The sequence below is a fragment of the Archocentrus centrarchus genome, chromosome 19 (genome assembly GCF_007364275.1).
Source record: "Archocentrus centrarchus isolate MPI-CPG fArcCen1 chromosome 19, fArcCen1, whole genome shotgun sequence".
Classification (NCBI taxonomy): domain Eukaryota; kingdom Metazoa; phylum Chordata; class Actinopteri; order Cichliformes; family Cichlidae; genus Archocentrus; species Archocentrus centrarchus.
Genome location: NC_044364.1, coordinates 26,955,012 through 27,078,442, shown reverse-complemented (window position 1 = coordinate 27,078,442; position 123,431 = coordinate 26,955,012). Strand labels below are relative to the sequence as shown.

Genomic DNA, 123,431 nt, shown 5'->3' with positions numbered 1-123,431 from the left:
ACATCAACACAAGTAAATAGCTACTAAACTGTGTCCACATAAACAGAAAAATCAGTGTTTGTAACCCCTGACCTCCATCCCTGTGACTAACTCTTTAATTATCTCAGACAGCACTTTTACTCTGATAAGCAAATAAATGCTGTTTTTAAAGCTTGTTTCCTTATGTTTGGTTTTTAGTGTAATTGAAGCCATTTCTGTTCTTTACAGACTCTGCAAAGACCATTCAATTACTTTAAAATGGGTTATAAATGTTTTCATTGTTTTTAGAAGTACTCTTTGAAGCTACTCTCTGCAGATTTTAATAAAACCTTTACCACCAGGGGCAGTGTTTTGCTGACAGGTGTGTTGAAATGTTTTAGACTGTCAGCATTTCCTCAATGGTAAATAGGTTCCTAGTGACTTACCTGGTTAAATATTGTTTATGTTGGATCAGAGCACCATCTTGTGGCACAAAGCGGTGTTACACAAAAGTACAGTCCAGACCTGGTCAGTTTCAGTATCTACTCAACACAATACACAGGTGTTTGGACATAAGACCATATAAAATCATAGTCTGCTGATAGCTTCAGGTCATTTTGGAAGCTTTTAAATTACATAGTACCTTACTGTATATACATTGAAGGCATTGTGCTTATTGCTTCCTCCTCACCTCTCGGATTTTTAGACATTAAATTTTATATTTTTATTTTTACTCATAAAAATACAAAATAAACTTTTTCTCAGACTCTGTAGTGAGGCATGCCAGAAAAAGTTTGAGAAACACAAGAGTAAAAAAAAAAATGTCTGAAAATGAGCATTTTGAGCAGTCTGATGCCTTTGGTCATGTTTAATATGAACATCCACCACTGGAACAGAATATACACTCACTGACCACTTTATTAGGTACACCTTACTAGTACCAGGTTGGATATCCTTTTGCCTTCAGAGCTGCTTTAATTCTTCATGACACAGATTCAACAAGCTGCTGGAACATTCCCCGGAGGTTTTGGTCCATATCGACATGATAGCATCACAGTTGCTGCAGATTTGTCAGCTGCATATCCATGATGCAACTCTCCTGTTCCACCACATCCCAAAGGTGCTCTATTGGACTGAGATCTGGTGACTGTGGAGGCCATTTGGTTGCAGTGAGCTCATCATCATCATGCTCAAGAAAGCAGTTTGAGATTATTTGAGCTTTGGGACATAACCCATTATCCTTGTTGACAATTCTGCTGGAAGCAGCTATGAGAAGATGGGTACACTGTGGTCATAAAAGGATGGGCATGGTTACTCAGGCAGGCTGTGGCAATTAAATGATTCTCAGCTGGTACTGAGGAACCCAAAGTGTCCCAAGAAAATATCCCCCAGCAGAAATCCAGACTCATCAGATTAGGAAACATTTTTCCAATTTTCTGCTGTCCAGCTTTTGTGAGTCCATGCGAACAGTTGCCCCAGTTTCCTGTTCTTATCTGACTGGAGCGACACCCAGTGTGGTCTTCTGCTGCTGTAGCCCGACTGCTTCAAGGTTCAACGTCTTGTGTGTTCAGAGATGCTCTTTTGCAGACCTTGGTTGTAGCACTTGCTTAATTGATTTACTGTTGCCTTTCCATCAGCTTGAAGCAGCATGCTCATTGTCCTCTGACTTTTAACATCAAGACATTTTCTCCCAGAGAGCTGCCGCTGACTGCAGAGTTTCTCTGTTTCAGACCAGCCTCTGTAAACAGAAATGATCATGTGGAAAAATCCCTGCAGATCAGCAGTTTTTGAAATATTCAACAAACAATCCAAAAACCAACAACCTGCCATGTCCAAAGTGACTTAAATCACCTTTCTTGATGAACGAGTTGCTGTCAGTTGACAGATGTACCTAACTGAGGGGACGTTTTAGGGTGAGCTGCTTCATTAATGTAAGAATGAAAACAAAATATTAGAATAATCAAGTCGGACTGTAATAATGCCTGAAAGTAGAATTTATTTCCCTGTTGTTATTTTTACAGTAGACGAACATTTCTTAAATCAGGATTATAAATCTGGTGGTTTATCATGTCTGCGATGCTCTCCAGCAGGATGATTGTCGATAGACTACATTTCCCATGACGCACCGGTTGAGAACGTCGCGCTATTAGCGATGAGAGAGAGAAAGAGAGAGAGCGAGAAACTGGTCCAGCATCTCCGGAGCGGCGGAGCGGAGCGGATGAAGAGACACGCAGTCCTCATCAGCAAAATGAGGAGGAATTAACGCACCGACTGTCACCCGTGTGCTTCCCCACCGCGGTGCACGCAGTGGATGTTTAAACCTCCTCGTCTGCCGGAGACCAGCGCGGAGATCTGACTTTATTCCATCAATGAGATATGCGGAGTGGCTCTACCGCTCGGTGCTAACGCAGAAAAACACAAGATGAAGAAGCAGTTCAACCGAATGAGACAGCTCGCCAACCAAACAGTGGGCAGGTAAGAGATGGACCCGTGAAACGGGACCGCACGGAGCTGCATGCGTCCCGCTTTAATTGGCTCTGGGTCAAGCAGCCAAAGCAGGAATTCGTCGCCTGTGTGTGTGTGTGTGTGTGTGCGGTATTCTGTCATTCACGCGACGGGATTTTGCTGCTCAGCTGGTTTGATTTGCACAAAGCTTTAACTGTCAGTGGAGGTCACAGTTGCAGTTTGAACGCGGTGTGACTGATTGAGCTCAGCAGGGAGGAGCGTGCCCGCACGCAGACGCGCAGGGAGCTGACATGGTACCCAAGAAGCTGGGCTGCTGCCCACTGACCAATGAAATAAAAGCAGAGGGCGGCCTCACGGTACCCTGCTGCTGGAGACCAGATCTAGCCTTTACGAAGATGCTGAAGACATCTTTGAATCAAATAAGTGTGGCATGATGGGTGATCTGTGAAATTTTAATTGGTGAATGAAATATGGTTGTTTTGAATGCTCGATGAGGCGTTCAAAGACCTAAACTAAAACCCAAGTCCCCGCTTAGGGTGTAGTAGCCTACTTTCTGAAAGTGCAGGAAGTTTTGGGGTGGGGTTTGCAGTGATGTTAATTGGCTGAGCAATTTTTCCCAACATTTTACAAGTGACGTTTTTAAACTGCAGCTGTTTTTGTTCACTGTGCTTCAAATAATCATGAAACCAGAAGTTCGAGTATATGTGGACAGAGTGGAAGAATTTGAGGTGGGAATTCCCAGTGAGGCACTGGGACGCCCAATTCAGACAATACTGCCACAGAGGCAACTGGTGCTGCCTCTCAAAATCTCCCAAGTTGCTCTACCTGTCCACATGGCCCAGTTGCTGCAGTGGTGCAAGCCCTAAAGAAATCAACAGCTGATTTACCTTTTCTTACTTTTTAGGCATATTCAAACAGAACAGCCAGTTGTACCGTTTGCTCACAGTTTAGTTTTTGGTATTTTAACTTTGAAGATTGGACTGGTCTTTATTCATTAGTCAAGGCCAGAATTCACCTTAAAATTTCTTCAGCCTTGCATCATGCTGTTTTGTCTTGCTTTTTTCCTGAATTAATCTGAATTACAGTTCATCATCTAACTGTGTTTGCAGGGGTAATGACAGATTTGGCATTTTGCTTCCTAGACAGTTTGTTTAGTTTACTATAAAGACTGGAAGCACAACCTACAGGACTGGAGTTAGTCACTGTGTAGCAGAACTTAATTTTGATACGTTATTTAACTGTTTTGCATAATTTGATCAAATAAAACATATAAATGTTCATTAAAAGAGGACCAAAGATTGAGCCCTGGGGAACTCCAATTCCAATACAAGTGGGTAACTAAGCTAATACATGATTGTAGAAATGATTATACATGTAACATATGTGAATATTAGTGTTTTTTTTTTTTTTTAATTTATCATTAACTGTTCTCAATTTCTGCAGCTGATTGCTTTTAAAAGACATATTCCATACGTTGGAATATGAGTAATCATGGAGTAATTGGGAAAATGACATTTGAATCTTTCTGAGCTCCGGTGTTTACTGCAGTTCTATTTTCACCCTTGTTGAGGTGGGGCAGGGCGGCCTTTTGTACAAAAGCTTATAAAATGTAACTCCACCCTTTTCACCTATATATCCGATCCACAGTGAAATCCCAGGGCAAGTTCCTATTGTCAAAAGGACTTTTGAGTGTTTGGTGTCAAGATTCAACTCTAAAAAAATCCTCCAAGTTCAGCTTAGTGTTCAGTGACTCACCATTCAAACACAGTGGATGAATGCAGAAGTGATTAATCCTCAGTAAATCCAGACTGCACGAATTTGCATCAGATAGTATGCTAATGTGAAAATACTTAAGATTAATATGCTTAGGTTTATGTGATTTATTTGTTATCAGTCAATCTGGTTTTTCCTGCCTTGCCTGATGCTTCAGATAAATCTGGAGTCTATTAATCTCTCAGTCAAGACCTGAGGCTTGCTGAAAGTATATGGCCCATTTAAGCACTCACTGTTTGAAAACATATGCTTCCTCTGTCAAGTGTAAAGGGCTATTTGATCCATGTATCCCTATTATGTGGATGTGAGTCTACGTTTCCTTTGAGGAGGATACTGATGTACCGGTGTCGTAGCCTCGTTCAGGCTTCAGGCCAAGACTGATCAGGAAAGAATCACATTTAAATTCCAGTTAAAAAAGGTGTAGCTGAAGTTTTTCTCTAAATAGGTGTTGTGAAGACTTTGTCACTCCTTCTGTTTTCCAACCACACCCATAGCTTATAACTGAAAGCAAATACCATATGTCAACACTGCACCCTTCACTTGGTTTGTGTTGTGACGTGTTGTTTAACCCTTTAAAATTGTCACACAAGCTTAAAACAGAAACATTGCCGTGTTTGCAAATGGCACCTGTTTAATAAGGACACAGGATGATTTGTAGCCTGTTATTAACTGAATTACTACAGCTCCTTCCAGTTTATTATAAAGCATTATGCTGCACACTGCTGAGGTGATGTAAATACTGGGAAACCTGTTGGTTTTGCTTGGGTGATAGCACCAACTGACAGTGCTGGCACGCAGACAAGGTTTTATGGCAAGCAAAGCCTTTACTGTCGATTAATACTTCAAATTGTCCCTTACTGCTTTTGTCCTAAATCCTAAATTTCTCCTCCAGCAGGACAGTGTGCCCAAACATACAGTCTCATAAAAACCTACTGTGAGCATCAAGAAAAGTCCTGCAACAGATGAGCTGATCCTCACAGAGACCAGATCTCAGTACAGTCAGTCTGAGGTTACATGAAGAGACAGCCTAAAACCAAGCTCCAAACTAACCAAAAACTAAAGCCAAAGTCCAGAACTGGGATTTCCAAGCCTAAGCCCAAAACAAGCCCGAAAATGGGTGTGAAAGTTGTCCAAAACCAGAGTCCTCATCTTAGCATCATGCACTGAGTCTGGGTTTCCATAAAGAGATGGATAACGCCATGTCAGAACCAATGTAAAGGGAGCCAAAACAGCACAGTTAGGCTCAAACTAAGTCCACAGCCAGGTCTGAAACCAGTCCAAAATCAGCATAAACCCAAGTCTCAATTTACCCCAAAATCAAATTAAAAAAAAACAAGGTCAAAAAGCTGGTCTCTATTTATCCAAAACTGGAAACCTGATCTCATCCTCATGCAGTTAATCTGGGTTTTGATGAAGAGACAGACCAAGACAGCCTAAAACTAAGTCCAAAATCTGAAACCAGATTTAGATTAGATTTAAGAGTCCTGATCTCAGTGTTGTGCAGTCTAGGATTACATGAAGTGACTGAAGACACAGAGACAGCCTTAAACCAAGTCCAAAACTAAACTAATCCCAAGTCCAAAATATGTACAAAACAAGTCTAGAGTTTAGTCCAAATTTAAGTCCAAAACCATCTCTGAAATTGCCCTAAACCTGACACCTGATCATAAAGGATTACAGGAAGATAAAGAAAGCACTGGGATAACCTGAATCCCTGGGAACCTGCAGTTAGTTATCCCAGGTGCTCAGACCAAGCACTGAGTGCCTTGGAAAAACTGTGCTGAACTGCAGCTGGTTTAAAGCTAATTGTTATCAGCATCCTCAGTTTACTTTTAGAGGCTAAAACTTTTGCACAGTCTTCCTCTGCAGGCAGAGGTGCTGATACAGATCCGTGAAAAAGGTATTATTGCAGCTAATGCCCACAGAGTGAGTTTGGGAGAGGTATCAGAAATCCCTGGAGGACGTTTTCCTATTATGAAAAAAATGGGCTTGAAGGTACAAAATCTTTAATGCACTTCAACAGATAAAACCAAACAATTAGTGGTCAGCATACAGACTCAAAGATGCATGTGTGTGATAGGTCAGGTGTTCGTTTATTTCCCCTCATCTGCCTGAGAGCCGGAGCTCCAGAACCCAGTGAGGTGGAACGTCCTGGTAATGAGTTCTAACCTGTATCATAAGAAGCAGAACAGCAGGGCCAATTAGTCATATTTAGAGGGTGGTGCACAACATGACGCCGATGGCTGGCTGCACAGGTAATTGCTGAGATCTTCTCCATGACCTTGGCAGCCTCAAAGGCTTTAGACATCAGCTGCTGATGACCTCACCATAAACGACACGATAATTTGTCAGGTTGATGATTATCATTGCCCAATCAGTGCCTCTGAAACCCCCTAAATGTACACTAATGTTGACAAGTCATATTTTAGATTTGTCAACTGTGAAATTGCAGATTTGAGGCCAACTTTTTTTTTAGAGAATGGCCACATGCTGCTTAAGAGTGTAAATGATTCTTGTTAGCATTCGTAACCAGGTATGAGCTTCCAGAAGTACCTAAAAAAACATAACAAGACAAACTGGAAGCAGACGTATTGACCAACAGTGCTCTGCAGATCCTTTATTGTTCAGTTTAACCCCATTTGAAACAATTCAGTATTAAACAATCAATATATCAGAGCAGTTAAACCGATTTAGGAAATTCTGACGAGCACCTGGGGTTGTGGAGGTGATATATATCTACAAGCCTCATTTTCTGTTTGCATTGCTGCTAATGCTGTATTCCATTTACCTCCGAAATCTGATGTCAGAGCTGAGAGTCACTACCAAGTTGAGTGTGTTGTAGTAGTAAAGTCAGAAAAGCAAGGAAACCAGGATTTGTTTTGCTCTTTAGCAAGGCGGAGCCATACATGCATCAGTGCAGTGTCTGTTTCATGGAGAGGTCCTGTCAATGCACTGCATAGGCTTATCACAAATACACAACAGTGGCTGCACAGATTTCAAGTTTTTCAGTTTTATTACTGCTTGGATTATTAAGTTGGGGTTGGTGGACAGAAAAACTTATGGACAGATTTGCTTGAAATGTTTTATCAGATATTAAGTTTGGCTTGACTTAGAAGTGATTAACTTTGATGTGAATTTAATGTGAAAAGATTAGCACTGCAGCATACCCCAACATTGGATATTTCTTGACAAATACGAAATGAGAATAAACTGGGAGACATTTTCTTGACATGCTCTGAGGAAGAAGTCACAGGCTGATCTGCATCCAGATGGCTTTCTGGATCCATGAAAACACTTCATGTTGAGGAGGGACTTATCAGCCTTTGTGGAGAGATGTAGCTTTGGACTGTAATCCTGTTTCAGCTTCTTAATTTTCTCTTCTTTGTGACTGTGAGTAGCATAGATTTCATATTTTCTTGCAATGAGTCAACACCGAGTTGTTCATTTTTTCATTGTTCATTTTAAAGCTAATGCAAAGAGCTGTTGCTTAATCTTGCACTAATATTTTTAAAAGGTGGTTGCTGAGTATGTCTGAACAATCACAGTGCACCTGCGTCACTCCGAGTGGCATTTATGGCCCATTGATCTACATATTATGACCTGCTCAATAAAAGGAGCTGAATACAGAGTTGTGAGAACTATAACAGACCCCACAGTTCATGCAGTGTGGACACAGCAAAAGACAGATGAACTTACCTTTGACTAGAAAACCTTTTCCTTACTGATGGTGGTGATGGTGATGAGCAGGGTTGGATGTCACTGTGACACTGAGGGTAGTGTTAGTTACACGGTAGGCTTGCATTCCCTGCTTTAATCTTATCTTAACTGTAATGGGGACCATCCTTTATAAAACAAACATCATTTTGTACTCTGTGGGACTCGAAACTAGTGACTGAGGCCTCATCTGGAACATTTTCCCGTATCTCAATAATTGTTAGCCCCAAATCTGACCCATATTTGCAGTTTCTTTGGGCCACATTTGACCCTAACATTTGACCTTAACATAATGCCTGAGACAGCCATGCACAGCCCAGATTAGGCCCAAATATATCTGCTCTGGGTTTACTGAGGTAACAGGGAGTGGGCATCTGTTGTGCCATAGGCTTCAATAGGAGTCACCCCCTGCTGGCCATCAGAAGAAATGCAGATTTTAAGGCACTTCTACATTGGCTTTACTATTTCCATCTTTTATGGACAGTCTGCCTCATGTGAGCAAATGTGAAAATGCCCTGTTGCCATTCTATCTTAAGATTTTACTGGAAAACTGATGACAGTCTGGATATGAATGCATATTTTTTCCCGTAAAGCATTTGCATTTAATTTTTCACCCTTTACTATTCAGTTAAGAGCAACAGAAGCAACCAAGAGAGAAAGATTAAGCTCATACCATGTATTTTTTATCAGTATTAATTCACTTCTAACATGTTTATTCGCAAATTTTGTGTCTGCAGACTTACTTTGCAATATACTGAGCCTCTCAAAAGCTTGCCTAATGTGTATAACATGTCAGCTTTTCAGATTCTTATGTATTATTCATATACCATTGCAATTTATTTAAATATATTTGAGGAAATCAGTGTATTATTTATTATTCCAAAGCCTGTTTTATTCCACTCTCATTTTCTTTTGGAAGGAGTGCAATTTAAACTTTAGGCACGTTTAGTTTATCTGTTTCTTTTCTGAATTTCTTTGCCATTAGAGTGGCATTTGCAGCTTGCAGAAAACAGGCACACAGGCATTCTCGGCCTAATGAAGCATCTCCCTCCAGGATGACATTGCTGCATTGCTCCAGTTAAGGATATAGGTCAAGAGAGGTTCAGACACAGTTAAAATCATCTCTAAAACAGTCAGTCTGTAGCTTTAATCCTGCGTAAAGCTGCGTAAACTGTGTGGCTGAATGAAAATGTGTGACTCTGTGAGGTTATAGCAGGAAGGCGACAGGCTTAATCCTCTTTTGGCTCCGTCACTTCTTCTGCAGAGTATTTTTAACTCATCTACTCATTCACATTTTTGTGTGAGTGATAAACGAATGAGAGCGGTTATTTGCCTCGTGGGTTTGTGGACAGAAAAAAATCTCTATAAAAACATTTGTCCCTCCAGTAATCAGAAAAAAGACTTATATTTAGTCGAGGCGCTGTAGAGGAGGCTGAAGAATGTCACGGGGAGATAAGACTAAAAACCGCAGAAAATCTATTAACGACGTGTGGAAAAATGGATTCCTAATCTCCATCGACAGGCAGGAAAATTGTTTCCTTTGGTCATTGCATCATATTCAGGCTGCAGGTGACAAAACTGCAGAAACTGCTGTTTGTATTTGTTCCATTTTATTTATTTTACTCCCCAAACCATCACCTACTGTCAGCCCCCAGTTGTAGTGATTGAAGAGGACACGGTAAATTCTATCTTTCTTTCATAGCAAAAAAAGCCAGACGTACCCTTAATGGCTTCATTATTTTGGTTATTTGTTTCATGCATTGTCATTTTCCCTGACATTCTGAGCTGCAGGACAAAATAGTGACTTTGTGATTGATAGGTGAACCTGTGTGACCCGTACCGCTTGTTGTTCTCTGTGGACCGCATGCACGCCGGTGATTTCTGTGCTTTGTTGTTCTCCCTTTGATGAAACCTGAGAAAGTACCCAGCCATGCTTGTTAGGTTTTATTGGACAGCGGGAGGGAGGATGGCAAGACGTGCTGCCCTATGGTGATGCTGATGGGCTCATGGACCTCCGCGCCTGCCACGGTTTGATCTGTCAGAGCGAAAAGCTGAACAGTCTGACGCTGAGATTGATCAAAGAAGTGAAATGCTTTTTTCTCCCTTCATCTGTGCGCTGTCCTTTGATGTCCACCATCACCACTGTGAAACTACATTTTTTTATTAACAGTACCTATGTGAAGTGAAAAATATGCTGCTTACTGTGATAAACAAGGCAATAATCATAATATTTATGAAGTTGTGAGTGACCCAGCAGGTACAGGTGTAGTGTTACTAAAACATAGTTCAACAAAGGATTTTTCTAAGAAACAAATGAACCTGTTGATCAGAAATACTTCTTAAAAACCTTAAAAACCTTAAAAAGTCAAGATTTTGGGTTATCTCAAAAATTGGACCTATTGAGTGGTTAAAAAAAGTTTTTCAGTGGTGGAAACAAACTTCCATACTTAAAAAAAGTGACCAAACCTAAACGAGAGCAATTCATATACTCCATTATAAATGGAAAGTAGGAAAACTATAGAGACAATAATATAGCTAAGTAGGCACACACCCTATTCTCTCCTCATTACTATCACAGCAGATGGCTGGATCCACTTGTTAGGCCAGTACATTTCAAGCTGCTCCACCCTCAGCCTGCTCTGTGATGAGTCCATGACGGAGTGGAGCAGCAGACAGGTGACTGAAGAGAAAAAGTAACAGATGCTGCTTACGTATAAATCACTGACAAAATGGCACAAACTTAGAGATGGTCAAAGTGAGGCTTCATGAAACACTGAAGCGTTTGAGCCCAAATTGTGTCAAGGTTTTGAAACAGTCTGACACCCGTCTCTACAGCGCCACCTACTGGCCGTCTCTGCTATCGTCACATACTCCATCCATATTCTTCCACTTATCCAATTCAGGGTCACAGAGGGGGCCGGAGCCTATCCCAGCTGCTATGGGGAGAGGCGGGGTGCACCTGGACAGGCCGGTCACAGGGCTAACACAGAGACGACCATCCACACTTAGATTCACACCTTTGGGCAATTTAGGGTCCCCAGTTAACCCCACTAACTACATGCCTTTGGGAGGATGCCAGAGAGAACCGACGGAGACACGGGGAGAACATGCAAACTGCACACAGAAAGGCCCCAACTAGATGGTGGATTCGAACCTGTGACCTTCTTGCTGTGAAGCAACAGTGCTAACCACTGTGCCGACATTACGATCATGACGTCCTGATAATTCAGTTAAACAACGACACAGATGAGTAGAAAGTACCCAGCCAAACTACATATTATCCCAGACTACTATAAATGAAATATTTTGAAAAAAGGCTGCTGTGGTTATTGTGATTACCCACAGAATTCTGCCTGCTTTGTAGGTGGGGTAAATGCAGGCCCCAAAAATCTCTGTGAAAGGTGTTTTGTATATGAACTGTGAATGAATGGAGTTTCTTATAGAAAATGTAGCTAAGAGAAATCTTGTAACAATGTCTACATTTGTCATATTCATTTGTTTTTCAGCAGTTTTTGGGTTCAGTCGGCTTCTTTTTTCTGACCTCTTCAGCCTTGGAAAAAAATCGATTCATCATGTTTTCGCCTGTCCTGCGCTCATTGCTTTCACCTGTTCTTAACTGCTTTCACCTTTGTCTCATCGCACCTCAGTTTGCCTGTTTTCTGCATTTTTGGTTTGGACTTTTAGTTTTGTGCCCAATTTTATTCTCTGTTCATTCTTTATGCCATCAGCCAATGAATCAGCTTGCTTCTTATTTTTTACTGCTGTCGCCCCACATTTGGGTTCCCACTAAACAACATCGTGTCACATCCATTTTGCAATCATTAGTAAACCTGCGAGCAGTCAAGTAAAGCCCCAGTAATTGATTGATTGTCCATTTGGACTTCCACTTGTCTATGAGAGGGTGTAGAAATTCCTCATCGCTCCTGAATCCAGCTGTGCACACTCCTGTGCTTTATTGGCCACTTTCCACAACATGTTTTCCAGCTGAGCTTCTGTGTTTTGTTGTGTGGTGCAAATAGCAAGTTCCTATCTTGCATGTTTATGTTGGGTTGGTACAAACGTCTCCATAGAGCTGAGCATAAATTATGCTGATGTTTTTCCCCCTTCCTCAACCATCCGGCTGAAAGTTAATGAGCCCATTTGTCAAACAGGGAGCTGCATAATTCCAGTATCATCCACTGGATTTGATAATTGATTGCCCTTTATTTTGAACATAATTAGGTATTCAGGCTGCTTTGCACAGTGAGTACAGTGGAAATATGCTGACCTGAAAGCAAAATGAAATAATTAAGGTTAGTGCTAATGGTAGCTACAAGCTGACAGGGTGAAGAGGAGCTGACATGGATGGCATTATGTTTACAGTGTGAAGTGTTGCATCTCTCCAGGCTCCTCTGAGGTGTTGATGCTTCTTATGAGCATCATTAGAGGCATTTTTTGTCTACCAGTGCACACTTGTGTGCCTTATTTGTGTGTGTGGGCTTATACCTGTACAAGTCTTCCTCATTAATCAGATGAAAGGCCGTTAATGATGAATTCCTGCAAACAGTTGGAAGCTGGCCCGTTCTCCTAGCTTCACAGTAATTATGCGTTTATGAGACAGACTAGTAGCCTGTCACTGCTGAGGGAACAGAACACAGTTAAATAACTTGGAAAATGCATGGATTTTGTTTTGCTTTGGGAGTGAGATGAGACTTTCTTTTTGACCATCACACTCTCAGTTAAGTCATCTTCTTGTGTCTGTCATGGCCGGGGAGGAAACAGGCGAGGAATGGCTGACACGAAGGACTCCAGAAGTCAGCGTAACTTAAAAGGGATTTATTTAAGCAGGGGGAAAACAAATACAAAAATCTTGGAAGGGAGACGACGGTCAAACACAGGGAACACACGGGCACACAACATCAACGACGCGACAGAGAACAAATGAAAACTGAGGGCTAAAATACACAATGGGTAATCAGGGCAAGAGGAAACAGCAGGGAACAACAGGTGAGGCAAATGAAACTAATTACACAGGGGAAGCAAAGCTAAACACAAAGCACAAGGACATCACATTGGCAAAATAAAACAGGAAGTGATAAACCAAGGAACACGCAGACAAGTCACAACACTGGGAACATGACAAACATACAGGGAGGACAAACTCAGGAAATAACTATTAACACAAAACGCTGGGCCAACGGCCCAGGACATGACAGTACCCCCCCCTCAAAGGCCGGCTCCCGACGGCCAAAACCAGAAACAAAACCAGACAAGGGCGGGAGGCGGGGGACCAGGAAGGAGGGCCCGAAACAAAAACAGACAGGGAGCAAACAAAGTCAGGAACAAACCCAAAAACACAAGGAAGCACTGGAGCAAGGGTAGAGCACAGGGGCAAAAAACAATAAGCAAAAGGAACAGAACAAAGAAAAGCAATGGCACAAGCTGAATAACAGTCCAAAAACCAGAGCAAAACATGGGGATGAGAAAACAAAAAACAACCGGATGAAACAAAAAGCGACGGCACAAGGCCGGAGAGCTCCAACGTCCAAAACAGGGGGTCGAAACAAGGAACAGTCCAGGAGCTATAACAAAACAAAAACAGCAGGGGAAAAAACAGTCCACAGTTCAGGGGAGTCAGTGGGAAATCCAAAACAAAAAACACAGTTCAGGAGGCCGCAGAGGCCAAGGGGCCACAAAGCAAAGTCCCAACGAGGGAGGCCGACCGCGCTCCCAGCGGCGGCGGCGGCGAGGACGAGAAGGAATCACTGGAGGCCGACCGCGCTCCCAGCGGCGGCGGCGACGACGAGGGGGAGTCACTGGAGGCCGACCGCGCTCCCAGCGGCGACGACGAGGAGGAGTCACTGGAGGCCGACCGCGCTCCCAGCGGCGGCGGCGACGACGAGGAGGAGTCACTGGAGGCCGACCGCGCTCCCAGCGGCGGCGGCGACGACGAGGAGGAGTCACTGGAGGCCGACCGCGCTCCCAGCGGCGGCGGCGACGGGGAGCAGGCACCGGAGGCTGACCGTGCTTCCAGCGGCGGCGGCGGAGACGAGGAGAAGACACTGGAGGCCGACCGCGCGGCATGCGGCGGCGACGAGGAGGGGTCACTGGAGGCCGACCGCGCTCCCAGTGGCGGCGGCGACGAGGAGGGGTCACTGGAGGCCGACCGCGGGGCATGCGGCGGCGGCGACGGGGAGCAGACACTGGAGGCCGACCGCGGGGCATGCGGCGGCGGAGAAGGGCGACCCCGGGCTCTGGTGGGGAACCCTCGGGTGACGTGGAGCGCTCGGACCGAGCAGAGACCCCCACCGGCTCGGACTGAGCGGGATCCCCTGGCTCGGAGCGCTCGGACTGAGCGGAGACCCCCATCGGCTCGGACTGAGCGGGACCCTCGTGCGCGGAGCGCTCGGACTGAGCGGGACCCTCTGGCGCGGAGCGCTCGGACTGAGCGGAGACCCCCATCGGCTCGGACTGAGCGGGACCCTCTGGCGCGGAGTGCTCGGACTGAGCGGGACCCCCTGGCTCGGACTGAGCGGAGACCCCCATCGGCTCGGACTGAGCGGGACCCTCTGGCGCGGAGCGCTCGGACTGAGCGGAGACCCCCATCGGCTCGGACTGAGCGGGACCCTCTGGCGCGGAGCGCTCGGACTGAGCGGAGACCCCCATCGGCTCGGACTGAGCGGGACCCTCTGGCGCGGAGCGCTCTGACTGAGCGGGACCCCCTGGCTCGGACTGAGCGGAGACCCCCATCGGCTCGGACTGAGCGGAGACCCCCATCGGCTCGGACTGAGCTGAGCCCATGGGCTGAACGGGGCCTACATAGTGAGGCACCGGATGCGTAGGCTGGGACCGCGGAACAGGGCACACTGCTGCTTTATTGAGCAGCAGGGGCTGCTCGGGGAATAGCCGAGGTGCAGGGGACTGCGTGGAAGCAGGCCGGGAGACGACTGGCTGCGTGGAAGCAGGCCGGGAGACGACTGGCTGCGTGGAAGCAGGCCGGGAGACGACTGGCTGCGTGGAAGCAGGCCGGGAGACGACTGGCTGCGTGGAAGCAGGCCGGGAGACGACTGGCTGCGTGGAAGCAGGCCGGGAGACGACTGGCTGCGTGGAAGCAGGCCGGGAGACGACTGGCTGCGTGGAAGCAGGCCGGGAGACGACTGGCTGCGTGGAAGCAGGCCGGGAGACGACTGGCTGCGTGGAAGCAGGCCGGGAGACGACTGGCTGCGTGGAAGCAGGCCGGGAGACGACTGGCTGCGTGGAAGCAGGCCGGGAGACGACTGGCTGCGTGGAAGCAGGCCGGGAGACGACTGGCTGCGTGGAAGCAGGCCGGGAGACGACTGGCTGCGTGGAAGCAGGCCGGGAGACGACTGGCTGCGTGGAAGCAGGCCGGGAGACGACTGGCTGCGTGGAAGCAGGCCGGGAGACGACTGGCGGCGGGGAAGCAGGCCGGGAGACGACTGGCTGCGTGGAAGCAGGCCGGGGGAGATCTGGCTGCGTGGAAGCAGGCCGCGAGCTAGGGAGATCTGGCTGCGTGGAAACAGGCCGCGAGCTAGGGAGATCTGGCTGCGTGGAAACAGGCCGCGAGCTAGGGAGATCTGGCTGCGTGGAAACAGGCCGCGAGCTAGGGAGATCTGGCTGCGTGGAAACAGACCGCGAGCTAGGGAGATCTGGCTGCGTGGAAACAGACCGCGAGCTAGGGAGATCTGGCTGCGTGGAAACAGACCGCGAGCTAGGGAGATCTGGCTGCGTGGAAACAGACCGCGAGCTAGGGAGATCTGGCTGCGTGGAAGCAGACCGCGAGCTAGGGAGATCTGGCTGCGTGGAAGCAGACCGCGAGCTAGGGAGATCTGGCTGCGTGGAAGCAGACCGCGAGCTAGGGAGATCTGGCTGCGTGGAAGCAGACCGAGAGCTAGGGAGATCTGGCTGCGTGGAAGCAGACCGAGAGCTAGGGAGATCTGGCTGCGTGGAAACAGACCGAGAGCTAGGGAGATCTGGCTGCGTGGAAACAGACCGAGAGCTAGGGAGATCTGGCTGCGTGGAAACAGACCGAGAGCTAGGGAGATCTGGCTGCGTGGAAACAGACCGAGAGCTAGCTGACACTGGGGCCTGAGAGGGAGCTGACACTACTGGAGCTACAGAAGGAGCAGGAGCTGAGGGAACTGGGACCAAAACCGAAGGAACTAAGACAGGGGCTGAGGGAACTGACTGAGAGGGCACTGAAACAGCTGACACTGGGGACCGAGGAAGAGTTACTGGAGCTGACTGAAGGCGAGGGAGAGCGACTGGAGCTAGAGCTGACTGAGACCCTGCTGCTGCAGCTAACACAGAAAACTGATGCGAAGGCTTGGACCTGGCTGCCCCCACCCGCGGAACAGGTGCGAGTGCCGAGGTCAGCCCGTCCGTGGCAGCCCCCACCCGCGGAACAGGTGCGAGTGCCGAGGTCAGCCCGTCCGTGGCAGCCCCCACCCGCGGAACAGGTGCGAGTGCCGAGGTCAGCCCGTCCGTGGCCGCCCCCACCCGCGGAACAGGTGCGAGTGCCGAGGTCAGCCCGTCCGTGGCCGCCCCCACCCGCGGAACAGGTGCGAGTGCCGAGGTCAGCCCGTCCGTGGCCGCCCCCACCCGCGGAACAGGTGCGAGTGCCGAGGTCAGCCCGTCCGTGGCTGCCCCCACCCGCCGAACAGGTACAGGTGCAGGGGAAGCTGGAGCTAAGGGAGCTGGAGCAGGGTGAACAGAGGGAGCTGGAGCTAACTGAGGGGTCTGGGACTGCGACTGAGGAGGAGCTGGAGCTACAGCTGACATGGAACACTGCGACTGAGGGGGAGCTGGAGCTACAGCTGACATGGAACACTGCGACTGAGGGGGAGCTGGAGCTACAGCTGACATGGAACACTGCGACTGAGGGGAAGCTGGAGCTACAGCTGACTTGGAACACTGCGACTGAGGGGAAGCTGGAGCTACAGCTGACTTGGAACACTGCGACTGAGGGGGAGCTGGAGCTACAGCTGACTTGGAACACTGCGACTGAGGGGGAGCTGGAGCTACAGCTGACTGGGAAGACTGCGACTGAGGGGGAGCTGGAGCTACAGCTGACTGGGAAGACTGCGACTGAGGGGGAGCTGGAGCTACAGCTGACTGGGAAGACTGCGACTGAGGGGGAGCTGGAGCTACAGCTGACTGGGAAGACTGCGACTGAGGGGGAGCTGGAGCTACAGCTGACTGGGAAGACTGCGACTGAGCAGGCGCTACAGCTGACTGAGGCGAGAGTGGCTGGGGAGGAGCACGGCGACGCCGGGAGCGCTGCTTCCTTCGCGTTCTGTTGGAGTGGGAAGCACGATTCTCAGCATCCAGGATGTCCACCAGCAGAGGTGAATCAATAATCTCCACATCATCTGGCAGCCAAGAGAGGTCTGGGGAGGCGGTGGGCTGTGGGTGAAAGGATGAAAATGACGAGGTGGGAGAGGTGAGTTGAAGGGATGACGGCGGATCCGGAAAGCGAGGCAGCGCCTGTGGTGCTGAGCTGCAGTGGTGCGGAGGAGACGACGGAGGTGAGATGACCGGCTGCAGGAGAGGTGAATTAGTGATGGCTTGGAGGAAAAAGGTTGTGTCTTTGCCCTGGACAGGGCGACCAATATTATACAGTTTAGCTTGTAAGTTTTTCCGGAGCATGATTATGGAATGGGCAAGGGAGGCAGTGTCAGGATGGGTGAGGAGCCAAGTGGAGGAAGAAAAAAGTCTGCAGCAGAAAATTGCCTGAATAATCTGACGGGGTTCATCAGTGGCATGAATGATGTTCCTGGAGAGATCTATGAGCTCCAAAATCACTTCCTCTTGCTCGGAGGGGCTCCTGGTATCCGCGGGGTCCATAGTCTGGTCGCGTCGTTCTGTCATGGCCGGGGAGGAAACAGGCGAGGAATGGCTGACACGAAGGACTCCAGAAGTCAGCGTAACTTAAAAGGGATTTATTTAAGCAGGGGGAAAACAAATACAAAAATCTTGGAAGGGAGACGACGGTCAAACACAGGGAACACACGGGCACACAACATCAACGACGCGACAGAGAACAAATGAAAACTGAGGGCTAAAATACACAATGGGTAATCAGGGCAAGAGGAAACAGCAGGGAACAACAGGTGAGGCAAATGAAACTAATTACACAGGGGAAGCAAAGCTAAACACAAAGCACAAGGACATCACATTGGCAAAATAAAACAGGAAGTGATAAACCAAGGAACACGCAGACAAGTCACAACACTGGGAACATGACAAACATACAGGGAGGACAAACTCAGGAAATAACTATTAACACAAAACGCTGGGCCAACGGCCCAGGACATGACAGTGTCGTCTTCTTCTGCAGTGATTTAATGAAGCATCTGGAGAATTAACCCCCCAGCTCTTTAATCTACATTTATTTTTTTTGCCCTTTTTCTCTAAATTCAGTGAAAAATGAATCTACATTTGAATGGAAACCAAATTTAGGACGATCTGTTATGTAATGTTTTTATGGAGCATCTTAAGGTTGCAGTTAACAAAGCTGGGACTCAGGGTCTCAGGGAGCATGTGTAATTTTACTGTGACACTACCATAAACTGATCTGAAGTATAGAATTTGGCATTTGAGCCGTCTGAGTTTGGGGATACCAGACTCAATCATTTTGGGACAGGGGGGCAGAGCTGGGTAGCGATCAGCTAATACTATTGCTGGCTCTGTAGGTTAGTGAGGTTGTAACTCACTGTGATAGTACTAAATTTAGGCTGGAGCCATTGGGTGCCACTGCTACCACTAAATCTTACCTTCACGTCTTTGCACTACACATTTTGGTTTATGTTAATCGAATAACAGAGTGTGAGTCTGTTGTCTGTAGATGTGGGTGTCGGCATACTTTTGAATACAGGAGAGCCAGGCTAGCTGTTTCCTAGGCTAACACGATGACTCTGCTTCCAAAAATATTGAGACTGATACAGAAACTGTATATAAAAGATGGAAGAAGTCATTGCAACATCATCTATTAGCTAGTGAAGTCTCGCTGAGCAGTTTCACTGTCACCAGATCTTACAAGCTGGGGGTGGATCTGACTGTGGAAACAAGGACTGCATGCTCATTGGCTGATGAGCGTTCCTTGGTTTAGCCTCCTTTTGTACTTAAATAATAACCATAACTTATAAAGGGAACCTAATGTACATTCAAAATGACCTGAAACTACAGATTGAGCCCTTAAAGTTAACAGGAAAGTGGTTATTGATGTAGCAGAGCGAGGGAGCTGAGGGCCGTTTTCCTGTTAACTTCTCTACAACTGATCTTCTATTAATAAAGAGATGCTAATGTTAGTAATTTGGATACAGAAACATTTCCAGCTCTCCTGCTTTTCCTTACCGGTCTTCACTGACTGCCTCTCATGCTCATTTCCATGCCTGTCCTGTCTTCGCCATCCTGTTAGTTTGACATCCTCTGCAGCCCCTCAGTCCTCCAGCATAAACTTTACTTTGTGAAAGCACAGCACCTTTTGAAATGTTGCTTTGACAGTTCTACCCTGAAGGCAATTAGCATAGAGCGAGACGAGATGATATGGTGGGACTGTTGACAAAAATAGCCTCATCTGACACGACAGCTGATTAGATATTCTCCTGCAGCTCAGAGAACTGGATCATGTATCAGTTTTAATTACTGCGATTCTGAAAATAAGTGCTGATTTTAGGTTAAAATATGAATAAAAAAAAAAAAGCATCACAGACACGTTCCTGGTCCTGTCTGTCAATGCTCCTTCGAGATGGCAGGTACTTGGGTGAATTTGAGGGAGTTACTTGGGGAGATGTCATTGCCGGTGGAGCGTTATTGAAATCACTGGAGTGTGTTGATGGAGATGCTGCTCTGGGTTGTTGCTGAACCACCAAGGAGCCGACAAACAGATGCCCAGCCTCCTCAGCTCTGCTCCTCCTGCTGCTGATCACAAGCTGGCATTTAGAAAATAGTTTTTCTTATTTACAGAGTTTGGAAATCAATCAGCATGCTGCTTAGATGCCAGCTTATTTATTCAAACAGCTTCGCAGGGAGGGGGTTTTACATCTTTTTTACCTTCGGGGAGGTTTGACTGAGAACAGTTGCTGTTTTCATTTGAATATTTATCAGATAACTGGGAGGTTACAGATATGATAAGACTTCAGATTAACCCGATGACACTGCTGCTGCGGTGTTTTCTCCATCCATAGCAGGCTCGTTCTCACTCCCAGGACGTGAAATACTGCTGTGATGCACAAGCTGTCCTTCAGCAATAGTGAATGAGAATTAGGACAAAAAGGTGAGGCAGTGATGTAGACGACAGAGTCTTGGCTCTTTGCTTTGCTCTGTTTTCACGTTGTTAAAAATTACACTTAATGATATCTAGAAGGTCGTCACCAGGCGCCTCTGTGCTGAGACTGGTCTCTGTGTTTGGGCACTAATGAGATGGATCTCTTAATGCCAACTCATAATAATCTTATTTACAAAAGGACCCCTTTTTGTGATACTTTAAATCATCTTTCAGCATGCAGGGTTACTGCTGCGATGGGACATGCAAAACGTGACTCTTTCAGAGCACGTGGAAACCGAGTTAAACAAAGCGACTAACAGGACACCAACTGCAGTCTAGGCTGACAGGTTCCTGACTTATTCCACTTGCAAACATGGACAAGGTGTCTTGTTATGGAGCCACTACGCTCGGGGTTCTCCCCTCGGCGGATGGTGGCGTACAGCAAACGTGATGTCACAGAGGCTGGTGCAAGCCCCCACTTTGGTCTTGTGGATTTTTATAACTCGGTCATTTTAATGATACACACAGAAGCTCAGAGATTTACATATTATACAGACATCAACGCGGCAAAAAGTTTGAAAAGATGATACTTATGGTTTGGACTTCTCCTCTTGTACCAGCGCTGAGGTGGAGGTTTGGTCTGAGTGGTGACACCTATTGTTCAGGAGAATACTGCAGCTGGTACTCGCATCGTCAGCACTGTGATGATGTCACCATCGGCACGCAAAGCGACCAATGCACTAGGTATGCTGGGGGCCTTAGGATTTTTCCTAGTTTGAAGGAAAAATGCATGGTTGGCGCCCTTGTAGTAAAGTTTCTGCACAGAAAAATCTATGTGGTCCCAACCAAAACCAACGGGCAGGCATAAAAACATGCATATTCATCCTGTAATGATGTGTGGAAACATAACGCTGGTGCAGTGTGGACTCTAGCAATTTAAAACAAATACCATTATCTCTCTGTGTCCAATAATTGCCGTGGTTGGTGGGTTAGGGAATGCCACCAAGGGACCTGTGTGTTATGGTGAGACTCCAGTTGCAGTACTTGACACCTCTGGATGATGACATGCAGTCAGCAGTTTATCTCGATGACAGTTTTGAGAAACATATGAACCGCCCTTAAGTCTTTGTCTTTGGCTGCTTCAGCTGACAGATGAAGAGTAGTTTAAAAAACACATGTGAGATTTAACTAGACTAATGTAATCTGCACATGATTCAGTATTTACGGCACCAGCAGCACCACAGCTTTAACCGCTCAAATCCTATGATTGTTTGAAATCTGCGCTTCAGAAAACACCCAGATTCAGTCAGCTCCTCAACCCCCAGAAAAACTGAACAAAGTTTGGCTCTGTGGATCGAGGAGATGACGAGAATTTAGAAGTGTGTCCACTTCACCAAGAGAGTTGATTCAGCAACTCTTATGGGATTGAACCTGTTGTGGAAACTTCCAGAAGCATCTATAAAACAAGTGATGAAAAAGAAATTAAGCAAGAAAATTTTATTAAGAACACAATGGAAATTATTAGGATATTTAGTAAAAAAAAAAAAAAAAAGTATCCCTCATTTTTATTATTGTGCCCAATGGACATGGAAAAAGCAAAGGTTTTAATGTCAGAGTGGATGGAATATTTTAAGGGTTGCACTGTTGCTTGAAAAAACCCAACATTTTAAGTCATCTTCTCAGTTTCTGGGACTATCTGTATGTACACACCTGAACCCATGGAGAGATTTGTGTTCAATATCTTACTGAAAAACTGTGGGTGTTAATCTGCTGCTCCTCTCTTCTGGTTTCAGTCTTTCCACCAGATGCTGCAGGGATTTTCTCCCTTATCAGCCGCAGGGGCATTAGTGAGGTCTAACCCTGATGTGGGCTGATAAGGCTCACAGTTGGTGTTCCAGACGGTCCAGAGGGGTTTGATGGGGTTGATGTCAGGGCTGTGTGCAGGCTGTCCTTCTCATCATGGTGAAACAAACAAAAAACTATCAGAAAACACAGAATCGGGTGCCCACATCCTTTTTAGTGCTTCACTGTCAACATGTAAAGGAGAGAGTGGCAACAGAGAAAACGATTCCCCACAACTCCTGGGTGCATGTGTCCACATGGCATTATGTGACACACCCATGTTGCTGTGGCAGCCGGGGTCCCTCAGTTCTGTTGACACTGATATTATCCACCCATCCCCGACCGTACACCGCCTATCCTGTGTGACGAGGAGCACCCGGCACAGCTGAGCCATCCTGGAAACATTAGCTCAGTCGAGACCGGTTCCCACCTCTCTGAAAAACAGCCTGCAGCCTCTGCAGACTGTTGAACACTGTCAGCTGAAACCAGAGACATGCATCAACACCAAGAGGCGCCTGAACAGAACAGGAAATGACATCACTGCGGAGCGGGTACTCCCAGAGCTCCTCAAATATTTTCACAGTCATAATTGACCCTAATTGTGAGATGAAATCCACTGAAGTGGCTGCAGGAGGTGAAGGCAAGCCGATATCTCTTTCACAGCTCTGCAGCTGAGCGTTGCCGAGCTGCCAAGAAAGGTCCCAGAGAAAATACATCACGTCAACATCCTGTCACCCTCTGATGCAAACAGGAGAGCTCGTGTTGATGAGGGAGTGTCGGAGGGGGCCCACAAGTAAACATTTCTGAACTGTGATGGAGTGCAGCTTGAGGATACAATATTTTTCTCTTTCTCTGTGACACGACCGCTGATGCAGTGATTCAGCCTGAGGTGAATGGGACAGGAAGTCAGTTGCATCTGCAGCAGTGTTCCTCAGTGCTTGATTGCTGCAATTTACATCAAAAACTGCCCTCAGAGTCGATGACGGGGACAGAAACACTTTTCCTGGAGCATGCACCAAAACAGTTTTGTAGCTTCAAGGCTTGCCTCGGCACTCTGCAGCCCACTGTAAATACAGACACCTACAGGTTCCCACTGAGCTGATGGATATTTACATGGACGTGACATCATGAAAATGAAATTCACTTTCCTAGATTGTGGAAATGTTTTACAAATGGGACACAGTCATGAATTAAAAGGGGTGCAGTTTTATACAGTGGCTTGCAAAAGTATTCATACCCCTTGAACTTTTCCATATTTTGTCACATTACAACCACAAACATAAATATATTTCACTGGAATTTAATGTGAAAGACCAACACAAAGTGGTATACAACTGTGAAGTGGAACGAAAATTATACATGATTCAAAACATTTTTTCCAAATAAAAAACTTGTGGTTGTAATGTGACAAAATATGGAAAAGTTCAAGGGGTGTGAATACTTTTGCAAGCCACTGTAGTTTTCATTACAAGTACTGTAACAATAATCAGATCAGTCACATGGAAGGCTGTTATGGACCAGTGTTATCAGAGTTTTTATTTAGTTTTAAATTTTAGTTTTAATTCAGTGCATTTCCAGAATATATGTGCTTTTTTGTTTTAGTTTTTGTATTTGTCAAGAAAGATTTAATAACTTAAGAACATGTAACACAAACACGCAACACATCATCACACAGATATCACAGCCTCAATACACCTGCTAACTCCTCCTCATGCTGATTTTATCATTTCACATGTTCACCGAGCACTTCATCAGGTAAACCGTACTATTGCCAGCTTGGACCCCCTTTCACCTTAATTCTTTGTGGCATTGACTCAATAAGCTGCTGGAAACGTTCAACAGAGGTTTTGGTCCATATTAGCATGATAGCGTCACACAGCTGCGACTCTCCCGTTCCACCACATCCCAAAGGTGCTCTGTTAGATTGAGATCTGGTGACTGTGGAGGCCAGAAACACTGTTCCTTTTCACTTTTCACTATAAGTTCATTGGTTGATCAGGTACAAACCACCACAGAACAAGACATGGCGTGGTTATGAGCTCATTGTCATGCTTAAGAAACCAGTTTGAGTTGATTTGAGCTTTGGGACATTATCCTGCTGGAAGCAGCTGTCAGAAGATGGGTACCCTGTGATCATTAAGAATGATTTACGCCATTCTTAAACTTTTTTCCCTCCCTCCTTATGTGCACCAGGACAGTTTGCTCTCCAATATTCCTGCAACACAAGCATCGAGAACCCAGCAGAGGGACTGGAAAAGTTTAAAGCAAGGCTGAATGGTATCTAGCAGTCTATAAGCATCCATGACCTGAACACACAGACAACCTTTTCTCGATTTTGTGTAACTGCATCCATGTGATTACAGTCATGGGAAAAACTGATGTTTAACCACAGAAGTTTCCTGAGAATAATCCTATTTTAAAGTTTTCATTAGTGACAGTGCAATCCAGTAAATGCTGCCTATACACATTTGGCTTCAGTGCAAAAAGAGCTGCCTGTAGCTAATTTGGGATGGTTTATTTGGTACTAAAATGCAAACAGATCTGTCTGGATTTGTCTGGATCCTCGGCTCTGTTTGAGCTCTCCTCTGTTGTCTGTGCTCACATCAAAAAATGAACCTCAGAGCCGGCCACCTCAAAAGACCAGTTGGGCTGATGGAGTAGAGAAGCCATCCTCATTATTTACACATTATATTGTGTAGCCGGCTCTCTCAGAAAGAGCCAGACTCATTCATTCATTTCCCGCTCTAATGGGAGAGATTTCTGCACCTTTCTGCCTTCAGAGAGGTTTTCACTCCCTGCACTGAGAGGGTTTCGGCCTCATACAAGTGATTTCAGACACAACAGTCATTATTTTAATTCTGTGCGTTTATTCTTTCAAAATAGAAGTCGAGTTGAGACCACATTATTTAAAAGAGCGTCTTCAGTTTCCCAGCAAACATGGTGGAAACAGCAACGTTATCTCCCGGGTCAAATGTCACCATATGTTGACACTGTTTGCATGTAGAATAGAACTCCACTCAGTTTCTTATGAAGCATGAAATTCTGGTCAGATAATTGTAATAGTTGTTGTTCAGAGTTGTTCAGTTGGTATTCAGATAGTTCAGCAGGATGAGCTCAAATCTTTGAGTCACGCTCACAATGTGACATATTCTTCTGCCAATCAAGAATATTGTATTTTATTTTATTCTAATTGATTAGAATTAAATTAAAATAAATTCTGGAACAATAAAGCCTGACAAGAAGATTCAAAAAGGAGGTCTAGCTGATTTCAGCATAGCTTTCATTTTGGAACTATTTTCAACTAAGGAAAATAAAATGCTTGCTGCGTCATATTTGGTGACACATTTCTCTCGTGGGACCTTCCTGAATACATGAATACATGGAAAGCCAGAGGCAGGGAGGTATGGCATCATGTCAGTCAGAGTTTACATGAAAATGAGGAGCTGGGGTGGAGGTGGGTTGCAAAGCAGTTTGCAGTTGTGCAGCAGATTAAGAAAGCTAAAGTAAACTATATGGACAGACAAACTGGGCCACCTCCACATTTCACCTACAGGAGCTGCTCGGCCCTGGAAACCCGATGCCACGAAACTCCCAGCACACAGTTGTTTGCTGATGTTAATGTCAGGTGAGGTTTGTAACTCTGCAGTTATTGAGTTAACAGAGCCCTGGTGACTTTTATGCACTGTGTGCCTCAACATGCGTTGACCCTGCTCTGTAACTTTACGTGGGCTGACTCATAAACACTTCCACTCTGCAGTAATAATACTGCTGATCATAGAATATCTGGGAGGGAAGACATTTCACAGTAACACCGGCATCGTATTACAGTCCCAAGCTCCAATTCAGCGAGCTCTTTAGAGTGATCCTTTTTTTCGCATGGTTGTAAAGGCAGACTGCATGGCTAGGTGCTTGATCTTATACACCTGTGGCAAAACACCTGATTTCAAAGATTAAGAGACTGTGTGGCTGAATACCTTTGTTCATATGCTTTATCTTAAATTGACAGATCTGCTGAGCCTCCGGGACTGTGGCTGAGCTTGAGGCCATGTGGCTTTATTCTGCAACCTCCTCACCTTCCTGTGCATGTTCATGGAGGTGGTGAGAGCACCAGGCATCACTGATAACAGATATGACATCATATATGATGTAAGGCACAGCACGAAAATGAGGAACTGGAGTAGAGGTGGGTTGCCAGATGGCTTGCAGATCTACTTTTGGCCACTGAGCCATCAGTGGATGCATGCTGGCACTGAGATCTGTCAGAGTTACAGCTGAGCTCTGCTTTGTGGCTTTCCTGAACAAATGTGAACAGACAACTGAGATTGTAATCCCCGCAAAATGTACACAAATATCACATTGTTTCAGATTTCAGTTGCATGTAGTTCCTTTTGGGGTCAGGTTGTATGATCAGTCCATGTCCATTTGTAGAGAGCCAAAAGTGCCTTCATGAAACAAGGACCCTGACTCAGTGGGTAGAAGGGTGGAGAAACTGCCCTGTCACCTGCCAGTCAGCACAGATCATCTACATCCAGTTTGATGGGATAAGTGACTCTTAAGTGGTTCCATAAGCCTCCTCAGTGTTCACAAGTAATGTCTGCTTGACTTCTTTGATCCATGTGGAATCAGAGGTTTAACTGTTCCAAGGTGTGGTCACAGAAGCAGCCGTGCTACCTCCTCCCAGCGTACCTGTAGCCTCGTCGCCACCACTCCTATCTGTGTCTGTTAAACTTTAATGGGAAGTCAAACCCTCGGGGCTCAGGTATCACTGTCACTGCTGTCTGTGGTGTGAGGTGAGGGGCAGGGGTGAAGAGGACATGAAGTTCATGGGATTCATATCTGCATCTGTTTTCACGTCTGGTTATATTAAATTCCATGAAAAGGCAGATAGAGAGCTCTAAACACTGAGAGAGGCTCAGTTTATATCCATGTACTCCTTGTGTACACAGCAGAATACCACATTTGTATTAATCCACAGCTGAAAATAGTCCCCACTTAAAAAAACAAAAACATTTCTGTTTGGGAAATATTTGGTTAAAAAAAAAACCCTACAAAAATAAAATGACATCTATTTTTTTAATGATCTCTTTTTTTGTTCAGTCGACGGCAGCAGATATTGCGGATTTGTTTCTAGCAACAAAAAATATCATATAAATCCTGTTTAAGGTGAAATTTAGTGCTATTTATCCATATTACATCAGTAATTTCCACATACAATATTTCAGGTTGAGCCAGGATGCTGTGGGAGGACATAATCCTGTTATGTGTTCATTACAGGTGGAATAAGGACGTAAACTGTCAGCTGGGAAGCATGCACATTCCTCCTGATGCACAGCAGCAACCCCAGGAAGTGTTTTGTTTAGAAATATTCACATTAAAAAAGGCTTGTTTTGGGTTAAATCCCACTCTGTGCTCAGTAAATATGAGCAGATGATACATGAATATAGAAGTTTGGAGGTTACCTTTCATATGCATTTTGTCCTTTCCAGCCTGTATTTATGCAAAACCAAAGAATCTTTTCAGGTGCACCCATACAACAAACAGAATCTTTTTCAGTTTGCTAGGTACTAAAATTTTCCACACTTTGAATTTTGTTTTTGACAAGAAAAGCAGAATCATGGTGACATCCTGGATAAATACGCATACACAGTCTGTTTTGTCTGCATTTGCAGACAATTAGTGCAGCTGATGAGCTAAAATGCTGCTGCATGTTCTGTTATGAGTTTGCTCCATGATGTTCACAGTTCATTCACTGAGCTTATGTTTTATTTACCTTTTATGATAAATGAGAGCTCTGATGATGGCATGAGGGGAAGGGGGTGGGGGTCGGGGTGGGTGGATGAAGGGTGACGTGGTTTGTGTCTGCCTGAGGGGAACGGGTGAGTTATGAGCCACAGAAACTTCCTCTATCTTTTTTTCTTTTCTCACCTTCATTTCCAGCATCTGTTCCTCCGCCTCACATTAGCCTCCTCAGCCATAGATCACTGTAACAGGCCGCCGCCCACTCGGCCTCATTTCCACACAGGAATCCCATGGCAACAGTTGAGTCATTTACTCAGGGAGCTGCTGGGATGATGATGATGATGAAGGTGATGTAAACATGCTGAGAGTGTAGGCAACTTCAATGAGAGTAGTGGTGGTGAGGCTGAGAGCGTCTGAGGTAAATAGCCCTCGGTTTTATCTGTTCATACAGCTGAGTCCCCGACTTTTGTCCTTCCTTGTGTTATTACGTTGCTGTATAAAATAATAAAGGCAGTTGATGCTCATTGCTTATTAAGGCTTGGAGGCTTTAATTGTGGAGTTATTCAGGAGCACCAGCTGCAGTTAATCTTTTTTTTTTCCACACTGCAGGGGTCCTCTCTGCTCACCTCTTAAACACCAAAGCTGCTAATGTGCTAGCTGAGCCTTCCACGCCAAACCACAGCAGCTGTCCGCAATAATAATTATGGGCCAGAAGCAGGTGAATGGAGCTGATTCCCCTCAGACAAAATGCAAATGGATTTTTCAGCTTTTATGGGCGTTTATTGCCGTTAAAGCAAACAAAAAAGACACAGTTATCACTGAGCTGCTCCCCTTTTATTATATTAGTCTGAATCAGTCTAAAAATAACTGCTTTTTTCATCATTCCAAAATAAATTCTGTGTAATGAGTAAACCATTACTGTTGTGTAAGGTATTATTACTTAATTTATTTATAATATTATTTAACCAGTGTTGTGTTTTTAATGGCTCCTGTTTAAGCTTCAGCTGACAGGCTGCATGAACCTGTGCAGATAAACACTCAGAGGACAAACATGGATGTGTAGGTTTTCATGCATTCATGCATTGGCATCCTGTCAGAGACCTACAGTATAAAGGAAATTTTAGGATTTTGAGGAACAAAGAGGAAAACTGTTGTGTCACATTAATGTAAATCTACTAAGCGTCTGTCCATCCTGGAAGAAGACTCCTCCGGGAATTAAATTTTCCCCCTTCAAAGGCTCATTTCCAGCTCCTTGTTTTTATTTTTGGACTCTAATAGAGTTTTGAGGCTCACAGTTAAAATGAATCCTTACTTATCTGGTGCTGGGCCTTGAAGAAGGCCCTCATTACACTATCTGAAACAAGCTGTTAAAGTTCCTCACCCTATAATGTTAACTTATTGTTAAGCCAGCTTTCTTCTGATTCGCTGCCCATCATAAACAGAAGGTTTGTGTCATGGCCGGGGAGGAAACGGGTGAGGAAGGGCAAAAACGAAGGACTCCAGAGGTAAACATAACTTAAAGGAGGTTTATTAAGGCTCGGAGGAGAATGAACACCAAAATCCAACGGAGGGGTGACGAAGGGAAAACACAAGGAACACAGGAACATGCGGGCACAAAACATCAACGACGCGACAGAGAACAAATGAAAACTGAGGGCTAAAATACACAAAGGGTAATCAGGGCAAGAGGAAACAGCAGGGAACAACAGGTGAGGCAAATGAAACTAATTACACAGGGAAAGCAAAGCTAGACACAAAGCACAGGGAAAACACTGGCAAAATAATACAGGAAGTGATAACCAAGGAACACGCAGACGAGTCACAACACTGGGAACAAGACAACACACTGGGAGGACAAGCACAGGAAATAAACTATAAACACAAAACGCTGGGCAAACGGCCCAGGACATGACAGTTTGAACTGCAGGTGGGTGGAGCTTCTTCCATATAAAGATGTCTCCTTTCACTAACATCACAAAGAGCTTAAAGTAGAAAAAACGGTGAAACCTGAGCTTTTGGCTCACAGGATTTATTTGAAACTTTGTCCATATTTAACCTGAACCTCTTTTTAAAGGCTGTATGACACTCGCCTGACTCAAGGATCTGTGGACAGAGGGTGTTGAATGTTGTACAGATTTTGAAGCCCCATTAGTCTCATGTGCCACTAAATCTGACTTCTCTTAGAAATTAAATCACCTTTGTCCCACAAAGACATCCTCCCGATTTGATTAAAGAAAAACTGAGAGTCAGTCGACCTTCTAGCTTCTGTCCAGTTTCTTCTGGTTTGCTCTTTAAAATAATTCTTAATTCTTAATAATACTGTCCTTCTTCAAGAAATATGTCACGTTAAAGGAGTACAAATACAATTTCATGGCTTGTTTAAAGTAATTTATAATTAAAACCATTTATATTCTCACTGATTGCTTACTGAAGCATGCAGACAGCTGCCTGCCTATTTTATTTTATACAGACTTGTGTTGCTGTAAGAAAGTAACTCGTATGGTTTGTCAAAACATTTTTCTCAGAGCTTTGCTGTTTCCATTTAATGCACTACCTCTTTGGTTGTTTCTGTGCGACTGAACTGTGAAATATGCTCTTCGGGAATATGCACTGAATCACACATTTCTTTCTGCAAAGCACTGCAGCAAACCCTGCTGTGAACCTTCAGACCTCTGCACAGAGTCAAATGCAGTTTAAAAACAGAACAGACGAGCAGTTCAAGAGTGATTCAGGTGCATCACCACAGTGCTCCTCACAGGAGTGTGTTTTTACACTCAGAAGGTAACCTTAGACAGCACTGAAGACTGTGCAGCACCCATCATGGACTCCCTTCTGTGTGAGCGTTCCCACTGCTGACAACACGCCTCTTATTTTAGCTCGATGCACTCCGTGCACCCTCTCTTCAAAAACACAGCTTTATCTGAGATCAATCAGCAGAGAAGCTCCGTGTTAAGATGCATGAAGATGTCACTGCTGATAACAAGCTGTCACACTACAGGGGTGCAGTAAGCCCCCATGTTAGCTCTTCTTGAGCCTCAGAAATGAATGTGCCTCCATGTTGCTGTCATTTAGTTTCACATGGTGGCCGGCTTTCTCTTAGCCTGGGCTACTGACCAGATGGAGAAAAAACATTATAGATATTGTAATAAATGGCAGATTATAAAGCCAAAGATTATCAGATATACACGGCTCAAATTCGGAGTTCAGCATCAAGTCAGTGAAACTTCTGGGATATTGATCTGGTCACATAAGTAGCAGAGGGGGTTGTTAATCAGTTTCAGCTGCTTTGGTGTTCATAAAATTAACAACAGGTGCACTAGAGGCGCAACAATGAGACACCCCCCAAAACTGGAATGGTTTTACAGGTGGAAGCTGCTCACATTTCCCCCTTCTCATCTTTTCTGACTGTTTCACTAGTTCTGCGTTTGGCTAGGGTCAGTTTCACTACTGACAGCAGGAGGTCATACCTGGACCCTACAGAGGTTGCACAGGTAGTCCAACTCCTCTAGGATGTCACATCAATACCATTGCCAGAAGGTTTGCTGTGTCTCCCAGCACAGTCTCAGAGCATGGAGGAGATTCCAGGAGACGGGCAGTTACTCTAGGAGAGCTGGACAGGGCTGTAGAAGGTCCTTAACCCATCAGCAGGACCGGTATCTGCTTCTTTGTGCAAGAAGGAACAGGATGAGCACTGCAGAGCTACAAAATGACCTCCAGCAGCCACTGGTGTGAATGTCTCTGACCAAACACTCAGAAACAGACTTCATGAAAGTGGCTTGAGGGCCCAGTGTCCTCCAATGGGTGCTGTGCTCACTGCCCGTCACTGTGGAGCCCAACTGGCATTTGCCATAGAATACCAGAACTGGCAGGTCCACCACTGGTGCCCTGTGCTGGAGAAGCTGTGGAGAACGTTATGCTGCCTGTAACGCCATTCAGCATGGTTATTCAGCAGATAGGTTTGGTGGTGGGTCAGTGATGGTCTGGGGAGGCATATCCATGGAGGGACATACAGACCTCTACAGCCTAGGCAACGACACCCTGACTGCTATTAGGTATCCGGATGAAATCCTTGGACCCATTATCAGACCCTATGCTGGTGCAGTGGGTCCTGGGTTCCTCCTGGTGTCTCATGTGCTGAGAGAAATATAGGTAATCTATAGGCAAGATTATTTGTACAGTACAGGCAGCACAAAGTCAGCAACATGAAGATGATATTAAATTAAAATGTTAAGAAAATAGTTCAGTTTTAGGGAATTTCTGTGAATAAGTCTTTATACTATTAACCTCTTATTAAACTATTTAAACAATGACTTCAGTTTTAGTTGAACCTTAAACTGAAAACTTTCCCCATAAACTACTAAAAGCTTTAAACTCCTGCACCGGACCGTGGTTTCCACAGAGTGGTCAGCGGTATTGCATTAACTTTATCACTAATGAAGAGAATAGTCCTAAACACAGCAATAAATCATAATTTCATTGTCTTCTGTGGCATTTAAATCCAGGGAAGGTTAAAAATAAACCAGAAGGAGGTTATTTGGCAGGTATTTTATGACTCAGTAGATGAGTCATAAAAGGGAATTCCTATGATATTTATCAGCTCGAGGAAACACTCCAACCCTGCCGAAGAGAAGAAGAAAACCTCCAACTTCTCTCTAGAAATGCCAAATAAACTAATCCAGAAGCACTTTAAGACTCTGAGTGTTTCTGAATGTGTTTCTTAGGCTGTTTTATGTTGCATGGTTGTGTTATGTTAATGTAGAGATCAGAGAGATGAAGAAACACAATCCAGGAAGGGTCAACTGAGTAAATGCATCCACGATCTTTGGGATTTATTAGATAAAACCTGGATATGAGATTTACTGCACAGCTTTGCAAAATGATCGACCAACAGTGTGTGTGTGTGTGTGCGTGTGTGTGTGTGTGTGTGTGTGTGTGTGTGTGTGTGTGTGTGTGTGTGTGTGTGTGTGTGTGTGTGTGTGTGTGTGTGGAGATTGGAGAAAGATGAAAGGAAATAAGGGAGACTTGAACCTGCAGTATTGTTCATAGTTGGTATTTTTACCCCTCAATCAATTCACTTTATATAATTATATATCACAAAATAGTCATCTGAAGGTACTTTCACATTTGACTTCACTTAAAATAACATCATCAATCAGGCTAAGCAGTCACACAGAGGTGGTTATCAGCTCGAGTTAATCCAGGATTTATCGATCTAGCTGTGAGTGCATTCACGTGGAAGGGGTGGTGTGGCAGCACCAGTCACAAACATGCCAGCAGAGCAAAGGAAATATGAAGAGGTTAAAACACATAATGCAGACTGAGAGCGGCACATCTGCTGCAGATAAATCAGCAAAGTGTGAGCGTGAGTGGGAAAGGACTGGACTGTGATGTACTGCTAAATGTGCTGTGTGCCTGTGTGTGCGCTTTAAGTGCTTTGGTCAGTAAGACTGGAAAACCTGTTTGAAGGCAACAATGCAGACTGCATATCATAACAGATTCATTAGTGTTTTATCATTTAGACACAGGAGAATCTGATGATTCATCATTTCATTGTTATCCCATTAAATTCTTTCACCTGCAGCCCTGGTGTGTTTAGCTGAGTGTCATGGTCCCGGCCTTTTGCCCAGTGTTTTCTGTTCTGTTCATAAAGGTTGTGTTATTCCTGTTTCCTTATGGTTTAGATTCATACGTTTCGGAGTCCTGTTCTTAGTTACGGTTATTTGTCCGGTTTCCCTTTGTTCTTGTCCTCCCTGCGTCCCTGTCTCTGTGCCCTGGTCTCCTGAATTATATATGCTTTTTACCTTCCTGCATTTCAGGATTATTCACATGTTTATATGTTGTGTGTGTCAGGATTATGATCCACTCAGTGTGTGTGTGTTTCCGTGTCCCTGCTAATTCATTTCCTGGGCTCCTGTGTTGTGTTCAGTTTTGCTTCCTCATGTCTGGTCAGGTTTATTCTGTTTACCTGTTCTCCCCAGCTGTTCCCTCTTGTCTCCCTACCCTGGTCTGCATGGCCCCCTGCCTGGTGTGTGCGCTCTCATCTGTCTGTACCTTGGATTAATTAAATATTCTTAGTTTGTGCTGCAATAAAAGTTAAGCTTATGTCCAGTCTCGAGTGCTGCTATTGGGTCCAACCCTGCCTGCCACACAAGTGCCTCGTGGGACTGAGAGCAAGTAAAGAATAACTTTAAAAATAGAACTCACTACATGAAAATTTAATATATCCCACAAATACAAAAAGGTGCCTCAGTTTATGATCACATTACTGTGTGTAGAACAATAAAATGTGTTTCTTAGTGATGCTCATCAGGGAAAGACAAAGATTTTAGATGCTATTAAAAACTTTAGGTGCTCCTACTATCCATGCACAGAAGTCCAAGGGATCTTCCAGGAATGGTGACGTTGCTTTCCAGAGAACTGATTGATCAGTAGGGAAAGATTTCATACCTCATAATCTCTAATCTGGAATATGACCTGCTCTGGAAGAGGTTAGGTCTGCTGCATCAGCTGCCCCACCATGAAATAGCCCGGATAAACTGAAATCCTGATCTGCAGCACTAATATGATGGGTCATATCTGCCACACTTAGATGTTTGAGGTCATCAAACAAATTTTAATATCGGATAAGGATAACCCGAGCAAACACTGAATGCATCAGTAAGGGTTCCAAGTTTACCTTTGATCTCTTTGTCAGATAATAATGCTTGTGTGCACCATCTTCAGTCACACACTACTATAAACAGATCTGTCCTATAATATAATAATGGTAATGAACCATGATAGTGCCCAGCACCTGGCCCTTTGGTGTGTGCAGCAAACCTAAAAACTTCCACCTCCCTGTTTGTCCTTGGGTTTGCTGCAGTGTCGACTTTGCTTAGAATCAAAGATAACAAACACAAAGACGGTCTCAGCTGTTAAAGACGCCCTGCTGTGTAATGAGTCTCAGCCCTCATTATTCACAGCAAAAGGCTCCTCTTCCTTTCAGGAGTGACAAATCTCTGCTTCATTGATGCCAGTGTGGCTGCTGGGTGAGTCTGTTTATCATGCATAGAGGTTTTATGTCACTCCATCCTGCTCTTTGTAACTGTGACAGCAACTGTTGAATTGATATACTGTCTGTGTGTCATCATAAGTTGGCTTCAAGGTCTTTCTGTGTACATGAAGCTGCATCTCTGAAGCATTAAGTCATTGCTGATGCAGGGCAACCCTGCGGCTGCTGGTTGTGATGGGATGTTGGTGTGTTTAGTGTCATTGGAGGTAACACAAAGCTGAGCATCTGTCTGTATGAAGTTCACTCATTGTCTGTTGGACTCTGTTCTTTTCTGTTTGAAGGCGTCCCTGTGTGATGGTTTGAGGCAGTTCCTGTGGCTCTCTGACCCACTTTGATGACTGCCTAACAGGGTTTCTCTGTGTTTGGTTTCCCGCTTTTCGCACGTTAACCTTCACAGCTTGTCATAGTGGCTGTTCACTGAGACATTAAGTACTTTAACCCCTTAACTGGCAGCAAATAAAATCACCTGAAACAACTACATAACACCCTCTGGTTATTATTGGCTCTGAACAACCCATTTCATAGCCTATTAATCGGCTGCGTCTGGTCCGCGGGCCGAATGAAGTGCATTTATATGGCAGGCTAGACCCGCCCATTTTGACTGACACCTCATTCGGCCAATAATGTTAAGAAATGGGTTTCCCAGAGCCAATAATACTCAGAGGGCGTCACGTAGCTTTGTCAGGTGATTTGGTGCAGCCAGTTACATGATTGGCCGAATGACGTGTCAATAAAAATGGGAGGGTCTAGCCTGCCATATAAAAGAGACTACAAACGGCCCGTCACCGGGCCCTTGCCAGTTAAGGGGCTACAGTGCATCAAAGTGCAAAATGCTTTTTATTCAAAATTTTATTTTAAATTCTGTTAAGAAGTTAATCTAGCTAGTCATCATCTTCATCTTTGCTCCATTTTGGGGCACCATAGCAGATCATCTGCCTCCATCTCACCCCATCCCTTCACCTCTGTTTGGTGCTTTGGATTGGTTAACCAAGCATCATCACCTTTTCTGGATTTAAAACAAGGGAAGCAGCATTCACTTTCACTGAACACCATGGCTGAGAAACTGCTTACAACTAAATTCATATCATATAATTTACCTCTTAATATATTTAGGATTTATGTATCCATATAATCAGACCTGAAAGGATTCCTGGACTGTGTCTAAGTCTCTGGGTGGGTCTCTCTAGACGGTCTCAGACTGTCTCAATGTCCGTGCCGCCTGGAGGTAAATGATGCAGGTGATGACTCACCCGGCCAGGCTTCCCCGCTCCCTCTCCTCTGTTCCCCTCCCCTCTCTCTCTCTTTTGCCTCGGTTTAACATCTCAGGATGGATTTCTGCAGTGTGTTTAGAGCTGCATCATCCTACGCAGCTGGCTGAAGCAGCGGTGTATACACACACACACACACACACACACACACACACACACAGACACATAATAGAAAATGTCATTTATGTAACACAGTAAATAGTAATTAGTCCCATCGCTCTGGAGAAGAAAGGTTCCTGCAGGTTTCTGTCCTGCATCAAAGCTAAAATTAGAGCCCACATTAGAGCCCGTCACTGACACACACCACTGGGATTTACAGTAAATATGACTGCCCTGCCTTTGTATTGAAGTTAGGTACTTGATCTGAATGCTGGGAATTTGGTGGAGGCTTGCTATCAGATATTGGCACACTTCAGTGTTTTAAATGACTTAATTGAGCTGGCCAGTATCAGAGGAGCACAGTCACAAAGTGCAGTTTGATGGCAGATGAGAGGAGCCCCTCTCTGTTATCTGTGTCTCAGCTGATTTATCATCCTCACAATCATCAGCGTTCTGTCCAAGATCAGGAATTCCTTTTGATCAAAAGGACAGAAAAGGCTTGTGCGTGTTTTGTTATGACATCCAGGCCTTTAAAACAATCTGGGCTTTCTTGCAGAAGGAATGATTTTTTTTGAAGAACCGCATGCCCATGTTTTTTATTATTGTTGTTTAGGCTCCAGTTTGCATTGTCTGTACCGCCCGCATTAGTTTCACCTGTGTTTTCTTCCACACCTGACCCTCACCTGTGTCCAATCGGTCACCTACCTCACTGTGTGCACTCCCTAGTTATCTTTGCTCTTCCAGTCAAGCGGTCTAGTTTTTCTTGTGTTTCTCAGTATTGCCACTGTGTGTCTGACCCTTTTATTGACAGCTTCTTCTTCTCTGAGAGGCCTACATTGGCATCCTCTCCTCCGTGCTAATTAAAACATGGAAAACAAAAGTTACAAAGCTTTAAGTGTGGAGTCACATTTTAGTTTGAACCAGTATAATGTGGAGACCTCCAGCAGCTGCAGAGGATCGTCTGTGACCTTAACCCGAGCAAACCTGCCATGTCTGTAATATGTAACTGATGATGGCATCCTGGTGATTTCAGCTTTTTAAACTGGTGATCATAAAATAATTGGGCACTATTTGGGTGAGCAAGGTGGACTGTGTCAAGGTGGAGTGAAATCAGCATTTGCTAAACCCCATTCTGCTGTCTCCAGTTTTTCTGTTAATATTAAGGATGGTTTGTAACTGGATGCCTAACATAAACATTAGGGGGGAATTTTTAAATAACACCAGATCTCCTTGTGAAACTAATCCTGTGCAAACAGGGCTTTAATGTGGGCTGATGGCTGAGCTAAATTAGTTCTATCAGGTAGTCAACTCACACTAAAATCTCTATGATGCTGTAATCTTTCCTGTAAATAAATACACTGCATCTGGAGCCAAGCATCAAAAGCTTTCTGGTTTCGGTTCATGGAAGTCTGAGCAGGCTCTGGTTGCCTGCAGGTACACATGGAGAGCTAAAGATGGAGCGCTTTTGCTTAAATGCATCCTGAAGCCATCGGTCATCGTCTGACAGTGACTTTGCTTTTTATTTAGCTTTTTAAAATGTACCCGTGACCTGACCAGAGGTACTCAGCCTTTCACCCCATCTCAACTGGGAATAGGCTCCTGCCTCCCTGCAGCTTGATAAGCAGCTAAAAAATGGATGGCTGAGGTAAACGTTGACCGGGACACAGGAATGACCAGAACAGGAAGTGTGATCTAGATATTCTGGCTGCACCTGAAGCCCCAAAATATTGACTGTTTCCCCCAGAGGCTGAGTCAGCAGACCAGCTGATGGGCTCCCAGATTAGGATTACGCTAAAGTTCTCTTCAGGCATTCACACTTCACCAAAGACTTTCTCAAACTTCACACTTTCCCTTTAAGGTCCTGTTTCTGATTGTGAAATATCTCAAAAACCACCATTAAGTCTGGTTCTCCTCAGGCCGATATCCAATAACTTTGGTGGTCCGTTCACTTTATTTTTAGCACCTACAGATAACATTCCCAGCCACATCTGTTGGCTTGCAAATGTGGTGCTGTTGCCTCACAGCGAGAAGGTCCTCGGTTTGAATCCCAGAACCTCCTCCCTTTGTCCCAGTTCTCCCCGTGCCTGTGTGGGTTCTCTTTGTTAGGTTAACTGGTGACTGTAAATTAGCCATTTTATCACCACTGTGCTGGGGTTGTTTATTTTGATGTTTCTGAATAGCTTTGCCTTCAGACAGTGTAGGCAGAGCGGAAACTGATTTATTTTTTCTTGACAGGCATCAACATTTAACTCAAACCTTAAGCATTATGGTCCCAGTAGATGGTTTGTGCCTTTCCCTTCAGGCTGCATCTTTGTAGCTTATCTTCCTTTGGTTTTATGCTTATAAATGCAGATTAGAAATGTAACATAAACATGTTCTTTCCAGGTTCTTAAGTCCTCTGAGAACATTGCTTTTTGGATGCAGTCAAACATTGTATAGTGGTTCTTCATAAAATCTTACTTTGAAGTGGAAAGTATTACGATGCTAAGCAAGCTGCTGGTTACACACAGGATTCTTTAAGTCTACAGCTTTAAAGCTAAGTTTTTTTTTATGCTTGACGTCTTTTGTGACACAAACAGTCCTTTAAGAGTGCTCTCAGATCTATGAATTAGATTTTTAAAACCAGTGATCCACTGATCATTTTTTTCCTCAGTATTTGTCAAAGTAGTTGTGCATACCTCAAATATCTGTTTGTGTATTACTTTCAAATGGCATCACTGTTTCATAGTGACTGATGGCTTCCTCCGGTTTGAAACACTTGTTCTCAAATCATCCTGCAGCGAAGCTCTCTGAGTAACTTGTAGCTGAGAGCGGCAGCATATGTTCCCTAATGACATAGCAGGTGCTCTTCCCTGTTCATGCAGTGAAGCCGGCTTTCTGTGGCGTGTTCGTCTTCAGTCTTCCTCCCAAGACTTTAATGCAGTTTGTTTTGTTTTTTTCCTTCATGCCTCCACCCAAGCTCTGCGGTCTTTGTGCTGAATTGCAGAACAGTAGCAGCTTCACCTTCTTGGCTCATGTTGTTGCAGAGTTGAATGAATCTGTCTGTAGAGATGTGAAGGAGCTGTGTGTGCAGCCTGAGGGCCTCCTCTGAAGGCATCTGATGTCCAGTTGAAGATCCTTACAGCACCTGATGAAATCCCAGCTGACATTTTGGGGAAAAAAGCACAGAGTCCTGCAGATGAAGCTCACAGGAAGGCGACTGAAGGATTATGTTTGCCTCTTTCTTTCCTTCACGCTGTTGTTTCCCTTCCTCCTCCCTCAGCGACCTTTTCTGGCTCATAAATAGATCTCTGACAAATGTTCACATTTCTCACAGATTGGGCTGAAAATGTATTATGTTGATGCGAGAGCATAATCCAGAGGAACAAACACATTGGCTGCTATCTGTTAAAATATTCAGTGTCACCAAACACAACATACGCTGCTGTTCGCAGCGATAATGGCGATGAATATTTCACCATTACAGAATGTGGGTCGCAACGAGGAAGCGAGGCCTTGCGGGGAGTGCCATAAATATCTGACTCTCTGGTTCTTTAATGGTTGTGCTTTATTAGGGCTGTGCAGCTCACAGTAAAAGGTCCACGGAAACCCAGAGGAGCTCAGCAGAGCCTGAGGCGAGGCGTTACTTCATCTGCAGAGAACCTCTTGTTTTTATTTCACCAGGCTTTGTGGAGTTCCTTAAAATGAAAAGGGAGAGAAAGGGAGGGGAAAAATGAAAGGGGACGACTCGTGTTATGCTGCTGCTGTTCTTGTGTAAAAGGCACACATGCCTTCTGATATGCTGCGTGCTGAGAGCAGAAAATGGTTTTTTTTTTTTTTTTTTTTGAAACAAAGGTGAGGCCAGGGGAAATGATAACCTGCATCCAAACCTCGAGTGTTTCCAAGAAAAAAGTCGAGTTGTTGTCATAGCATGAGCGGCGTCTGTTCCACGGAGGCCGTTACCCCAGAACAATGTGATATAAAGTTGTTTGCTTCAATTTCATGTTGTATGGGGGGTATAATTGTGCAGGAGTGTTTTAAATGTGCATTAAACAGTTCTCTTCGTTTTGTGGACATGACGTGTGTGTGTGTATGTGTGTGTGTGTGTGTGTGTGTGTGTGTGTGTGTGTGTGTGTGTGTGCGCGCGCATGTGCGAGTGTGTGAAAGTCCAACTGTGCACTTTAGTGACTTCTTTATATAGATCGTTTATAAGCTTCTGTCAGATAAAATCCTTTTGACTGTGGTTTTGTAATTTAGTTCATAATTGCTGTGAAGTGTTTACAGAAACTGAACTAATGAAACAACGTGATGTTTCTAAAAAATGATTTGCTTTGTATCTTTCTTTTTTGGAGCTGATTTGGTCCTGAACTCATCTCAGATCTTTGGAAAGTAAAACTGTTGATGGAGAATCAAGTTTAAATCGTCACATCAAAACGACTGTGACTAAAGGTTTGGGTGGATTTTCCCATTTCAACCTATGATGAGCGGCTTTACAGTGCAGTGGTTTACATATTAACCTGACAAGTGAAAGATCCCTGGTTTGATCCCCAAAATGGGTACAAATCCCTTTGGTGTTGCATCAGGACGGGTGTCCAACCTACGAGTTGTGGAGACTATTTATGAATAAGGGAGCAGCTGAAAGAAGCTAAACTGCTGTGGCGGCCCGAGGTTTGAGACTTGCTGGAGTGCAGAAATCTCAAATGCTGATTTCCTCTTTGTTATCAATAATCATTTAGTGAGCTGCAGCTGCAAGGCCGCAGACACTCATCTCTTGGATGGGTGTTCTGGAACGCCATTTTGTTATGTTTGACATATAATGACAATAAATTGATTCTGAAAATTGTGAAGTTGCAGTCTCCTATGATTGCTGGCATGTTGGTTTGTAGTTGTAGCCAATCAAAAAGCACATTTTTTTTTACATCTATAACCGAATCACAGCTGCTAATTAAACGTTTAACGGCCGTAAAGTTGTACCTGCTGTTTTGTGATTCTTGTGAAGGTTGATTTAAATCTGTGGTTGGTCGGGCGACACCTGCACTCATCTCTATTTATACTCTCTCTATCAGCAGGATGTATCACCACAACCTCCTGTAGGAATCTTACCTGCATGGTTGCCATATCTCACACAGTGTGTTACTCTCACCTGCCGGCACGTAGTAAATCGAGGCGAAGCGCACACACCACCTTGTTTCACTGGATGAAACAGTTCAGTTGAGTGATGCCGCGAGATCATGTCTCCATTGGTCAGGGTGGCATTAATGGAAGAGATTAACCTCCCTCTGTGGTAATTACTGTGGCAGAGCATATTTGAGAGGACTAATGGCTGTTTTCAAGAAGCCTGTGGACTTAATATTTCATTTAGTCTGATGTTTACTTGTGTTATTGAAATATGAAGGTGAGGAGGGGGGATAATGACACCTGGCAAATTTAAACAAACATTTTAATACTTAATAACACAATTTATACAACACAGTGAGAGAGCAGAATAACACACATACTTCATTCCTTCTGACTGAAAACTGAAAGGCCCTGCTTGGACTACAGCATCATTTTTATTAATGTTTTGTTTTGTTTTTTTATTGGTGGTCAGGCAAAATATTCTAATTTCCGATTACATCCTCCATCAATACACTGGTGTTGGATGTGAGTCCAGACTAGCAGCTTTCTAATTCGCTGTAGTGGAAATTATTCAGAAAATGAGGAAAATGAATCAAGTGACATTACAGTGAGGAGGGATGTGTTTTCTCTTCTTCGGGTGTTGTGATGTGTGCGATGATAGTATTGGATTGTGACTTTTGTAGGTTGAATCTATGCAGCCTGTGGGGTGTGCTGCAACAGGATGCGCACACACTTTTTGAAAATTATTCTTATTTTAGATTGTTCAAGCATAACGTGATGACCACCTGCCTAATATTGTGTTCTTCCTGCTTTTGCTGCCAAAGCAGCCCTGAGCTGTTGAGGCATGGACTCCACTGGACCCCTGAAGGTGTACCTGCACAAAGATGTTAGTAACAGATCCTTAAGACCTGGAAGCTATGTGGTGGAGCCTCCATGGATCAGATTTGGTTGTCCAGCATATCCCACAGATGCAGGATTGATGGTCTGCAACAATGCTTGGGTAGGTGGTACGTGACAAAGTAACACCCACGTGGTGGCAGGGCCCAAGGTTTCCCAGCAGAACCCCAAAGCATCACACTGCCTTCTTCCCATAGTGCATCCTGGTGCCAGGTGTTCCCTTGGTAAGCGACACACACATACCTGGCCATCCAGGTGATGTAAAAGAAAGTGATTCATCAGACCAGCCCACCTTCTTCCATTGCTCTGTGGTCCAGTTTTGATGCTCACGTGTCCATTGTTGGTGCTCTCGGTGGTGGACCGGTCAGCATGGACACCCTGGCTGATCTGCATCTATACAACTCCATAAGCAACAAACTGTGATGCACTGTGTATTCTGACTCCTTTCTATCAGAACCAGCAGGAACTTTTTTCTGAAGTTGGAGCTACAGTAGCTCGTCTGTTGAATCGGATAACATGGGCCAGCCTTCGGTCCCCACGTGCATCAGTGAGCCATGATCCTGTGGCGGGTTCTCTGCTGTTCCTTCCTTGGACCACCTTTGATAAATTCTGACCACCATCATCCAAGCAGTGCAGATCCATAACAACTGAAGCTAAACTATAAGACATACAGGCATTAAACATGTAAATCACGTGTTACATACATTACTTTTTTTTCCTTGTTTGGAATTTAACTTTGGCTGGCCTCCAGATGTGGAGGTGGGGGTGGTCCTATTAGAAACAGATGTCAGGCTTGCAGTCTCAGGTGTTCACAAGTTACCAGAACAGCTGGAAAATGCTGAGAGAGCAGACTCAGAAACTTGAAGTGCTCCAGATTTGTTTTGTGCTCTACAAATATTTTGTTGCGAACATACATTGATCTGCTCATTCCTCTGAGGAGGCCTGGGAAATCCATGAAGTTACATCCCTGGCAGCATTCTGCTACATGAGTGTGACTGTGTGACTCTGAGCCTGTGTGCATGCATGCATATGTACATATTTCTGCATGGCTGTAACTGAGGGCCTGGTTAAGTGCTAACAAAGCTGCTGGCAGAGATTCATGTTGTGTGAGTGGAGGATTTCCCAAGGCAGCAATTAGCCACATGCACACAAGGACACATGAAAGAGTGCATACTAAACATTTAATACACAGTGTGTGTGTGTTAGTGTGTATCTGTGTCACATGGTTCCTACCTTCTATTCCTACGATCTATTTTTGTTGGTACCAGGCTTTACAAAATGAGAAGATGGAGGTCACGTTTCTCACTTAGTATATTTTAGATTGTATGCTGAGCATGGGTCAGTGTAAAGTTTGTGGAAATCTCCATGCTGCAGCACAGTTTTGATAGACTTTCACTGTTTATTTACATGCAGGTTATTTTTATTTATTTAAATGAAGAAGTACACATCCAAATTACAACTCTCCAGAGTCCAAATGGACATTTCCAAATCTTGTGCTGCTGTTTTGTGTTGTAGTTTCCTCTTTCATGATGATAATATCAGTGTTGATGGGAGGAAGAGAGACAGTCGGTACTTATCGCCCAACATCAGTGTTGGACCTCACTGATGGATGAAAGCCCTGCAGCAGGAGCAGAGGCTGTTAGAGCAGCAGATTAATGCCCAGAGGTTTTAATTGTGATATTCTGACATCCTGTTTTTGTGTAACATTCAACTACCCACACATATTTGACTATAAAACATCTTTTTATGCACTTCTGTTCAGAAATGACAGACGGACTAAGCAGCAACATGCGTCATTAAAATTCTCAGTTTCTGTGATGACGTTAAAAACCACACAAAACTAAAGAGTTTAATACAAATGTATTAGTGTGGTCATAAGATGAACAGTAATTATTGGCTGTGAACACCACCCTTCTCCACCCACCTGCTGTCCAAAACTTCAGTTTGAGAGGAAGGAGCTAAAACAACACAGCAGTTCATGAAAGTTCTTCTTCTTTTTCTTCCTGTTCCCTTTAGGGGGTCACCTCAGCACGCATCCACCAATCATCTGCATCCACTACATCCGTGATGAACCGTCTTTGTGGTTTTCCTCTTTTTCGCCTGTCTGACGTCGTCTTAACATAGTCACGACCTCTGATCTGTTGATCCATGTTTCCATCCATACATCCATTTTCTTCTGCTTATCCAATTCTGGGTCATGGGGGGCTGGAGCCTATCCCAGCTGTCTTAGGACGAGAGGCGGGGCAAACAGTGCCGATTCATGTTCATGAACATCATGAACATACTTTTATTTATTTATTTTAAATGGAGTGCTTTGTTGAGATCAGGCTGCTGTTTCAGAAAGAAGATGAACTCAGGGGCTGCACCAAGGTTGAATTAAAAAAAAAAAAAAAACAAGTATTTGGAGCAATGAATCATTCTCATCTACTCTACTTGAGTCCAAGAATAAAAATATTCAGCTGGAAATTAACAGTACTATGACCTGATCAGTCAGTGTGTTTTTCATTAGAAATTCAATAATGAAGTACATTTTTAAGCTGCAGAAGAACGTGACAATTTACTAAAACGTTAGTTTATTGGAATAAATTCACATGCGTCTGCCTTGATTTGAAGCGAGTTGAATCCTCTTCCCTGTAGTTTTGTTCACATCTATTGAAATAAAACTAAATCTAAAAAAAAATCTAAAAAGAAATCTAAAAAAAGAGAGAGCGCTAATGAGTAATAACATTATGTTTCCCCACCATGGGATTAATAAAGGATTCTTTTACATTATCATTCCCCAGATGGCTGTAAACAAACAGGAGTCTTAGGAATAAGGGGGTCATTTACATATTCAGCATACCCAAACACAAAAGGTGATGTATGTATGGTTCATACTTTAATCTGACAGTAACAACATCTTAACATGCTTGTTTAGCACGTGGCTTAAAAACAGCCTGAATTAGTCTCTGGAGACGTTGTGGATGTTAAGACTAACCCTAACCTGTGTGTAACATAACTTATTTTTCTCCTGTGAAGTTAAACATGTTGTTAGTACTCACATCAAAGATCTGTCTGCAGCTCATGACTCTCTGTCCGAGCTGGAAACAGCTTCTGGATTAATGGATTCGGACTGACAGTGAACTGTGACATCAGTGCTGCAGTAATGTCTGGACCCATGCCTGCCATTTCCTCCCATGTTTGTATTTGTGTGTGCCAGGTCATGTTTCACGTGCAGATATGTTGCATGTGTCAACATAACAACACAGTCACATTTGTTTAAGTCACAACAGCAACAGTTGCTGGAGTTTATTGCTCCCACACTGACATTTGAATCATTTGTATTTGGGAATATTTAAGGCTGTGTCAATTTCTTTCTTTCTAAAGATGTAGAGCAGAGGGTGCTGCTTCTCCAGTGTGAAATTAGTACAGCGCTTCCTATTAGTGGTGCAAATACAGTAAACAGATCCCAGAGGAGCTCCACAGCGTGCACTTACTCCAGCGTAGTCTCCAGAACTGCTTGGGAAGAGCACAGTTAATGGTTAATAGTCACCAATGTTCTCCTGGAAACTGAAACCACAGCCACATTCAGCAGGTGAACAATATCTGCAGCTTCTTTCAGCTGAACAAACCTCTGATTATTCTGGCAGATCCACCTGAGAGCCAGCTGGTTTGATGGAAGCTAGATGAAATCTGATCTTTAGCCCCAGAGTGTTAACCCATTTACTGCCAGTGATCCACCCAAGTGAGCCTGCTTGGGTTTGAACCCAGGGCCTTGTTGATGTGAGCCATCGAGGTCCATTTTTCAGTGTACATGTCAGAATTTGTTTGTTAAGTCCCCAAACTTTCAGATCATTTCTAAATTTACATGAAAATATCAAATATTTGATGTGCTTTCCAGAGGTGGCAAAAGTACAGTCATTCTGTACTTAAGTAGAAGTGTGTGTTAAAAAATACTCCGGTAAAAGTTGAAGTACTGATTCAACTTCTTTACTCAAGTAAAAGTGAAAAAGTACAGGCTCTGAAATATACTCAAAGAAAGTAAAAGTAGCTCTTTGGAGGATGTTTCTACCAGCTATTTTTGTGTAAAGCTAACTGAACCTGCTATATTAATATAATAACATAAAATGATATTACATGAGAATATAAATGTTATTCCAATCAAAGTTTTAATCCTGATGAATGTACTCAGCTTGAATTGTTATGTACTGTAGGACACATAGTAGAGGGTGGCTGTGCCTCCACCTAAACACCAACATGAGGATACTCAGGGGTTACAGTGGGATTCAGAAGGTGGAGGAACCCTAAGATCAGCTGTAGTGGCTCTGCATGGGGAGAAGAATCACAGCTTTCTATTGTGAGCTGCAGTAAATGATGTTGGTGTGCAGGCTGTGATCAGCTGACCTGCTGCTGCTGCTCTGAGGTTTGCTGCTCTGTGTGGATGAAGTGAACTCACAAAGATGTAACCCAGTATTTCACAGCTCTCTGAGCTGATCTCCATCCCCTACACTGACAGCATCCAGGCTGTAGAAATGTTGGACTCAGTGAATGAATCTCAGCATCAGCAGCTTTGATTCAAACTCATCTCTGCTGCACTGATGTAACCTGTAACTCTGACCATGAACACAGCCTCTGTGCACCAACACAGAGCTTTACTGTAAGTACAGTACAGCAAACTAACCTGTTTATTACATACTAAACTGCAGAGTATTTTTATAGTCTTTGAATTACACGAAGTTAGTATAGCTCAGTTTGTTTTGCAGTTCTTACCTTTAAATCTAACCTCTCTTCTTCCTCTCCTGTCCTCTTTCTTACATCTTTCTCCATCTCTGAGTGAAGTTATCGCCCATTCGTGCCTCTCCCTGGAAATACAGCAGCTGTTCTTTTAGCTAGCAGACACAGTGTGTGATAAACTGCAGACACTTTGTGTGTTTGCTGATATTTGTTGAGCATTTAGAAATGTTGCATTTACCTGCAACATGTTACTCCCTTTATGCTTGCTAGCTAGATGCTGAAGTACCGCGACCTCAACTTACAGACATCAGCACTTGGTCCGGCCCACTGTAACCCCTGATTATAGTGCTATAAATTATACATAAATTCAATGGTTTTGCCTCTTTAATCTCTTTGTATGTGATAAACCCCGGCGATGGAGGATACGCCAGTAGGATTGTCTTTTGTGTTATTGTTCCTTCATTTAGGCTCAGATCGCTCTGATGATCTTATCTCAAAGACCTCATAGTACCATATCACCCCAACAGAGCACTTCGCTCTCAGACTGCTGGCTTACTTGTGGTTCCTAGGATACTTAAGAGTAGAATGGGAGGCAGAGCCTTCAGCTTTCAGGCGCCTCTTCTGTGGAACCAGCTTCCAGCTTGGATTCGGGAGACAGACACCCTCTCTATTTTTAAGATTAGGCTTAAAACTTTCCTTTTTGATCAAGCTTATAGTTAGGGCTGGATCAGGTGACCCTGAACCATCCCTTAGTTATGCTGCTATAGGCCTAGTCTGCTGGGGGGTTCACATAATGCACTGTTTCTCATTCACCTTATTTACTTTGTTTATACTCCACTCTGCATTTAATCATTAATTGATATTAATCTCTGGCTCTCTTCCACAGCATGTCTTTCTCTCCCCTCAGCCCAACCGGTCGCGGCAGATGACTGCCCCTCCCTGAGCCTGGTTCTGCTGGAGGTTTCTTCCTGTTAAAAGGGAGTTTTTCCTTTCCACTGTCACCAAGTGCTGCTCATAGGGGGTCGTTTTGACTGTTGGGTTTTCTCTGTATTATTGTAGGGTCTTTACCCACAATACAAAGCGCCTTGAGGCAACAGTTTGTTGTGATTTGGCGCTATATAAATAAAATTGAATTGAATTGAATTGAATTTAGGCAGCACGGTGGCGCAGTGGTTAGCACTGCTGCCTCACAGATAGAATACCATCTGGAAGGCCTGGGTTCGATTCCACCTTGGCCCAGGCCTCTCCCTCTCTCTGTGTGGAGTTTGCATGTTCTCCCCGTGCTTGCGTGGGTTTCCTCCGGGTACTCCGGTTTCCTCCCACATTCCAAAGACATGCACTTACTGGGGTTAGGTTAATTGGCTATTCTAAATTGCCCATAGGTGTGAATGTGAGTGTGAAAGGTTGTTCGTCTTTCTGTGTTGGCCCTGTGACAGGCTGGCGACCTGTTCAGGGTGTACCCTGCCTCTCGCCCTATGACAGCTGGGATAGGCTCCAGCCCCCCCGCGACCCTGAACAGGATAAGCGGAAGCGAATGGATGGATGGATGGATGGATGAATTGAATTGAATTGAATTGATGTTTGAAGGCACAATGACTGGAAATGAAAACTTCCCTCAAATATCTGAAACCTAAAGTAATGAAAATGTAAGGAGTAGAAAGTACAGATATTTGTGTAAAAATGTAGGAAGTAAAAGTAAAAAGTTATCAGAAAATAAATACTCAAGTAAAGTACAGATACCTGAAAATTCTACTTACAGTAAGTACAGTAATAAAGTATTTGTACTAAATTACCTCCCACCTCTGGTATTCTCAGACTTTTATACCTCATTGAATGTACAATCACATGTAAATGCAAATATAAAAACATTATAACACTAATTAAGCCTAATGGTATGAGCACTGACAGGTAACGGGGATAACTCTGATATTAGGCAGGAGGTCATAATGTTGTGTTGATGCGCGTAATTCCCCACTTGCCCTGTGGGTGGTCTTTGTCCTCCAAGCTCGGGTCCTCTACCAGAGGCCTGGGAGCTTGAGGGTCTTCCGCAGTATTTTAGCTGTTCCCAAGACTGCGCTCTTCTGGACAGAGATCGCTGCTGTCATTTCAGGAATCTGCTGGAGCCATTCTCTCAGTTTGGGGGTCACTGCCCTGAGTGTTCCAATTACCACGGGGAGCACTGTTACCTTCACTTTCCACATCCTTTCTAGCTCTTCTCTCAGACCTCAGTATTTATCAAGCCGTCTGTTGCCACGTTGATCACTACGGCTTTCTTCCTCTGCTTGCCCACCACTATGTCCTTTTGGTTAGCCATCACCAGTTTGTCCGTCTGTATCTGGAAATCTCACAGGATCTTAGCTCAGTCATTCTCTACCACCCGTAGGGGTGTATCTCATTTTGACCTTGGACTTCCAGGTCATACTCGGCACAGAAGTAGGCCGATGTCAGCCGCTCCTAGAGTTAGAAGACCTACAAGTAAAGGACATGTAAGCATTTTAGCAATTATTTTTTACTATGAAGACGATGAAGTGACACAAATAGTCTTTTATGTTTACAACAATAATGGACACAAAGGTTAAGAGATTTGTTTGTTAGTATATCATGAAAACCATGGTATAGATTTTTTTTATTGCCTTCAGGATTTTGATGATGATGAAAACTAAATTGTGTCTCGAGTGATGATAAAGAAGCTGACCATGAAGAGAAGAAAAAGCTCCTGCTCAGAGGATGTCAAATTTCACTGTATGTGATTTATCATCTGTGGTGATTAATGTGTGTGCTAAAAATCACTGGATGATCCTAACGCAGCACAGGTTTTTACATTTTCACCGTCTTTCTCTTAATTTTCTGAACTCGTGAGTCTGGATTCTGTGAGACGTGCCGTTGGCCAACAGCCTTTTGGGAGCTCACGCTCAGATTACAAGTGCTGGCAACATCTCACATGCAGCATTTCAGATGCATTAGCCAGTCATGCAACACCCTTGTATCCTCGTGCTTGGCTCACAATTATCAGAGATGTCAGTGACAGGAAGTGATCTCACAGCTTGCGTTGCAAAAACTTGGACTGTGAAACAGCTTGTTGGTCCTGCACGAGAGCTCGCTGTCTTCAGAAGTGAATTTCATTATAAAATGTCAGTGCGATAAATGTGGAATCATAAAGGCTGAGCTTCAGATGGGAGCAGTGAAGCCCTGACCGAGGATGAGCGAGGTCAGTGGTATCCACGGCGACAGCCTAACCTCACAGAGACGGAAAGTCTGAAGAGGGGAGGGAGGGAAGTTCACGGAGCGTCCGACTCCCTTCATCCCCACGCTCTCATGGATCATTGTTAGTGTTAGCCGTCAGTGGGATCAACAACAAAACACTCCATTTAAAACTGTAAAGCTCAGCTTGACAGTGCCGGTCCTTGCACCATATTGTCTCATCCCGCTTGTCACCTGTTTGAGTTATTTCACAGCTCTGGCAATACCTGAATATAAAGCCGTGTTTGTTTGCAAGGAATTTCTCACCCTTGGTGTGTTTTCTAACTTTCTGGGTGCTTGTCTTGTCTTTCTCCTCCCCAGCCCTCCTCTCACAGTTATTAGTCATTCCCTGTAAGTGCTGACTATGATGAGAACTTGGCAGGAGCGAAGCCTCCTCTGCTCAGTCAATGCTCCTGCAGAGACCAGTCCAATGGGCTGTCCTCAGCCCGGCTGCCAGAACCGGCTGTGTTTTTCCTCCCGGCTACAGCGAGTGACGAGAGGCTCGGAGAGAAATGGCATGATTTTACGGAGCGTGGAACTGAGTTGGAGGGAGACGAACAAACAAAACAAGAGGCAGAGAGGACGAGTGAACGGCCTCAGAGCCTCGAGCTGCCTGCCAAAATATGCGAAGCTCTCGTGGAACCCATCGCTGGCTGTGACCCAACTCCTGTTGAGGGCTGGGTGGCTGGAGGGGGGCAGGATAAACAAAACATGTTTAGCTGGATGAAGAACAGCCACTTTGCCAGATCCGTTTTATCTGAGAAAGCCCCTGCAGGATCTGTTAACATGCATTTAGCAGCAGAGTAACACTCAGGGGGGGTTTCACCTGCTCAGATACAATCTACCTGAGTCTTAGATTCAAGCCAACAAATTGAGGGCCAACATATGAAACTGAGATCTGTCTTTAAAGCTTTTCACACATGAACTACAGAAAATGGAATAAGTTCTCATCCTGGGACATAAAAAAAAATGCTTTTTTGTCAGATGCCATCTGAGTCGCACCACCCACGATGTGTCTTTAGCTATCAGTTCAGATAGTTTAATAAATGTTTTCATGACTATTTGATTTAGAGTCTAGTTCAGGTAAAGTCCTTTGCATTAGTGCAGGTGTTCCACAGGGATCCATCCTTGAACCTCTTTTATTCACCCTGTGCACAAACACTATTATCTCTGCTACCCACAATCATAATGTACATTTTCTTGCAGTTTACACTATTTTATATTCCACAGGATCTTCCCTAAATCTGACAAACTTACACTCAGCTTTAGATGCATTTCAGAAATCTCTCACAAGGTCACTTAAAAGGATCCAACTTATGATCCACATTCAGATCCTTCATGGTTATAAAACTGAAATTATTCATTGTTATAAATACTTTGGGTGGATACCAGACTTTCATTTAAGACTGATGTGGAACACCTGTCAAAAAAAGCTGAAGGCAGGTTTCCTGTTACTCAGGTCTCTCTTGAAAATCTTGATCTCAGTGAGAACAGATAGTAATAATAACTATGCAGCAGCTGCATCAGTATTGGCCTCTGAGAGAGAAATCTGTGTTGGCAGGCTGGATGGGTGGTGGTGTTGTAGTTTTATCTGCTAGCAGCCAGTGGTTCACATCCTATTTATTTTTTTCTTTGTTGTCAAGTTCACTTTGGTTTAACGATTTAAAATCTCTTGGTTAAGGTTTAGGGAAAGAGCGTGGCTTTGAGTTCAAATGCATGTCTTCATGCTAGTAACCGTGCAAATAACTCATCATGAAACCTGCACCAGCAAGTCTGACAAAACAGCATTATTATACAATCTGAGACTAAGAACAATTCCTGAGGAATCAGGAGGTGGTTTGCATCACTTCTGGAAACTATATGGTTTTGGCAAAGATGCTTGCTGAGTGTGCAGGACACAGAACAAACACTATCCGTGAATTCACAAACCTATTCTAATGGCAGATCAGTTTGTACTAAAGAGCTAACTGGTTAAGGACTGCTTAATAACCAGTTTGAGTGACATTTGCATTCTCAATGTGCCTCTGAATGTTACTCAGTATCAAGAAGTTCTGGGCTGTATAGTGCATATGTGATATCAGCTTAAATCACACCCACAGTTACATTTATTACATTATATGGCACCAAATACTGCTTGTAGTCTGCGACACTGTCAGCAGATACATAACGACAACGTCTCTACAGTGCAGCGTTGCCCCGGCGCAACAGAAAGTTTTTCTAAGCCTCATGGCCAGTACATGTGAACTTAAATGATGCACAGCAATCAGAAGGTTTCAAATTTCAGTCCAACAACATGTTGGAGTCACTGTCCAGCATGATTTGAAGGTGGGACATCCTTTTCTGACACACTGTCTGAAGAGCACGTGGTGTGAAAAGAATATAAGAATAAATGCCCTTGTAATCATTTAAAATAGCATAAATCTTAATTAAAAAAATTCAGGAGTGTTTATGAAGTTGTAGAGAGGGATTTTGTCATGTTTTATGAATTTTTTATTTTATTTTGCATTTTCAGAAATTCAGTTTTTCTTTTTGTTGTGCAGTAAGGGGTACTTCTTGAGGGAGTCTTATAGGCTCAGGCTTAGGGCATCTTAGTCAAGTTAAGGTAACCCTAACACTCAAAAAACTGGTACCACTGCGTTTCTTTTATATACATGGCAGTGGTGACATACTGGCTGCTCTACTGACTGGACTGCACAGAGAATGGGATGACTAAAAGTGACCACATGCACGTGTATGGATTCAAATCCCAAATTGCACAAAGTCTGTGCAAATCCAAAAAAGAAAGCAAGAGAGGGCAAATCAGAGGTGGGATATCTCAAAAGTATGAGAAGAGGAAGTAGCAGGGACCCATGGCCCCCATTCAAAAATGATATCTGTTTGGACAGTACATCACACTGGCCAACAATATGTGAGAACAAAGGATGATGGAGGGTTCCTGGGTGCACAGCAACACCAAAAGCAATGTGTATAAAATGTAATGTGCACCTCTGTTTTACAGTGTAGAAGAACTGTTTTGTGAAGTTTTACACACAGAATGAGAGCAATGTCTCACAACATGAGAATCAACATGGCATGAGATTGGGCCATATGAACCTGAGCCTATATCAAATCATAAGTAAATATGTTTCAAGTGTTTTTCAGTTCTTTGTTTTCATCATTTGTTGACATTTTTGGAAACACTTCTGGTGTTTTTATTGCTCTGTAACACTTGCCTTATGATCTATGGATTCATAATTCTCTCTGTAGTTTTGTACCATTGTTTCACAACGGTGCCCCTAGGCAACAAAAAAGTATCTTGGGGGGGGGGGGGGGGGGGGGGGGGGGGGGGGGGGTCTGAAATATAAAAAAACTTGTTTTGCCAATAAAATGGCCCAAAGTGACTCAGTAAATGATGCTGAATAATTTTCAGCATTTACCATCACAATGTGTGCAGTAGTGGGTTATAAGCAAAGAAGGTTTGTAGAGAGAAAATCTTGAAATCTTGACACTGGGAACAGTAAACAGCTGAAGGGCGATTGGCCTCTTAGGAATAAGCAGGATTTCTGTGTTCTAGAAAGAGCAGCAAAAATGTAATTTCACAGGTTTTCAGCCAGTGAATCTGAAGTTGATGTCCTCAGCTGGTTCATTTCAATATATTTCTGTGTCTCTGGTGTCAGGAAGCACCATCGGTGTTGTCCAGGCCAGCTGTGTAAAGACATGAAACTAAAGCCACATGATCTGCCTGTCTCTGTGTCCATCTCCACAGCTCAGGAGTCACTAAGTGTGGGAGAGTTCAAGCAGGGTGGCCACAGCAACGGGAAGGTTACTGCAGCCCCACATGAATGTGTGTGTGTGTGTGTGTGTGTGTGTGTGTGTGTGTGTGTGTGTGTCAGCTGAAGTCCAGGCTGCTCGATTGCATCAGGAATGACTGAAAACTTACTGAGAACAGCTGGAAATGCAAAGCCTAAAACTGAGTTTGTTGACTAAGTTACTGCTGCATATTCCTCACATCAAACCACAGTTTTCTGAAACACTGCATTTAATAACATTTCTCCAATCTGCACTAAAATTAGCCTCAGATTAACCTTCACAAACATTATTACAGTGTGTGGATTTTTGCTTTAAAGTGTGTGTTCATCAGAGTCAGACTCAAAATCAAAGTTGCTAAACAGGAAATGAGATCACCCGTTAGCACAGTGATTCTTAAAGGGTGTGGTGTCATGACAGGTGGAGCGCAAGCGACCTGGGAGAAAAGCCAAGTGGAAAGCAGAAATCCTCCGTTGTCACCGTGTTTAGTGTACACAGAGCTCCCATACTGCATCGCTAAGGGGACCCCGCCCCTTTAGTGACTTTTGAGTTTGAGAAGAGCTGTCTGGTGTGCCGTCTCACATATCCTACTCTGAGAACTACGGTTACACAAGTAACCTGAGGTTATGTGTGGTGAAAGGCTCTGATTCATAGAGCTGAAATGCTTATTCAGTAATCATCAGAAAGCATGCTTCTTCCAGCTTCTCTTTTATTACATAATTAATTAATTTTGGGTCTTGGACCGTTAGGATTTTTTCTGACATTTTATATATAAATGAGTAATTCAGTAATCGAGAAAGCAGTTTATCTTTAAAGCTCCCACCCTTTCACTCCTATGTTAAAATGACTGTATTTTTAGCCGTGTTGAAATATTGATATTATTAAAGCACGAAGCATTAAAGTTTCAGTCTGCACTGCCTGAGCAGTTCCTGCCTTTTAAAAAATCATTTAAAAAAGATCATATTATAAAGACCTTTAAATCTCAGGTAGGAAGGGTGGATGAGGCTTTAAAGACCCCCTACTTTTTTCACTTTCATCATTTTTTTTATCAAGTCTCTTTAAGTTATTACAAGTTGCAGTCAGTTTTATTTTTTGCCTCTCATACAGGCTTATTGCTCATGCTGTGTGCAGAAATGACTTTGGGCTGAAAAAAATGCTTTAAATTGTCGTATTGAAATAAAAATCAGGCAGAATTTAACATTAATCAGTGATAAAACAGAAAACCAGTTCTTTCTATGCAAAACTATCATTTAAGGATACAAAATTTATTTGAAGAAGGATTACAGAATATTTCGTGTTTGTTATTTTCTTTTATGCGGTTGATTTGAACATATAAAATGCAAGAAATAAGAATAAAAATGTTTGCTGTTCATGAGGCTTTCTGCTCCTTCACCTCTAAAAGTGGAGGTGTAGCCTTGTCTTGTAAAAATAAATAAAAATCTCCAAACAGCCACATCATAATAAACGCTCTGTGCTACTTTAAAAAGCAGAAACATTTAGTAAGAGGAGGTGAAAAGTGAATCTCTGGCAGCTTTAAAGCAGTTCACAACCTCCTACGGTGGGTTTTATTTTTCCAGGCTTTGCTCTGTTTTGTTGCCTTGTCAGTTGTGAGGGCCGAGGTACTCCGGGTGAATCTGGAATGAGTCAGGCCATTTCATTGTATTCAGCTGAGAGAAGCTGGAGGGATTTAGTGCTCCTTGAGAAAAATAGAAAGCTCTCCGGAGAGCTGGACCTGGACGTTCAAAGCTTCTGGCTGTGAGCAGCATTTTGATGGGTTGTGCTCTTAGGAACAGGCTTTTCCCTCCTTTTGTGTATTGTTATCTTGTGCTGTGTTGTGTGGCTGCTGATTACTATGCATGGACATCTGAATCCAGGTGGTCTGTTGTACACAGCACAAGGCTGAATATTGTCAAGGGTACATGTGTTGGAAGGGAACACTAAACAACTCAAAATGTTACTACTCAATCAGCCGGAACAACCTCTGAAATGGTTTTTAAGTTTTAAAAGATTTTGCAGCATAAATTGCAATACTGTGCTTCATTGTCTTGTGTTGAGTTTGTGCATTATAGTCGCATCATTTTAATCTAAACAAACCAATTCTCTCTGACAGTAATTATCCCAAAGCAGTGACCTCAGTCTGTTTAAATGATTTCTTTATCGTATGAGTTACACTGAGGTTTCATCCAAGCTTTTCCATTGTGTTTATATGTGAATCCAGAGATGTCTGCTGTACTGCAGTGGTTTCTCCCTGTATGCACGACACGCACATGTTTGAATTCAATAAAAAATCCATCAAACATTTAGACAGCATAACAGCTGGAAAATAGCTCCAAAATGCTGACTTTGAAACCAAAGTTCATCTCTTGGAAATTAGTTTCTAAGAATTGTTTAATATCTCCTAATCGATTGGAACAAAAAGAGGAAAATATTGCTGATCAGGAGAAGAGCAGAGGCTTAACTTTAAACAGTGCGACCGGGGTGGTAGGAGGTAGGAGGGGCCCGGTCACCATGACTTTTACAGTGGCCCCTTCACATTGTATTTGCTGGATATAATTAAAGTTGGAAAGATTATAAAGTTCCACTACATTTCCTTTATGAATTCAATTATAGCTGCAAATAGTGACTCAGTCATTTTACACTCCAGGGATTAAACATCTGTGCATTTTCTGAACAGGTTTTGATGGTATGAAGTATGCTGGGAAATATATTATTGTACTTTCTGACCTTGCTTCCTTTCATTTGTAGAAAAAACCCACAAACCTGTTCACATGAACTATACAGCTGTACATTTATTTCTCGGTTGTACAGAAGTTTGTTGCCCAGGGTATGACGTGGCGGTAAGGGCCCCAAACATATCTGTGCCAATCACAGCAATGTACCACCTTTGGAGAAGGGTAAGAACATCATGACAGCCCTGGGGCGACTCAGCACTGATGCCATTTCTCATCCTACTGAGCCAACTGACAACATGATGACCTGCTCGCATCATAATGACAGCAGGAGGCAGAGAGGTGGCGGTCTGACATGTTAAGTTCACTATGCAAAAAATAAGAAGTCATTTACATGTAGGGAAATACAAAGTTTGCTTCAGTAATACTCATCTGAAGAAGAAATGTTGAGTTAAGTCAAAATTTGGACTTTTGAGTTACCTCTGCCAATCAGGAAGCTCCATGAAGGTACCATTTCCTTGTTACCTGGAAGCAGGAGGCTGAAGGTATCAGCTGTCCAACAGTTCAACATGGAAACATTGATTCCTTTTATGTAGCTTTTATTTGCTAGAAGACATTCAAAGGTCAAAAACCTGACAACAATGTGTTCTCATTTGCTATAAACCGCTAGCTAACTGATACTGTTGCTACCCGGTTTTTATGTGTTGGTGTCATCTGTTTTTTCAGTGGTGAAAACGAGCTTCCACAGGAAACACGGGTCCACATGAAGGACAAATTGCAGCTTCCTGGCTGAGAAGACGCCCGGTAGAACGCAAGATTTGCTTGCTGAATAAGCTATTAGCTGCATAATAGTTTGCGGGCTAGTTAGTTGAATTCAGCTTAATTTCAACAATTCACAAGCTCACTTTGACCCATTTTCATGTTTATTGAAAGTCTACAATATCTCTAATACAGTAGCTATTAAGGCGAGAAAGGTCAGTAGACATATACACAATGCCTGGTTGTTCTTTAATACAAGTATGTGTGTCTTTGTTTTTTAATCTAACATTTGATCGATGTTTTATTTATTGTGAAATGGTTGTAATCAGACGTCCCCTCCAATTAAACTAATGTGCAAGAAAAATGATATTTCCCATGGGGTTAGTTATCAACACTTACCAAGCCCACATGCTGGGCTGGCACTGTGACACATGGTTCTTAGATCAAATCTGCAGGTCATCTGAGGAGATGCCACCCACCTCTGTCATTTCATATTAACGGCCTGAGGAGGCAGCTCTTCACCTTTTGCACTTTAGTGTCATTCAGAAGTCCGGCAAAGTGTTACATTTCAAATGAATACATTAAGATTCATCATTCTTGGCTGACTGGCTGCCATAAGCACTTCTGTGTTTAACAGATGTGCATAAGGAGCAGTGAATAATCAGAGGATGAGGTTCAGCATGTTTAATGCTCAGAGATGGACTGTGCTCTGAAGGCTGCTGAATTTGAAATATCTGTCCTGTGTAGTGTTTTATATTGAGTGCGGATCAAGAAGCTGAAAATAGAGCCATCTATAAATAAAAAAAGATATTTTTATTGCTTTCATCTGCAGAGATAGAGAATCTCTCTGACAAGTTGATTATTCATCCACACACATGCATGTGCGGAACATGTGCTTGCATTTTATTCATAGATTTGCATTTTCTTGATATGTCAGCTCACCAGGAACTCGTCCTTCAAAGGCTTCATGATGGTTCATTATTCCACCCCCACTCCACAGCCACCAAAAGAGTAGAGGCACTGACCTTGAAGCCAAAAGAAGATGTGAGCGCACACGTCTGTGTGTCTGTGTGTGTGCCCGGCAGACACATAAAGATGCAGATCTCATCTCGGCCGGTTCTGCCGCCGTGACAAACGACAGCTCGACCACCGGCACCGCACTTTGGGCTGCCGGTAGAGGAATGACTCCGCTTTACTACAGCGCTTCATTCATCTTCACCCTCCTTCTCCACTTCCACATTTCATCCATCCACCCGCCTCTGTCGTTTCCCTAGCAACCCCTAAACCCACCCCCACCCTGGTTAGCAGTGGAGAGGAGCATGCTGGGTAATTTGACTTCACCTGAAACATTTCTCCTCTGGGACTTTTCTGTCCTTGAACCATTTTTCCCTTCATCATACACCAATTTTCCTGCCTGAGGTGGACTGAACTAAATATTCTGTACATAAGATGGTTTCAAACATAAGCTCATTTCTTTGGCCTGTGTTAAAGGACCAGATATCTACAGACCTCTAATATTTATATGTTTAATGGCTCTGCAAGACTGTTGTCTCCTGCAGGTGCAGTAATGTAAATGTGCTTGTTGTTGTATTGATTGGAGCTCATGCAGTGGGCAGACATTTGTGCATATTTTCTGTACAGTGCTTTCAGGGACTGAAAAGTTGAAATAAATGACTAAAATATGTGTTTTAGAATAAACTGTATAATAAAGATGGTTGATGAAGCCCAAATGTCAAGCATACCCTGCTTTATCCTCCTTTTTTGACTCTGAGGACCATCCATCCATCCATCCATTCTCTTCCACTTATACGGGGCCGGTTCGCGGGGGCAGGAACCTAAGCAGAGAAGCCCAGGCTTCCCTCTCCCCAGCCACCTCCTCCAGCTCATGGCGTTCCCAGGCCAGCCGGGAGATATAATCTCTCCAGCGTGTCCTGGGTCTACCACGGGGCCTCCTCCCGGTGGGACATCCCCGGAACACCTCACCCAAGAGGCGGCCAGGAGGCATCCTAATCAGATGCCCAAGCCACCTCAACTGGCTCCTTTCGATGTGGAGGAGCAGCGGCTCTACTCTGAGCCCCTCCCGGATGGCCGCACTCCTCACCTTATCTCTAAGGGAGAGGCCAGCCAGCCTTCGTAGGAAACTCATTTCTGCTGCTTGTATTCGCGATCTTATTCTTTCGGTCACTACTCAAAGCTCGTGACCATAGGTGAGGGTAGGAACGTAGATCAACCGGTAAATCGAGAGCTTCGCTTTTACACTAAGCTCCCTCTTCACCATGACAGACCGGTACAGCGTCCGCATCACTGCAGAAGCAGCCCCGATCCGTCTGTCGATCTCCCGCTTCCTTCTCCCATCACTCAAGAACAAGACCCCGAGATACTTGAACTCCTCCACTTGGGGCAAGAACTCGTTCCTGAGCCGGAGGGGGCACTCCACCCTTTTCCGGCTGAGGACCATGGCCTCAGACTTAGAGGTGCTGATTCTCATGCCGGCCACTTCACACTCGGCTGCGAACCGTTCCACTGCGAGCTGGAGGCCACCCCCTGATGAAGCCAACAGGACCGCATCATCTGCAAAAAGCAGAGATGAGACTCTGAGGCCACCAAGGAAGAAGCCTTCCGCCACCTGGCTACGCCGAGAAATTCTGTCCATAAAAATTATGAACAGAATCGGTGACAAAGGGCAGCCCTGATGGAGTCCAACACCCACAGGAAACGAATCCGACTTATTACCGGCTATACGGACCAAGCTCTCACTGCGGTTGTACAGAGATTGAATGGCCTGCAACAACGGGCCAGACGCCCCATACTCCCGCAGGACCTCCCAAAGGACACCCCGAGGAACACGGTCGAATGCCTTCTCCAAATCCACAAAGCACATGTAGACTGTTTGGGCAAACTCCCACGCACACTCGAATATCCTTGAGAGGATATAGAGCTGGTCCAGCGTTCCGCGACCAGGACGAAAACCGCATTGTTCCTCCTGAATCCGAGGTTCGACTAACGGATGGACCCTCCTTTCCAGCACCCTGGCATAGACCTTTCCAGGGAGGCTGAGGAGTGTGATCCCCCGAAAGTTGGAGCACACCCTCCGGTCTCCCTTCTTAAAGATGGGGACTACCACCCCAGTCTGCCAGTCCAATGGCACTGCCCCAGATCTCCACGCAATGTTGCAGAGGCGTGTCAGCCAAGACAGCCCGTGTCAGTGGGATTCAGGAAGTCCTCGAAGTATTCCTTCCACCGTTCGACTATAGCCTCAGTTGAAGTCAGCAGCACCCCACCGACACTATAAACCGTGTGAGTGGAGCACTGCTTTCCCCTCCTGAGTTGCCTGACGGTTTGCCAGAATCGCTTCGATGCCATCCGAAAGTCTTTTTCCATAGCCTCACCGAACTCCTCCCACACCCAAGTTTTTGCTTCGGCCACTGCCCGAGCTGCATTCCGCTTGGCCTGCCAATACCTGTCAGGTGCCTCCGGAGTCCCACAGGCTAACCAAGCCTGATAGGACTCTTTCTTCAGCTTGATGGCTCCCTTCACCTCCGGTGACCACCATCTGGTTCGGGGATTACCACCACGACAGGCACCAACCACCTTGCAGCCACAGCTCTGAGCAGCAGCCTCAACAATGGAGGTGCGGAACATGGTCCATTTGGACTCAATGTCCTCAGCCTCCCTCGGAATGCTGTCGAAGTTCTGCCGGAGGTGGGAGTTGAAGATCTCCCGGACTGGGGATTCTGCCAGGCGTTCCCAGCGCACCCTCACAATATGTTTAGGTGCGCCAGGTCTGTCCAGCATCTTCCCCCGCCACCCGATCCAACTCACCACCAGGTGGTGATCAGTTGACAGCTCAGCTCCTCTCTTCACCCGAGTGTCCAGAACATACGGCCGCAGATCTGATGATATGATTACAAAATTGATCATCGACCTGCGACCTAGGGTGTCCTGGTGCCATGTGCACTTATGGACATCCTTATGTTCGAACATGGTGTTCGTTATGGACAAACTGTGGTTTGCACAGAAGTCCAACAACAAAACACCATTCGGGTTCAGATCGGGCAGGCCGTTCCTCCCAATCACGCCCCTCCAGGTCTCACTGTCATTGCCCACATGAGCGTTGAAGTCTCCCAGCAAGACTATGGAGTCACCAGATGTAGCACTCTCCAGCACCCCACCCAGCGACTCCAAAAAGGGTGGGTACTCTGAACTGTCATTCGGCGCATAAGCGCAAACAACAGTCAGGACCCGTTCCCCAGCCCGAAGGTGCAGGGAAACTACCCTCTCGTCGTGAAAACTCCGACGTACAGGCAGCAAGCCGGGGGGATACAAGAATACCCACCCCAGCTCGCCACCTCGAGCTGAGGGCAACTCCAGACTGGAACCAGCCCTTCTCCAGGAGACTGGTTCCAGAGCCCAGGCCATGCGTTGAGGTGAGCCCAAGTATATCTAGCTGGTATCTCTCAACTTCACGCACTAGCTCAGGCTCCTTCCCCACCAGAGAGGTGACATTCCATGTCCCAATAGCCAGTCTCGATAGCCGGGGATCGGTCCGCCAGGGCCTCCGCCCTCGGCCACCGCCTGACACACACTGCACCCGACCTCTATGACGCCTCCTGCGGGTGGTGGGCCTACAGGAGGGCGGGCCCATGTAACCTATTCGGGCTGCGCCTGGCCGAGCACCATGGGCTAATGCCTGGCCACCAGACGCTCTCCCTCGAGCTCCCTCCCCAGGCCTGCCTCCAGGGTGGGGCCCCGGTAACCCTATCCCAGGCAGGGTAAACTGTTCCCTTGCTGTTACAAACATAGGGGTCTTCTGAAGCGCTCTTTGTCTGGACCCTCACCCAGGACCAGTTTGCCATGATAGACCCTACCAGGGGGACAAGCCCCCGGGCAACATAGCTCCTGGGATCATTGGGACACACAAACCCCTCCACCACGATAAGGTGGTGGAGGACCATAACGGACGGACATAAGAAACATACAGATGGTAAATGGTAAATGGACTAGTTCTTATATAGCGCTTTTAGACTCAGATGGCCAAGGTCAAGGCAATGGTCACAACCAGTACGAACCAGTAAGAAGAAATCATATTCATATTTATTACTCTGGCTTTTTTTAAAATTTTCAGACACTTGGATAATCATTTTTTTTTCTGCATTGAATTTCTTGAAACAAATAACTAAAAATGCCAATTTTTGAACATAAACTGTATATAAAAGATGGCAGTAGCCACCATGTTGTCACCCATAGGTTATTGAAGTTACAGCACAAAGCGTCAAGTCATTGCCATTTGAAACCAGATGTGACCCTTGATACCAATATGATAGTGACGTGTCATAAGGTTGACCAACTCTAAAGTATTCCTGGCTTTATCCTCCTTTTTACTTTAAATGAGACCATAATGTACAAAACTGGTAGCATGTTGCGACACCCCCTGCTGGCCTTTAGAGGGAATGTAATTTTAAGGCACTTCCACATTGGCTTCATCTTTTCCTGACCACACTGTATTTAAATGTTTTTTATATACAGTGTGTGGTTATGTATCGTAGTGGTATTAAACATTGTAAAGCTACTATTTATGGTATTATGTATTAAAAATGCCTTTGTATACACATGCTGCAGATATTATGCACAATTAAACCGAGGTGGAAGTCAAAGCTTAATACTTTCATAGTATTGGTGATTTATATTCTTGTTTAGATAACCATCAATAGTTTCTTTTCTTAAATAAATAATTGCAAACAGCACGCACACATGATATTAAAAAAAAGAGCAACATGGCTTTTGTAGAAATCACTTTTCATTCCTGCATAGTAACCTTTGGAGATATTACAGGATTGGACATAGAGCTGACTAGAATATGAAGTGTAGTTTAGTTGATAGTATTCAGTGTTTATTGTAAAGACTGAATATGAACACTGTTAGAAACACCTTTACAATAGAGTGAAGGAACTACGAGCATCTATATTTTCCTTGTTCCATGAATGCATCGTGTAGCTCCTGAAGGACGACCAAATGTGCTCAATGTGCTTCCTTTGTCGTTAAACTTTTGCAGTGACTTGTTTACAGGCAGTAATCTAATTTTCAGTGCTTTTGTTGATGAATTGTTGAGTTTCCTCTTTGAACTCGTGTGTGTGGGATCTTCTGTCACTGACAGAAACTCCCCGACAGCAGCAAGAAGCAAAGAATTTTTTTTTTTTTGCACATTGAAGGCACAATCTGTCAAAACAGCTCTGATGTTTTCTCAGTTTCTAAATCTAATCTTTGAATCTCTGCTTAGTTCACCTGTTCAACACTCACCTGTGCTTACAGAGAAAATTCTTCTTTCTGTATTTTTAATGAAATCATTTCATTCTAAATCACTGATTTGAAAGCACAAAACCACCAATAGGTGGTTAGCCATAGTTCCTCAATTTGTAATAAAAACTCAGCAAAAAATGTGTTTATTTTTTTCTGTTTTCTATTAGGAAACATGAAATCACTTTGAGTTACACTTATGTATAAACTGCTCCACAAACAAGAAAAAAAGCTTCCAAGCTTTTAGGTATTCATGTTGAGCTGCTGAGTCAAAATACAAGCAACAGAGCAACATTAGTACTGATTTAATGTCACTTTTGAACAATTTCCCCATAAGGTAACTTATGGGGAACTTAGGGAAACTTGAGTTGCTTAGCTCGCTGCTAGCATCATATGTCTGCTGTTTGTGCTCGGCTGCCTCTGCAGTTAAAATGCTAAAATAGTTGAGTTGTGGGCTGTAAAATCCAAACCACAGACCTGGAATAGACTAAAGCTTTAGATAGAGTTAAGACAAAATGCAGTTAGGAATAGTTCCTCAAAAACAATCCCTTCTTAGTGAGTGCCTTTAGGCTATATCAGCTGCTGTACTGAACACTCGCATTTCAGGCATTTGAGACGTCACATGTTTTCTTCACAGGTGTTATTAAGATCCGACCGGCTACAGCTCTAACCTGCAGCTAACACATGAATCCATCAAAAACATAATCCAATTTTAATAATCCAATGAAATGATTTCCAAAATATGCTGTGATGCAATACTTGGAGTCATTTATCCAGAGTGTGGCTTTGAATCCCTTTTTTTTTTTTTCCAGGGTGTGTTACTGTTCAGTATGTTCCCACTGAGGCTGCTGGGCAGGTTTCATTCAGCAGCAGTGAAAACACATCAAGCTGCAGAAAGGTGACAGAACAACAACACTGGCACATAACTGCTGCTGTGTCATGTTGACAGATGTTTTAGAAACAACAGCTTAAAAAATTTAAAAAAAAAAGCATGTTTGTAGTAAAATTGGGGAAATCTTGCAGCAGAAACAAGCTTATGTAACCATCTCTGCTGTTTCATTCCAGTTTAATGCTCTGAGCAACTCTGAATTGGGCTTTAACTGAAGGGAAAAACAACCGTTGCACTGTAGCTTGATAAATGTCGGCTGTGTTTTACCTCTGAACCTTTACTTTTTTGCACTTTATTAGCAAAACAGTAGCAAAATAACTAAAAGTACATTTTAGGTATGGCTTTATTTCATTTCAGAGGGACTCTTTCTCCTGCACCACCTTTTCAAAAAGTTTTCAGGAAGACTTTTTGTGGTGAGTCGGGGGAAAGAGAGTCGAGTCATTATAGAGAACACTCTGTATTCTCCCCCTCACAAGATTTATGGCTGAAAAATCTCTTTTACACATCTGTCATCTCCTCCTCCTTCTGTATTCTTCATCACCTCTCGCTGCCTCCCCCTCTGTCTCTGTGTGCCGATGGGAATCCCGGCCATGACGACAGAAGCTGATGCTGCGGTAAAGCACTGACTGTGCTGCTGAGGCTTTGATTCAGGATGCTGTGGCATCCTTGATGTGTCAAACGGTTAACAAAAATGCTGCAGTGAGAGGGGCAGAAGAGCGAAATGAATCATGAGGTTAGACTGAGCTTTGTTTGCTCACGTTTTTCTGCAGCAAATATGACCGTCAACAACATGTAGCTACTTATTTCACTGAGCCAGGCATTTCCAAAATATGAACCATATGTTTTTCAGCCTCTCCCTTCCTCAGCTGTGACCTCAGTCATGCTGCGTTACGAGGACTCGATCCCTGGTGTGGAAACGTCAGAACAACATAAACAGCTGACCTTCTCCTCTCTTTACACGTGCAGACATCCACAGATTCAGCCAAGCATCAGGAACTGTTTGAAGCACACACTTTCCCGGGAATTACATTTTAACTGGGGAAATAAACTTTTAGATGGAGATAGATATGCTTTAAAAGGCATTTCAGATTCCTAATCAGTTTACTTGTTTTTATGTCGTATGAACTATATGCAAATATCTGTATTTGCAGAAAAAGTGATGGTTGTGTGCCAGTATGCTCCCTCTGCTGCTGCCTTAGTTACTGAATCTATATTTTCCAGCATCCACTGCAGGAACACAGTGCTGCATCTGTAGCTTTAACATACATTTAATAATATATCCTTTTCCATCTAGGAGACGTGTGGTCTAAGTACTATCAAATTTTGCCTCCTGCTGGTAATTGAGGGCATGGCAGTTCAAACTGAATACTCAGCTGTCCATGTTGATGTAATTATACTAAGTTATGCAGGTACGTTTGCAGATATAACACACTCCTAGGTGTAAAAACTCACCGTGACGACTGACAGCAGTTTGTTTTGCTTGTGTTAACCTTCACATTTATTTTACCATGCCTGGAAAGAGACACAGTGGGCGTGTATGCTTGTGAGTACCTGGATGCAGTCTAAACTGTCACAGAGGGAAGAGAATGAGCTCTGCTTTGCTTTTGGGCGTGCTTGGACTCCTTGTGTGGGTTTGCATGAATCTCCATCTCTCTGCAGCACTGGACTTTCCCAGATGATTGACTGATTGCCTCATCATTAGTGTGCATGTGTGTCTCTGTGTGTTTGCATAAGGATCATTATCCCATTGTTAAATTCAGAGAGAGTGAATCTTGCTTAGTCTTCTTTGGTGGCAGAGAGAAAATGAATCCAGAGAGAGAGAGAGCAGCAGTTACTGCACTGCTAACAGAAACACTGTTATTCAACCCCAAGCATGGCGCAGTGTCATGGAGACATGATTAAATCCCAACTGTAGGTCCAATGTCCCAACCGCCAGCCTCAGCAGCTGGGAATTGGACTGCCAGGGCCTCTTGCCTTGACTGCTGCCCGACACACATTGCATCCAACCCGTATGGCACATTCTGTGGGTGTGCGCCCAAAGGAGGGCGGTCCCATGTCTATGCTCAGCTGCCAGGTGCTCGCCCTCAAGTTCCCTCCCCAGGCATGGCTCCAGGGTGGGGCCCTGGGAACCATATCCTGGGCAAACTGGTCCCTTGATATTTTATCTTTCACAGGGATCATCTGAATTGCTCTTCATATGGGCCCTCACCCAGGAACAGTTTGCCTTGGGAGCTCTTACTGTATCAGGAGCCAAAGCCCCTGACAACATAGCCCACTGGGACACACAAACCCCTCCACCAGGGTAAGGTAGGATTGAGGGGAGGCAGACCGTGATGAGGATGCTGTGCTGGTCTGTTGTGGGGAAGAGAGAGCTGAGCTTAAAAACAAAGATGTCGATTAACTGGTCAGGCTACATCCCTACTCTCACCTGTGGTCTCTGAGCTCTGGGTAATGACTGAAAGAATGAGATCGCGGATATAAGCAGGGAAATAAGCTTTCTCTGAAGAGTGGCTGGACTCTCCTTTAGAGACACGGCCAAGAGTAGAGCCACTGTTCCTCCTCATTGAAAGGAGCCATTTGAAGAGGTTCAGGCATTTCCTTCTGGGATGAGGCCCCGGGGTAGACCCAGGATATCCTGGAGAGATTACATCTCTCGGTTTGCCTGGGAACACTTCTGTGCTTCCCTGGATGACCTGGCTGTGGAGAGGCAGGTCTGAGTTTCTGTGCTTATGCTGCTGCCTACACAATCTGGACCAAGAGAAGTGACAGTAAATTGATAGATGGATGTAAATCACATGCAGGTGTAAACATTATATAAGTTTTACTTATATAGTTGTCTGAAGGTGCTTTATATTGTAAGGTAAAGATTCTACACCACTGGAAAAACCCCATAGGACTAGTACTTGGCAGTAGTGGGGAGGAAGAACTCTGTTTTAACAGGAAGAACCAGGCTCAGGTGAAGGGCGAGTTGGGCTATGGTAGCTCTCAATGCACTCCCTTTCAGATTACAGTAAAATACCTGATTGGATGGATTACTGTTGAATTTGCTGGTAAGATTCTTGTCCTGAGTTTGGGACCCATTTGGGCTTTTAGACTTTGGATTTTATTTTATAAGGGTTTTGGTTGGTTTGGTATGAGAGTTTGGCATTTCCTTTTGTCTCAGCCTTGTGTTTCTGTCTCCTTCTGTTAAGTTTATGTGTGTTTTTGTCTTTCCCTGCCTTTAGTTGTTGTTTACTTTTCATTTTATTTTGGTAGTTTTTTGTGTCTTGCATTTTGTTTGACTTCCTTTGTCTCATTACCCTCATTAGTTCAGCTGTTGCTTGTTACCCCATTGTGTACACTTCCTTCATTTCATTTTGTGTGTACAGTCTGTGTCTTAATGTTTGTTTCTTCTCATGTCCTCTGTGTATTTTTGGCTTTTGCATTTTTTTTCCCTTGTGAGCCTTTTGATTATATCAAAGTGAATTATATCTTGGACTTTGTGTTGAACTCTCACTGTAACTCTGTATTTTGGACCCTCTTTGGCTTAAATAAAGGCAGTTTTCGGCTTCAGTTGTGCGTTTTTACCTGCACTTCATGACAGTTTCACAGTCCCAACAAAATTAAATTGAATAGTGTTACATTTCCCAGGAGCAAACTGACAATATTTAAGAACAAAATATGCAAATCAAAATATTAAATTATCTGCCACCAGATTTCTCCCATATTGGCTTCTCTTCATTGGCTCCCTGTTAAATCCAGAATAGAATTTAAAATCCTTCTCCTCACATACAAGGTCTTGAATAATCAGGCCTCATCTTATCTTAAAGACCTCATAGTACCATATGAGCCCAACAGAGCACTTCGCTCTCAGACTGCTGGCTTACCTGTGGTTCCTAGGATACTTAAGAGTAGAATGGGAGGCAGAGCGTCCAGCTTTCAGGCCCCTCTTCTGTAGCTGCCCCTCCCTGAGACTGGTTCTGCCAGAGGTTTCTTCCTGTTAAAAGGGAGTTTTTCCTTCTCACTGTTGCCAAGTGCTTGCTCATAGGGGGTTGTTTTGTTGGGGTTTTCTCTGTAATTGTTGTAGGGTCTTTACCTTACAATATAAAGCACCTTGAGGCGAATGTTTGTTGTGATTTGGTGCTATATAAATGACATTAAAGTGAATGAATAAAGTAAGTCTTTCATGTAAAAATTTAGTATTTTGTGCATATAATTAGCACAGCTGCTCTCAGTTGTTTAAAGTAGTCTGTTTATAAAGAGATTTCAAAGAGGACGTCTTTGTTTTTCTGAGAAGGTTCAGACCCTTTTTCCTTCACTGTAATTTCTGCCCATGGTTTTCCACCTCAGAACCTTTATAAGAGAATCTTAAAAGCACGATCACCAAGATAAGCAGCAGCATTATCAAGTTTCAGACAGCTACTAAATGTAAATTTTAAACTGACCAGTTAGCACTATTAGTTATTTTCATCAACCCAGCATCACTCTCAGGAGATATTTCATGCTCACATATATATATATACATATATATATATATACATATATATATATATATACATATATATATATATATATATATATATATATATATATGGCAGGTTACTTCTTTTTCAAAATGCTCCATCAGCTGAGAACTGGAGCAAATGGAAAAGAACGAGAGCCTTCATGCTGAGACTCCCAGCAGAGCTGACACCAGCAGAGGAGATGGACAAGTGAAAGCTTAGCTTTGCTTTGTCCTTCTGCATCCACCTGCTTCACTTCAGCCACATCAGTAATCATTCAGCCAGGGCAGCAGCCAAAAGGAAGTGTGTCACAATCCAACCGAGCTTATGACTCCTACTGTCTTCTTTATATCTGTGCGTGTGTGTGCGCGCATGTGTGCGCAGTCTCAAACACATAATTTGTGCATTTTTGAAAGTCCAACCTGTTGACAGAGAGGAAAATAAACCAGAGGCTGATGGAGACAAGAGAGTGTTTGGTCTCATTCTTCACACCGCCCTTCCCCTCCCTCCGTCTGTCTCCACCTTTCCTCACTTCTCTCCCCCTTCTGCTTTCTGGCTGGTTATTGTCACAGGGCTCCTGCTTGGTGCAGGTGTTTCCCTCCATCAACAGGGGGGATGTGGAGGAGAAAGCTGCAGATTTCTAGTAGGACTAGAGGCTCACACAGAAGCAGCACAGCTCTGTAAGTCCACTCAGCCACAGCAGGCCTCTCTCAGTGGTTTTTGTTCCATTTGGACTAAATTACAGTGAGGTGTGTGTGTGTGTGGCAGGATGTACATTCAGAGGGGCTGTGTTGTCTATGCTGCTCAGAAAGTCAGGTAAGGTAGACTTGGCTGGTTTGGTGCTTGCTCTTGGTCAGAAAGGATGGGGCTGCTGGAATGTGTCAGCTTATCCTTATATCAAAAATCTTGTTGCATTTTTAATTTTTGGCCTGTGAATAATGTGTTTCCATTTATTTCTTAATTTCTAATAATGCAGCATTTAGACAGAGTTGGCTTTATTTGGTTTTATACAGTTATAATGGAGGAAAACTGCCAATTATAAATGTTATTTAAGACTTTAGGAATAAAAATCTGGTCTATTAGTACATTAGTACAACCATATAAATTCCAACTATGCTCGGCTGGGTTATTGTTAATAAAGTTGTGTTTAAATTATTCTGTATCTTCCTGCTTTGATTTTGAAACACTTTAGGACAAAAAACCCACTTTAACACAGAAAAGTACAACAGTAACTTAAATATATATTTATATATTTTCAAGAGACAGTTTTTATAAAGAATTAAAGAAATTATTAAATAGATTTTTTTTATTACAAATTACAAAGTTTATTACAAAGTTTTTCCTGGCACTGATAGTAAACATTAAGCTTAATTTATATTGCACTGCACTGATTTCTGACCCTGTATGTGTCAGAAATCAAGGGCCATGGGTTGCCCTGAGACAGCAGTAATTTTATGTCTTCATTGAGTCTTTGGAAGCTTCTGGTTAAAATTCCTGGGTCAGTTTATGCCCAGTTGACCTCATGAAACTTAATCTGCCTGTTTAACAGCAGGTTTCTTCATTTCCACGGGCAAAGGAAACACACCACAGGTGATTCACACCTGTCTGTTAATCAGTTCTCCTACTGATAGTGGCACCAGCTAACAGTTGCTAAAGGATGATTGGAGCAGTGAGACATCAGGGCCAGGGTTATTATAGTTAACGAAAACGAACGAAATAACGAAAACTGAAATTGAAAAAACATTGTCGTTAACTGAAATAAATAAAAACTATAATTAAAAGGAAAAAACGATAACTAATTAAAACTGAATTGTGAGTTTACAAAACTAACTAAAACTAACTGAAATTATCGATAAACTGACTTTCATTTACTTGTTTTTTTGGGTTTTTTTTAAGCCTTGTGGATTGATATGAAATCATTGTTTCCGCTCTCCGAGTTTAAGCTGGGAGCGCCACAGGACAACTGTGTGAGTGAGTGCGCATGTGCGTGCGCTCACCGCGCTGGTCCGCAAAGTAATGGCTGCGGTCTGCCGAGAAAGCGGCAGAGTCCCGTATGGAGGTTCTTTGAGTACAAACACCTGCACACGACCACAAGGTAATTAACACACACAATCCAGCTACACAAGCATAAATGCGGACATGAGGTCGACAACTTCTGTAGGTTGTGTACAGAGGCCGCAAAGACCCTGCAGGTTTAATCAGCAGCATCTAACCAAGCTAGCTCCAAAACAGAAGCAGCTTCAGGTGGTGAGAACATCAGGATGCAGCTGGATTTGAGCTTTGACTCCTTCAAAGAGTTTGTTTTTGTCAAACACCACATGTAGGCGTTATTAATCTGCTGCACTGATGCTGAAGTTTATTGTGGAGTTTATTGTAGAATTTATTGAGTTTGGGAGTTCATGTTTTTCTTTGTTTCTCCCTGTTGATGTTCACACATTTAGCATGTCTTGTGAACAGTTGGGTGTTGACTATATTTCTTTAAACTGTATCTTTTGTCAAGTTTTCATTACACAATAGTCACTTTTGCGCCTTGAATCTTGCACCTGATCAGGTATGAAAATACTAAAACTAATACTGAAACTAACTAAAACTAAGCATGAAACCAAAAATAAAAACTAATAAAAACGAGCAAAGCCTCTCTGAAAACTAATTAAAACTAACTGAATTAGAGAAAAAAAATAAAAACTAACTAAAACTAAACTATAATGTAAAATCCCAAACTATTATAACCCTGATCAGGGCTGATAAAATGATAAAAATAAGCACCAGAAAGATTGTTACATGAGAACAGAGTCATCTGTGGGGCTCAGATCTCAGCCCCCTCAGCCCCAACCAGTTACAGCAGATGGCTGCCCCTCCCTGAGCCTGGTTTGGCTGGAGGTTTCTTCCTATGAAAAGGGAGTTTTTCCATCCCACTGTTGCCAAGTGCTTGCTTATAGGAGGTCATTTTGACTGTTGGGTTTTCTCTGTTTTATTGTAGGGTCTTTACCTTACAATATAGTGCCCTGAGGCGACTGTTTGTTGTGATTTGGTGCTATATAAATAAAGTTGAATTCAGTTGAAGTGTGCAGTGTTAAATATAAGTGTAACCACTGAGACACGTAGTAATCTCATACCTGAAACCACTTGCTGAGCTGGAACTGACATTCTGTATATGCAATTCATGTATTTTTTTTTTAATGTTGAATGTCAATTTGCACTTTACTGCTCTTAAATGACAGATCAGCCACTCAGTGTTTCCTCGTTTCATTGCTGTACTCTGATTTTTCCTATAATCGTTATCAATATAATCATATATCAAGCACAGCTCCCTCATATTTCCTCTAGGAATGTTATAGTGCTCTAAAGAGAGTCTTAAGATGCTTTTAGGACACTGATGTCTGATGAATAATCGATATGTATGAGGCTGAATCACAGCAAGCAGGGAGAAGAAATGTCTGCTGTAGTCTTCCTGCTGTTTGTTTTTTAGGGGGTTTTCTGCTCGCTCATCATCGGCTTGCATTTGTTCTATTTACAGCTCTGAGTGTCTGCATTGTGAATTATTTTAACTGTTGTCTCTGAACTCTGCTGTACATTAAACAAACTAGCTGTCAGAGGAAAGCATGAGTAAGAGAAAAGGACATTATGTAAAGAGAGGAGAATGCTGTTGTGTTTTTATTTAATTGGTGGATCCATTTTTGATCACTGCCTTTAAAAAAGGCAGATGTGAGCTCTTTATACTGCTGAACTTTGTAATTCTCCATAAACACATACACAGAGGAATATTTCAACAATCATCAGAGCAAATCTAAGCAGCAATAAAGCATTAAAAGTATACTTTTAATGCTTTATTGCTGCTTAGATTTGCTCTGATGATTGTTGAAATGCATCACAGCAGATCTAATGTCTGAAGGCTTTTTGAAACTCCAGAGGTTGACTTTGTTATTAACCTATAGGTCATCTTAGCATCTGGAATATCCACACTGATCTTGATCAAGCTGTTGGTTTCAGTTGCTGCTGAGGGTGGTGTTACAGTCAGTGTTACTTCAGTGCCTCACTCTTTGTATCATAGCGTCCTGAAGGAACTAATGATCACATAATTCACATAAATTGGAGCAGAATATGTTTCTTTAAATGCTGCATTGTTCTCGGTATGATTAAAGTCGTTCATTATCAGTTAGCGCCTGATATCAGCACCCACAAAGAAGAAAACACATATTGCCTGCACATCTAAATCTTACCAGTTTTTATTTCTGTGTGCTCCATTGTTGTGCAGAAACTATTAAAAACGCATCAGTGTTGCACTGGATGACATCTTCCTTCATTATCATGTACTTATGCACTAGTTTATAATGGTTTAATCTCACAAACACAACATCCTGCTGCTCGAAATACTCACCAGAGCACGATGTGTACATTAATTCGCTGCAGATAATATTCTCCCACCAAAGCGCGATTTCTTCTTGTTTGGGAAACATTTGCTGAAACCTGCAGGGAGCAGCTACTCAGCCTTTTTAGAAAGTTAAATGATATTTTTAAAAACTTGCACCTTCAGGAGGAACTGGGATGAAGAGGCTTTTCTTTTTGTTTGTTTTATTTATGTTGGCTCAAGAATAAAAAAAATACCATCCTAATATGTATAAATAGGTCCACCACTTTGATGCATACTGACTGATCCTCTGACTCTGAAAGAGGCAACATCATCATCACATTAGCATTTTTATCTGTTTTTATTGGTTTAATGCTTTCATATTCAGTCCCAGAAAATTAAAAATCCTCCCTTCAGCCTGAGCTGCATTTTGTGCTCAGTGATGCATAGTGAGGAACATGCTCAACAGTTGTCTTCCATCTCTTCCTATCCCAGCATCCTCCTCTGTCACACCAACCCTCTACATGTCCTCCTTCACTACATCCACAAACCTTCTCTGAGGTCTCCCTTATCTCCTCCTGCCTGGCAGCTCCATCTTCATCATCCTTTGTCCACCATATCCACCATCCCTCCTCTGCACATGTCCAAACCATCTCCTTCTTATCTCTCTAACTTTGTCTCCAAAGTGCTCAGCCTGAGCTGTGCCTCTGATGGACTCATTTCTAATCCTGTCCATCCTGGTCACTCACAGTGAAAGCCCTAACATCTTCAGCCCCCACTTCAGCCCCTCACACCCCTCACAAGTTGAGAAATTCGGGAACCGCTCACTTTGCATCTGTAAAGGGTTATTTGGCCTTTTTTGGCTACAAGTTGACATTAGTTTCTTCTGTGTGGAAAGTGTCTTCATAATGTTTTACTGCATATTTGTTAATCCAAAGAAGAGGAACAATGTGTCATTTATTTTATGTAGATGAGAGGCTGGAGTGTTATGAGCTAACACGAGCAATCTAAAAACAAACACTGTATGGGTGCATCTCCAAGACGGAGATGCCTACTACTAATTGGTAATGAGAAAAAGCCCAAATATGGCTGAGAGGTCCAGTTCAGTGGGTTAAATTAGCAGAGGTGAGGCCTAGCAGACAACTGTAGCTTCCAGCCGCCTGTCTCAGTGTCTGCCTGTCAGCCAAAGCAGACACACCCCTAAAAACTATAATTTTTTACCTTAATACGCACTAAAACTGTGACTTATATAAATAATGTTCTCCATAGAGTTAACATGAAAGGTGAAAAAGTTAGGCCGCGGTCACACAGACTGTATAAATGTGTATTCCCCGACCTGTTGGTGAGTGGATGCTGGAGGTTGCTGCTGTCACTACTGTACATGAAATTGGTCACCAAGAGGGTGCTGCACCAAAAACCTTCCCATTGCTTTGACTGATCTCAGTTTGTCATGTTTGCCTGTAATTTGCACGGAAGGTGCCGACTTTTCTGCAAACACCATCTTAGAGGAAGTGAAACTTGAGAAAGTGCGACACAAATCAGAAGGAGAGCGTTCATCTGCAAAATAAAAGTTGTGACTTTCCTCGGAAAGCAACATTTTGCAAAAGCGCATTCTGATTTGTGTCAGATTTTATCAAGTTTCACTACTGCTTACTGAGTAGTTGGAGACAAGTTGGTACATTCCATACAAACTACAGGGGACCACAGCAATGTGTGATTGACCAGAGCAGTCGCAAGGAGGTTTTCAGTGCAGCACTGCGTATCTCTTTGCAACCAATCTCACCTGCTGACAGCAAGCAACCTCTTAAAACCAGTTGCCAATTGGCTGGGAAATTCCCATTTTCTCTAGTAACTGGTGGTTACCATGAGGTCACTGATCCGTCTTTAGGCTGGGGCTGTAGCAATCAATTTCACAGCAACTGGCAGCAACCACTTGCTACCAGTTGGCAACCAACCGGTTGCCTATCTGACTATTTGACTGGAGCCTTAGCCATAGAGACCAAAACTGCTCTTTGCAGCAGGCTGTAAACATGTTTATTTTGGCTGTAAAGTGGGGCACATTAACATGAGAGTCTATGGGGAGTGACTCAGTTTTGGAGCAGAGTTTGCTGGATGTTTTCCATGAGCTAATAAAAGCTTTGTTTTTTCTTGTTATGTGTTTTTTTTCAGATAATTCAGTGAATTTTTTTTAGATTTGTTTATTTAGCTATTAAGATGGAAGAAATTCTCAACCCTTAACACAATTGGAAGATAAGCAGAAGAGTTTAAGAGTGTTCTGAGTGTCGTTCAGCTCTGTTTTCTGTCACATTTCCAACTTGAGACTTTGTAATTAAAGCAGACCAGCTTGAGCTCTGAGAAACAGTTGGAAAATAAACATTCCTCTTACATGATTAGCTCCAGGCAGCTGCAGTATTTTGTATTTCTTGCACAGAAGTCGAGCAAGTGATGTAATTACAATGACTGAGTGGTTTGTGTGTAACTTGCCAAGTTCCCACAATAAGAAGTTCTGTGATTTTAGTGTTTCCGTCCCTCCGTCATCCTAACAGCCTCTCCCCTCTTTTCTTCCAGAGCTGAGAAAACAGAAGTGTTAAGTGAAGACCTGCTGCAGGTACTAATGAGTCTTCATTGAATCTGTGTGTTAGTAGGCATGCGTTTCCTCTTCTGCTCCATGTTTGCTGCATCTCACAGGAAAAATCATTGGTGGAGCAAAATATTCAACGTGCATAAAATGGCTTTTTAAAAATGGCTTTCTGAACTGCAACATTAATGAACGCTGATATTCGAACCTTTTTGCGAGACAAAAAGTGGAACGTTCTTGCTGATTGATACGGGGTGCAACGTAATTGATCAGATTAATGATGCTCTGAGTGGCAGCCACTTTGCTTCCACTGAGTTGGTTTAATAATTAAAATGAGATGCATTTAAACAGATAATGGTGTGATGGTGGTGTTTATGTGGGAGAAAAACTCTCATAGAAAGATACAGTTCTAGCTTGTTCTGCTTGTCCACTTGATCTGACTGAGGCCTGCGCCCTGACTTTTCTGTCTGTGTGTTTGAGGTGGAGAAGCGTCTGGAGCTGGTGAAGCAGGTTTCCCACAGCACACACAAGAAACTGACCGCCTGTCTGCAGGGCCAGCAGGGCGTGGACGTGGACAAGAAGTCTGTCAGGTCACCCTCGGTGAGGGAAAATAAACGCTACAAACCTGATAAAACCAGCTTTGTCTGCTCTTTATGTCAGCGCTTTACTGCAGCACAGTACTAGTGAGGGTTTATTATTGATTAAGGTACAAATCTGCTTTACGTGGTACTTTTTGACACAAATGGGGCATAACCATCGACTGTGCAAAAAATAAAAAATCACACATTAGTTTTTGACACTGCATTAGCATTTTGGTCATGATAGTTTTTTAGGAGACATATTTATGATAGGGTTTGTTTATACATTTGCAAAGATCCCTGCTCCGATCCTGGAGGGAGACAGAAATCCCTTTGGGGGCAAATCGAGTGCTGTATGGACACCGTTTAGTAATAAGTCAATAAATGAACTGAATAAACTGATCGATAGTGAAGAGTGACGTGTATGCACTTAAATCTTTGTATATAAAGTAAAATATTGAAGGACAGGTGTTAACAGCCAGCCTTACCTGCCTTCATAGTTAAACTTGTATCACCACAATCAGAGCATGCTGTTGTTCATTAGCATGCTCTGTCATTAACATTGTGTCCAAGTCAACAGCAGTCACAGCTTAATATTTTATACTTCAAAATTAATTATTTTCTACCCAGCAGTTTTTTTTCATTGTGTTTTCAGTAATTTCTAATATCTCAGCCTGAAAGCACACCTTACAGGTAGGACAGACGGAGACTGACAGGTGAATATCAATGAACAGGCATGTTTTTGTTGGAAAGCTTTTTTGTTTTGTAAAGATAATTAACTAGCAATGTTTTAAAAAATAACAGAAGCAAAAGTTCATCTTTTTAATGGTTTTAAAAATGTTTTCATCCTAAAGCTTAGAGGATCTTTGAAGATGTTTTAAGATGGAAACGGGACGGAAACTCACAACAAGGCCCAGAAAAAAGAGAACAAGAAACTTTTTTTTATGAATGAATGAAAAATTAAATGTTCACCAAACCGACAGCCTGATGTGACAAAGCAGGAGAAAATTTTAACTTATTTATAATCCAGATCATCTGTTGCTTGCTTATATTCCTGTGCTGTGCCTGTGTGTGTGTGTGTGTGTGTGTGTGTGTGTACGTGTGCATTTGTGTGTGACTGGGTTTATTTGTTAACTGCAGCTGATTCATGAACTGTTTGTGTTTCTGTGCAGAAGAAGCTTCCGCTCGCAACACTCGCACAATGTATGGTGGAGGGGGCAGCTGTGCTCGGGGACGAGTCTCTACTAGGGTGAGCACACACGCGCGCATACACACAGACACACACACGCACACACAACAGTGTAGTTTACATCATCAGAGATTACCGGTGGTGCTGGAATCTGTTTCTTTGGAAAGGTGCTGATGTGTTTTTATGATCCAGAACTGATTTTCTTTTCTTGTCCTGAAAATTAAAATGTGAATGCGTCTTTTTCTCCCTCAGTTTAACCTTTAATTTAGAAAGAATACATCATATTACGGTGGCCCTGAGAACTCTGCTGTTTATGATTTTCAAACACAAATGAAGACAAGCACGCAAAACCTCATACAGAGACCAGAGCACCACTGAAGCTTAATAAACTGGTGAGCTGTGTAAGCTTCTGCAGTTTGAAGGCTTTGAATGTGTGGTTCAAATGTTGTAACAGGCACATTTAACTGTTGATATTCATGACTGACTGCACAAAAATCTTGAGCCACCTCTCATTTCTTTACATTTTGCTACAAAAATGGGAAATGTTTATTGAAACATGAGCAAACATATGCAGAAATACAGTATGCAGTATATAAATGCGTATATGTAGTATATCTGCAAACAGGCGAAGAGCCGTCTGAGACGAAAGGTGAGCGATAGCTGTACTTTGGTACATTTTCAATTATGTCCTGATGCAACGCCACTGGTCAGTATTCATAGGCCATTCACAGATCCAAAGAAAAACTTTGAAAGATCTTCAGAAAGCCTGGAAATCTGCTGCTCAAAGACCACTTTTAAAATTACAGGAAAGTCTGGCTACTTGGAAGCAAAATATACTTTTGCACAGTGCTATACATCACCTTACTTCATTAGTTACAACACACAAGCTCTAAAATGATCACTGCTCCACGTTTAAAAACTTTGACGAGAGTTATGGTGACCTGTGATGTTTCCTGTTGCAGGAAGATGCTGAAGCTCTGTGGAGAGACTCAGGAAAGACTTGCCCAGGAGCTCATCTTGTTCGAGCTCACCATCGAGAGGGACGTGATCGAGCCTTTGTATGACCTCGCAGAGGTACAGAGACAACGCTGTGTGAATGAACTAAATGAACTTCAGTGACATTAACGTGATCAGGTAGCCTGTGGTGTTTAAATGATGCTCAGCTGGCACTAAGGGACCCAAGGAAATTATCCCCTACACCATTTCACCACAAGGAGCCTGTACTGTAGGTGCAAGGCAGGAGGGATCCTTACTTTCTTGTTGTTTAAGCCAAATTCTGACCCTACTATCTGAATGTTGCAGAAAGCATTGAGACTCATGAGACCAGGTAATGAAGTTCCAATCTGCTGATTTTGGTGAGGCCATGCAAACTATAGCCTCAGTTTTCCGTTCTTAGCTGACAGGGGTGCTACCAGGTGTGGTCTTCTGCTGCTGTTGCTCATCTGTTTCAAGGTTTGATGTGTTGTGCATTTAAAGATGCTCTTCTGCATCGTCTTCTACTACCTTGGTTGTAACCATTGTCTGTAAACCCTAGAGATGGCTGTGTGGGAAAATCCCAGTACAGTAGATCAGCAGTTTCTGAAATACTCAGACCAGCCCATCTGGCACCATCAATCACCTTTTTTCCACATTTTGATGCTCAGTTTGAACTTCAGCAGGGAGTCTTGAACATGTCTACATGCCTTAGTTGCTCCCAGGTGATTGGCTGATTAGATATTTGTGTTAACAAACAGTTAAAGAGGTGTACCTAAAAAAGTGGATGGTAAGTGTATATAGGGCAGTCTTATCATAAAAGAGGATTGCTTTCACTTATATTTTTATCATCGATAAAATGAAGCAGCCAGCTCCCAGGTTGTTTTTTTTAAACCACTTATTGTTGGTTGCTTTTGCTGTTTTCACTTTGTTTTTACTTTAAGATAATAACAGAAACCATGTCAGGAGTTCAGAGATGAGCCAAAATACAGACCAAGGTAAAAAAAAAAAAAAATCAATCTAAATGGGTAGATGTGAATCCACCCTTCACCATAAACAGGTCACTGGTGAGTTGGTGGATGTAAACACACAGTGATGCAATTTGCACATCAGAATCACCAACAATTAGACATTATGTGCCTATTAAATATGTCAAGACTGTTGTGTTGTTTGGTTATTAAAATGGCCTGTGGGTGTAAATCCATGCAATAGATACCAAGTGATAAAAATTTTGAAGGAAGTAGTTGAACTGAGCCAACTGATGGAGTTTTCTGCATCCAGTCCCCGAACACGTGACTTCTCTGATAAACTCTACTGATTACTCTGCAAATTTGGCAGTAAACTAATCTTCATGAGACTAAGAAACTGGTGCCCATCCTGGGTTTTGCCACTACAGGTGCAAAACCTCTCACAATACTGAGTCTGTTTGTGGTCCTCTTTCACACAAACACGCAGCAGACTGAAGGAAAATCTCTGCTCTGTCCTCTCAGGTGGAAATCCCCAATATCCAGAAACAAAGGAAACATTTAGCCAAGCTGGTCCTGGACATGGACTCTGCACGGACACGGTGAGTGTGTGTGTGTGTGTGTGTGTGTGTGTGTGTAAGAGAGAGAGAGAGGGAGGTAGTCTTGGCTGTTATCTGAGAAACTCCATCGGCTGTGAACGGACTGGCTCTGCAACTTCCCACCGAATGTCACTGGGATTTGATTGCACACGGTGAAACTGCCGTCTGCCTCACAGTGCAGACTGCTGCCGTGTGTGAAAACCTCCCCTTAAATGAACACACTCAGTGTGGGCCTTCATGCTGATGTCTGTAGCTGTTAAACTCACGCTTCAAATGCCACAGACCTCTGACTGATTCACACTTCCTGCTAAACAGATTGTGTAACAGTGTGAAGGTGTTTAATGCAACAGGAAGCTGAAACACAGAAATTAAACCTTCCTTAGTGGCATGTAAAAGCTGATTTTTATTTTGAGGGTGGACTAGAAATGAATGAACTCAGGAAATGTTTTCCTGATTAAATTATGGATTTATTGGAATTCCCTTATTGTTGTTGTTCACAGCACAATGAGAGACAAAAACAACTTCTCCTTAGAAACACAGTAAAATAACAAAAAAATTACCTTATAAAAGATACAAATAATATGTTAAGGAAACCGGGTGCAGTATGCATATAGTGCATATTGTTCTAGGTGTGGCTGTAGTGCAGGTTTGCATGGAGATGGTAATAATTATGAGTCTGAACAGTTTTTGTGGGGTACCTGATGGACTCGTTAAGTGTTCTTATGGCTCTGGGGATGAATCTGTCTCTGAGCTTTGAGGTCTGGGCATGAAAGGCTCTGTAGTGTTTGGCGGTATGGGTGTGTGTGGGGTTCATACAGATACTGGTGGCTTTCCTGAGGCAGTGTCCTCCAGAGCTTGTAGCTATATGCTGATAATCTTTTTTGTTCTTAACACACTTGACAGTAGCATCAAGTCTTGTTAAATACAATATTATTTTCAGTTTTAAGATTGTGGTCTCATTAGTGTCCAGAAGCACAGTGAAGCCAGGTATCTCTGTGGTATGAGCGTGGAGTGTCCCCCAGTTTCAGATCCACCTCCTGCTCATGAGGTCTGGTTTCAGCTGTTTGAGGCTTTAAAAATGGGACCACTCAAACCAATGGATGGCATCACAGCAGCTACGTCCATTTTTTATACCCAGTATATGGTGTGCAGGATTGGCCTGATGTCTCAGACCTGCATCACTGACTTTGTGACTTTTGTATTGTTATTTCTTAACTTCAGGTAAGCTTCAGGTAAGGTAGACTCTTAATGGCCTGGTGCTAATGCAGAATAAAGTCAGCAGTGCCTGGTCCTGTTTTCTCACAAGTGGAACATGCAGTTGCTACAGCTTCTTTCTGCTGATTTGCTGCCACATCAGGGCCATTATGAGCAATGACATGCAGTAATGTTATTTTCCTCACTGCAGCCAGTTTTTTAGTGACCCAGATCTAAAGCAATTGTTCCCATTATCCTGCTGTGTGCTGAGCTCCTCTGGCAGTTCTACATGTTACCGTCACTGACAGACAGACGGATGCAGGTCGAAGAGGAGCGTCTGACAGCAATACTTAGGAGATAAAACAGCTTAAGCTGAATAAATGAGGGTATATAGAAAGACAAGTGTTAGTATTTTTGTCAGCCACAGACATAATCTATCGCCTTCAACAGTTTGATTTGTTTATGTGAGTCACTTTGTGAAAGTAGCTGTCAAGTCTCTGCTTTTCTCACTCAAGAACAAAAGTCTGGAAGGCAAAGAAAGATGCCTTCTCTCAGTGTAACATGCTGCCTGAAAAATCCTGATAACGTTTGTGACTTTTATTCATTTTCCCCCGCAAATCCACTCACTGCATATTGAAAGCTACCTTGTGCTCACAGGTACTCTCAGTCCACCAAGTCTTCAGGACTGTCCAGCAACCTGCAGCCAGCAGGAGCCAAGGCCGACCACCTCAGGGAAGAGATGGAGGAGGCAGCCAACCGCATGGAGATCTGTCGAGTCTGTTGCCACTTTCAATCTCAGTGAATGAACTGTTTATTTATGTGATGCCAGTCATAGTGGTGATTAATTCTGATGACTGTGGTTAAAGCTCATGAAAATCAAAAACCCAGTATCTCAAATTATTAGAATATTTAATTTCTAGTTAAATAAATTACTCTTTAAACTGTGTAAATAGCGGGTGTCGATATTTCTGTGGGTAAAACTGCTCACATGACAGCTGTGCACATGGCGATCATCAACAATCTCCTCCAGGGAGAATGTCACTGCTGGAAAGGCCACTGTTTGCCAGATGCTGTATCAAAGCATATTCATGGAAAGTTGACTGACAGGGAAAAGTGTGGCAGAAAAAGGAAAAGAAGGAGGTAGGAGAGCATCAAGATGCCATTGTGTACAGGCATCTTCAGGAGAAGAGCTATAATTGTTGCATTGCTCATATCAAGCCAGAGGCAGCATCAGAAAACCTCTGACCGGACCTGAGGAGAAAAAGAACTGGACTTTAGCTCAGAGGTCCAAACTCTCTGACTTTCCACTTTTCAGGGGAAAATCAAATCCTGGAGTCTGAAGGGAGAGGCCCAAAGTCTGAGGTGTTTGAAGTTTCAGTGTGAAGTTTCCACATGATGGTGGGGGCCACATGCCTCTTGCTGGTTGGTCCACTGTGAGCGCTTCATGCTTCTGTCTGCTAACAAACTATATAGGGATGCTGATTTCCTTTTCCAGCAGCACCTGCCCATAGTGCCAAAAAAATGTTATTACTGAGCTTCGTTAGCCGGCCAACTCGCCTGAACCCCACAGAGAGGAAGATGAGAAACGCCCGCCCCAAAGATGCAGACAAGCTGACGGCTGCTAGCAAAGCAGTCTGGGCTTCACCTCAGCTAACACCGGCTGATCGCCTCCAGGCCACCGCGCACTGCTGCAGTGATTCATGGCAAAGGAGCCCCAACCAAGTACCGAGTGTATAACTGAACACACTCTTCATAAGCTGGACATTTCTGTGTGATCTTTTTTATTGTCAGTCTTAGGAAATATTCTAATAAATTGGATATTTTAGATTTTCATGAGCTATAAAAACAAAAACAAGAATTCAAATGTTCCACTTTAATGAATATAGAACATGTGAAAGTTTACCAATTTAAAGTAAAATTATTTAAAAACCTTTAAATTCCAGTATTTCCTTAGAGGTGGTGGATGAGACCAAAAACAGAGCTTAAAGAATTCGAATGTTGCATTTAGATTCATTTTTGTTGCTGTTTTAGATTTTTTAAAAATGATGCACAGATTGTCAAACTTGGTGACTGGTGGAAGCATTAAAAGAGGAAAATTTGATCCCTTTTTGTGTATATAGTGTAGCTTCTGGGACATTTCTGACACCGTCCCTTCCAGCAGAGGGTTTATGTTTCAACATCATGTTTGTATAAATGTATTGCATATGCATAAGCAATGATTCCATTCATTTTAGGCATCCCAGTAGGCTATGATATAAAATAATATTGATTAAATCAAATAATTTGCTTCCCTCTTCAAGACCAGGATGGACAAATTTATCATTTATCAAATTAGAAAACCAAAAATATGAAGTAAAGTGTAGTTTTAGGCTTTTTTGTCTCAGCACAGTTTACTGGTTTCCCTGTTTAGTATTCTGCAGATGCTGAATCAGATTCAGTTTCCATTTTTGGCAGAAGAAAATAGAATACAATGTTTTCAAACTTTGGATCAAAGAGAAAAAAGATTTCATTTTTTTTTTAATTACATAACCTGCGCACATATAGACATTTAGATTTAAGTGGCCATAAATTAGCATGAAAATCTGCAGCAATCTCTGATATTTACGGGTTCAGGTATTCTCAGAATGTGAGAATACTTTGATATTATTAATCAGTTTTTACTTCTGTGTTTTTATACTTAAACACCTTGTGTCTCTTTTTGGTTTTTTATGTTCTATGTTTAAATATGTGTTTTGTTTCCCACCAGGATCAGTTATCAGCAGACATGTACAGTTTTGTGGCCAAAGAAATTGACTATGCAAGCTACTTCCAGACAGTAAGTGCTCTCAGATCTCTTCAGACTAAAACAGACAAAAAGAAAAAGAAAAATCCTACAGACGCCCTTTTTCTGTCTTTCTGTCCAGCTGATAGAAGTCCAGGCAGAGTACCACAGGAAGTCATTAGAGCTGCTTCAGAGCGTGCTGCCCCAGATCAAAGCTCATCAGGGTGAGTGGGAGACTGATGTGCTGTAGTCCGTGTTACAGTGAGAATAGGTGAATATTCAGTATTCAGGCTGTACAAGTGAAAACTGTATTTGTTTATCCTTTATTTATGGAAATGGAAGGAGGCTTAATTATAATTATTATAATGTTACACTACCGATGTTACACTGTCCAATGATAAACTTTAAAACCAAAGTGATCTAAGGTGCTTTAATCTTAACCATAATGTAGCAGGAACCTGATTACCTGATATGCATGCACAAAAAGACCTTTTTCCTGTTGTTTCCTGTCACAACAAAAGCCTTAAACATTGTGACAAGGACATCAACAAAATGCAGAACTAGACAAAATAAGTCATGGGGCTAAGGGATGGTCTGTGTCCGCCACCTGCAAACCATTTTTCCCTTTTGGGGGTTGCCTCTCCAGTGCACCTGTTGTCACTTTGATTTGCATCAGGTGAAACTGGTTCCCAGTGGTTTATGATTCCTACCCGGACAGGCTGAGATCCCTGAAGTGTAACTGACTTTGTGTTATACTGCGATGATCAAATGTTCCCTTATTTTTTTTTTTGAGCAGTGTAGTTTCTGGCCTGCATTTGCACTTCATCATATTTGTATTGTTTTCTGCTATAAAAATAAGTGAAGCGTGAGTGAAACTCTTCCAAAGTTAGAGTCTGCAGAAATAAAGAGCACGGTGGAGTTTTGTTTCTATTATAATCATGCAGATAACTGAAGAACTTGTGTAACTCCAGTAACAGCATAATTAGTGAAGTTTAATAACTCAAATTAGTACAGTAATGCACTTCATTAATACAGTACAGAAAAATGCAATGTGATTATGGTAACACTTTACACCGACTGTGTGCACAACGCTGTGCTGTTTCTGCAACATCACAATGAATGTTGGTCAGTTATGTAGTGGATGGCTGAGTGACTGAAGTGGATAACACTGATGCAGAGTTTTTTTGTTTTAGCTTTGTGAAGCTTTAATCACTCATTCTTTGTTGTTATAAAATTATATGTAAGTGTCCAAAATCTGACTTCATTATAGTTACAGTTATAGTGTATTTGACCAGTAAAAAGTGCACATTTAGACCTAAACTGTCAAATAACCGCTCTCTCTGTTAACCGTGGTGTCCACAGTGTATCAGTATGACAGTGAGGTCATGAAGTGTTGGAAATTATTGCTTATAGTGAGACAAAGACCACGTTTTCAGAGTCAGTATCTTTGTTTAGCCAACTCCCTGCAATATGAGAGAAAAGTCTCTGATAAACTAAGCATCGCTGCAGTCATAAGATCATAAAAGCAGAGCTGCTGCAGAATGATCTGAGTGTGTAATACTAAGAGTGTGTGTGTGTGTGTGTGTGTGTGTGTGTGTGTGTGTGGTTCACAGAGACCTGGGTGGAGAAACCGTGTTACGGGAAACCATTAGAGGAGCACTTAGCGCTCAGCGGGAGAGATATTGCCTTTCCCATCGAGGCCTGTGTCACCATGCTGCTGGAGTGCGGCATGCAGGAGGAGGTAAACACGCCGGCCACTTTTCACATGATGGGTGAAAAACTCATTTACGGGTGTGAAATGTTGCTGAGGTCACCACAGAGATGAAGTCAGTCTTAATTACCGGAGGGAAATCTGATGAATCCAAGTCTGAGACTAATAATCAGCTGGAACGTTAAACTAATGCTCACACATTAATAGATCCTCAGGTATAATTGAGAAATGTCACATATCCGAAATGGGGCTGACTCCATGGTTTCAGGATCTGCTTTTTGCAGATGTTGTGGTCCTGTTGGTTTCATCAAACCATGACATCCGACTCATGCTGAGGCAGCTGGAATGAGAGTTAACACCTTCAAGTCCAAGCACGTGGTTCTCAGCTGGAAAATGATGCAGCACCCGCTCCGAGTGTTGCAGCATCAATCTCAGCGTCTTATTCACAAGTGAAGGGAGAGTGGAGACGGAGACTGACAGATGGATTGGTACAGCAACAGAGCTGAGCATGAAAGTGAAGCTGTGGATTTACTGGTCAATCTCCATTCCTATCCTCATCTGTAGGTTAGGGACCCAACGAATAAAGATGCTAAGGGTGTCTGGGCTCTCAGGCAGAATTCACACGTGCCAAATATTTAGGGATATCTTTGTTGGTCCAATCACAAGCTGTTTCATTTCATTTAATTAGCACCAGTTAACGACAACAGCAGTTGTAGCAAGGTAAATACAATATTAGAGCGTGAACTCCAATGGTCAAACGCTCTCCTGGCACTTGGTCATTACCTGTTAACAGGAAGAGACCTCCAGCAGAACCAGGCTCAGGGAGGGTCAGCTGCCTGCTGTGACCTGTTGGGTGCCGAGGGGAAATAAAAGTGAGCATATTATTTCATTTATTTGGAGTGGAAAGAAACCTAGGGTACGGCTAGAACTGTTACAGAGACCTAAATCAAAAGGTGGCCTGGCTCTACCAAATCTTTGTCATTATTATTGGGCTGCAAAAGTTAAAAAAAAATCATCTACTAGCTCCACTCTCCGGACACAGACTCGTGCCGCTTTGAAGCTGCATGCTGCACCTCAACATCTCTTAGTGCCCTTGTCACCTCCAGCCCTCCCCTTTCTATAACGGATTTTACTAGCAACCTGGTCATCATAAATACCCTAAAGATATGGTTTCAATTTAGACAGAACTTCGGATTTAATAGCTTTCTTCACATCAGCCCTATACACAATAATCCTCTTTTCCCTCCAGCGAGATCAGACTCTGAATTTATTCTTTGGCAAAGACAAAGCATACACATATTTAAAAATTTGTACATCAATGGTGTTTTTGCAAGTTTTAATGACTTATCACATAAGTTTAACCTTCCCCGGTCCAGCCTATTCCGGTACTTCCAAGTCCGCCACTTTCCTCAGTGCCATGACCCTAACTTTCCAAATTTACCTTTGGAGTCTGCTTTAGATACTATATACTAGACTATAATATTTTTATTTTTTATTTTAGAGAATTTGATTTTCTATTGCATGGCACTGAACAGGAGTGGCCCTCCTATCTCATTGTACATCCTGTATAATGACAATAAAAGGCATTCTATTCTATTCTATTCTAGATGAATTGTTAGGAATGCCTTTCAACCCAAAGAGACTAACTTCAAGAATAAATGACTGGATAGCCTCTCTCCAAAATCCAACACTTGAAAACACCAGGGCAGAATGGATAAAGGAACTGGGGGAGGACCTGGAGGAGAATATTTGGATCAGTGCCCTACAAAGAGTGAATGACAGTTCCTCTTGTGCTAAGTTAAGCGTGAGACAATTCAAGGTTCTGCATCGTATTCACTATTCCAAAGCTAGACTGGCAAAAACATACCCTAACACAGATGCAGGTTGTAACAGATGCTGGAGCACCCCTGCTAATTTAACCCATATGTTCTGGTCATGCCCATCCTTGATGTCCTATTGGTCTGGGATTTTTAGGATACTGTCAGAGGTACTTGATGTTAGTCTTCAACCCAGTGCAGCAACAGCTATATTTGGTGTCATAGATGGGAGATATTCTACAATGAGGAAAAAGCATAAACACATAATTGCTTTCACAACTTTGCTTGCACGCAGATGAATATTGTTACACTGGAAATCCCAGAACCCACCTAAACTGTCCTTGTGGCTGAGCGATTTGATGCAATTTATACAGTTGGAGAAGATTAAGTATACACTTAGGGGGTCCAGAGACAAATTCTTCTCTGTCTGGAATCCAGTACTGTCACATCTAAGCTGGACTTCAAACCATGCCTCATTAGTAAACATCTAGCATTCTGCTCTCCTCCATGTCTTCATATATATTTGTTCTTTTCGGGTGTTCGTGCAGTTTTTTCTTTTTTTAATTCCTGTTTTTCTTTTTTATATATGTATGCAAATGTGTATGTACGCGTGTGTATATGTTTGCATATTCACAAATACTCTTTTTCTTTTAATTATTGTAACCTTACTTGTTACTTGAATGGGTTAGTGTCCTGTTAATAAAAGGGAGGGATGGGTGGGTTGGAGGGTGGCTACATTTAGGTATTTCTTTTTCAAAAAAAGGAAACTATGACCATTGTTTCGGGGACATTTTCCCTATGCCTGTGTTTATGTATACTTTGAGATGTTTAATGCTCAATAAAACATATAAAAAAAAAAAAAAAAAAAGTGAGCATAATTAGAAACACAAACTATGGAGACAGAAGAAAAAACAACCAATCACAAGACAAACTGACTGAGACAAGCTACCGCAGCTCCCTGCTACCATATTTGTTGTTACACAACAGGGAGATGACTCATCACTACGATCAGCTTCTCCTTCATTTTGATGCCAAACTGCACAAGAAACCTCCTCACTCTCTGATGTGATTTGATTGGCTAACGGATGCTCAAAAAGTTCTAACTTTTCAGTTCAAGCACTAAAGGTGCCTTAGAGGTGAGGAGCGTTTAAAGGAGGCAGTGAGACCCTGCAGCCTTTGTCTTTTGCATGGTTTGGGATGGTTTACACTGCTGCTCATCTCTTCCTGTTTGCACGGCCCTTTACTGCTCAGAGTGCTGCCTCTGCGACTCGGATAAGAAGTAGAACAGAGATGGAAGTATGAAATAGGAAATACTGCACAATAAGTACCTTTAATTCTGAACGCTGGACTTTTAATTTAGCATTTTTACACTGTGACATTGCTGCTCTTCTTTTTCTAGTTAGAGAATCAAGCATTTACAACACATAATAACTTCTGCTTGTTTAATATTTAGTGACCTCGGCTCCATGTTTTCAGGGTTTGTTCCGAATCGCTCCCTCCGCCTCCAAACTCAAAAAGCTGAAGGCATCTTTGGACTGCGGTGTGTTAGATGTTCAGGAGTACTCTGCAGACCCGCACGCCATCGCAGGTGAGCGATCAACAACACTGCCACATACCTGGACCTCCTCCCTGCTTCCTCATCTGTTTCCATGACAACCGATCAACCGTTGAAATTTGTCTCACGGGGGTAGATTTATGAGTTGGCTCCTGTTGGCTTGTTGGCATCTAATTTCTGTACATTTCTGATCTTTTTCTTGTGCTGACTTACCCTCCTGCTCCACATGAAGGGGAATGAATAAAAGCATAATCAGGCTGCGTGCATCAAAGAAATATTTTTGCTGTCTCTTTGTTTCTCCTGCTGCTGCACTCGTCTGCACTGAATTTCCTGTTAAAGGTTATTTTGAAGCCTTGGGACTCAGGAGCTTCGGCTTTGATTGGGATCGCTTCTGTGGCCACTACCAGAGTGTCTGCTGACAAAACAAAGTTTTTTTCTTCTGTATTCAATAAATGATCCAATAAATGCCAAGTGATAAACTCCAAATATAACTGGGATTAGTGTCAGACAGATTCTTCATCTTCTGCAGCAAAAAAAGTTTTTTTTTCTTGTCTTTTTGTTGCTGTCACGTCTTTGCTTTTAAATCTGAGCTGTGACAAACTACAGAGAAAGAAAAGCTTTCAGGCTTTTATGATGCTGTTATTGATCTTTTTTTTTTTTTTTACTGGAGCAGCCTATTGCTGCTGTCAGAATAAAAGCGTACATTTCCAAATGAAAAGCTTTTCACAAGCTTTTTATGTTAAGAATGATGCATTTTTTAGAATTATAATGCAAACTGTTTTTTTTACAATAAAATAAAAGTTAATGGAAAGCATCCTTTCAGCACAGAGAGCTGCCTCCCTCGTAATCTTTCTTTTATTTCCTAAATGATGGAACACTTAATTATAATCTGCAGCATGATTTTTGAAGTAAATTATTTCCTATTTGTCAGTTTGTTTTCGAGTCATAAATGTAAACTTTCAAGTTAAACTATAGGCTTTAGTTTCATATTCAGTGGGTTCCTTTGGTTTCCTTTGCCGAGGGAATTAAAACTTCTACAGAAATGAAGGCATGAATCAAAACGTTGGATTGCAAAACTGAAACTCATCTAATCGCTAAAATAACCATAAAGTGAAAACAGGAATCAAAGACTCAGATGTGACCATAAATCAGGCCCACAATCTGCTAGAATCTGGAAATTGAAACAGGAATCCAGAAATCCTTCCTACACTGGCATAACAGTGAGACCACAAACCCTCGGACCATGACTGCTGTATGTGGCTTATGTTGGGGTGGTGGACGTAGAAACTGCAGACAGTAATATCAGGCGGCAGCTGCACTGACATGTCAGAGATGGGAAATTTGCAGCTTTAACAGATCACAAAATTCAGAGGAAGGATGTGAGGAGCGTCAGCCACCAGAGCTAACCCCTGACCCACTCAGGACTACGCTCTTTAGCACATCTCAGAAGCAGCTCTTTATGTCACGTCTATTTTATGTCACGCTGCACAGAGCACACAAGGAGGGCAGGAAGTCAGGTACATAAACAGTATATGGAACCTGCTCGGTTTTCAAAATCAAAGAGCAGACTAAACTCTCCCTGGATGATTTGGAGCCGAGCTGTAAGAAACAGGCTGAGATGCAACAGTGAACATGCTCTCCAGGAGTATTCCTGATGCAGATGTGTATGTGAAATGTTATTTCCTGGTGCTTGTTGATGAGACAACAACAAAAGTTGAGCTAGGGCTGGGCTGTACTTTCGTGCAATTCCATATGTACTACAAGACGGTGCATCGGGTCAGTGTCACCTTTATTTACCGAGGCAGCCTGGTAAGAGCCAAAAGAAGAAATAGAAAGTCAAAAGTTAGAAGAACAGCAGCAGACATACCAAAAATTTCAACACCTCTACAGGTAAAAATCTGCCTCCTGGCGGGTTTAGTTCATTACTGCAGAGGGTAATTACAAATAGTACCTTTAACAGTTTGGAAAACAGATGTTAAGCTTTATGATGTCCTGACCTGCACGGTGCACCTCAGCTGGAGGTCATTCACCACATGACAAACAGAGCAAATGGGTCATGCTTTGTTTATCTGCCATCTCACAGACACGTAACCCGTATTTTTGTTTCACCTGCAGCCAGCAGAAAAGTTATTGATCATAGTCACATGAAAAACAAGTAAAATCCAGTTATTTTAATTTATTTTTTTAAATATAAGCCTGAGAATTGAAATCACGTGTTACCCAGCTGCTGCACTAGTGTAAAAAACAACTTGCTCAAACATGCATCGACCCAAAAGTGTTGTCATTGTTTCATTAGCAAACAATTGAATTTTGTCTTGTCAAACACACTGAAAGCCTCATTAGTGTGCAGTGAAGATGGTTGTTTCACAGCTGAGTATAAAACTCTGAACCATACAGAATAATTGAGCATTAAATCTCAAATTTAACTCCCAGCTCAGCGGAGTATGTGGAGAAAATGTCCTGCTCTGTGTTGTAGTACTCTCTAATGTTAAACTGGGTCAACTCTACCAGCAAAATTAATTTGTCCCACTGTGGAGAAGGAGGAGGAGGAGGAGGTGTAACTACAGGCATTTATTTGGCACCATCAATGCACTACCTACATGTACAGACTCAGGCAAACAGATGTGTACACGGCCGTCTCCCTGTCACCTGACCCTCTGTGAAATGAACGCAGCAGACCAGAGAAAGGAGACGACACTTTGCTTCACAAAGTCAGCTCAGTCAGCTGTCACCTTCCTCATCAGCACGGGAAAATTCAGTTTGGGGCAGACAAACTCAGGAAGTGTTTGTTCCTTTTAAAGGGATGGCTGGTCTGTTTGGATTTGTCCCCCCTCTGGGCGCTTAAAGGGACAAACTGGTGTTTTGTCCTGGGGACCAGGGTGATGGGGACTGCGGACAGGAAAGGCACTTGAATAATTACTTGCATTATGTGTTATATATTAATCTGAAATCTTACTGAATCTAACAGAAAGTCCCTTTTAGAAATTAGATGGTTTTCTCTGTGAACCAGGGTCTCTCCTGTATCCACTTTTGTCTCCAGTCTGATTGCAGTGAGGTTTTATTGATGGAGGCAAGGAAAGGCACATTTAATGCCACAGAGTCTGCCATTGTACAGTAAGCTGCAGGAAATTACACTCACTCTCATACGGATCTGAGCCTGGCAGGATTATACAGAGTCTGAGGTGCTGATCATGCAGCAGATGGATGCTTCCAAAGTTCATCGTCTTACAGCTTTCTTTCCCATCTTTCTCCCTCTCCTTCTTTTCTTCTTCCTTCCTGTCTTTGCTTCCTTGCCTTCCTTATCAGCAAATCATCAGAATACATTCACTTGAAGCTCATGTCTTCCTTACATATCCATTATATGTGCTGACATGTAGTTATCAGACATGTAGTTATCATGCCTCTTGTCTTGGTCTCTGCAGGTGCTTTGAAGTCCTACCTGCGGGAGCTCCCTGAACCATTAATGACCTTTGAACTCTACAATGAATGGATCCAGGCCTCAAAGTGTGTATCATCCCAGAATAACGTTGTTGTCTTCAAGCTAAAGAATTTCTTCTTCTACTGTTGTTTTCAAACCAATCTTTAATGTCATCCTGCAGCATTCAAGATCAAGACAAGAGACTGCAAGCTCTGTTCAGTGCATGTGAGAAACTCCCTCCAGCCAACAACACCAACTTTAAGTGAGTCAGTTTCCATGTTTCACTCCTCTCCTCTGATCTGGCTTTTTCATATATGAATTAAATAGTCTGGTTAACCATCTGAAACACGTCAGTCAGGCTGGACGCCATACTTCCTTACCTCATCAGGCAACTGCAGCTGAGACTAGCTGGCCCTGTCTACAAAGAGGACTTCGTTCAACTCAAAGAAACTACTTAAAACATATTATAAAATGAGCTGCTGCCCAGGGCTAGCTGGGCTAAAATGTTCATAGCACAGAGTCCTGGTTCAACAGCTGTATCTTTGCCGACTGTCTCTGTATTTCAGTGTTTTTATGCATCTGTGCTGTGTTAAAGAAAAATGTCAAAAAACCCACATTCTAACAAGGACTTTGAGAGTCAGTCTCCACAGATTCCCATGTTTGGATCTGGGAGACAGACACCCTCTCTATTTTTAAGATTAGGCTTAAAACTTTCCTTATTGATAAGGCTTATAGTTAGGGCTGGATCAGGTGACCATGACCCATCCCTTAGTTGTGCTGCTATAGGCCTAGGCTACTGGGGGCGTCCTATGATGCACTGAGCGTTTCTTTTCATTCACCTCTTTTTACTTTGTTTCTACTCCACTCTGCATTTAATCATTAGTTATTATTAATCTCTGGCTCTCTCCCACAGCAGATGACCCCCCCTCCCTGAGCCTGGTTCTGCTGGAGGTTTCTTCCTGTTAAAAGGGAGTTTTTCCTTTCCACTGTCACCAAGTGCTGCTTATAGGGGGTCGTTTTGACTGTTGGGTTTTCTCTGTAATTGTTGTAGGGTCTTTACCTTACAACATAAAGCACCTTGAGGCAACTGTTTGTTGTGATTTGGTGCTGTATAAATAAATTGGAATTGAAAATTGAATTCAATGTTCAAATGTTTACAAAGAGCAGCTGTGGTCTCAGTGCACAGTTTCCCCTTTTATAAAAAGGGAAGCAAGTTTTAAAGGTTAAATGTATTGTTTGATTTAATCAGTGAGCAACTGTAGCCAGTTTTTGTTTCCTCGGCCTCTGTCTACTAGTTAGTCGCTGAACTGGACCAAGTGTTGGTACCTTTGTGGGCCTTTTAATAGAATTACAGTATCTGACAAACCTTCTGACTTGCTGTGAGGTACAGACCAAATAATAAGTTTGTGCTTTAGTTTTTATGAGTAAAAATCCAGTATATGTGTGTAATTTAGAGTAATTAGTCAGTATCTCTATGTGTTACACCTGTTTATGCTTGAGAAACAAGCTGTTTGTTGATAATTTAGAACTTTTTGTCTAAATATGGTATCTTGTGGCTTCAAACCAGGCTGATGGTTAGGGTTAGGCTACAGAGTGCCCACATTTGCAGTACAAATAAGTGTGTTTTCAGCTGCTGCAAACATTGTTTTTAGTTTCCACCTGAATTTTTCTGTATCTCACCTGTTCTAAGGCTTAAAGTTACACGGGACAAAGCTGCTTTAAGTAACAGGTTGGGAGCATTGAGTAAACCAGAGGAGGAGTCGACTGTTCAGGGAGACTCAGAGACTGTTTTTCACTAGCCGTAATTAGCATCCCTTTAAATGTCACAGTGAATAACTGCTCACTGGTCTGCCAGCATTAGTGCTAGCTGATAACACCGTCTAGTCCAAATAAGGTAAATAAACCACGTCATTTTTAGCGGTTTGCATTTATTTGCAGTAAAACCAAAACAAGGAGCTGAAAGATGCTACACGGACTGTAGATCAGACGGTACCTGTGGACTCAGGAGATAATTCTTTGTTACTGTGAGTCATGTGTCTGTGTTAAATAAAGAATGATTCTTATTTCATTTCAGTCACTTCTCGGTATCTGTTTGCCTCCTGAAATCTGAAAAATGATTTCCAGCTTTCAGGAGGCTGAATCACTGTGTGCTTCTTATCAGCACCTGTCAGAAAAGAGAAAAGGTCTGACCTGTGTGAAGCAGTGTGGAGAAAGAAGCGTTGCGTCCCAGGTGTTTGCTGCTGGATTAAATGCAAGCTGAAGGGCTCTGTCTCGTGATCAAAAGAAGAAAGTGGAAAGGCTCGATGATAAAAATGAGGAGAGGAAGCGATGGTAGAGAAATGAAGAGAGCGTGATGCCGCAGCACTCGTCATCGTCGAATCACAAAAATATGGCATATTTTTAGACAGTGCTCCTCCGAAGAGACCTGTCAGACCTGTCCAGGTGATTGCTGCTCACTGGGATGAGCCACCTGATGTTCAGCTCAGGATGAGTCATTCAGCTACAGAAATCCAGCAGCTCATCCAGCTGTAAAAACATCAGAAACAGAAATGGTTGGCTGTAGTAAGAAGTTTTGCCTTCGTATGGTTCATGCATTCAGCAGGTACACAGTTATCATTCACACTGCAGCTGGAACACTACAGTATGGCTGGGATGGATGCAGCCATCATGTTTCTTTGGAGCTAGAAGTGACCATGTTTGGATGAGAGGGTGGACAGCTAACTTATCAGTGAATGCCAGCAAGCTTGGTTGGCAAGCTGCATCCGTAAACTGTATGGGTACAATGCACAAAATAAAATACCAACACACCAAAACTGAAGCCCAGACTTCCTGGCTGGGCTGTACCACACATAAAGTCATCGTTTTAATCAGCCAAGCCTTTAAAATGCTCCCAAAGGCACCAACAGGAGGTCCAGGTTAATGATTTGAAGGAGGAGAGGTGGGGACAGTGACGCCTGTCATTCAAAGCAGCCACACCCCAAACTCCAGTTTCCAGGTGGATGAGTTATAAAAGAATTTACCCCCTCAGCATTGTTATGAAGGCTTAAATTACCCACAGAGACCAAAACATATTTTTTTATTTTTTTTGCACCAGGCTATAAACAAGCATTTTAATATTTAATGATTAATGTGGGGGTCTGAGAACTGACTCACTTTTGGAGCTGGCCTCAAGTGGCCACAAGAGGAACTGCAGTTTTTAGCGTGCCACCTGATTTGTTCCATTATTTCCCAACAGTTCTCACTTTACAACACCTCAAATGCTCCATGGATGGATGGATGGATGGATGATAACTTTAGTATATTTGATGAAGCCATGGAAAATTGTACCTGCTTAGGTGCAGAAACATGGGGGTGGGTCGAAATTTGGTGCTTTTTTTCAGCCCTTAATATTTCATAAATGCAAGAAATATTGACAGGATTGAAAAACAGATTTATTCTCTGTTAAAAACTGCATCCAAATCAGTTTCACACCCACTCCAAGTTTCAGAACCCAGAGAAAACTCTATTGGTGAACCGGTGAACATCCAGGGAGTGGACATTGAGATAGTGGACTCTTATAAGTACCTGGGTGTTCACCTAAACAATAAACTGGACTGGACTCATAACACTGATGCGCTCTACAGGAAGGGTCAGAGCAGACTCTACCTGCTGAGAAGGCTGAGGTCTTTTGGAGTGCAGGGGACACTCCTGAAGACCTTCTATGACTCTGTGGTGGCATCAGCCATCTTCTATGCAGCAGTATGTTGGAGCAGCAGCTTGTCTACAGCTGAGAGGAAGAGGATAGACAAGCTCATCAGGAAAGCCAGCTCTGTCCTAGGATGTCCTCTCGACTCAGTGCAGGTGGTGGGAGACAGAAGGACTCTGACCAAAATAACATCACTGATGGACAAGGTCTCCCATCCCATGCATGAAACTGTTGCTGAGCTGGAGAGCTCCTTCAGTGACAGACTGCTGCATCCTAAATGCACAAAGGAGCGTTACCGCAGATCCTTCCTCCCAGCAGCTGTAAGACTTTATAACCATCACTGCTCCCAACAAAAACCACAATAGCCTACACAATGTAGGATAATATATAATATACTGTAAATAGTCCGGCCTGTTAAGGTTCAACACACAGGCACATCATGTACATTGTATATAGTATTATTATTAGTAGTATTAAGGTTAATCTTGTTTGTTGATTTTATATATATTCTTTTCTTAATAGTGTAAACTATTATATCTTTATTTATATTTATAATAACTGCGGCTGCTGTTACACCCAAATTTCCCCTCTGTGGGACAATAAAGGCTGTTTCTTCTTCTTCTTCTTCTTCTTCTATTTTATCCCTAAACAGCTTTGAGCATGAGTATTGTGGGATATATCATAGCTGCAGTAGCAGTACGACTACCAAAGTCTGACATTTAAATTAGTTCTTCTGTTGTGATCAACTTGCTTACTGTGTTTTAAAGCATTTCCTTTGCTTTTTACAGTCATTTCAGTTTTATTCAGTTACACTGTAGCATGTATAGCAGTGACAGTTTCCTGATCTAAATATTTTGATAAGCATACAGCTGAGTGAGATAAATTAGCTGTCTTAAAGATAATAGGAAGGTTGAATGCACCTTTGGACGACAGTTTGCATTAAATCGGTGCTGCTTTTCTGCATTAACAGGTATTTAATCAAATTCCTGTCCAAACTGACTGACTACCAGGACGTGAACAAAATGACGCCGGGAAACATTGCTATTGTCCTCGGACCCAACCTGCTGTGGACTCACAATGAAGGGTAAGATACAACAGATACACATGCCCGGGCTTGTTAGCTTATTGATAACTGAACTCTGGATATTTGGACCAGAGAACCATGGAAACAACTCACAATGAGAGGCATAGTTGTGCTGTGTGTATTTGATTGTATTATTGCTGTGCACTTATTTACTAAGCTATTGTATCCTAATATTTCACCTCGTCAATAACACGTATACTCCCATGATTTGCAGTTAGAATTTAAGTCTACAGTTAAACATACAAACGCAAGAGGCAGATTTAATTAAATACAAGAAAGCGAAGTTTAATTTTGTTGTAACTGCTTCAGGTTTTATCATGTACTGCCTCCTGCTGGGTTTTTCATGCAGTAATTGATGATTAAAACTGGCACACAGTAAATGGAGAGACTCAAAGGGATTCGGTCAGTGCAGCTCAGTTACCTCTTTTTCCTTAATTGAGAACATGGGCTGTTACTAACAAAAATGCCCTGCAGACACTCAGTTTCATCCATAGGAGACTGCTTTTATTATACAGTACATATTCAGGAGGAGGATGATGACTTGCCAGTTTGGAAAGGATGAAGGGCATCTCCTTTATATCTTACAATCTGCCTTTAACTTTTAATTAGTATTTTAATAGCCCACGGTTCTGAAAGGATTTTAATGCTTCAGTAATATCATGAAAATGTGCTAATCACACTGTGTGTAAAATTCTTACCATCCAGACGCTTTTCCTCTTCAGGCTGTCCCACCATTTAAAAAAAAAGTCTCTGTCTTCTCCCTGTTTGCTGCAGCAACATCACGGAGATGATGACCACAGTTTCCCTGCAGATCGTGGGCATCATTGAGCCCATCATCCAGCACGCTGACTGGTTCTTCCCAGGAGGTGAGGAGAGAAAAACAGGAGGAAAATTTGTTTGGTAGCTTCCAAAATAAATTGCTCAACTGTTTCTGTTTGTTAGAAATCGAGTTCAACATCACAGGGAACTATGGCAGCCCCGTCCACACCAACCACAACGCCAACTACAGCTCGATGCCCTCTCCGGATATGGATCAGATGGATCGCAAGCAGAACGACCAGAGCCGACGGCCGCTCAGCGTCGCCACGGACAACATGATGCTGGAGTTTTATAAGAAGGACGGGTATGACCTTTCTTAGGGTTTTTCAGAGCCTGACCGATATATCAGCCGATATTAGCTATTTGCCAAGATATCGTTACTGGGATTTATGATGGCTGATGAATTTAAAAAGTAAGGAAGTGAAGGAGAAACACCATTCAAACATGTTATGAGTGTTGATGTTGCATAGTTTGTTTTAGAAAGTGACCGTATCTATGATAAATACACATCATTACCTAAGTGGCTGTTGAGTGTAAGCTGCAGTATGACTTTTAAAATGCAAACAAATACAAATAGTGGATATGTGTGTGCAGATAAATACCGACAGGTCAGTGTGAAGTCTATGGAAAAATTGTCTCTCTTATCTAAACCCTCCCACTGATTCCACCTGATTAAAGCTTTGTCTACATCAGTTAGCAGTCTTCCCTGTTGTACAGCTGATGCACAGCTTGAGCCATATTTTCTTGACAAGACCACACCGAGGTTCGTAAACTTTCCCCATGACTGCTTCATGACACAGTCAGACGTGTGAAGTAAAACTAGGAAAATTCCCTAATGATTACACAAGTTTGGCCTGAGAAGTGACCTCAATAAGAAGCTCAGTTTCACTCTGAGGTGGACAGAAACTGCCTCACTCTTTATCTGCAGCACCTTCCCTCAAAGCTTTTCTCTGCAGCTCAGTGAGGAAGAGAAAGGCAGAGGGGGAGTTGGCATTTAGTCTGTGAAATGAGCAATCCGACAGTCCTCGAGCTGTGGAGAGGGATTAGCTGAAAACCAGTCAGTCGCTTTCTTTCTCTGTCACCGTCTGATTCTGAGTGTCTTTCTCTAATGCTTTAATATACCCACAGTCTTATCAGGGCCTGCGGGGAGCCTGAGCTCTGCAGCCCAGGGACCACGAGTAGCCCGGCTAATTAAACCTGGACCGAGTGGGTCTGATCAACAGAGCTCAACTTTCAGTAGAAACACTCCTCAGAACCAGAGCCTGTTGCTCCACCAAAATGGAGGCTGTTTCTATGTGCAAAGCAGACACGAGTGCATTTTAATTTCTTACTTAATGTATGGCAGTCTCATAAGTTAATTGATCTTCACATACTAAAACTTGCTGCTCTGAAACTCTGGGAGAGCAGGTGATGATTAACCAAAGGATTCTGGTCACTGAATGGCTCCACAGGACAGCTGCTCAATAAACCAATCATACGGCACCAGAACAGCTTGTTTAAAATGTAAGGGTCACACAAACGCCATCATAAGAAAACTATCTTCTGATTGACTGACCCACACAAACAGAAGGTTTGAGCAGCAGGTGGGTGGGGCTTCTGTGTGCTTGAGATGACCACTAGATTAGGGAGGTCTGCTCGGAAAAATAAAGCTTATGATACTTGCATGTTTTGTTCCAACATAATCTTAATTTGATGCCACTTGTGAATTTTAAAAGCATAAATTCACTGAGCTTGTTAGCACTTGTTAGCATCGACTCATTTTTCAGTAGGGGACTCACTTATGTACTTTATGTAAGATAACACAACATAAAAGTGCCTAAAGCTACCAAACTTACTGCAACTTCAAAAAAAATCAAAATCATTCACAGATCCCTGTGACTGCAGGGCCAAGGAATCGCAAGTGCAAAATGCTAACTCATTTCCACGTTTTAGGACTCTATGACATCATAGACATCCCACAGCAGAAAGAACTGTCTACAACCAAGCTCGTGGCTCACAGAGATTAATTGCACCTATCCTGACCTCATTTTTTAAAACTTTGGCCCCGTTTACTGTAAGCATTCATCATTGTAAAAGTATACATATGACAGCACGTAAGGAAAATGGGAATCGTTCCCCCTTAACAACTGTTGCATCTAAGGTGCAAAGCTGGTATGATAAAATGCAGCTATGCACAGTGGGTAAAGTAAATAGTAAATGGACTAGCTCTTACATAGTACTTTTCTACTCCAGCTGAGGACTCTTTATACAACAAAACAAAAATTTAATGCAGAACAATGTCAAACAAACTGTTCACATGCTGCAGCTCAGCGCTCCTTCCAGCTGATACCACACAGTCCCACCTGAAGATATCAATTATTCCTTCTTGACCGTGTCATGTATTCATGCTGCAGAACTTCCAGGAGAAAAAGGTTTGAAATCCTATTTCTGGGTAAATTCAGTGAACTTTTAACAGATTTGAATCAGATTTGACTGGATATTCTGTGCATGCACATTTTATGTCCCATTGACTCTTTGATGTGAGGTCACTTAAACAGCACTTTAAAATACACGCACAGAGGTATTACATGATGACTGCCGATTTGGGAGATTTGCTCCTAGAACGGGGGTGGGCAAACTACAGCCCGTGGGCCACACCTGGCCCATTGGTCTTTTTAATCCGGCCTGCTGAAGATTGGTACAGAATTGCCCAAATCAAATCATATCATAATTATGACTGATATCGAGGATTTTGAGAATTGCTACAACAAAACTAACACCAAACTTCGATGCACTGACAAAAGCAACACTGTTCCCACCAAAAGTACGTGTAAGTATTAACACTGTAATGCCTTTTTTATGTTTATGTTTGATATGTATGCATCTCGTGCTGGCCTGGGCCATCTGTCAAATTTCAAAAAGTCAATGTGGCCCCAGAGTCAAAAAGTTTGCCCACCCCTGTCCTAGAAGGAACATTTCCCACCTTTATACTGGCTTCATACTGGCTAATGTAGTTGGTTAAATCCTTAAAGAGCAGAGGCAGCAGCAGAGTTCAGCTGACCACAGCAAAGACGGCTCATCTCCTTGAGCTTTCTAAGTGAGTCCTGTCCCCCTGCTGCCCTGTTCCAGCAGATGTTAAATCTCACTTTAACCCCTGGCTATGGAGACCCCAGCACATCACAGGGATGTTTTATTTTCAGGACAGATTTTGCATAATCTTAAAAAACATTTGTATCTCCTACGAGCCACAAAGAAAAGCTGAGACTACATCAGGATCTTTGTCCACAGACAGCGTTTTTTTGTAGCATCCTCTTCTGGTGTGCTAATTGTGCCTTCAAGCAGCTGTTGTTGTGATTTGGCACCATATAAATAAAACTGAACTGAGTTGTCGCTGTAGATTACAAAACGTCTTTGCTAAGGTTTTCTTTTCTGCCGTTATTTATACAGCATTGATGATGTAAGCTCCGCCCACTTCTTGATTTTGTGGTGACATTGACAAACTTGCTGAGCAGTTTGAGTGCCGTCAGCTCTGAAACTGAGAGGATTTCTATGGAAAACAGATGCTGAAAGAGGGTGCAAAAATGCTGCTGTTGACACAGGTTCTTTATCATGAATAATCACTGCTGATAATAACAACCTGTTACTGAAAGGTCCTTTGTAAAGCCTGTTTCTTGCTTAGCTCTGTGTGCACGGTCTGAATTATTGAATGAGTGAGATCAGTAGAAATGCTTATTATTCCACAAACAGACCCCCCCCCAACAAGACCAACACAAAGTACCAGTCAAAAGTTTGGTCAGACCTATTAATTTCTTTATTGTCACCATGACTGTAACAAAACCAAACTCACTGAAGACTCACTGCAGCTGCAAGAAGCCGCTCACATTTTCTTTAATTTGGGGATTTTGTTGTAGCCATCAGGGAAACATTGACCTGATTATAGCTAAGTTTCCTCTTTAGTTGGGATGTGGTTAAAGCCTGTTTCACTCTGCGCCTCCTCTTTAAACTTTATCTTGTGTAAGTTGATAACAGCGCTGTTAATAATGAGTCCAAGCAGGCGAATCCTCCATAGTCTCTGCTCGTGTCCTCACTGTGATTGTCTCTGTTTTAACACCGCAGCATTAGGAAGATACAAAGGTACAGTATAGCTCCTTTTCTTCCACTCATCCTCCAATCGCTCTGTTCATCGTGTGTTCATCTCAGCTGCACGTTCACAGTGTCTGAATGTGTATGGCTTCCTGGGGTGAGGGTGGGGGGGTGAGATGATGCATTTGAACTACTGTAGTTCAGTGTCTCGGGTGGGGAGCAAAGCAGGCCTTTTTCTCTGTGTTCACATTAGTTTGTGGCATCATTGCAGTTTCTGATACTGGACTGACTTGTATAAAACTGAAGCCAGTTAGCTTAGCTATCCTTTTTACTGATTTTGCATTGTTTGTCTTTTAGCGTCTAAGTACTGATTGTGTAGGGGGGCGTCAGCTGCTTGTGATCAACCATCTGTATAATATGCAGCCTTTATTTAATTAAATAAAAAGCTCTTCCTAATTAGATCAAAGTCAGCAGTCTACATGTGTTGGAATTTATATTTTTTTCCAATATTTCTTTGTCCAAATCACATCAGAGTCTCATTAGAAGATATTTTTTAAAACAAAGAAAAATCAGCAGGTTTAGTGATTAATGACCTGCAACATCTCCCAGAAAAGTATCAGCACTCGCTTTATTTACACACCTCATTGTGCGTGGATGCTCAAATCATCTACTTCCATACTTGCGCTTGCCACTTCGAGTGCATAAACGACATGGACAAGTTACACACGAGCACCCAGTCTGCCTCCCACCCAACAAGCCCACCCTGACTGCCCGTGAGGCAGATTTTCTTAGGTTTTATTCTCAGTTAGCAGAATAAATTTTTAAATGCATATGAGATTAAATGTTTTTCTTTCTAAAAAAAAAAAAAAAAAAAGTAAAAGATTTATTAAGTTATCACAGGCAGATTCCAACCAGTCACAGCACTGATATACCTGTTAAATCTGAGGAATCTGACTTCTTTTTGCATCCAGAGGAGTCTCCCCCTGCTGGCCATTTGAAAGAATGCAGGTTTGATGCGTTTCTGCGTTCATATACAGTCTATAAGCATGCACGCTCGCTGTAACCAAAGGTGCCCCACAGGTCAGTTTAATTTGATGTCTGCAGTGGATATGGTGATATCAGGTGACAGGAACACAGATGTGTTTCCAGGTTTGAAACATTCATCGCAGGTGTTGATTTAAGCTTATTCTAGCTGATGAAAGGGAGGAGAAATTCAAAGATAAAACCAGAAGTGGGAGGAGTTCACCTTATAAGATTAATACTGCCAGTTAAGACACTACATTCATTTTATTTTTACACACAAGATAATGGCTAAGAAGGGAGTGCTGTGGGATTTTTGTTACCATGGGACAAAGCAGGGCCTGCTGCTAAAGTCAGACTGCCTCTAGCCCTAAACTGAACTGACAAACCTTAAGAGGGATGGATCTTCCCCTCAAACTCTAGACAGCCAAGAGACCTGTATGACACTGATCAATTTTTGTCTTAGTGACACAGGAAGGTGCATGTGTAATCAATTTAACAATGACACCACAGACATGTGGATTAGCATCCACCTGTTTCTCAAAGCAGCTCCTTAATTACATACAACTTTAAGCCTTAATACAACACAGTTATCATGACCAGAAAAATCTTTTGACTAGGCTGATTTCTGCTGAAGAGGTTTTAACCATAGACAGTATGCAGCCACTGTGATGTCACCCGTTGGTTTGTGAAGTTCTGCTTTGTCTTCATTTTTTTAGTCCCAGATGTTTCCACTTGCATGGAGCCATTGCTGACATGATTAGTTAATTCTGGAAGGACCTGAAAAAACATCTGACAGAAAACCAGAAGCACTTATAGTGAAACACAACACACATCCTGTTTCATCCAAACTGCTTTAGTTTTTTGTGCCATTTCACCTCAGTTATTCACCGTTATTCTGCAGGGGAATGTGTGCTTTTATCTGTTTTTGCATGCTGGGAATTGTGCAGGTGAAGCAGAGCGACCCTACCTGCTGATCTGGGGTCAGGCTTTTTAAATAAGGGTATAGATGACAGGAAACCCGATCCCTTTGACCTTTTACCCCTGACGATGTGTTTTGGGTGTGGAAACCTGACCCCTGAACCACACGCACGCATGCACGCTCACACACATGCCCTCCTTTGACTTGATTGGCTGTGCATCTCTGTCCCACTGCAGCATGGGTGTCAGGGTGATGGACACTTCTTGGGTGTCGCGCAGGGGATCGTCGTCTACACGTATAACCTCGTCCACGCCACCGAGCGTGCACCCCCCCACCCCACCCGTAGACACGCTCATCCCCGAGCAGCCTGGGGAATTCTCAGCCTCCCCCTCCCCTACCCCTCCTCCCACTAGCAGCGACCGAGCCAGGTAAGGCAGTTGTGGCCCCACCTGTCCTCCTGTTTCACACCCCTCCCCACCTTACTTCTCCTACACACCTGCTGCCGTTCCCCCGTCACCGCGTCTGCTGCTGCGCCCCGTAAATGACACGCAAACAGAGCCGTCTGCCCCCACCCTCTACCCCTCCAAACCTCCACCCCTTGTTTTCTTGTCTGTTCATCCTCACCTCTGTGTGAACCCACCCTGATGAAGCATGCCATTTAAAACCTCCTTTCATTTCCACAGTTCTTCATCCTTGAATTTCCAGAGTCATGTGTGGAGTTCATTTTCTGCCTGAGTGCTGATACTGCATATCATGTAAAGATCCAACTTCTGCTTAGGCTGGGTTTAACCAATTGTGTTGAAAAGTTCATCTGTAGTTCAGTAGAAAATGGTTTATTGCTGCATGTGCATGGATTACATCTCTCTCTTTCTTTTGTCATTAGTCCAAGCATCATTAGCAGCATCACGGTCCATTGTCGCAGGAGCCTACAATGGATGAGGTGGCTGTTTTACTTCATTTCTGTGATTTGACAAGTGTAGCACTTACTCTTTATTTTCTTTGTGCTCCCCCCTCCCCCTGGAGCCTTAACTTCACTATCCTAAGAACGATTTCTCCTCTCCTAATTTTTCCCTCGTACAAATCTATTAATTAAGTCATCCGCTTGAATCACTGATATTTCTATCATTGCAGTTCAGACGATGCATCCTCCAATTGGTCGGACTCCTGTTATGCCTACCCCTCCCCCGAGGAGGAGAGGCCGCCTCCCCCTTACCCCTCTTCCTCTTCTTCCTCCTCCTCCTCTTGCTCTTCCTACTCGCTCTCTCACCACCATTTCCGCACCCGAACACCTCCGGGAATGCGTCCCGTTGCCCCCAGCCCAGAATCTGTGCCCCCTGGCCCGTCCCCACCGCCACGCCGCACTGGGTGCAGCCCGCCTCCACTCCCTCACTCCCTGTGCCCATCCCCTCAGCAGCTTGACTTCAACTCTAACCCCAAACCTAACTCCCTGCACCTGCCCAAACCGGCCTTCCCGTCTAGTGCTCAGCATGCGCCCCCGTCCGAAACAAATGGCTCGTGCCTCTACATCAAGCCCCCGCTCGTTCTCACTCGTCACGATCTCTTCCTCGGCTCCCCAAAACCCCCCAACACCCCTCTCCCCGCTCCCCCTCCATGGGCAGCCTGTGCCTGTAGCCGGGAGAGAGGAGCCAAGCAGATGAGGTAAATACAGAGCCCCGCTCAACCCGTTCCCATTTCCACCATCACTCACACACAAGTAAGGAGAGGCCCCGCAGGGACAAAGAAGCATGACAGAGGGATGATAAGAAAGATACGCCCCACAGCGCCACCTTACTCTGTGTCTTATTAATGCTCTCGGTTTGCAGCCGTCAGTTATGGAAATCAATGCGCTTTAAGGATTTCATTATCACATCCATCTTTAATTTTACAGCCATGTATGCAATCCATAACTTTGCATGTGAGCAGGGTATTCAGGAGCCTGTTGCCAGGCAACAAAGGAAATTCAAAGCTTTCAGTCAGTGATCATATTTAATGATTCAGTGAGCCTGCAGCATCAGAGTTTGATTAAGAACACAATAATGTATGTAGGAGAAACGCAGCGTTGTTTGATATTTGAGGAAATCTCATTTTAAATGCTTTGCAACGCCATTTTATTTAGTATGTTAATGTGATTTTAAAGAGGACCTATTACACTCTATTTTTTGTTCTTGGACTCTGATAGAGTAGCTTTGCATGAGTCACCGTTCAAATAAAGCCTCTGTGCAGCCTCTCAGTTCTTCCTCTGTCTGAAGTTGTAACTCTCCCTTTAAGCTGCGTTTCTTCTGATTGGCTGTTAGGGGTGATCATGATTTTTGAATATTTAAATGATCATTATATTATATTAAAAATAAATATTTTCTCACCTTTACCCAGACATGGTAAAGAATGTAGCATTAATGCAGCTATAAGCTGATTACCAGCCACGATGAAACAACAAAAAAAGAGGAAGAACACACAACTGTAACGACCACATCATGAGGTCCAGGTAAAGCCAGCATGTCAAAGGTCTGCCACAGCTATGCGCAGAGATGCCCGTTTGCCTGTTCCTATTTTCTACCACTCCTAAACAGATTTAAACAGCAGGTGGGTGGGCCTTCTTTGCTTGAGACACCCATATTAGGGATATCTGCTCTCTCTGACACCATTCAGAGCCAAGAGTAGGAAAAAAACCTGTCAGAAACAGGGCACCCAGCCCTGTTAAACATGGAAATACACCACTGTATCAATGTATATATGACAGGAAATAAGGGAAAGTGTAATGGGTCCCCTTTAAATTCATCCATGCCTCATGTGCTGAAGAATGAAAGTGTGTTAAGGTGCAGGTGAGGAGATTGAGCTGGTTAAGTTTTGACCTTCATACCTTCTTCTCATTGGCATTCTGGCTGCACTCTGCAGTGGGAGGAAGGGAAATCCATTAAACTGTCAGGGTTTGTTTTTACCTGCTCGACTACATAGACTACATGTCCATCTGCACCAGTAGTCACTTAGAAAGTTTAAACTATGGGTGATCTATTTTTCTTGTAATAAAGCAAAAAATATTTATGGAGGCAGGGTTGGGACATTACAGAAGGAAGTGTATCATAATGTGTGTGTGTGTGTGTGTGTGTGTTTGTCCTTCACTCTCTCCTCAGCACTCTGAAGAACAAGGAGCTGTCTCCAGTGATTGGACAAAAGGGACTCCAAGGAGCAATGACCTCTAGTGGACAATCACAGCTGTCTGAGCACAGTCCACACACCCTGAGGAGAGGTAATACAGCTGTGCATGTAACACAGCTGGCCTTCAGAAACAACAACAAAACTCTGCATCATTAATGATAACAGTGACGGCTTTTTGGCATTTAGGACCTCTGCACCTTACTGAGCACTGTCACATTCAACAGAGAAGATGCAGCAGCACAAGGTCAAAGCCAAAAAGTCATCATTTAGCTGTGTTCCTTTAGCTGGCTCTCACACTCTATTATTCAGTTTTGTGAATGAGGTCATTTTAAGTTATAATGAAACCTCCTGACCTGAAGAGTCTAAATCTGTAAACGTGTGTTTTCATTCATAGTTTCTGTTCTGCTTTCTGCACAAAAAAGGGAAAAAGTCCTTGGAAAACCACTTTAATAACTGACACTGAAGGCTGCAGTAGAGTTTGTATCCTCAGGCTCAAAGAATACAGGCAATGTTTGCTTTGAAGACCTGAGTGAAATTTAAGAAATAAACTAAGACTTTGGTGCTGTGTGATTGAAGGGTTTAATTAAGGCAGGAATTATAATTAATGAGCAATCTGATGGATGAATTTGTCTGGGGATCGTTATTAGCTGCAGCAGAGGCGAGCATCATCATCAGTTTGATTTGTTCTGTTGGCCTGTGACAGAAATTGTGTGTCTTCTGTGATCTGGTGTGCAAGAAATGTTGGCCAAAAAAATGTCTTTACACACAAGAAAAGTATGAAAACAGGCCGTTACAGGACGGGATCGTAGTCTGAGGAAGCTCATGATGCAGAGACGTTAGCGTGTTTGTTGACGTGGCGACAGGTGAAATTGCATCAGTGCTGCCTTCTTTGGGTCTCTAACATTTGAATGACTTTGGGAAACCTTTTAAAGCTGAAAGGATGCATGAGTATGCATCCTCATTATCAATCAAAACTGAAATACAAAACAATCACTAGAGTACTTTTTTTGATTAAACCAGGAGGAAAACTGATATTAGTGACAAAGAAAAAGCATGAAAATCAAACGCCCTGCCAGAAAGCCGAGTGCTCGTCATTAGGAGGGTTTTTTGCATGAGAAATATGAGCTGTCAAAGCTAACTAGGGTTACTGATAATGTGGTAACTGTAAAAGAGTAACTGCCTGTCAAAATTCTGATTAGCATGCTGGTATAACTGACAGGGAGCTTTTATTTTGAAAATCTGAGACATTTCCTGGTAAATTTCTATAACAAACTGAGGACTTTTAATTTGAAAAACAGACATAGCAGCACATTCCTAAAAGTCTCTCGGGACTTTTATTTTTGAGATCTGGCAGACTGACCATCCTGTGATTTTTCTTCTTGGTGGTGTCTCTACAGCAAAGAAGCTGGCCCCGATCCCACCTAAAGGCCCTTACTGCCAAACGGGAGCCATGTCCGACCAGTCGACAGGTCAGCCGTCTCCGGTCAGCCTGTCACCCACTCCCCCCAGCACCCCCTCCCCATATGGCTTCAGCTACCCACAGGGATATGCCACCATTGGCTCCCCGGGTCAGATTCAGATGGCAACCACCCCATCTTTGTCCTCTCCACCCTCACTGGCCGGCACTCTCACCAAGGCCAGACCGACCCCCAAGCCGCCCCGACAGAGACCCAGCTTGCCTCCTCCTCAGCCTCCCTCCACACCCGGCACGAGTCCTCAGCCTCTGGACCATTCGTCAGGGCTCCTGGACGGTCTGTCTCCTGGGGAAAGCATGTCCACGGGTATTGCTAAACTTGGCTCTTTTTCCCCACTTTGTGTTTGTAATTTTGAAAATTTTACCAGAACACAGTGTACTTTTTATTCTGCTATATGTAGTTTGCATAGATAATTTTCCATAAGTTGATAAATGTTATTAATACTCACGAGTTAAGCTTGTGTACTCAGATGTATAAACACTGTTTTGGTCTTTTCACTGTATTTATTGGCAATATGTTACATATAGAATAACATCAGACTATCCTCTGGTGTCTCCATCATGATAGGAATCATGTATTATGTATTTATTTGCCTCTTCATCACTGGCAGGTTCTAATCATGATTTTCATGTAATTTTTCCCCTCTTGTCGGCGGCTCTCATTGTCTCACTTGCAGCGGTATGAGGCGAAAGCTTCAGTGTGATTCTGTGTGTGAGAGGGACTTTTAGGGTAAGCAGGAGTTTCTGTGCTAAAGCCTCCCCTCCCTTCCTCTCCAGCCGCTCAAACATGGAGCCGCCCACTGACGTGCTCACATCACAGTGAAGCTGCCAGTAGATGCAGATTTCAGATCTGATTTGCTGCTCTGTGGCAGCCTCACTCATGTGTAAACATACAGGCGCTGTGTTCAGTCCACCTTAAAGTCATTTTGTTGGCCTTTGCATGGCGGCTGAGACTGATGCATGGCTTACGTGGGACTGTCCACCAATCACCACTGTTTCCTGCACTTAGGATTCCCACCCATAATGCCCTGCTCCAGCTGGCCCTCCTCTCCCCCGGCTTCATCAGTCACCCCACCCACACACCCCTCACTGTTTGTGCCTCACTGCCCCCTGCTGTCCTTCAGTCAGCGCATTTCCTGTCTGTGACTGTTTTCCACCACATACACACTGGATGTCATTATTTTCAGCGTTAATATATAGTAGTAGTACACATGTACTGCATGGCCAAAAGTTTGAAATTTGACATCCTTGTTGCAGCTTTTGTTTATAGTTGTTTGTTCCTCATTGTATCTTCTCAGCTGTTTATTACTCTGAGTTTATTTGAAAGTTTGATTTCTTTAGATGTTCAGTTACTTTTTCATTTGCTACTTACTGTTTATTTAGTTTCCTTTTCTTTTGGTTGTTAAGTTAGTTTTGATTCATTTAGTTTTGTTTGTATTTTTTGCATGGCAACGTTATGGGCACCTTAGATTGCATTGGTAGATAAGTGGGTAAAGGGTCAGGATGCACCGGGAAAGGAGCAGGATTTGGATTTATCCCGGTAACTTCGGGTTTAACCCTGGGTTTCCATTACTACAGAGGTTGCGTGCGTCTTACTAGGGAACATCGCCATGGTAACAAGCTTAGAGATCAGCAGGTATGACCGCCTATCGACTCATCAGTTATCTGGAAAATAGCGTCAACGTTCCTGGAAGATCCCTCAGGTCTCTGTGCGAGGATAGGATAAAAAAAAAAATTGATTCATGAGCAGAAGTAAGAAAAAAGGATTCATTGAAGCAACTTTATTCCCTGAAATTTTCCTGTTAACAAGAAATGTTATTGGTCCTCAAGTATGACTATATGATCCTAAAACAAGTCATGTGTATGTTTGAATTCTGTGCTTTCATTTTAGATTTATTAAACATCATCAGTTCTGCAATTGAAAGAATCAGGCTAACACTGTGTTGCACACATCAAAACATCAATTAGTTTCCTCCCACTCATAACTCAGCCCTCACACTGCTGCTTTTCTGCAGTGGCCGTGTTTGTATTATGTGCTTAACCTCCTCATGATTTTATGATGTTAAGATTTAGACTGGGAATGACCAGAATGGGAAGGATTGGAAATGAGTATATTGGAGAGATAGAGCTCAGGTTAAGCGATTTGGAGACAAGGTTAGTGAGGCTGAGATGGTTTGGACATGTGCAGAGGAGGGTGGAGGAGGACATGCAGAGGGGTGGTGTGACAAAGGAGGATGCTGGGATGGGGTGAGACAATCCACTGTGGTGAGCCTAAAAGGGAGCACCTGAAAGAAGTTTGATGTAACTTTGTAAAATCAGCTGCTCTGCTGTCAGTGGATTTGTCCATGTTTGTGACTGATGCTGTGAACGCTGCCTCTTTCATGTGAACACACTCATAGCTAGACTGATAAACCCCAGCTTCACTTATAGACTTGATAACCAGGTTTGTGTGATTGTTGATGGTAGGGTGAGTGAATTCAGATCCTGGGTCAGTGGAATTTGTTTTGTAGTACAGGCCTCAGAAGCTATGACCCTTTGCTGCTGGCAAAGTGGATAAAATGAGTCTGTAAAGCTGAGCCTGCTTTTCATAAGTCCCTGTGGTACACCACGGGGTCCATTCACTTCAGTGACAGCACTTCTTAATTCTGCACCATAAAAATAGTCTAATAGCTACTGTTTGATCCTTTATTGTTGCATAGTTCCCTCTACACAGTGCTAGCTCTACATAGAAACAAGGTTTTCAGTTTGATGTGGAAAAACCTTGCTGGGATCAGCTGGAATGTCAGCTGTGATTCACCCATCATCAGTGTCAGACCTTAATATAGTTCCCTGCATATCCCTGCAGCCAGCTTCTCAGTTAAGGTGAAACCTCGAAAGTATTGATAATGTTCAGCGGCCACATACACATCATGAACCCCTGCCATGCAATTTTTATTTGTTTCTCCAACCTTGGTTTGGCTTCCTGCTGTGCGTAACGTCACGCAGCATCGATGAACCCACCTGGAAGGATCTGTTTCTGTTTGCATGGTTTTTATCTGTCTGTTTCTCCTCACTTGTTCTCTCTGCTCCACCAGATTCCCTCTGCAACTTGGACATCCCCATCATTAACATGGAACTGGACAGTATTTTTGACTTGACCCACATCTCCCCCTTCAGGAACTCAGTGGCGCAGCTGGAGTCGAACAACAGCAGATCGGACTCGGAGGAAGAGTCTGAGAGCACAGTGCTATGACACCACTGACTTCCCCCGCCCTCTCCGTCAGGCTACTGCTGCACCGTCTCGCTCGTTCATCAACCTTTCACCTGTCTGGCTGGATTATCTTCGGCCTCCTCTGGATCTCCTCATCACGCCTCACCTGTGCTCGATCCAGAGGGGCCCACCTGTAAAAACAAGCACTTCTATACAGTAAAATAAAAAAAAATCTGGTGAATACACATACACAAGGTGTTGGCAACAGTGTTGTCAGGGGAGGATATGACATTTCACATTGGCTGGATTATTTTTTAATTTAATATTTTCTTTTTTTTTTTTGCCTTATTTGATTCACCTGCAATATTGCCTTTAACCTCACTCACAAACAGGCTGCTGGGAGGAATGAGTGCTCTTTGCTGCTGCTGCTGCTGCTTTTCATGAGTGAATTTCAGAAGAACAAACTAACAGTGCTGTACATCCATCCTGGTAACTTTCTTCTCTCACTACTCATCCCGAGTTCCTTCTTCATTTCGCGGGGGTGTTGGTCCGAAACGCCCCAAATTTCAGTCCCACCTGAGCGTTCACTGTGAGTGTGCCAGTATGTTGTTTTTGGAAGGTGTGTGTGTGTTTTGCTAGTGTGTGTGATGTGTTAAGTGAAGTGGTAATTGTACTATATGATGTTGCACTGTTGGTGTCGAGGAGCAAAAACATGAATCCATGTTTTAGATGTTTAGAAGTTAACTACCAGGTTACGAAGCAGTTAAACGCCCAATCACACCTTTCTCTTTCTAACATGGCATTCAGTCAGGATATCAGCCACTGGATATTTATTGTTTATACTGTACATTTTCAGAGTATATGATATGATTAACAATATAACTCAGATCATATTTTGTATCCACGGGAGAGCTATATAGCTGATGCTGTCAGGGAGCTGTAAAGACTATGAGAAACATGCAGGATGAAAAATTAAAAACCCGGCTGTGTTTACTCAGAATTATTTTCTGGCGGGATGCAGTGCTGCGTGGCATCTTTCACTTTTCTTTGTTAAGTTAGGTCTTATTTCAGCTTCAAGGGTCTACAAGTCTGGTACTATGAAGCCTGGAGTGCACAACCACAGCATTTAGTTTTGAAAAATTAAAAATTTAATCCACAGAGCAGTAGCAGGGGCTTCAATTGTCCAGCTCTGAGGGTTGGACTTTATTTAAAGGTGCTCTTTTTCATGCGTCCTTTAGCTCTAACAAACTAACACGGTTCCTTTGTTGTGAGACATTATACAGAAACGTATTAAATATTAAACATTTTGCATTGTTTACTTTGCAGTTTGCTGGCATGCGGTCATCTTCTTTTTGCTTTTTTTTTGGCTCATTGCTGTGCTGTTGCCGCTAACTGTGGGTCACAGGATTAGCTTGATTGAGAGATGTTGCTTGGGTGCACGATTGTCCTTGAAAACTGCACTATGCCAAATAAATGGTGAATAAATTGGCAAAATGAGTCATTTTATATAGTTTCACTTTTGACCTGTAATCCATCCATTCATTTTCTGGGTTCAGAACATGGAGGAGATGCTCAAACCTCTCTCTCCCCAACCACCTCCTCCAGTTCTTCTGGTGGGAAACCGAGGTCCTCTGAAGCCAGCTGAGAGATCTAATCTCTACAGCGTGTCCTTGGTTTGCCATAGGGCCTCCTCCCGGTAGGACACACCAAAAGCATTTGACTTTGGAGGCATCCAGGAAGCAGTGACTTTATAGATTACGGCCCCACTCACACAGGCTTAACAACAGATAGGCGACTGCATGGCAGCCTCTGGTCACTAGGGAGACATACGAGTGGGTGCTGTAAGTTGCTGCCCATTGCTTTGAAATTGGTTGCTAAGGCCCCAGTCACTCAGGCCTAAAGATCTGTCATGGTAACCACCGGTCGCTGGGGCAAATGTGCATCCCCCAGCCAGTTGCTGGAAGTTGCTGGCAGCCAGTAGGTGAAATTGGGTGCAAAGAGGTAAAGTGTAATGCACAGAAAACCCCTTTGCGATTGCTTTGGTTGGTGGCAGATTGCCACAGTTGCCTGTGGTTTGCATGGTGCCAACCTGTCTGCAAGCACTGGCACTGCTCTCTAGGCAGTAGTGAAACTATGAAGGTGACACAAACCAGAAACAGAGATCATTTGCCTTCAAAGTAAAAGGTGTACCTTCATAAAGATGCTGGTTGCAGTGGTAAGGCACAACTTTTACTTTCTGAAGGCAGGCGGAACACAGCAGCTAGCTCAACACAAATTTTCTCAACCTAGCAGTCAGCAATAATCTGAGGTTTTTGGTGCAGCACCCTCTTTGCTGCGACAGCCACCAACCTCCAGCAGCTACCACTATCAAGGCCTGTGTGATTGAGGCCTTCCACCCTCAGCAAACATTATCACTCAGTTCAACTGCTGTTTCCTGCTTCTTTTATGTATTTTTTTCCCTCTTTTTAGTTCTGTTTTGGTCTCCACCACTTCATGAGAGGAATATCTGGCTCTTTAGGTGATAAATTGCGGTGGCGGGCGTGGTTTGTGGCTCAGCTGCAGGGGAGGGGTGGTGCAGTGGGTTCAGGGAACATGCAGGTGTGCTGGGACCGGGTGTGACCAACCAAACTGCACAAAGCATTGAGTGAAGTCATTTAGCAAATAAAGAGCTGTGCTGAGCCAAGATGCTGCATCCTGTGTGTGCTGGAGTACCTGGAGTACTCATTACAGAAAGACTGTATGCACGGGCCAGCTGCTAACTTTATGTGTTTGCTGTTTGCTCAGCAGATGTAGTTTGAAACAAGACTGATGAAACCAGTGAGACAAAGTAAACACAGTAAAGCTGCGGTCATAGAAAGATGAAAGATTCTAACACAAAGATGTTAGAGATTATATTACCTACAGTGGCACACTCCAGGATTCATAGAGGGCAAACTTGTATGAATATATTGAAGCATCTCTGACATATTTTAACATTCTATCATATCCAACAGTCCTGAGACACTGAGAAAAAAGGGGCTTTGTCTCTTACAAATAAGCACACTTTTTCTGTCATTTTCAGCCACATTAGTTTATTGGAAACCCGCCTGATGATGCTGATATTTTTGGTCTATCTTAGTGAACCAGAGGCAAGTGCAAAGATATGTGTATATGTGTTTATTTTGATGAGAGTATTTATACAGATATATTTCTGAATACTTTTTACCAGGTATGAGGAGCTGCACATGAATCTGAGTATTCAAACACGGGACCAGAATTTCTCTGCTGCCGCATCAAAACCTTTTCAGGAATCACAGGTTCAGTTTAAGAGGAGCTTGAAAATCAGTTAAACTGGAGTAACGAGGTTTGGCAGCGGCAGTTTGCTTTTTGCCTTGCGGTGGGTTTTGTTGTGACCTATCCACATTTGTATGACTTTGCTTTAGTCCTGAGAACGTCCACTACACACAGCCTCAAAGTCACTGTGCTGCTCTACCAGCGTCTTTCTTTGAAGCGTGAAATCACTCACAGGACTCTGTAAATACTGAAGCCTCTGTACCAATGCAGTGTGTTCTGTATATACTGATGGCAGAAATCCATATATATATATATATATATATATATATATATATATATATATATATATATATATATGATACATAGATCTATACAAACACTGTATTGAAAGGGATAAATGATGATTAACATTATAACAACATACTGTACATATAATGTCGCTGGAACTAGCACAATAATGGCACATTCACACCAACTAACATGAAGTTAAGATGCTACTCGATGCTACATGACAATTCAAGACGTCTCGTGTGGCTTTAATGCGTTTTCTGGAAATGCGGTCATGTGTTCTTTAGAAATAAAACGTTTCTGTGGGTCTGCACAGTGTTTGGCTTTAAAACCTGCAGTTGTAGAGATGCAGCTGTTTAAACCAACTGGTCGTGATAACTGCTGCATAACTGTCTGTGAGACAGCGTGCCCCACAAAACAGACATTACACAGTGGCGTGCATTTAACATTTTATTTTACAAGCAGAAAAATAAAGATATAAATTGGAGCAAAAAAGAAATACTGGAGACCATCGAGATGCTTCTTTTACCTGACTAAGCTTCATTTATAGAGCTGCTGCATTAAACCCTGCGTCCTCTATGCCATAGCCTGACGGCCAACTTCCCATCATGGCAGCACAGCCTACAGTGGTGGTAGGAATATGAACTGAAACCACAGTCCAGTGATATTTATGATGCCTCTGCGAAACAACACATTATAGGTTCCATTTGTATCTATTGCCCAGTGGTAATGTAACACTGGAGAACAATCACAATCCTTTTGACAGTTAATAGATTAAATTAGTCCAGTCATGTTTGTTTTAACATCACACCTGTAATCCCACATTTGATCCTGTAAACACAAGGACATTTTATCAGAATGATTATTACTGGCAGACAGTTGTTTTTTATTAGCTTCCACTTGGCTGTTTTCATGTGTTTCTGGCTCCTTTTAGCTATTTACTCTCTTTAGCTGTGTTTTTTGGTCTCCACCACCACCTCAGAGGAATATCTGGCTGTGTGGATGCTAAATGCACCACTGTGTTCACTTCATGTGGGGTTTCTGAGTGGTTATGGGATGCAGCTTGGAGCCAATGCTGATGAAAGCAGGAAGATTAAGCAACACTGGGTCTGTTTATTTTCACAACTCTGACGGTCCATGTGTAGACTCAGTCTTTCCTACTGTTCAGTATTTATGAGCTCCAACACAGCAGAGCAGTGCAGACACAACAAGTCCACAAAAAGCTTTAAGTCAGGTGAAGTAAAAGATCTCTGCTCATGCTGTGTACCTGTACCACAGCCTGAATGAAGCAGCTCCATCACTCTGAGCTCTTTGCTGCTTTGCTTGTTGGCTAGCTTGTTAACTTGCAGGTGTTGTGTACCTGTTTAGTTTGGATGGGGCTCGCATTGTTGAGCAGACCACAAACACACTGCCTGGTTCAAACATTTACAGTGTGGGCCAGATTGTACATTTCCAGAGGGTCAGATTTGACCCGTGGATCCTTGATCTTTGACTCATGTGGCAGGCCGGGACTATAAATTAAGCTTCATGCGAAAACTGTAGAAAAATAAAGTTTACTCTCACTTAGTGCTGAGAAAAAAGTCCATTCTTGGAAAATCTGTTGTAACTGATGAATTCTTCATAAAAACAGTTTCAGATGAATTTCTTGGAACTCAAATGATCTAATCTGCTAAATTTTTGAGTTTTACAAAAAAAAACAAAAAACAAAACAAACTATTGTTCATTCACGTTGTGAATCAGTACAGCATGACTTTATGACTTAAATTTAATATTTAGAGAAAAAAATCTTGAAAACAGTTCATTATTTTTGGAAAGTTGCAGGTAGGCTGTGCTGAGGTGAACGCTCTGTCCCGTCTTTGTTTCTGTGTTACGGTGTGCTGTTCTTCGTTTTTCTACTAAAGGGTCTCAATTCAGAGCTTGTACATACTGAATATGTCAAACGCAACTTTATTAACAATAACCCAGTCGAGCAAAGACAGCCGGCAAGAGATTCCAGAGACAGTTTTCAGTATTGCAGCTTTTGCAAGCATTTTGCAAGCATGCCCTTTGAGCACTAAACTTCGAAGGCCTTTCTTACTTTGGTGGAATGTACTGATACACGATGTTCACCTCACAGGTTGTGATAAAGGCAGATTGTGTGTTGTGACATAGTTTGAAGAGTAAGAGGGTGGAGGGGTAACAAATATCGACATTGTGCTGTGTGAAACTCAGAAGCATGCTTTTTAACCATGCCTATGAACTACGTCTCATCTTTGGTCCTATTTAAATGTGCTTGTATTTATTTTTTATAAGTGAATAGATTGATCTTCGCAGGAGAAGAGAAATTCAGTGCTGCCCTTTGACCTTTTGGAGTCAAAGTTTGTTTGAATCGTTCATGATTTCCTGTTTGTTTTCAACATGTATCCTCATGTTTCACCGGTTTCATCTGTAGCAAATAAGAAAAGCACATCAGACTGAAAACAGACCAACAAGACATCCTAGAAGAAAAGTCAGAATCTTTTGCTTTCAGAGGATCTGCTGAAAACAACCACCTGCACAGTCTGTAGATTAGACTGTGGTGCATGCAGCCATCTCCATTCATCCTTTCCTTTGCTTAACTTTAAGTAACGGGGGCCAAAACAAAAAAGGGAAACATGATCACTGAAGGAATCTTCGTGTCAAACTGTAGTGATGCTGTGGAGTCTTTAAAGTTTGGAGTACAGAGGAAATGCCTTTTCTTGGACTTGCTTTCTCTCAGCCACGAAGTGGAACACAGTGTAAGATTAAATGGGAAAAAATTCAAATAATCCTCATCCGAATGTTGAAGCTATTAAAAATGTTTTTATATTATTTGTGTCTTCTGTTCTTTTTGTTCAAAATAATTTTAAAAAATTTTGCTCAGTGTTGGTTTCATTCACGAAGCCGTCGGGTGCAGAATCCAAAAATCAAAAGGTTCAAGATTTCTTCGTCATCGTACAGGGGTTGGACAATGAAACCGAAACACCTGGTTTTAGACCACAATAATTTATTAGTATGTTGTAGGGCCTCCTTTTGTGGCCAATACAGCGTCAATTCATCTTGGGAATGACATATACAAGTCCTGCACAGTGGTCAGAGGGATTTTAAGCCATTCTTCTTGCAGGATAGTGACCAGGTCACGACGTGATGCTGGTGAAGGAAAACGTTTCCTGACTCGCTCCTCCGAAACACCCCAAAGTGGCTCAATAATATTTAGATCTGGTGACTGTGCAGGCCATGGGAGATGTTCAACTTCACTTTCATGTTCATCAAACCAATCTTTCACCAGTCTTGCTGTGTGTATTGGTGCATTGTCATCCTGATACACGGCACTGCCTTCAGGATACAATGTTTGAACCACTGGATGCACATGGTCTTCCAGAATGGTTTGGTAGTCCTTGGCAGTGACGCGCCCATCTAGCACAAGTATTGGGCCAAGTGAATGCCATGATATGGCAGCCCAAACCATCACTGATCCACCCCCATGCTTCACTCTGGGCATGCAACAGTCTGGGTGGTACGCTTCTTTGGGGCTTCTCCACACCGTAACTCTCCCGGATGTGGGGAAAACAGTAAAGGTGGACTCATTAGAGAACAATACGTTTCACATTGTCCACAGCCCAAGATTTGCGCTCCTTGCACCATTGAAACCGACGTTTGGCATTGGCACGAGTGACCAAAGGTTTGGCTATAGCAGCCCGGTCGTGTATACTGACCCTGTGGAGCTCCCGACAGACAGTTTTGGTGGAAACAGGAGAGTTGAGGTGCACATTTAATTCTGCCATGATTTGGGCAGCCGTGGTTTTATGTTTTTTGGATACAATCCGGGTTAGCACCCGAACATCCCTTTCAGACAGCTTCCTCTTGTGTCCACAGTTAATCCTGTTGGATGTGGTTCATCCTTCTTGGTGGTATGCTGACATTACCCTGGATACCGTGGCTCTTGATACATCACAAAGACTTGCTGTCTTGGTCACAGATGCGCCAACAAGACATGCACCAACAATTTGTCCATATTTGAACTCTGGTATGTCACCCATAATGTTGTGTGCATTGCAATATTTTGAGCAAAACTGTGCTCGTACCCTGTTAATTGAACCTTCACACTCTGCTCTTACTGATGCAATGTGCAGTTAATGAAGATTGGCTACCAGGCTGGTCCAATTTAGCCATGAAACCTCCATCCATCCATCCATCCATCCATCCATTCACTTCCGCTCATCCTGTTCAGGGTCACGGGGGGACTGGAGCCTATCCCAGCTGTCATAGGGCGAGAGGCGGGGTACACCCTGAACAAGTCGCCAGCCTGTTGCAGGGCCAACACAGAGACAAACAACCTTTCACACACACATTCACGCTGTCATTCACACCTATGGGCAATTTAGTGTAGCCAATTAACCTAACCAGTAAGTGCATGTCTTTGGAATGTGGGAGGAAACCCACGCAAGCACGGGGAGAACATGCAAACTCCACGCAGAGAGAGGGAGAGACCTGGGCCAAGGTGGAATCGAACCCAGGCCTTCCAGATGTTATTCTAACTGTGAGGCAGCAGTGCTAACCACTGCGCCACCGTGCTGCCCAGCCATGAAACCTCCCACACTAAAATGACAGGTGTTTCAGTTTCATTGTCCAACCCCTGCATATTCAGCCAAATGTTGGTGCACTCGGGGATAAAGCAGCACAGATTTGTATAAAAGTATCCTATATAGAAATAACTATAAAAATTAGGAGTAATTTTAATACACCTATAAATGTAAAGATAAGAGATATAATACAAGGGGAAAAGTACAAACATAAACTGTATTGCACAAGTAATGAGGTTATTTCATGAGACAGCTTATTGCACATGGTTGTGATGGAGGAATGAGTTCAGGTCAGTGATGCTCTGGGAAATCAACTGTTTCACAGTCTTGTAGTGCGCATTTTAACAGCTCTGTATCACTCGCCTGAGGAGAGGAGCTGAAATGGGGGGGGGGGGGGGGGGGGGGGGCAGGTGGTAAGGGTCTGACAGCGAGAACTGAAGAGTTCCTCCAGGGCAGGTAAGGGTGAGTGGGTGATCTTTTGGGCCACATTGAGTACTCTTTGCAGAGCTTTCTGTTGGCTGCAGAGCTGTTCCCAAACCACCGTTTGCCAAGACCCTCTCTGTGGAGAAGGGGTAAAAGGACACCACTGTCTGCTGTGTTCACCTTCCTGAGGTTTCTCAGGAAGTAGAGACGCTGGTGTGCCTTCTTGATGCTCTGAGTCCACGAGAGGTCTGATGTGATTAGTGTGTCCTGGACTTCCTGACCTGTTTCACCATTTATATACAGAGGGAGGTGGTCTCGTAGGAACCCTGAAGGCCACATTCTGCAGGAACATAAAACCTGTGATTACAGTTTTGACCTTCAGCATAAATCAGCACCTGCAGATGGCAAGGATACATAAAAGAGTGAGAATGGAGTCAAGTTGATGCACAAAAACATCAGGAAATATAAGGGAAAACATGATTGCATGAAGTGACGTGTATCTAACTGTGAAAAATGACATTTAAAGCCTCCACAGGAGCATTTCAGAGAACTCCTCATATCACTCCCAGGACTCTGGTTTCACGGAGGTTGCTTGCTCCGTGAAAAAATGTAAATTTCCTGGGGAAACTTCTTTTGTGTTTTTTTTTTTTTTGGGACATTTCATCACATTTTTATTAAAAGCAGTCAGAGGTGATTCTAGGATCAAACCTTTAGGGGGGTTCAGCTTCAGCCCCAATCATATTGATTACACTCTGTTGCAGACAGCTGGAGACACAGCAGTCACCTGGGGAGTGACTGCTGCAGTTGGTACATTGTAAAATAACTTATCTGCCTACATGTGCGTGGTCACAAAGAGATGGCAGCAAACACAGATGCCTGCACGGACCCTCGCGCTCACCATCTCATGACGAAAATGTCACTCTGACCTGTGCGTAGGATAATCGGAGCTTTAGAGTCACTGTTAACCTGCACAACCAGCTACTGCTTACACACATGAAAGCTTCTACTGTGGTTTTTATTTAATTCAGATTCTAATGTCTGTGGGGATTAATGATTGTTGCCATTTAGCTCCCCTGACTCCATGGAGGGCTCACAGCCAGTTTCAGAACAGTGAGATCAAAGGAAGTGGAACGGCTCTGTATGATCAGCTCTGGATATTGTTCTCTTTTTTTTCCATGGGAGGGAACAGCTACTGTACAATCACAAATTATTGACGGGTAGAAACACTGAGCTGCACCTGACTGCACCGTTATGTTACAGAAACCTTTGGTTCAATAAGTCACGCAGTTTTTGAATATGTATTTATTTTAAAATGAGAAAATCGCACAGACAATCAATGGGCTGCCGAGAATTCATGGATCTTTTTCCTCAGCATGGTGAAATGCCGGACCGAGGTCCGCCTATTGGTGATGGCTGATTTAGTCCTTTAAGCTGTCCAGGATGAAAACACCATGGTGGCCTTTGACCTTTTGTCCAGGAAGTTAAACAGCACGTAGAAAGTTTACTGGCTCCATTGTCCTGTTAAACCATCAGGGGGTCAACATTAACGGTGTTAACTGTAGATGCATGTACTGTATATGCAGCTCATCCAACATAAAAACCAACACAATGTTGTTGTGTGTTTTCACACTGAAGACTTCTTATTATCACTCTTACACAATCTGGAAGATGTGTCTTACCAATCTGGATGCTGACATTTAAGGTGGAGGTGTACATCTGCAGGTATTGCTGTGGGCTCAGGAGTTCATCCCGACCTAAAAGCCTTTCCAGAATTTTCTGATGGACGACCAGCTCCGGCATCTTATCCAGCACTGACCCAGGAACAGCCTTACATTGTAATCAGACAGTCAGAGAAAAACACTGATAACTGAGTTTCCATCAGAACAGAAAAAAAAAATCATAAGATGCTCTGCAAAAAAACAAAAAAACACACCTGAGATGTTTCAAGCTGTTCACTCAGATTTTGCAGTGTTGACAGGACTCTGCACACCAGGGTCTCTGTGCTCACTTCGTCCTCAAGTATCTTAACCACAGGATCCTCAATCACCTGACCTGCATCCAGCACCTTCAGACGCACAGACATGCATACACACAGGAGACAAATTAAAGTCAGCAGATATGAATACAATTGAAACTATGGTGTCCCATCTGTTTACTAATACATTTGTCTCTCATTTTCATATTCCTCATATTACAAACACAAGTGCAAAGATAGAAAACAGCTAACCTTGTAGCTCCACTGCTGGAACAGCCTTCTTTGAGGGTTATGGTCCACAAAGGCAATCTTAGCTTCCAGCAAGGTTCTAAAAAAGGATGTGCAAATTATTACTATGGTTCACACACAGTATAACAGCAGGCTGTGGGTGAAAGTGTAAATATTTCTTTGCCTGCAGCCAGAAGGCGCAGCTGTTGGTCAACAGCAACAAAAGCACTGGAAGTATCCAGCCCCCTCTGAGCGCCCATGATAAAACATTTAGAGCTGCTGCAAACCGAAGGCATTCAAAGATTCATTCAAACAAGTGTAGAATCTTTTTTTTTAAGCTCTACTACCAGTGAGACTTTGCGGCCTTCTGTCCCAAAAGGGATGAAGAGGACTAAGTAAAGTAAGTAGTAGCAGTGAGACCGCCCAACAGCTCCACTGCTTTAGTCCAGATCTTAGCTCCCTGGATGGATTGAAGGCAATAATTTATTAACTGCAATCACAGCCCACTTGATGAACCTCACTTTGTTACTCTGGCAAAAGGGATGTCAGACATGTCACCCAATAATGCTA

The 123,431-nt window shown here is 43.2% G+C and overlaps 2 protein-coding genes across 2 annotated transcripts in view; one reads left to right on the top strand and one right to left on the bottom strand.

The window, feature by feature from the left end:
* The first annotated feature begins 2,183 nt into the window (after nucleotides 1-2,183).
* LOC115797949 (rho GTPase-activating protein 44) lies at nucleotides 2,184-112,280 on the top strand. The gene is made up of 22 exons (XM_030754553.1): nucleotides 2,184-2,433; nucleotides 75,917-75,956; nucleotides 76,407-76,526; nucleotides 77,677-77,753; nucleotides 78,656-78,767; nucleotides 80,156-80,232; nucleotides 82,081-82,198; nucleotides 84,170-84,238; nucleotides 84,327-84,408; nucleotides 85,798-85,925; nucleotides 89,189-89,300; nucleotides 92,690-92,771; nucleotides 92,867-92,947; nucleotides 97,341-97,454; nucleotides 98,229-98,320; nucleotides 98,397-98,577; nucleotides 102,369-102,386; nucleotides 104,514-104,705; nucleotides 105,409-105,936; nucleotides 107,406-107,521; nucleotides 108,828-109,211; nucleotides 111,979-112,280. Exons 1-22 carry the CDS (start codon nucleotides 2,381-2,383, stop codon nucleotides 112,134-112,136), a joined length of 2,934 nt encoding a protein of 977 aa, XP_030610413.1. The 5' UTR covers nucleotides 2,184-2,380; the 3' UTR covers nucleotides 112,137-112,280.
* A 9,704-nt stretch (nucleotides 112,281-121,984) lies between these two features.
* Nucleotides 121,985-123,431, bottom strand: part of tex47 (testis expressed 47) — a 7,471-nt gene continuing 6,024 nt past the window's right edge. The window contains exons 5-8 of the mRNA XM_030754588.1: nucleotides 122,886-122,961; nucleotides 122,592-122,723; nucleotides 122,338-122,485; nucleotides 121,985-122,176 (exon numbers count right to left, since the gene is read on the bottom strand). Of these exons, the coding sequence (XP_030610448.1) occupies nucleotides 122,160-122,176; nucleotides 122,338-122,485; nucleotides 122,592-122,723; nucleotides 122,886-122,961 (373 nt within the window). The 3' untranslated portion in view covers nucleotides 121,985-122,159. The remainder of the gene's footprint in view (nucleotides 122,177-122,337; nucleotides 122,486-122,591; nucleotides 122,724-122,885; nucleotides 122,962-123,431) is intronic.

Bases quoted from the DNA above. Each gene is read 5' to 3' on its own strand.
- LOC115797949 (XM_030754553.1), top strand. From the start codon at position 2,381: ATGAAGAAGCAGTTCAACCGAATGAGACAGCTCGCCAACCAAACAGTG. The intron at 82,199-84,169 runs GTCTGTTGCCAC...GTTTCCCACCAG, and splicing joins ACCGCATGGAGATCTGTCGA to GATCAGTTATCAGCAGACAT. The intron at 107,522-108,827 runs GTAATACAGCTG...GTGTCTCTACAG, and splicing joins TCCACACACCCTGAGGAGAG to CAAAGAAGCTGGCCCCGATC.